This window comes from Polypterus senegalus, chromosome 16, assembly GCF_016835505.1.
Source record: "Polypterus senegalus isolate Bchr_013 chromosome 16, ASM1683550v1, whole genome shotgun sequence".
Classification (NCBI taxonomy): Eukaryota; Metazoa; Chordata; class Cladistia; order Polypteriformes; family Polypteridae; genus Polypterus; species Polypterus senegalus.
The window spans coordinates 68961648-69105826 of record NC_053169.1 but is presented as its reverse complement, the minus strand read 5'-3'; the positions used below and the strand labels follow the sequence as shown (position 1 = coordinate 69105826).

Here is a 144179-nt window from a genome sequence, read left to right as displayed (position 1 = left end):
ATTAAACCGCCTGGATTTGGTCAAATAATTTCTGCATAAATGCATCATTTTGAAGATGCCTCAGAAAATGGGTATGGCACTATCTCCTACCTCCTTCTGAATAACAAAGAAAATAAGAGACATTGTTCATTTTTAATGGGGAAATCAAGAGTGGCACCACTAAAACCTGTCACTATACCAAGGTTAGAACTTACAGAAGCAGTGGTAGCAGTCAAAATAGACAAAATGTTAAAACAAAAACTACAGATTCCCCTGCAAGAATCATTCTTTTGGACTGACAGCACTACAGTACTAAGGTACATTGCAAATGAAAGTGCACACTACAAAACTTTTGTTGCTAACAGAATCGCAGTGATAAGAGAGCACACACAACCCATGCAATGGAGATACATTGCATCTGCACAAAATCCTGCGGAGCAGGCATCAAGAGGATCAACAATAGAAAGCTTCATCAAAAGTAAGACTTGGATACAAAGCCCAAACGTCCTGCTACAACCAGAGCATGAATGGCCTAAGGGACCAGATGAAGTGGACCTGTCTACTAGCGATGATCTGGAAATCAAAAGGTGTGTAATAAATGTTGTAAGTGTAAAAGAAAAAATTGAACCATTTAAAAGACTTGTGGAGTACTACTCAAAATGGCACAATTTAAAGAAAGCAATAGCTTGGTTCCTCTGGTTCAAAGAAGTGTTACTGCATCTGAAAGAAGAGAGAAAAGCAATTAAATATACAGTCAGTCAATCAGGACACAGCCCTGAAAGACAAAAGACACTAATCACAGAACATATGAAGGAATACAAATCATCAATGAGACTACAGCCACTGTCTTTAAATGACTTGTCTAAAGCAGTAGAAGAACTTATTCACCACAGTCAATTAAAAGCTTACCCAGAGAAGGTTAAAGCCTTGCGTAAAGATCAGCATGTAAAGAAAGGTAATAGAATCAACAAACTGGATCCAATTCTACAAGAAGGAATATTGAGAGTTGGAGGAAGACTCAGCAAATCTGCTATGCCAGAAGAGGAAAAAACACCCTGCAATTATTCAGAAGAATTCACATATTGCTACTCTAATTATGCAACAAGATCATAAAGAAATTGGACATTGTGGGCATAATTACATGATGCTACACCCTGAAACTCCTGGGTAAAGGGTCCAGTCATCAAGATAATGCCCGAAGCAAAAGGGGCAGTCAGAAGAGTTTGTGTGCAGACCAAAACCAACACACTGGACAGTAAACTGTGAACAAACTGTGCCTGCACCAGGAAGCAGTAAATGATTTAAATGATTAATTTTTCTTTTTGCATGCTTAATTTTAAGTTTCTTAAGCTTAGTGTTTATGTTTTTTACAAAAGAATTTAAGTTTTAAGTTTCTTAAGCTTGGTTTAAGTTAAGTAGTGAAGGCTCTTATTAAATAATGTTAAAGAAATTGATTTCTGCCTTAACATAAACAATTAGGGGCCAGATGTGTAAGAGCCATTTCCTAGTTATAAAAGATTCAAAAATATTTTACTAGATGACAATGCATAATCTATGGGAGGTTCCTAAAACCCTGATAAATAGAATTGTATTGGCATATTCTTGCCATTTCTAATAGCTTTGAGTAAACATTATTCTTTAGTTATTAATAGCCTTGCCATGTGTAAGGTGTGGACTCATTACGGTTTTAAACCGTGACCGTGCCTGAGGACCTATGGGCTCTTTTGAGTATGTGAAATAACAAAACAATGCTTGTTTGAATACTGTACCATACGCTTAAGGCATACAGAACAAGAAATCAAGAACCTTTAAGTATAGAAATAACTAAAGTTCCTCAAAAAAAAGCTTAATTTAGACAAGATACATTTTTCTTTTTTTTCCTTTTTATTCTACATGTGTAACTATTTTTTCTTTATTCTTGTGTGGATTATTTGCTTTTAACTTTCACTAAATATTTTTAAAACAAACTTTTGGACTGAGAGATTTCTATCGGCACACGTTTTACCTGTGCTTTATCTTGCCTTACACTTCGGTGGCTACACTATATATATATAAAATCCTAAGCCTAAAAGTGCAACGATTTTTTGTGACCTTTTTATGTCATGTTTTTTGTCACACTTTAAATCAGGTTTATTTTAAAACCTATATATATATACATGTTTGGTATAATTCTTTTCAGAATTTTTTTTTTTTAATTTTATTGTAATCATTCCATACAAATAGATACATTTTTACAAAAAATAGGATTGAAAACAAATCGACTTCCACCCTTGACAAAGAGAGCAAGGCCAATGAAGTAAAACTTACAGCTTGTAAACATACCTAAATTGATGAGTTTAATAGGGCAATAGAGATGAATGGAGAAGAAAAAGAAATGTGGAGAAAATTACTTCCTCAGTGCTTTAAGAGCTTATTCTGAAATATTATTGACTAGCAAAATACCCGTGCTTCGCAGTGGAGAAGTAGTGTGTTAAAGAAGTTATGAAAAAGAAAAGGAAACATTTTAAAAATAATGTAACATGATTGTCAATGTAATTGTTTTGTCACTGTTATGAGTGTTGCTGTCATCAAGGATTTGATTATCATTATTTCTTTCAATCAGGTTCGTATTTGGAGGATATGTTGTGTTTGAATATTTAGCAGCAGCGTGTCTATGAAAGTAATTTAAACTTAAGCTTTACATCTTGCTTTCCTATTGATATGTGTATAAAGGCTTGTTTAGCGTCAGAGGGTTGTTCGTTTCCTACTGCATCAATAAGCAGCTCGTCTTCCTCTTTATCTGAGACATCACACACTACATGCACGGGTTTACCTTTCCCAGTCCTGCAAAGTCAGTTCACGTGTGCCGCTCGGAGTACATGCATCGAAGCTTCTCAGCTGTGCTTGTGCTATTTCGTGTGATCTCGCGATATCCACGACTTTATTTAATGCTAGCTCAGACCTGACACTTAAAAGTTTCTCTTGCACTTTTGCTGAGTTTGTGCCAAACACTATTCTATCCCTGACCATCTCATCTTCGTTTGCATAAGCACAGTCCTTCACCCGCGAATATTTTGCGGCAGCGTGTCTATTGGATAGCTCCTGACGGACGGTCTTATAAGGGCAGGCACTCAATTACGTGGGAGGCGTGACAATGAGGGATGCAACTCTGCCTCACACGGCAACCAAGCTGCAGGCTATGGCCATATATATGTACGTAAGTAGGTTCCAGTTATGACCGTTACGCGTAGAATTTCGAAATGAAACCTGCCTAACTTTTGTAGAATTTCCTGCCAAATTCTTCTACCTACACGGGAAGTTGGAGAATTAGTGATGAGTCAGTCAGTGAGGGCTTTGCCTTTTATTAGTATAGATTAGATCCTGCCAGGTTTTGAAAAAGTTCTGTACAGATCCTCTAACTGAGAATTAGATTTTTTTCCCATTTCAAATAGTATAAAACATCAGTTTCCCACTGACTTAAAACAGGAAAGTTAGGATTCTTCCAATTTAGCAAAATAAGTCTGTGTGCCAAAAGTGTAGTGAATGCAATCACAGTTTGTTTGTCCTTCTCCACTTTAAACCCATCTGGAAGAACACCAAACACAGCTGTTAATGGGATAGAAGGGATTGTAACACCGAGGCTGTCTGAAAGGCACTTAAAAAGTTTGGTCCAAAATGATGTTAATTTGGTGCAGGCCCAAAACATGTGACCCAGTGAGGCTGGGACTTAATTGCAGTTTTCGCAGGATGAATCTTGCCCTGGTAACATTTTGGACAGTTGCGAGACAGATGTGCTCGATATAAATTTTGAGTTGAATAATTGTATGCTTTGTACATACGGAGCTCGAGTGAATTCTCTGCATTGCTATCTTCCACTCCTTTTTGGATATGTTGAGTGAGAGATCTTTTTCCCATTGTCCTCTTGGATCTTTGAAAGGGAGGGACTGTAAAATAATTTTATATATTGCAGAGATGGTGTCTAAGTCCTTGAAATTGAGCAATATTTTTTCCAGCATAGAGGGAGGTGCGAGATGAGGGAAATCAGGCAGGTTCTGTTTGACAAAGTTTCTAATTTGAAGATAGTGAAAGAAATGTGTAGCTGGAAAGGTAAATTTGGAATGTAATTGTTCAAAGGATGCAAAGATATATAAAGATCTATATAAAGATCTCTAAGCAATTTAATCCTAAATCTTTTCTAGATATTAAAAACTGCATTATGTTTGCGAGGGTTGAAAGAGGTGGTTCTCTTGCAGAGGTGCCACAGATAAAAGATTCTCCATCTTAAAATGCTTTTTTTTACATTGGTTACATGTTCCGAGTGAGTAAAGCACAATTGGGTTATTAGTATTTTGGCGATAACTTGCATTTATTGGGGCACAAAGCAGGGAATATAAAGAAGTACTGCAGGATTTCACTTCTATTGCGGACCAGGGGCCTCATGTATAAACGGTGTGTACGCACAGAAATGTTGTGTAAGAACTTTTCCACATTCAAATCGCGATGTATAAAACCTACACTTGGCGTAAAGCCACGCACTTTTCCACGGTACCTCATGCCTTGTCGACGCGAAGTTCTCCGCCGGTTTTGCAAACTGGCGGCACCCAGCGCCAAAGCAATGGTACTGTTCTTGTGTGATTACTCATTATTTTCATGACGCGGCTTTATAAATACACAGAAACTAACCGCATATTGTTTATTAGTGTAATGCATCTGATTGTAATTAACTCGTAACAATATAATGGTCCAGGGAACAGCCATAGTATTCCAAATACCATAACTGCTTTAGCGTTGTTACTCTCACTTCTCTTCTTCTTCTTCGTCTTCTTTCAGCTCCTCCCATTAGGAGTTGCCACAGCGGATCATCTTTTTCCATATTACTCTCACTGCACCACTCGGAGTATTTATATCACTGTATCTGAGTGTGAATCACAGCAGCAGCTGATCGGAAAGAGAATTATCGGTATACAGCTTTAAGGACACGCTGTCTCAGCCACTGCAAAACGTTTTAAAGCCTTTCCTGTACAGACCTCGGTTCAGAAACAGTTTAATCCCAAGAACTTTAAATGCACTCAATCAATTGCTCCTTGTAGAACGGTTTGTACTTATAAGTACAATCACCCCACTGTAAACTTGTACTACAGTTATAATATCGCACAACCTGAGCCACTTTATAAAGCGCGTATTTACATATGATGACGATATCATTTTTAAGGTGAAATGCAGCAAAATATGTTTGTTAAATTATACACATAAAACTTTAACTTCATTTAAATAATCTATATTCTTCACTGGGAGTGTCGTGAAGGATAGAATAATTAAACATGTACTACAAAGATATTTCAATGTTCTTTAAACGTTTTGAAGAATCGGCGCTAAGCTTACAGATGGCTTAACTTCTATTACAGAGCTGATTGTGTGGCGATCGGTTACTTGGGGAAAGAAAAGCACTGACTGCAGTGACGGCTACGCCAATATATATTGAATATAAAACAGAAAGAGAAAATAACAACACAGCTAAAAACGCAGCGACAAATTTCGACAAAAGATAAATGCTTGTGTCATGAGCACGAGGCTGCTATGCAGTGTCCGCAACGGACATGGCCATCCACCGTGATAAGCTACCTTACTGACATTGGCCGACGAAGGAGCCACCGATTCTTCCTCTGCCCAGTGCCACCACAAGCCTAGAGCCCCCCTGAGTACTGCTGCAATAAATTATTTCATCAAAGTGAAACACATGTTTAATAACGTGCTTTAACTCCTATCATCATGAAAATGACATCACGTATACATCTCAGTATTTTAGTTATTCAGAGAGCTGTAATATCACAAATGTAATGGACTCTGTGTCCAGTTGGAGGAAGAGAGCCAGTTTAAGAAGCAAGTAGTGATTCACACACATAGAGCACATACGAGTAGAAGATCAAATACAAAACAAAGCATTTAACGCTACTTTAATTACGATGTGATTTGAGAAACTGGTTAATTAAACGATTTTAAGATGAAGTTTATGATGTTCTACTAAATGACAAAATAAACTATGTGATTAAAGTGGAAATGTCGAGATTGAAGTTGACATTTCGTGCTTTTTCCCCACCGTGTGCCTTTTTTCTCTGTACCCTAATAAGCTTTCATATGACACTCAGACAGTGGGCTTACAACTCTTCTTTTCATGGCAACTTTGATATGTGACTTCTTTTTTATTTCCGCCACTGTGCGATTTTGTGAATGTGAGCTTTCAAGTTTCTCCAACACGCTATGTCACTCGATCAACTTCATTTTGTTGATTATACCACGGTTTATTTGAACAAATAGTATGTTTTTCATTTGCCTCCACTTGGTATTCGCTGAAATTCTTATATTTTCCCCGTGCTTTTCCCATTGTCTTTTCACAGAAGGCTGCGCTTAAGGACGATTTATATTGATTTGCATATTCAAATAGGCGTAATTCTGGGAGGATTTGGGGCGTTACATAATGCGCGTGCACGAGCGTTAGTTTTCACGCTGATCGGGATTTATGTAGCGGAAGAACGTGGAAGTTGGAGTACGCACAGATTCCTGCATCTGGATTTTTCTGTGCGTAAACACATTTCGGCTTTTGTGCTTACGCCATGTTATAGTGCGATTTCTATGCACGGCGTTATACATGAGGCCCCAGGCCTGTGTATGTTCATCTATTTGTGTCCAGATTTTTATAGCTTGTATGTTTGCTGCCCAGTAATAAAACTGAAAGTAAGGAAGAGCCATGCCACCTTCTGCCTTAGGTCTTTGTAGGGTTGCTCTATGGATACATGAATGTTTTGAGTTCCAAATAAATGAGGTTATGGTTGAATCTAATTGCTTAAAAAATGATTTATTGATGCATATTGGTATATTTTGAAATAAAAAGAGAAGCTTAGGAAGGATATTCATCTTAATGTTAATTCTTCCAGTTAGAGTGAGATGAATGGTTGACCTTCTATGCAAGTCTTGCTTAATTTTGTTGATAAAACGCTTTATGTTTACTTGTGATATTTACCCCTAGGCATTTAAACTGATTTGCAATGATAAAAGGTAGGGTGTCCAATCTAATATTATATGCTTGAGAATTCACTGGAAAGAGTACACTTTTCTTCAAATTAATTCTAAGACCAGAGATCTTTTGAAATTCTGTAAGTGCTGTTAAGACTGCAGGCACAGTATTTTCTGGGTCTGATATATATAGTAACATATCATCTGCATAGAGAGAAATTTTCTGTTCCAGTCCTCTGATAATCCCCTTTATCTGATAAGCATTTCGACAGTGAACTGCCAGTGGTTCAATGGTGATTGCAAACAGCAGTGTTGACAAGGGGCATCCTTGTCTGGTACCATGTTCTAGTTTAAACTGAAGCTTCTGGATTGGTATACAGTAGTTTGATCCATGCACAAATGTTCGGGCCAAACCCAAATTTCTCCAATGTAGTGAAAAGGTAGTGCCATTAAATCATGTCAAATGTTTTTTCTGCACCCAATGATAATAATATCTCTGAGGTGTTTGACTTTGCTGGTGAATATATTACATTAAACAGGCATTGAAGATTGGAAGTGTCGTCCTTTAATAAATCCAGTTTGATCTTGTGATATTATCGAAGGCAGCACTTCTCCATCCTTCTAGCTAAGATTTTTGAGAGTATCTTAACATCATTATTCAGAAGTGAAGTTGGTCTGTATGATGCACATTGTAACAAGTCCTTATTTTGTTTAGGAAAGATAGTGACTAATGCTTGACAAAAAGTTTGAGGTAGAATTTGATTGTCTCTAGCTTCTGTAAATGTTGCTAATAAGAGGGCAGCTAGCTGAGTGGAGAATTCCTTATAAAATTCTACAGTGTAGCCACCAGGGCCTGCTGCTTTTCCGCCTTGAAGTGACTTTATAGCATCTAGCAATTCTGATAGCACCAGAGGTTTATCCAGTTCCTCAGCACTAAAAGTATCTATTTGTGGTATCTGTAATGTATCCAGAAATGCATTAGATTGTGTGTTGTCTTCTTTAAACTCAGTAGAATATAAGGATTTATAGTAGTCTCTAAATGTGTGAATTATATTTCTATGGTCAATGATTTCATCTCCGTTCATGTTGGTGATTACTGGGACTGCACTGCGAACTTCTTGCTTGTGGATTTGTTGTGCTAAAAGCTTCTTAGCTTTCTCTCCGTGTTCGTAGTAATGATGTCTTGATTGATAAATAAGTTGTTCAGTTTCTTTAGTTGTGAAGAGGTTGAGTTCTAAATGCAGAGTCTGCCTTTTCCTATGAAGAGCCTCACTTGGACTCCTGGCATGTTCTTCATCTATTCGAGTAATTTCGCTTCTTAGCTCTGATACTTTCTTGGTTTCTAATTTATTTCTGTGGGAAATAATTTGTCCTCTTAAGAAGGCCTTTAGAGTTTCCCAGAGTATTCCTGCAGAAACCTCTGAGGATGTATTTGTCTCTAGGAAGAAACTGAATTGTTTGGATATAAATTCTGTACAGTTCTCGTCTGCTAATAAAAGTGGTTTAACACACCATCTGTGAGGTGTGGGGCATAATGATTTTAGCTCCAAGATCAGAGGTGCATGGTCGAAAATAACAATAGCGTTGGACTTGCATGATTTAATCGTAGGCAAGAAATTATTATCTACTGTATAAAGAAATAATCAATTCTTGAGTAGCAATGATGCACTGGTGAGTAGAACGAATATGTTCTTGAGTTTGGATTTAGAAAACTCCAGGGGTCTGATAAGTTGTGGTCAGTTACAAAGTGTGAAATTGTCTTTGCAGCGTTATGTCATCCCCCCATGACAGGAGTCCTATCTAAGAGTGGATTTAAAACACAATTAAAGTCCCCAGACATTATATTTTTATGAGTGTTCACATTGGGAATGGAAGCAAATACATTTTGCATGAATTGCTTATCATCAACATTGGGTGCATAAACATTTATCAAAATTATTTTACAGTTAAATAAGTTGCCCATGACAATCACATATCTCCCTACAGGATCAGATACTACATCTGTTGCTATAAATAAGACTGTTCTATGTATGAGAATTCCCATACCTCTAGTTTTCTTTGTAAAGCTAGAATGGAACATTTGGCCAGTCCAGTCTTTTTGCAGCTGGAACTGATCCTTGCTTAGTTAATGTAAAAATACTATTTTAGCGTTTAAACCTGTTAGGTGAGAGAATACTTTCTTTTTAATTTGTGATTCAGGCCTTTAACATTCCTGCTCACAAAGTTAACTGTCCCATCATGGAGACATTGATTCTGAATTTTTGACGTCATTTTATAGTCTTAACTGGAAGTGAGACAGCTTTAACCTTAATGTCCCATTTCCCCAGGAGTTATTGCCATGCAGCCTATTGTTACGTTGGTAGTTATAATTATAAGGATTAAAATGATATTTTACATATAGCCTGCTCTTTTTCTCTCCCCCTTATTCCCCCAGCCCCCATTTTGCCTTGCCATGTGAGGCTGGACCCCACTTCACAAAGTCCCAGTCCTCTGACATACCTAGAGACAGAGCACATCCAAAAAAAAAACAAGCCGTACCAAAGTGGCGTTTGAGGATTAAAAAGTAGAGATATCTATTGCCAGATAAAGTCTAAATACTATATGCCTAAAATATAATTATTAACAGACTATAAGCATAAAGCATAATCTTCAGCAATCTTAAAGTATTAAGATAATAAACTCAGGAAATAGTGTTAAAAAATGGTCAAAGATAAGCATAGTAAATCCTAATGCAATAATAACAATAACAATAAACCAAGGGTATGATGTTAAACAGTTTCCTTTGGGTAGAAAAAAAAAAACAAAAAAAAAAATCTTAATTTCTTCCACACACACGACTATAACTGTAATTAAAACATAAACAAAAAGTGTCCGCGTAGAGAAAAGGATGTATAATTATAATACTTGTATGATTAAAAGTGGATCAGACAGCAGGTGATATCTTCTTGCCATGCCATGACAGGATACGACTCACTATTGTGTTTCAAAAAAGTGTCGGGATCAGCTTTCTTAATTCCTTTTCTGCTTCCTCCTTGCTGTAGAAGACATAGTATTGGCCTTAACATCCACTTTCAGTTTGGCAGGAAACAGGAGGCTGTACTTGATATCAGCTTTCCGTAACCACTGTTTAATGGTGTAAAATGCTGCACATCTAGCAGCTGTTGATGGTGAGAAATCAGGGAAAATACGAGTGCAGTTATTTTCAAAAATAATCTCTTGTTTGTGTCTGAGAAATGCCATCACATCAAGCTTACATTGTAATCTCTTGAAGCGGACAATAAAAGACCTAGGTCTAAATGTATTTGATTTCAGAAGATTCTTATTCCATTTTTAAATTTTAAACTAAAAAATACCAAGAACTCACGTCCCGCGAGACAAGACTTAACCAAGAGTGCCAAGAGATTTAACCACGCTCGGGGCCAGAAATAAAAGACAAAGAGTAGGACAGCAACTGTGCAGACTTTTAAATGTTTGAAGTGCCACAAAAGATGCAGATCATGCAGAATGGCAGCAGCAGCAATTCATCAGCTGATTGAGCAAAGAGGAGGCAGGCTCGCTGCAACTGGGGGTTGGGTGCAGAAGGCACCATAGTAACAGTAATAATAATATTACTAATGATGCCAATACATTATATAATCTTAAAATTAGTCCTTTGTGTGGTATATCTTAAAGCCCGGTGAAAGACGCAGTCCAATGTCACAGTTGGGACAAAATTAGCATGTTTCTTTTCAGATTTTCATTCCAGATTTATCAGTTTTTGAACAGCACACTGCCCAGGTACTGTACAAGTTGGATTTTGTTTTTTTTCTGTTGGAGGTATATAATCAATAAAATGTCTACCAATAAGACACACTCTTTAGCAGTAGTGTGGACAGTGGATGTGTGGCAATGATTTGTTCTACAAGCTGGTATGTAAAGTTTGCATGAGATACAGTTTCGCCATCTTTTTGTTTGTATAGGATGAGTACATCCCAAATTCACTGTTCCACTAGATGGCACAATATCTTTTTATATTATTTCTTTTGTTTGCTCAGGATAGAAAAGTTAATTCGTTATCTGCACAATCTATGCTGCCCATTCTGCTATTGCAGTCGACCATAGCACAAGGCTTCGTAACCTGATGTTTATGAGGGGCCAATCAGGCCATAAATCACATATTTGTGTTACTAGCTGACCTTGCTGTAATTTAGAGCTCCTAAAGCCTTCAGGCATACCACAATGGTTGGGACACACTGTTCCATGTGTGTCAGTTTTTCTTTGCAGCAAGATGTAAAATAGCACTGGCGAAGTATAAAAATTGTCCATGGTTACACAGTAACCTTGATTTAGCAGAGCATCGACCAAAGTCAGCACAGATGACGTAGCAACACTGTACTGATTGTATTTTGGATCAAATACAGTCCCTTTTCCTGTTTACAGAACCGAATTCCAAATTTATGCCATTTTAGATTCACAAAGCTTGTAAAACATTATGCCGAATCTTGCTCTTGTTGATGCGATGTATTGTAGACGGTCTGCCCTTATAAGCCTTGAGACTTTCATTGATGCTGACATCGCGGTACAAAATGTAAACTCTCTGACATTTTGCTACAATAGCCTGGTATATCTCCCATATTTTCTTCAGTTTGGGTGCTAGATGGGTATTCTTATCAAAGTCTTCATTGTTAGTAAAGTGTAGATATTTCATAATTAGTGAAAACCTACACTAAGATATAATGTCTCCAAAGAGCAGCAGGACTGACAGCACTTTTACAGCCCAAGTGATTCTCGGTTCTAATGCTTACACAAGACGCATCTGTACAGTTGCCCAAGTGACACTTGGGACTAGTGCTTTCAGCACAGTTTTCAAAATAATGCTCAGGTCTAACACGAAACAGGTTAACAAGATGTTTGGATGATACTTGAACTAGAAAACATTATCTAATGAAAAATTCTTTGCTGCGATGGGGTATTTTAATTATTTCATTAATTAAAGAAAGCACAACAAAACCATGTAATTCCCAGCAAATTACCTCAAGAAGTTTAACTGAGGGGTTTTAAGAGGGAGAATTTGAACAGAGGTTATGACTCTTTATTAGCTGGGCATCTCTGAATTTCTAAAATGCTAGAATTATATACTTTGTAAATAATATTTTGGTAGCTTATTTATGAATCAGGAAAGTAAATCTTAATTAAGCACAAACATGGGAAATGTGTAGCTGCAGTAAACCCTGTGCAGGTTGGTCTTGAGAAAGAAGAAAAACATTATTAACTGTAATGATTATAATTAATTACCTCATACATACCAAGGACCATTATTTCTATATGAATTTGTTCTTTATTTAGGTAGAAAAAGAATTAAGCTTGTGCACAGAATTATGTGATTAACTTACATTCTTTTATGAGAAAATGCTGACCTCTTGATACTAACAGAATACCCTGTGATATTATAAATAAATGTGATGGTTTTCTTTACGCTTTCTCTAAAAAATATGACAAAATGTCATTTATGAATTAATAAATAAGAATTATTAATCTAATCAAACAATTATAATGCAATGAAGATATTAAAACTAGAAAAATATAATGTCTTTATAACTAATGTAATGAACTATAAGAAACTGCTTAAATTGGACATTTTACATTCCAGTTTTAAGTAGGCAAGCATGTTAGTAATAAAGTTTTGCTCAATAACAACCATGCAGTCACCATGGGCCCTAGTGTGACTGTCCCACCTACATTACCGCTAGACCACTGCCACCAACTTCTTGAGAAATCTCATTGAACTTTATTATGGAATGGATATTGTACCATCTAAGTCAATGTAGATCAATTTTTAAAGTCTGCTGATTTCACTCCATTAAAAAATATGTTCTGTTAAATTTGTATCATTTGTGAAAGTGCTTAATTGATATTTGGACTTCAGTCTTCACACATTATACACTTCATGTCTACATTTTGTCGTTAGTACTAAAACATGGAAAATGTTTGTCTTTTAGGTATGTGTTCAACATTTCTGTCATCCTACACTTACACAGATCTTTCTGGACATGGATAAACACGTGAAATGCATGTGTTCCAAATAACAATATATTTTTCAAGCCTATTTACCTGACTCACTGATAAACAAGCCTTCATTTTGGAGACATTTTTGCAGTTTCTCCGGTGGTGGGGGAGATGGTATAGCAGGCTGCTTGCTGATTTTCGACTCATTTACAAGACAAAAGACGCTGAAAGGAGACGTGCGTGTGAATTTAAGGTGGGCCGTATTTACAAGTTTTCTCGTAAGCTTTGGTAATTCTAGTGTTAACTAAACAAAATCCATCAAACATTCATAAAAGAATAATTCAGGTTACATGTGGGTTTGAAAATCAAGTATTATCCAATAAAGGATGACAATTTCATTTCATATTTTTTGAAATACTTTTATGAAAAGATGGGAATTAAATTTCAGTTGAATTTAGGTTACCATACAGAGGGAGATGGAAAAAACTATAAGAATTAATCAAGACCTGATAAAATATCTCCATTGTTGTGTTGATTTTTGTCAGTCTACGTTGAGTGAACTTCTCCCTTTGGCAGAACTCTCCAGGAATATTTTTGTCTTCTATTGGTATCTCTCCCTTTGAGTGCCTTCATGGGTTTGGAAATTCTGTGATTCTTTGTGGTTCTGCATCTTCTGAGTTCAACTGAAGAAAATGTGGGTTTTAGTTAGGGATAATCTATTAATAGCGGGAACCTCTGCCAAACACTATACTGACAAGAAACAATTATTAGACCCAGAGTTTAGTGAAGGGCAGCTGTCACTGCAGAATGTCTAAAAACTACTCCCTAGATTTACTGGAACTGACTCTACTTTGATAAAGATCAACAGCAATTTATTTTTGTGTAGCCCAACATCACACAAAGAATGCCCCGAATGTAATAGGGCATGTTTAACTGACAGCCCGCCAAACTTGACTCACCGAGAAGATAAGAAAAAAGAAACTCCAATTTCTTATATGTTGACACTGTATAAACATTTTAAAATTCATCCTATTTTGCATACAGTATCTCACACTTAAAACTTGTTTCGTCAGGAATCTTCTACTTCCAGAGGATGAAGAAACAAGAATATGAATTGGAAAATATTCTGTACTCCCAGAGGCAGGGTTCAAAAATCTATTATTTGTCCACTTGAAAGATTATAATAAAAAAAAAAGGATATCGATCATCTTCTGATATGTATACAGATCTTCCAAAACAGCTCCACTATACTCATTCTTGGAAATGGAGTTCCATGATTGACTAGTTTCTAAGTGTAATGTAGGAAGCAGCCTTTTACAAAAGTTAAGTGTTCTCTCACTCTCTCTCTTTTTAACAATATATTAATATTAAGATTAGATGTGATCTGGCATCTGGCTTGTCACTTGCTATTAATAAATGGATTTTAAATGAATGATATGCTTCTAACATTGGAAACCTAAGCACTGGCTTGTCTCAACTGCCTTTCAAACAAGCTGTGAACTTGGAGAAACTCACCAGGAGAATGAAGAGGATCTTACGTCTGGAACATTTGAAAATATAAAAGACTCTGAAGAGCTTAAGTGGGATACATTAATTAAATCGACAGTTCAGGGCCCTGTTAAACCTTATCTGAGGAGCAGCTTGCTAAAGGCAAAAAGATTGAAGAACTGGTGCAAGGATAAAAGTAGGTGGAAATGATTCAGAACTAGCCTGCCTGCATATAATGAAGAGTGTCAATCACTTTGAGATAAAATAGTTGAACTGTCAAGTCACTGTGTTTTCAGTTATTGTGGTATTTTGTGTACTGAAGTGAACTGACATACATTTTTTTTTTATCCCAGATGCCTTTTTAATGCTGGTTTGAGTTTATTTAACATGATTAGATGGAGTAGAAAAAATATTGGAGGAGGACTGACTACACTGTGTGCACAATTATTAGGCAAGTGAGTATTTTGACCATATCATCATTTTTAATGCGCATATTCCAACTCCAAGCTGTATTAACTTGAATGCTTATTGGATTTAAGCATGTCAGGTGATGTGTATTTGTGTAATGAGGGAGGGTGTGGCCTAAGGAGATCAACACCCTATATCAAGGTGTGCAGAATTATTAGGCAGCTAGTTTTCCTCAGGCAAAATGGGCCAAAAAAGAGATTTAACTGACTCTGAAAAGTCAAAAATTGTAAAAAGTCTTTCAGAGGGATGCAGCACTTTTGGAATTGCTAAGATATTGGTGTGTGATCACAGAACCATCAAACATTTTGTTGCAAATAGTCAACAGGGTCGCAAGAAACGTGTTGAGAACAAAAACGCAAATTAGCTGCCAAAGATTTGAGAAGAATCAAACGTGAAGCTACCAGGAACCCATTCCTCCAGTACTTTCATATTCCAGAGCTGCAACCTACCTGGAGTGCCCAGAAGTACAAGGTGTTCAGTGCTTAAAGACATGGCCAAGGTAAGGAGGGCTGAAACCCAACCACCACTGAACAAGAAACATAAGTTGAAACGTCAAAACTGGGCCAAGAAATATCTGAAGACAGATTTTTTCAAAGGTTTTATGGACCGATGAGATGAGAGTGACTCTTGATGGACCAGATGGATGGACCTGTGGATCAGTAATGGGCACAGAGCTCCACTCCAATAGAAGGTGGGGTACTGGTATGAGCTGGTATTTTTAAAGATGAGCTAGTTGGACCTTTTGCATTGAAGATGAACTCAAAATCAACTCCCAAACCTACTGCCAGTTTTTCGAAGACACTTTCTTCAAACAGTGATACAGGAAAAAGACCATGATTTTTATGCAGGCCAATGCTCCATCACTTTCATCGAAGTTCTCCACTGCGTGGCCAGCCAGTAAAGGCCTTAAAGATGAAGGAATAATGACATGGCCCCTTCCTCATCTGACCTAAACCCTATCGAGAACTTGTGGGCACTTCTTAAACGCTAGATTTACGGGGGAGAAAAACAATACACCTCTCTGAAGAGTGTCTGGGAGGCTGTAGTCACTGCTCCACAAAAAGCTGATCGTCAACAGATCAAGAAACTGACAGACTCCATGAATGGAAAGGCTTATGACTGTTATTGGAAAGAAGGGTGGCTATATTGGTCATTGATTGATTGATTTATTTTTTTTGAAATGTCAGAGATGTTTATTTGTAAATTTTGAGGTGTTTGTTTATTATTCTCACTATAACAGATGAAAATAAACAAGTGAGATGGGAAAATTTTCATTTTTCCTTTAGTTGCATAATAAATCTGCATACTAATAGTTGCCTAATAATTGTGCGCACATATGTATTCCCCTGATGATGTTCACACTCACATTTCCGTTGTGAAACATTCAGGTTTCAGGTTTATTAACATTTTGGATTGACTGATAGCACTGTGTTTGTTCCATATTAAAATTAATCCTCAAAAATACAACTTGCCTAATAATTCTGCACTCCCTGTATATATGCAAATAGTCAATAGTGTAAAAGTAAGCAATTTACATTAAACACTAAAAGACACTGAGAACATGGAGAAAAGACTTATCATCATGATTAATATTTATATTTCTGTCTCACCCACAGAAATAATTAATGCTGACTCTGCACTTATAATATGTTAACTTAAGCAGAATGTCTTTGGAAGAAACAATTACAAACTTCCACCAGTATGTATCATGTTCTACTCATGGACTTATGATGCTGTATCTGCCTTGTTCAAATGATGCCATTTAATGTAAACTTGTGGCACAACTGGGCAGATCTGCCCTCAATCTGATAAGAATTCAACTACAAGTCTGTTATTTGACAGCAATGGCTACATCATCATTATCCAAGCCTTAAGTTCTTGTGTGTGTGTTACACTATAAAACTTTCTTACCAACATTAATGTTATTACAGTGATGTCATTGCACAATCTGTATTAAAACTAGTGGGACAGTAAGCCCAACATCCACTTTTATGGATGGTTGACAAAGGTAGGATTAGACCACCTGCACCACTAGGTGGTATGCTAAGGCTCCCTGAAGTTAGATACATCACTGTACAGACTGTACAGTAACAGACAAATGGTCTTTCAATATGAGCAGCAGCTACATCAGTTAATGGTCAGTTGTGGGGAGCTCATGGCACTTCATGGCCATGGATATAGACTGCCAACCAACTTTTATTGGAATCAAGGTCAGGTTAAAATGGGTCAAAGTTAGAAATGAAGATGGGTGATTCAGGAAGGTGTCAGTGAGACTGATAATGTAATAAAAAGCAAGCATTTTCTACAGCATTTAAACATTTTTACTGAAGGCAATGACAAGAATGTTGGGTAGGAGAGGATGATCTGCCATCATCAGCTGCCAGGATGTGGGTGTCATACTATACTTGCCCAAGCCTGTGACGAATTTTACAAAATTCTTGGGGTCTAAAGTTAGCAGTCTTCTTGTTTAAATTATTCCTCCTGATGGTGGACTCATGAACATTAGCCAATGTGAGAGAGGCCTTCAGTTGCTTAGAAGTTACCCTGGGATCCTTTGTGACCTCGCCAACTATTACACACCTTGCTCTTGGAGTGATCTTTGTTGGTCGACCACTCCTGTGGAGGGCAACAATGGTCTTGAATTTCCTCCATTTGTACACAATCTGTCTGACTGTGGATTGGTGGAGTCCAAACTCTTTAGAGATGGTTTTGTACCCTACTCCAGCCTGATGATCATCAACAACTCTTTTTCTGAAGTCCTCAGAAACCTCCTTTGTTTGTGCTATGATAGACTTCCACAAACATGTGTTATGAAGAGCAGACTTTGATAGATCCCTGTTCTTTAAATAACACAGGGTGCCCACTCACACCTGATTGTCATTAGGGCAGGGCAATATGGCCAAAAATATTTATTACGATATATATATTTGAACATTTGCGATAACGATATAACTGACGCGAGACAAAATACTTTACAACTCCACAACTTTATTAGTGCAAAAAAACCCCTTCAATTTATTTTCACTTAAACAAGCAGCTGTTTTTATGTGCATTAAAGCTATATAAAAATTTAACAGTGCAAATGCAAATTCCTTGCTGACAGTTTAACCAAAAGGCATTTCCAGTGGAAATGGGCTGACATATCCTGAGCATAACCATGTATAATATCCACAAAACTTAAAAAGAGTTGCTTTGCAACATAAAACATAACATACAATTCAAGCCTAGAGTGTCCATAGTCTCACTCAGTGTGTTGATTATAGTCTCCGCTATGCAGTCAATCATATTGCAGGTTGATACAAAACTAACTCTGACCTCTTTAGTGACCTGGCAAACATATTTAATGTAAATAATTAATTGTTTTACATCTGAGATATCTATGGTTTCATCACATAGAATACTGAAAAACTTTTCTGTGTGTATATCTTTCAGTATGTTAGATTTTATTTCTGATGCCAAGACATCCAGCAGCTCTTGCATTATTCTTTCAGAGGTGTAATGTGCATTTTTACCAACATTAAGACTTTTGAGTGGTAAAGGGAGAGCCTGTTGGATATTCAATTCACACTTGCACTACGGCAGGTACGCATTCTCGACATTTCCACTTTAATCTCGACATTTCTACATTATTTTCGCCGTTTATCTCGAGATTAAATTCGACATGTTGACTTTATTCTCGTAGTTTGTCATTAAAGTAGAACATCATAAACTAAACTTCATCTTAAAATGAATGTTTAATTTACTAGATTTTCTCAAACCCCCGTCATAAATTATGTAGCAACATGTCGACTTTATTCTCGTCATAAGCGTCAAGATTAAAGTGGAAATGTCGAGGATAAAGTCAACATCTCAACTTTATTCTCAACATAGTTTTTTTTGCTTTACTTTGTCCATATTTTTTTTTTTTTTTCTTCACCGTGGCCCTAATACACTTCCATACAAAACCCTCAGTAATTCAGTGACAAAACTTTTGCCCAGGACAGTGTGTGCTGCAAGGCTTTCTGCACACTTTTTGCAATATGGACGCAGGTCCAAATATGAGCAAATATAAGAACGGCAGATGGGGTCACTTTAAACAGGAACCACAGTGAGTGCTACAAGGATTTTTGCACACAGAACACACCTAATGCTTAAACAACTGTATGTGTATATATTGGTTTGCTATGTACTTTACAAGAAGAGAGCTGCTGTACGCTCAGCCGCACTATACAGATTGCACTGACCAGTGTTGCCAACTCGTCAGTAAGGAAAGTAGCTATTGGCTGTCGTAGAAGTCGCTAGATGACGTCATCACGTATTTTGCATAATGCACGCTGCACATGCAAGTTATTTGCAAATTCAGAAATCGAAAGTAAGAGACAATTCTGTCATATGGCTTTCATAAAGTTACGTGACACTTATTTGAAGCTTGAAATATGGTAAGAATGTGTATTTGTATCTGACAAACCCATTTGTAAGATTTCGACTTTTATCTTATAACATTGAGTTTATTCTTGTAGATTTACATATTTTTTATTTTTAACGTGGCACTAAAGCTCTGTAGTTTTTATACATAGATATATAAATATATATTACTATATATATCATATTTAGCAGATAATTTTATCCAAAGGGACTTATAAATGAGGACATTTAAAGGAATTAAAATCAACAAAAGAGCAAAGACATGCAAATGCTATGCCATGTCTCAGTTAGCTTATACACAGTGCATTTAGCAAATGCTGATGATGAAAGAATAATACATGCTTATGGTAGGCCTCTGTTTTTATTTTTTTAATATATAATAGCCTAAATAAAATAAAAAATATAGTAAACAAAAAGAACAGGAAAGCTAGTGTTACTGGTTAACATTAGTTTAGTTTTTTTAATGTCACAATTCCTACCCTCCTCCTTTACCCGGGTTTGGGACCGGCAAAAGTGACCCAAATGAGACACTTTGGTGGAGTTGTTTTTCTGTTTTTTTTTTTTTATCTTTATAATCTTATAATCCACTTAGAAGCTTAAAACATGAACAGTTTAACCATAACATTGTAACATTTTTTAAATACCATCTACATTAACAATTTAACCGAGTAGTCCAAATTTTTTTGTTTTTGTTTTTTCCAGACCCCCCTCAACACTAACACTCAAGACTAAGCAAGAGTGGTTCTTCATCATTTTCGTCAAGGCTCTCAATAGCAGGTTCAGCAACTGAGGGAGCTGACTTAAACGAGTAACCAGCTGATGTTCCAAAAAGCTGCAAAACATTGTGAGGCAGCTGGTGCTCATAGCAAGTCTCACCACACAGCTTCAGCCCATATCGAATGTACAGGATGGAGTTAAGGGTCTGCAGGGACACTCGATTTCTAAGTTTGCTTTTTACCACACTCATCTGGCTGAATACTCTCTCAACTTCAGCATTTGAGTGTGGCAAGGACAGCACAGACACGGAAGCCATGGCAAGTTCCTGAAATGGGTTGATATCAACTGCAACCCTGAATTTCCTAACCTCACTCCAGAAGTCCAATGTGGTTTTTATTTCATTCCATTTATTAAGATGGATGGCACTCCATTGCTGGACAATCTTGTCTATCTCTGGAGGGGAGTAACCAAGAATCTTGGCTATTTTTTCCATTTCTCCAGGGCTCTTATTGTGCTTTAAAGTTTCCTCCACATTGAAAACCGACATGAACTGCAATGCTTCAATGTTGTCCGGCAGTCTCACCCTCAGTTCTTTAATGAGGGAGATGGTGAAGGCTACACACCGCTTCCGAACATTAATTTCATCCTCAGGCGCAACTCAGCAGCCTTTGACTCAAAAAGGTAACCAAGGTACGGTTTAGGACTGATGAATCCATCTATGGTTCCTTTGAGTACATCAACTTTTGCCAGTGGATTCAGCACCCTGGTGCTCACAGACTTGATCAGACTCACCAAGCTGTCAAGTAGTTTAAGAGGATCTACTTGCTCCCCCTCGAAAGCCTTGATGGCCAACTGTACCTCACCCAGTACTGACTTCAAAAAAGTAAGATGCAGTATGTTTTGAGGATCACTGTACATAGAGTATAAAACCTCAGCCATGTAGCAGTGTTCACTGGATTTGGTGACTGTGAAATGCAACTTAAGCTCCTCCCACTGGTCCAAGATGCGTGATGTTTATTTTTTATTGTGTCTTCTATTTTTCTATTCATTTTGTAAAGCACTTTGAGCTACATTTTTTTTGTAAGAATATGTGCTATATAAATAAATGTTGATTGATTGATTGATTGATTGATTGATTGAAACCACTGGTTCAATGGACAGCCAACACGTGGCACACACCTTTGTTATCTGTAAAGGTTTCTCCCCACAGTTGATGGTCTCATATATGGCCTTGTAGGCCTCCCTGCGCTTTGGAGACACTGAAAACCAGTTATAAGTCTCTCGTACCAGGTACTCCACACTACGGGGATGGTGTCATTAGAGGCATGACTTACAGCAAGCTGCAGAGAGTGGCACACACACCGAATAAGAACTAAATCTTTGAGGCCATACTCCTCCTTCAGTACTTTATGGACCCCATTGTTAACCCCTGTTATAACTGAGGCATTGTCCGTCCCTATCCCCAGGAGTTTATCTTTTTTAAGACCACACTTCTCCAGAAAAGCCACAACAGCATGGGCTATAGATTTGGCATCTCCTCCCTCCAACTCAACAAGTCCCAGAAATGTTGACACAGTTGTCTGCTTGGAGTCACTAAAGTACCGTACAACAACCCCGAAGTACTTCAAAACACTTATATCTGTGGACTCATCAAGGAGAAGGCTGAAACGCTGGTCACTCACATCTTCTACTAACCTTTTCAGGAAGTATGGTGCAAGGACACCATTAATCATTTCAGTGCACTTTGTCCTGTGCATTTTGAAATGGGTAGCAGCAGTGGAGTCTGAAAAAGCAGCTTTACATGCTTCTCCAATGTGATCACATGCCAGCATAGAACAGTGTTCAGCGATAACTAATGCCATGGTGGCTTCAGCTTTTTTTGAAGAGTCATGTTTTTTTTTTACCATAAATAGCAGTTTGTTTTGTGTGAAACTATTGTAATGCTTTGCCTTTTGTGTATGTTTCTGAGTTGACATGTGTTTTTTTATATCGCAAAGTTTGGCATAAAAATCAGTCTTGCAATACAGGCAGTATGCCCGTGTATTATCTCCAATAAAAGGCTTCAACCATCCTTTGAATTCAGGATTTGATTCCCACTCCTTTCTGAATTTCTGAGAGTATAGTTTTGACTGAGACATGATGAACTAGCGAGCTATATGTTTATGCTAAAGTCACAGAGAAGCACACACACAGTGGATGAGGTAAGTAATGAGGCTGTTTGAGTCAAATGCAGCGATTTATTCTTGTGCAGCAATTTATTTTAGACAAAGAACATTTTTTAATATGCATTGGAACAGGATATTTTTAATTTACATCCCGCTTACAAGCCAGGGTGGGATCACTTAACGGTGGATTCGCGCATGGGCAATTCATTTGCAGTCGAGACTCGTAGGAATGAGCATCTCCTGTTGTAACTGCAGCTGGTGGGGGACTCCTGCGAGAGGACGGGCCTGTCTGTGAGTGCTTTGGGACGGGGGGGCCGGCAGCAGCAGCTGCTGTGGCAAGTTGAGAAGAGTCAGTACAGACACATCAGAGTCTCCAAAACTCTCCAGTAACACAAGAAAAAGTCGCCAGATTTGTCGCTAGTCGCTTTTTAAAAAAATTGTCGCTAGAGGGATTTGAAATGTCGCTAAATATAGCGACAAAGTCGCTAAGTTGGCAACACTGGCACTGACGCTGAGAACAGAGATATCACTTCCGGAGCCTTTTTTCTGATATCTGACAGGCTGGTTTCACTAGACTTTTTTTTTATTTTATCAGACCTCTTGCCCGCCCACCTCCACATCATCTTTGCTTGTAAACTGTCACTTCGCTCCCGCTATTAGCATGAACAGCCCCCTCTCGCCCGCCATCCTCTCCATAATTCTTTTAAACTGTATTAAGCTGCTACACCCCCACTATTACCATGTACGACACCCGCTATTAGCTTTAGCAGTATTTGCCCACCCGCCCGCTCGTCCCTTGCCATCTCTGCAGATCATTAGATCTGCCCGTGCCTGCAGATCTGCGGCTGTCCTCTCACAATGTCATGCGAGATGACAGCCGGGCGCTGAACTAAATTAGCCGGGTGGAGCGCCCGGCTAAAAGACGCTAGGGAGAACACTGCGTTATAATTAACTTACCTATTGCAATGTGCAGGCGATGTCCGAATCATGAAAGTCTGGTCCATTTGTTGAGTGCGACAGCTTTCACAACGTTGGCCCCGTTGTCGGTTGTCACACACACTTGTTTTTCCTCCTGAAAATTCCACGAGTTGAGGAACTCTTTTAAACCTTTGGCTATATTTTCCCCTGTATGGTCCTCGGGGTAAAAAACTTGTTTCAAGGCACTTGTTTTGTAGCTTCCAGTCTTTGTCCACGTAGTGTATTGTGAGGCTCATGTAGGGGTCTGATGTTCGGCTTGACTACATGTCCGTGGTGGACGCAAAAAACTCCACCGAAGATAATGCATTTGACACCTCAGTACGGACCTCTCCATATAAAGCAGGCAAGGCGACTTTAGAGAAGTATCTCTTGGTGGGCAGCTTGTAGCGTGGATCGAACTTTTTAAGCATCTTTGTGAAACCTTCTCTTTCCACACTCTGAATGGGCATCATATCCCTGGCTAAACATTGCGTCACTGCATTAGTTAATTCCCCCCAGCGTTTGCTACTTTTGTCATAAGGCGTGCAGCTATTTAAAGCTACGCCGATTGTTTGTTGAGTCAGCTTCTTTGGTCTCACCACCACGCTAGTTGAAGCGGACGCCTCTTCACGTGCTTTAACAGCTTTGTTGTACTCCAACAAGTGCTTCTGCTTCAAATGATGAAATAGGTTTCTGGCGTTTCCTTCCTTCGCCATGATGGCCCGCTTGCATGTTCTACAAAAAATTGTACTTTGTTGGGTATCTGACGGGCGAAAAACCAAACCAGTTCCACCACCAAAGTTGCACCATTTTTGCAAACCAATTCTGATTCATCTGTTTCATTCAACGATCCGCTTTCTCCCTTCTCATTCTCCGTCACCGCCATGCTTTTTCCGCCATGTGCATATGAAAACAAAGGCACTGTGCATGCGCGTTTTACCCATATTCTATCGCGATATTTCATTTTCTTATCATTGCCTAACATTGTACCGGTATTACCGTGAAAGGTATAATATGGCCCAGCCCTAATTGTCATCACATTGATTGAAAACACCTGACTCTAATTTCACCTTCAAACTACCTGTTAATCCTACAGGTTCACATACTTTTGCCACTGTAATATTTGATCATTTTCCTCAATAAATAAATGACCAAGTATAATATTTCTCATTTGTTTAACTGGTTTCTCTTTATCTACTTTTAGGACTTGAGTGAAAATCTTTTTATTTATGCAGAAACAGAAAATTTTAAAGGGTTCACAAACTTTCAAGCACAAGTGTATGTAGGAAATGTTCTTAAAACCAAAATATATTTAAATATTAAACTAAACTTCTTAATATAATCTCAAAACTAAGAAATAGACTAAATAAGTAAATCAAAATGTACAAAAATACTAAAAGTGCACTTTCAATGACTTCAAGTTAAACAAGAGTTAGATTAAACCTTGGGCTGAATATTAAAACAACAGACAAAACTCTACTGATACCAGCATTACTCATGTTCAATATATGTGGACTTAATTCACAGGTACAGACACCAAGGTATGTGTTAAGTGTAATTGTGTTCTTGTGTTGTACATCAGAAGAAAGCTGAACCTTGCAAGAGAAATGGGACAAGACACTGTTAAGTGTTGGGGTCTCCCCAAGATCCCAAGCTACCAGCAACAGGACAAATAACTTGAGAAAATGAATAAAGGCAAAAACAATGAGTAAATCCAAATATTGGCTGTGTTCCAGTCCATTGTGCCGCGCTTCTTCAGTCTATTCCAGGGGTCCCCAACTCCGGTCCTGAAGGGCCCCTGTGGCTGCAGGTTTTCATTCTATCCTTTTTCTTAATTACCAACCTATTTTTGCTCCTAATTAACTTCTTTTGAATTAATTTCATTTGACTTGCTCTTGAAGACTCAGACCCCTTAACTGTTTCTTTTTCCTTAATTAGCAGCCAAACAATAATGAGATACAAAATGAACCAAAACGTGACCAGCAAAACATAACCAACACTGTTGACCATACAATATCCGAAAATAAAGAAAGGTGAAGGCCTGAGTAAAGCTGATCTGCTCAGGTCCCCAAAAGATTTTGACAGCGCTCTTAAAAAAGGGAAAATCAACATATATACTGTATATGCTATTGCACAATGAGAGCAGCAACAAGCCATGGAATTAAAGAACGGGTTTAATCAACAACAAAAATGTTCGCCTAATTAAGCCTGGAGTGAAATTGGTTAGAGTTTGAGGCCCTGACTTAGTTGGTCTTCTGTTGGCTCGCTCACATCACATTTCATTTCCCTTTGGGTGCAATTTAAGGAAAGAAATGAAACAATTCAGAGGAACAATAAAGAAATTCAGGGGAACAAATCTTAAAAATCAAGTCAATTAAATTTAATTCAAAAGAAGTTAATAAGCAACAAAAACAGGTCATTAATTAAGAAAAAGGTTAGAATGAAAACCTGCAGCCACTGGGGCCCTCCAGGACCGGAGATGGGGACCCCGGTCTATTCTAACGTCCAGCTGTCTCAATGTGGGGAGTACATGAGCACTCGCACACCCAGCCCTCATTGTATCATCTTGTGCTATGCCCCAACACATTCCTTCAACACTTGTGCTTAACAACGTATACTACTTTACAGGAAACACCTTGGATAGCGCATTGGTCAGAAGGTACAATTTTAAATGAGAATTTCCAGACAAATCTTCAATTATTGAAGGGAACAGATAGATTTCTTACACCCCACAAAATAAAATTAAACAGAAAGAATTTGTTCCATACTCGTTCAACTACATCAATAATGTATTCTCATATGCCATCAAGATTCACCCCCATACAGTGTCCTCTATAATGTTTGGGAGAAAAACAGGGATGCCTTTCCGGAGTGTCAACTGCGGAAGATTCCTAGGAGGGACTGCGCTCCTTTAGTTCCCATACCCCTGATTGATGTCTCTTTTAAGTGCATCGGTGTCGATCCTGATGGGACCACTAGAGCCAGCCAGGGAACATAAATATATAATGGTCCTGGTAGATTATGGAACCCATTACCACAAAGTTGTTCTGCTGTACTCAGCTACATCTAAAGCTATCACATGGGAATTGGTAGGAGTCTGTTCGCAAATCAGCATCCCTAAAGAAGTTCTAATGGACCCGGGGACAACCTTTACCTCAGAGACATTCAGGGAAACGGCCAAGTTACTTAAGATTAAACATTTAAAGACCTCGGTATATCCTCCTCAAACCGATGGTCTAGTAGAGCGATTTAACCAGACCCTCAAACAGATATTATGTAAGGTGGTCAGCAAGGATGGAAGGAACTGGGATCAGCTTATCCCCCTAGTCCTTTCTGCATATCAGGAAATCCAATAAACCTCTATGGGGTTCTCACCATTTGAATTGTTATATGGGCAACAACCATGGGGCATATTTGATATTCTAAAGGAAGGATGGGAGGAAGAGGCCCTCCCCTAAACAAATATATTAGAATAGATCATGCAGTTACATGAGAGATTTGATAAAATTTGGGCCAATCTCAAATCTCACATGTAAAAGGCACAAGCAGCTCAGGTCCGTTGCTATGACCGTGGCACGTCTCTGCAGGAGTTCCGCCCTGGAGACCAGGTCATGGTACTCATTCTTACCTCTCACTCTCAATTACTGGCGCATTGACAACACCCTTATGAAATTAAGAAAAGGAAGGGGCTCATCAATTATTTCCTAAAACAACCAAATTGTCGACCGAGCAAATATATATCATGTAAATCTGCTGAAACCATGGAAGGATAGGGAACTCGATCCCTCCACTAGAGAGCCTTACTTACAAATTAGACCTTAACTTTGGCCCTAATCTGATCACCCACCAATGACGGGAGCTGGAAACAATTATCCTGCCTGTCTGCCCCAGAAGTAGTAAGTGAGAAACCCGGACAAACCTCCCTGATCATGCATGATATAGTGACAGAACCCGGGGTGATAGTCCAAGAATGCTCGTTTCGACTTCTCAAGGCAAAAAGAGCATAAGTGGAGCTGGAGATCAAGCATATGCTGGAACTAGGTGTGAGGAGGTTTTGCAATGAATTCCGCCGGCTTAACCAGGTCTCCCAATTCGACACAGTTCTAATACCGTGAGTGGGTGACCTACTTGAGTGACTAGGACAAGCCAAATTCTTGACAACACTTGAAATGATGAAGGGGTACTGGCAGGTTCCTTTAACAGACTGTTCCATTTGGGTTACTTGGGGCACCAGCAACCTTCCAGCATCTGGTGGATAAAGTACCCTCTTCTCATAACTCATAGAGTGCTGGCTACCTTTTTGACATAGTCATCTATTCCAGCACTTGGAAGAAACACCTTCACCAGGTACAAGCTGTATTGTGGACATTAGAGAAAGCCAGACTTCAAGTTAACCAGAAGAAATGTTTCTTTGGATTAATCAAAGCCAAATATTTAGGCTACCTGGTGGGCTCGGGTACAGTACACCAACAGTATTCCAAGATAGATGCCACATTGAAATGGCCCCGTCCAAAGACCAAGAAGCAAATCCAAGCCTTTCTCAGATTAGCAGACTACTACTGCCAATTTGTAGCCTGATTCTCAGAGAGAGCAGTGCCCTTGGCTAACCTAACAAAGAAGAGGTGCCCAAATCAAGTGGTATGTAATGCTAACACAGAAGCTGCATTTAGTGATTTGAAACAGGCCCTTACGTCAGCACCAATTTTGTAAACTCCTAACTTTTATTTGCCTTTCATCATCCAGATAGACACTTCGGACACAGGTCTTAGGGCCATGCTGAGCCAAAGCGTTGACAGTGTTGAATACCCCATCATGTTCCTGAGTCAGAAACTGCTGGACTGGGAGACCAGGTATATGGCAATGGAGAAGGAGGCATTGGCGATTCTCAGCCACTACCTATTGGGCAAAGGGTTCACCCTTGTTACGGACCATTTACCATTACAGTGGATGGCCTTGCACAAGGAGTCAAGCCCAGGGGTCACAAAGTGGTTTTTAGACCTTACAATTTTTTGATCGTTTACCGCTGGGGTCCCCTCCAGGCAAATGCCGATGCCCTTTCTCGGGTTTTACAACCTCTTGTTCAGGAACGCCCAACCTGATGGGTCTGGGCTGAGGTGTCATGTCACACACATGCACATGTAAGGCAGCTAAAGAGCTCAAAAGAAGGTAATTCCACGCCAGGCCAGGGGGGGTGGTACAGTGCACTAATCCTTTCCGTTTTTATCCCTGCAGACCATGCCTGGATCAGATTTCACTTCAGGCTCCAAACCTATTTTCAAGTATACGGGTGGCTTTTTTGTGTGTCAAGGTGTATTATTCCATAGGGTGTAGATATTAAGTTTGCAGATCATACCAAGCTAGATGGATTGGTAGATAATTTAGAATTCATTGAATGATTACAGATGTCTTGTACAGCATTCAGGCTTGAGCAGATTTATCATAAAATTCAATGTACACTACACCTGCATGAAAATACTGCAGTTGTACAGTGCAACTTAAGCAGGGGATGACCACTTTCTTGATACCATATTTATAATTACTGAATAGCATATTGGCAGAAATGTGCAAGTGTGCTTAATAAGGACTGATCTGAACTGAATAATGCAGTTCATTCAAAAGAAGACTAAAGTTACACTTATATTGGAACAGATACCAAAATACATAAAATAATGAAAAAAATTCCATACAGTTCTCATGCTTTTGCAAAAGAAAGTCCTTTCAAAATTTAATGTTTTGTATATTTTGTGGCATTGGTATAATACAATCAAATGACAGCAAGGTTTCAAAACAAAATACAACTATAACAAGGAAAAAAACTAAAAAGAACTCTCTACACTCAACATTCATCAATAAACAAAATCAATACAAAGACAAGAAATAAAGTGAAAAGATATTTTAAAAGGCAGAGGCCCTGTACTTTGAAATAACAAATTATTACAAAATGGTATCTTCTCCATAGTTAGCTGTTTTAATTAAGAGATAATTAGTACGATACAACTCCTTCTTAAATAAAAATACGGAAAAAACAAATTATTTCTGCAAAACAAAGGTGTATCATTTTGTCAATGCACAATTAACTGTGTGAGTTGTAATATATTACATGGTCACTTATAAGGTTTAATTATTTTATTTTCAGTTTATAAAAAGAAATTCATACCAACTAAGGTGCTTACATTTCAAGACTAAGAGGCTTTCCAACTCTGTGTTACAACTTGTTGTCTTTGCTTTCTTCTTTCAAGTGCCATCTGCTTTTTCAATTCAATTTCCAGCTGAGAGCATTTTGTGGTCTTGTGATCTAGTATTATAATTTGAAAGGAAAAAAAAACAAAAACACGACTTTGATTAGACATTATTTATTGCACAAAGACAGTAACCTGCTAATAAAGAATTAAAGCTATATTGTTCATATATCACGTACAGTACATACATACACACACATATTATATATATATATACACACACACATATATACATACATACTAATAAAAGGCAAAGACCTCACTCACTCATCACTAATTCTCCAACTTCCCGTGTAGGTAGAAGGCTGAAATTTGGCAGGCACATTCCTTACAGCTTACTTATACAGTTGGGCAGGTTTCATTTCAAAATTCTACGCGTAATGGTCATAACTGGAACCTATTTTTCTCCATATACTGTAATGGACTTCAGCTGGATGGCCTTGGGGGGCGCAGTTGCGTGTGACATCATCACGTCTCCCAAGTAATCATGTGAACTGACTGTGAATGTAGTACGTAGAAAACGAGGAAGACCTCCAAAGAACGTTGAACAAAAAACTCCATTTCACAATTGAGAAGGCAGCAAAAGATTATGAAGCGAGTGATGCATACAAGCATATTCAGAAGTGCAGCTACTGCGGAAACAAAGCACGGTGTGAACCGTAAGTTTAAATTAAGTTTATAGACACACTCCCGCTGCCGATTGTCATGCCTACGACAAATATGGTATTTGCGAGATACAAGTTTAATGAGAAGACACAAGGTATAAACGAGACTTTGGATTACTTTGTAACGGAGTTAAAATTGCTGTAGCAAGAAACTTTTAAGTGCTGGGTCTTAGCTAACATTAAATAAAGCCGTTGACATCGTGAGATCGCACGAGCACAGCTGAGAAGCTTCGATGCATGTACTCCGAGAGGCTCATGTCAACTGACTTTGCAGGACTGGAAAAGATTAAATTAAGTTCATACACACGCTACCGCTAAATATTCACAGGCAATTTCCATAACTTAATACCGGGAATGCCTGTTGAACATCTTACATTCACGAGTACCGATTTGGGTGCTGAACACTTCGATGAATGAAACCTGTTATCTTTACAACGGTTGACAAACACGGAATATAACTTGAACACAACATATCCTCCAAATACGAACCTGATTGAAAGAAATAATGATAATCAAATCCTTGATGACAGCAACACTCATAACGGTCACAAAACTATTACACTGACAATCATGTTATGTTATTTTTAAAATGTTTCCTTTTCTTAGCACAAGCACAGCTGAGAAGCTTCGATGCATGTACTCCATAACGCGTTAAAAAAAAAACGCATTTAATCACACTTTGCATTCCAAGCAAAGGGGATCATTTGTCAATGCATGATTTCCTGGTACATCGATTACATTGATGCACAGATCAGAGCTATAAAAATGTAAGAGTCGGAAGAAAGCGCGTTGCTAGGACTGATCAGAGGGAAATTTCATTTCAAAAGACTACCCGACGGAAGCCTTGATAAAAGCGTGGAAAAAAAAAAAAGCGTCAACATTGGCCTAACTTACAAATTCTCTTGCAAAATGGATTGCTTTGGACTGTAGACCACTAACAGTGGTGGAAGATAGGGGTTTAGAAAATGTGCTACGGTTAGCGTCAGGAGATCCAACTTTCCAAATGCCGTGCCAAACCCCTATTTCAAGTAAAATTCAACAGCTTTATGACACTGAAAAGCAGGCAAAATTAGATTCATTACAGAGTGCGGACTTTGTGGCTCTTACTGGGGATCATTGGACTTCCGTGACCGTTAGTAATTTTAATTACATCTAATTACAAAATGTTCAATGATCACACTGTTTTATCCTAATGTACAAAATAATTTTGGCTAAGGATACTCAGAGTTTAAAGGTGAAGCTGGTCAAACTACCCTTTATGTTTCTGCCTTATTTTTTTTAAGAAGAAAAACTGCACTTTGTTGAAATTTTTGTTATTATTATTTAAAGACAATACCATTCTGAAAATGTACTTAAAGTACTTAAAATACCACTTTATTTTTAAGTCTGGCCAATTTTAGCCAGGGATGATATTTTTGTTTCTGTTTTGAATTGAAATGCAGTTTAAATACATTTTTTTTCAGAAATTGAAAGAGCTTGAGTTTATAATATTCATGTCCATGTATATTATTCGATTGTGTCGCCCACTAAAACCCTTTTACATTAAAAAAAAAATTGCGATTTGGGGTAAATTTTCATGTATGATTACATACGATTAATCAAGATTAATTAATTACACAACCTCTAATTAATTAGATAAATTTTTTTAATCAAGTCCCACCCCAATATATATATATATATATGTAGATATGTGTGTGTATATGTGTGTGTATATTATATATATATATATATATATATATATATATATATATGTGTGTGTGTGTGTGTGTGTGTGAACTCACTACCAAATAAGATCGACGAACTGGCTGTGCTGGTGAAAAATGTCAGAACCTACAGAGAATGCAGCTTGCTGTGTTTTAGTGAAACGTGGCAAACGACTACCATCCCAGATGCTAACGTGGAGCTACCCGGGTTTAGCACAGTTAGAGCGGACAGAGACGCAAGTACCTGTGGAAAGAAGAAAGGAGGAGGACTCGCTATCTATGTCAATACAAAGTGGTGCAACTCAGGACATGTAAACGTTAAAATCTCCAATTGCTGAAGGGACATCGAACTGTTGGCCGTAAGTCTGCGCCCCTATTACTTGCCCAGAGAGTTTAGACACGTGATTGTTGTTATTGTTTACATCCCCCCTTAAGCGAACGCGGAGATGGCGAGTGACATCATCCATTCTGCAGTTGCTAAGTTACAAACGCAGCACCCTGAGGCACTTGTGCTAATTGCTGGAGACTTTAACCATGTAACGCTGGACAAAACATTACCTGCCTTCTCCCAGTATGCGGATTGTAACACTCGGGGAAACAGGACTATCGACCTACTGTATGCAAACGTTAAAGATGCATACAGTACCTGCGCTTGGGAAAGCAGATCATAACCTGGTTCTGCTTCAGCCTCAATATGAACCAAGAGTGAGGGCGCTACCTACAACTACACGCTAATTCAGGAAGTGGTCCCCTGAGGCAGAGCAGGCTCTGAGAGACTGCTTTGGAACTACAGAGTGGGATATATTGCTTGGGTCACATAGTGAGAACATTGAAGAGGCTGTTGAATGCATAACTGATTACATCAACTTCTGTATGGACATTGTAGTTCCAGTAAGAACAGTACGCTGCTATGCTAACAACAAGCCATGGGTTACAAGTGACATCAAGGGCCTTTTGAAGCAGAAGAAAAGGGCTTTTAAGGACGGTGATTAGCATGAGCTCAAGCGCAGTACAGGAGAAAGCTGGAGCAGAAGTTGCAGAACAACAGCATGAAGGAAGTGTGGGATGGAATGAAGATTATCACTGGCTGCAGCTCGAAGCGGGGTGCCGCCATCGAGACAGACGTGGAGAGAGCAAACCAAATGAACAACTTCTTTAATAGGTTTGATCACAGTAACCCATTCTCACCTCGGAGTACTGCATCCTCCAACCATCCGTCTGCTAATACCAGCATAGGTGAGACATCCTCACCCACAATTACAGCAGCCCATGTGAGAAGAGAGCTGAAAAGTCTTCGTGCCAGCAAAGCAGCGGGTCCAGATGGTGTATCGGCACGACTGCTGAAGGCATATGCGTTGGAACTGGGGAGTCCTCTACAGTGTATCTTCAACCTGAGCCTGGAACAGGGGAGAGTCCCAAGGCTTTGGAAAACATCTTGTATCACCCCTGTCCCAAAGGTATCACGTCCTAGTGAGCTGAATGACTTCCGGCCTGTTGCTCTGACGTCACATCTGATGAAGACCATGGAGCGGCTGCTGCTTCACCACCTGAGGCCACAGGTCCGCCACGCCCTCAACCCTCTGCAGTTCGCATACCAGGAGAAGGTGGGAGCGCTACACCGAGGATGCCAAGAATTATGTTTTGGACACCTATATGCTACAAGCTGACTCCACACTGGTGGCCCTTACCTGTGCACTTGGGAGAGGCAGTGTACTGCCTGTTCAATCTACAGGATCCTATTATGTGTGCCACTGCACTATGCTAGTACTTTTATCTAAGCCCCACGATGGCACTGAAGCCTTCTGACAATAAAACTAAGCGCACCTATCCAGGAGAAGGTGAAACTGAAGATACAAAAGCATCCTCACGCACAGTGCCACCTCTGAAGACTCCTCTTCTACTGAAGACAATACAGCACCTGCTGAAGATACTGCACCACCTCTTCACTGAGGTTAATGGTTAGTGTGCAATTAAATGTACAGTACAATAATCTACTATAAAAAAGCGTTCGGGATTGTCCTTCCGTCCCGTGAGTGCAAAGCGTAGCGGTATTCCGCTTATTACAGACTTGCTACTTGAGGCTTGAGGTACGAAGCGACACAATGTGAGCAGAGTTCTGGTGCTGTCATCGTTCCCTTGCTTTTGTGCGCGATGCCCTGGAAAAATAGACAAAATTATGTCTCTGGAAATAATTAATGTTGATGGAGTACAAATGCCTCACCGCATAGTAAATATCAAGGGAGATGCTGCTTGCTTATTCTCATCTATAGCTCATTTAGTGCATGAAACACAGAATCGGGCTGACATTGTACGATTTTAGACAGGCACTTGAGGGGATAAAAAAAAAAAAAAAAAAACTTAGGCTTTCGGGAGATGTTATGAATGGGCACTTTGATGTTCTCATTCTCTACACTTACATGCCTGATGTACACATGCAGCGCACAAAAAATTAAGGATAAAAGTCGGTCGCCTTAAAAGATGAGTGCGCCTAGTAATATGGTATTTGCAACATCTAATATGTCTTATTTTCTCTTATTTTGTCTAATATATTGGGTAATACGAGTGTAATGGTGACTAAAGGGTGTTATTTCATGTCTAGAGGGCTCTAATAATGTTAAAAAAGTATTTAGAAGGTCGTAAACAGGTTTTCTATACTCTAACTGGGAAAATATTCGATTTATAAATAAAGAATCCTACTTCGCGAAAATGTATTTATCACGGTAGAGTCTGGAACGGATTAACCGTGATAAACGAGGGTTCACTGTATATACATCAGACTTCCAATATGACTCAGAGTCCTGCCACGTGCAAAAGTTCGCTCATGACACTGTTATTGTGGGCTGCATCAGGTGTGGGCAGGAGGAGGAGTACAGAAAGTTAATCAAAAACTTTGTTAAATGGTGCGACTCAAACCACTTACACCTTAGCACCAGCAAGACCAAGGAGCTGGTGGTGGATTTTAGGAGGCCTAGGCCCCTCATGGACCCTGTGATCATCAGAGGTGACTGTGTGCAGAAGGTGCAGACCTATAAATATCTGGGAGTGCAGCTGGATGACAAATTGGACTGGACTGCCAATACTGATGCTCTATATAAGAAAGGTCAGAGCAGACTATACTTTCTGAGAAGGTTGGCAGTAAGATGCTGCAGATGTTCTACCAGACGGTTGTGGCGAGTGCCCTCTTCTACGTAGTGGTGTGCTGGGGTGGCAGCATAAAGATGAAAGACGCCTCACGCCTGGACAAACTTGTTAAGAAGTCAGGCTGTATTGTAGGAGTAAAGTTGGACAGTTTAACATCTGTGGCAGAGCGATGGGCATTAAGCAAACACCTGTCAATCATGAATAATCCACTGCATCCACTGAACAGCGTCATCTCCAGGCAGAGGAGTAGCTTCAGTGACAGACTTTTGTCACTGTCTTGCTCCACTGACAGACTGAGGAGATCGTTCCTCCCCCACACTATGCGACTCTTCAATTCCACCCGGGGGAGTAAATGCTTACATTAATTTTATTTTTATTTTTTTCATTTTTAATTACTATTTAATTTAATAATGTTTCTTTGTATCAGTATACTGCTGCTGGATTATGTGAATTTCCCCTTGGCATTAATAAAGTATCTATCTAAAATGTTTCCTTTTCTTTTTCATTACTTCTTTAACACACTACTTCTCCGCTTTAACACACTACTATCTCGCACCCCAGTGCCTTCTTGCACCGATTCCCCCAAAGTCCAGGGCCAGGTTTCACAGTGGCGTATGTGGTATTTTGCTAGTACTGTATATATATGTGTGTGTATATATGATGTAGATAGGTATATATATATATATATATATATATATATATATATATATATATATATATGTTGATATGTACTGTATATAGATATGTATATATGTATATAGATATGAAGATATGTTTGTGTTTATATATGTATATATGTATGTGTGTGTGTATATATATATATTATATATATATATTGTGTGAAAAACTATTTGCCCCATTCCTTATTTCTTATTATTTTGCATGTTTGTCACACAATATGTTTCTGTCATCAAACACATTTCACACAGCAAAGTCCTGCAAAGTCTGATCTCGTTCAAAGCAGCAAATTTCAGTCATTGCCACATTGCACTGCTTACAATATATGTTGCTTTGGTGCCTACTTTTCAATTGTCTGTTGCTGCACTTTCTCACATATATTGTTAGTGTGTACTGTGGAGAGACAAGTCACCCTTTTGCCATCGTGCCATTCCACTGCCACCAAGTTTTCTGCCCGCATGAAAACCGTATTGTCACCTCTTTTCATCTTCTGAAACATGACATTATAGCCTTGGTCACACCATGGGATTTGCTTCTGTTTATTACAGAAGTGAATAAAACTTTGCAGCAGCACGTACCTATCACCTATATATATATATACCCCCGCGCTTCGCAGTGGAGAAGTAGTGTCTTAAAGAAGTTATGGAAAAGGGAACATTTTAAAAATAACGTAACATGATCTATACTAATAAAAGGCAAAGCCCTCACTGACTCACTCATCACTTATTCTCCAACTTCCCGTGTAGGTGGAAGGCTGAAATTTGGCAGGCTCATTCCTTACAGCTTACTTACAAAAGTTGGGCAGGTTTCATTTTCGAAATTCTACGCATAATGGTCATAACGGTCAACAACGTCCGCCATGTTGAACTTTCTTATTTATGGCCCGATCTTCTCGAAATTTGGTAGGCGGCTTCCCTGCACTAACCGAAACCAATGCATGTACTTATTTCAGTGGTATGATTCCACTGTCGGCCGCCATATAAAACTTTTCAACAGTCTTTGTTACTAATGGGCCCATCTTCAAGAAATTTGGTACGCGGGTTCCCAGCGCTAACTGAATCCTACTTACATACATATATACGTCCATAGCCAGCAGCTCGGTCACCGTGTGAGGTGGCATTGGGTCCCCCATCCCAACGCCACCCACGTTGTTGGCTGCCTGCCTATATAAGACCGTCTGTTGCTCCGGTCTCTACATTCCCTTCCTTGATTCACGTCTCCCTACTGATAACTACAGCCTTTTTGTTTAATCCACGGTTTCTCTGCTGTTTTATTGTTTGTTTAATACAATTATAGTTATTGTATAGGTATTTTAGACTTACTTTACATTGTTCAGGTACCCATTTCCTTTATCATTCCAACCCCCATTACCATGTCTATCAAGGTGATCACTATCGATCAAAGAACTTAGAATATATACATCTATACTAATAAAAGGCAAAGACCTCACTCACTCACTGACTCATCACTAATTCTCCAACTTCCCGTGTGGGTGGAAGGCTGAAATTTGGCAGGTTCATTCCTTACAGCTTCCTTACAAAAGTTGGGCAGGTTTTATATCGAAATTCTACGCGTAATGGTCATAACTGGAAGCTGATTTTCTCCATTTACTGTAATGAAGATGAGCTTGAACGCCGTGGGGGCAGAGTTTCATGTGACATCATCACGCCTTCACGTAATCACGCAGTACATAGAAAACCAGGAAGACCTCCAAAAAGCGCTGAAGAAAACATGCATTATATAATTTAGAAGGCAGCGAAACAATAAGAAGCGAGCGAGTGACATATACAACCATATTTATGAGTTCTGCTACTTCGGAAACAAAGCACGATGTAAACCTACACTTTAAATTAAGTTCATAGACAGGCTGCCGCTGGCGTTTGTAATTTAGTGCCTGCCCATATAAGGCCGTCCGTCAGCGGCAATCCAATAGCAAACTCCCACTAAATATTCACGGGTGAAGGACTGTGCTTATGGAGAGGAAGATGAGATGGTCAGGGTGGTATTTGACACAAACTCAGCGAAACTGCGAGAGAAACTTTTAAGTGCCAGGACTAAGGTAACATTAAATACAGCCATGGACATAGCACGAGATGGCACCAGCACAGCTGGGAACCTTCGATGCATGTACACCGAGCGGCTCACGTGAACTGGCGCAGTGCACAGATAAAAAGCAACAGTTCCAAAGAGCTGAACAAAACCGAATTACACAATTGAAAAGGCAGCAAAAATATGAAGCGTCTGATAAGCATATTCATAAATCCAGCTACTGCGGAAACAAAGCACACGGTGGAAAAAGTCAATGTCCCGCTAAAGGAAGACAGTGTTAAAAAAAAACCCGTGCATGCAGTGTGTCAGGTCTCAGATAAAGAAGAAGACAAGCTGTTTATTGATGCAGTAAGAAACGAATCGATGAAAGAAACCTGTCATCTTTACAGCGATTGACAAACACGGAATGTAACTTGAACACAACACATCCTACAAATGCAACCTGATTGAAAGAAATAATGATAATCAAATCCTTGATGACAGCAACACTCAGTAACACTCACAAAACAAATACTGTATATTGACAGTCATGTTACGTTATTTTTAAAATGTTCCCTTTTCTTTTCTAGCTTTTTAACACACTACTTCTCCGCTGCGATACGCGGGTATATATATATGTATATATATATCCCGATCTACATACTCGAATAATGGATACAGTGATCCCTTGCTGTATCGCGCTTTGACTTTCGCGGTTTTGCTCTATCGCGGATTTTATATGTAAGCATATGTAAATGTATATTGGATTTTTCGCTGATTCGCTGATTTCTGCGGACAATGGGTCTTTTAATTTATGGTACATGCTTCCTCAGTTTGTTTGCCCAGTTGATTTCATACAAGGGACGCTTATTGGCGGATGGCTTAGAAGCTACCCAATCAGAGCACGTATTACATATTAACTAAAACTCCTCAATGCTATAAGATATGCATCCCGGGCGGAGCTTGATTGTTTGCTTGTCTCTGCCTCTATCTCACCCTCTCTGACATTCTCTGCGCCTGACGGAGGGCTGTGAGCAGAGGTACTGCTTGCACAGAAGCTGTTTGCCTAGTGGATACGGATGCTCCTCTAAGAAATGCCGCTTTATCGAGGTGTCCAAAAGCACACTTATTGATTTTTGATTGTTTGCTTTAATCTCCCGCTCTCTCTCTCTCTCTGGCGCTCTCTGCGCTTTGACGGAGGAGATGTGAGCAGAGGGGCTTTTGCACAGAGGCTGTTTGCTTAGAAGATAGGGACGCTCCTGTAAAAAATGCTGAAAGGCTACCTTCGCATTGATCCCTTCATTGCCGCTGCTTTATCGCAGTGCTTGCATACTTAAAAGCGCAACAGCCCTATTGATTTTTCATTGTTTACTTTACTCTCTCTATGACATTCTCCGCTCCTTACACGCACTTTGAAGAGGAAGATATGTTTGCATTCTTTTAATTGTGAGAAAGAACTGTCATCTCTGTCTTGTCATGGAGCACAGTTTAAACTTTTGACTAAAGGGTGTTATTTCATGTCTAGAGGGCTCTAATTATGTTAAAAACGTATTTAGAAGGTCGTAAACAGGTTTTCAATGCTCTAACTGCGAAAATATTAGATTTATAAATAAAGAATCCTACTTCGTGGAAATTCATTTATCTGTCTGGAGCGGATTAACCGCTATAAACAAGGGTTTACTGTATAACTGTGCGGAGAATATTTATAAACAGTGTGGGAGAGTTTCTAAGGGCTTAAAATATATAAAAATAATCATACAAACATATGGTTTCTACTTTGCGGATTTTCACCTATCGCGGGGGGTTCTGGAACGCAACTTTCTGCGTTCTGCTTATATATATATATACTAGCAAAATACCAGCGCGCAGCGAGAAGTAGTGTGTTAAAAAAGCAATGAAAAAGAAAAGGAAACATTTTGAAAATAACGTAACATGATTGTCAATGTAATTGTTTTGTCACTGTTGTGAGTGATGAGTGTTGTTGTCATATATATATATATATATATATATATATATATATATATATATATATATATATATATATATATATATATATACACATACACATACATACATACATACACATACATACACATACATACATACATTATATATATATATATTTACACACACACACACACACACACACACACACACACATAAACATATATATATATATACATATCTATACATATATATATACATACACACACACACACATATATATACATATACATTCATATCTACATATACAGTATACACACACAGCTATTTCGTATCAGTGCAATACGCTGCTTGTTAAAACGGATAACTCCGCTCTTACGTGCAAGTCTGCGTGGATATTATGAACTATCATATTTGTTCAAGTTCTATTTAAATTTTAAATAGAAGGAATTTTTATTTAGTCGACAGAAATATCTTTGGTATGAATGGTAAAAACAGACAGGAATATTATTCCTGAATAAATCAACTCAAACCTTAAACAACTTATAATATTTTGCTCTCCATAAAAATATATCCTGTCTAAATTATACAAGTTAGAAATAAAGTAAACGTTAAAAGAACAAACATTCAAATTTCTTTACTCTTATGTAATTTTATATAAAAATAAACTTAGATTTTAAATATCCCAAAAGATTTTGCTCTCCATAAAAATATATCCTGTCAAAATTATACAAATTCAAATATGAACATGCTGCATAACAAAACCTGGAAATATAAATAAAATGTATTCCTTTCAGCAATAACAAATCAAATAATTCAGTTGTCTTTGCTCATATATCATTTAAGAGCTGGACACCTGGCATCTTTTTTTGGCAACAGGTTTGTTTCTGTTTGGTGTGAGGTTCTGTGTTGTGGAGATTCTCAGGATGGACTGCAGGTGCTCATCAGTGAGGCGACTCCTGTGTGCTGTTTTGTTAGTCTTTATCACTGAGAAGAGCTTCTCACACAGATATGTGCTACCAAACATGCACAAGGTTCGAGCCGCATGTAGACGGACTTTTTTTGTTCTTCAAAGTCACCAAAGCGCCGTGCAAACTCAGTGCGCTCAGTTTATCAGCAAAGTGCGTATTTGGGAACACCGTAGTGACGACTTGGTTTAACATTACTTGGCAACAGGGAAAGTGAGGCAAGGTGCAAGGGTGCATTTGTGTCTCCCATAAAAGCAGCTTCACTTGAAATCACTTTGTGATTGTGCACGGGTAAAACGTCCGCTGAAGTGTCAGATTCTTATTTAATTCTTCTGCTTTCTGTATCTTCTGCATTGCATTCAGGTTACCCTGACGTTTTGTCTCATAGTGCCGTCTTAGATTAAATTCTGTAATTACAGCCACATTAGCTCCACAAATGAGACACATGGGTTCAGTAAACATATACTCAGCCTCCCATCGGTTTTTAAAGGCTCTATTTTCAGAATCAACTTTTCTCTCAGCATCGTGTGAGCTAGCTTCGCAATAACTTGCAGCATCATAAGCTTGACTTGATTAACGCGGTAAGTGTTCGGCAAGGCAGCTGAAGCGCTGCATTATGGGATCTGTAGTTTATTGTGTTACCAGCGCTTCATATACCCGGGCCATTAGTAACAATATTACAGTATATAAAATGTACTGTATTAAATGTACTCGCGGGCCAGATATAAGTACACGCCGTGCCGGATGTGGCCCGTGGCCCTTGAGTTTGACACATATGGACTAAATAGAACTTGAAAAGATATATTTTTTCAAATGTGATCGCGCAATTCAGATAGAGTTGACGCGCACTACAGCCTGCATGCCTCAATAAGTCATCCTCCCCTCGCTCTTACTTTTTTACTGTTCATCTAATGAATACACTGAGTATGGCTTTACCAAAACAATCATTGATGGCGAATAAAGTATCCATTATTCGAGTATGTAGATCGGGATATATATATACATATATATATACCCGCGTATCGGAGCGGAGAAGTAGTGTGTTAAAAAAGCTATGAAAAAGAAAAGGGAACATTTTAAAAATAACGTAACATGACTGTCAATATACAGTATTTGTTTTGTGAGTGTTACTGAGTGTTGCTGTCATCAAGGATTTGATTATCATTATTTCTTTCAATCAGGTTCGTATTTGTAGGATGTGTTGTGTTCAAGTTACATTCCGTGTTTGTCAATCGTTGTAAAGATGACAGGTTTCTTTCATCGATTCGTTTCTTACTGCATCAATAAACAGCTTGTCTTCTTCTTTATCTGAGACCTGACACACTGCATGCACGGTTTTTTAACACTGTCTTCCTTTAGCGGGACATTGACTTTTTCCACCGTGTGCTTTGTTTCCGCTTTGTTGTAATTGAGCTTTATTTGAGGGTTTTCTAGCATGAACCGCCTTTTTAAGGTCATGCCATAGCATCTCAATTGGATTCAGGTCAGGACTTTGATTAGGCCACTCCAAAGTCTTCATTTTGTTTTTCTTCAGCCATTCAGAGGTGGATTTGCTGGTGTGTTTGGGGTCATTGTCCTGTTGCAGCACCCAAGATCGCTTCAGCTTGAGTTGACAAACAGATGGCGGGACATTCTCCTTCAGGATTTTTTGGTAGACAGTAGAATTCATGATTCCATCTATCACAGCAAGCCTTCCAGGTCCTGAAGCAGGAAAACAACCCCAGACCATCACACTACCACCACCATATTTTACTGTTGGTATGATGTTCTTTTTCTGAAATGCTGTGTTCCTTTTACGCCAGATGTAACGGGACATTCGCCTTCCAAAAAGTTCAACTTTTATCTCATCAGTCCACAAGGTATTTTCCCAAAAGCCTTGGCAATCATTGAGATGTTTCTTAGCAAAATTGAGACGAGCCCTAATATTCTTTTGCTTAACAGTGGTTTGCGCCTTGGAAATCTGCCATGCAGGCCGCTTTTGCCCAGTCTCTTTCTTATGGTGGAGTCGAACACTGACCTTAATTGAGGCAAGTGAGGCCTGCAGTTCTTAGACGCTGTCCTGGGGTCTTTGTGACCTCTCGGATGAGTCGCCTCTCTGCTTGGGGTAATTTTTGGTCGGCCGCCACTCCAGGAAGGTTCACCACTGTTCCATGTTTTTGCCATTTGTGGATAATGGCTCTCACTGTGGTTCGCTGGAGTCCCAAAGCTTTAGAAATGGCTTTATAACCTTTACCAGACTGATAGATCTCAATTACTTCTGTTCTCATTTGTTCCTGAATTTCTTTGGATCTTGGCATGATGTCTAGCTTTTGATGTGCTTTTGGTCTACTTCTCTGTGTCAGGCAGCTTCTATTTAAGTGATTTCTTGATTGAAACAGGTGTGCCAGTAATCAGGCCTGGGGGTGGCTACAGAAATTGAACTCAGGTGTGATACACCACAGTTAGGTTATTTTTTAACAAGGGGGCAATTACTTTTTCACACAGGGCCATGTAGGCTTGGATTTTTTTTCTCCCTAAATAATAAAAATCATCATTTAAAAATTGCATTTTGTGTTTACTTGTGTTATATTTGACTAACGGTTAACACTAGAATTACCAGAGCCTACGAAAAAACTCGTAATTCCGTCCCACCTTAAATCGCTTCTTAAAATCATTCACAGCTCTCCACCAGCGTCTTTTGTCATCTAAATGTGCTGATAAAAATCAGGCTGCAAGCAGCCGGCTGTTCCATCCCCCACCGACTTAGAACGTGCACAAAATTCTCCCAGCTCATGCCTTGATTGATTATCTGGGAGTGAAGTGGAGTTTTAGAGTGGAAAGAATAGATCGTTATTTGGAATACACTCATTTCACGTGTGTTCCGTTTCTACAGTAATCCGTGTAAACACATTTTTAAAACAGAAACGTTTTTCATATTAAAGTAGTAAATGACAAAATGTAGGTGTGTGTATGTATGTATGTATGTATATATATATACACATATATATACATATATACACACATATATATACATATATACATACATATAAATATATATATACATACATATATATATACATATATACATACACACATATATATATATATATATACATACACATATATATACATACACATATATATATATATATATACATACACATATATATATATATATATATATATACATACATACATACATACATATATATATATATATATATATATATATACACACATACATACATACATACATACATACATACATACACCTGTATATAGCAAAATACCCGCGCCTCGCAGCGAAGAAGTAGTGTGTTAAAGAAGTAATGAAAAGAAAAGGAAACATTTTAATAATAACGTAACATGATTGACATTGTCATGACTGTTGTGATCATATATCTACCTGCCTAAATAAGTCACCGTCGCTTCGCTCTTACTTTTTTACCGTTCATTTAATCATGGCTAGTGGCGGAAAAATTATACAATGGAAGGAGGATTACACTGAGTATGGCTTTACCAAAACAATTATTGATGGCAAATCGATTATTCATAAAGTTTGAATTGGTGATCTGTTTTTCTGTGTTAACCTCATATTTTTCTTCTCAAACCAAGGTGGTGCGAAGGGAAAATGAATAGTGATGCGCTGATCAAAGTAATCGGTGTACCAGGAAATCATGCATTGACAAAAATTCCCCTTTGCTTGTAATGCAAAGTGTGATTAAATGCATTATTTTTTTATCGCGTTATGCAGCACATGCATCGAAGCTTCTCAGCTGTGCTTGTGCTAAGAAAAGATAAGATTTTAAAAATAACGTAATACGATTGTCAATGTAACCTTTTGTAAGTAGTGCCTGGAGGATTCAGTGTGGAGAAACTCTAGAGAGACAGCGTGTGTATTAACTTGTGGATTTTTCTGTGAGTATTTGGTGGCAGTGTGACGAAGTTGTTTTCGAAGACGGCGTTAGCCGCGGAGCTCAGCTCAGAGCGAAATTAGGTAAATGGGAGGGGAGATGATGACGTCTCCCCCACCCGCCTTAACTGTCAATCCCCCCACAAACACAGTCTCTCGGACAAAAATAAACAAAAATAAAAAACTTTTTTGATATGAACCAGTATTCCACCCAGCACACACACACACACAATATTATATATGCATAAATATATACACACATATTATATATACATATTGTATAAATAAAGTCTGATAAAAAAAAATTAAGGAACACTTTAAAACATATCAGAACTCAATGGGAAAAAAAATTCATGCTGAATATATATCTATACTGATATGGACGGGTAATGTGTTAGGAATGAAAGAAAGGATGCCACATCGTTTGAAGGAAATGAAAATTATCAACCTACAGAGGGCTTAATTCAAAGACACCCCAAAAATCAAAGTGAAAAAATAATGCAGCAGGCTAGTCCATTTTGCCAAAATTTCATTGCAGCAACTCAAAAAATCATATTCAGTAGATTATATGGCTCCTAAACCAAAAGAGCTAGCATCTGTTTGCAGAATAAATTCCTTTGAAAAGTCTGGATTGTGCATAACTGGGAATGATCATAAAGCGGCTTTTAGATCCATGAAAGCTCTCGTGGAGCCCCAATGTGCAAAACTGGGAATAAACCACCGGTAATACCTGCGAGCCCAAGGAAGACACGAACCTGCCTCTGTGTTTCGGGACGGGGATATGCAAGCACCACCCCAACCTTGTCTATTTGAGGCTTGAGCAAACCCTTCCTAATGGAATTTCCCAGATAGTGGATTTCCGACATACCTAGCTTACACTTCTTAGGGATGGCCATCAACCCTGTCGGCCGTAAACTGTCAAGCACTGCCCGAAAGCTGACGAGAGGAGATTCCCAGCCATTACTGAAAATGACCACATCGTCAAGATAGGTATCCGTGTACGCGGAATAGGGATGTAGGATGTGGTCCATCATTCGCTGAAACGTCAGCGGTGCACCGTGGAGATTAAAAGAGAGTTCGGTAAAGTTAAACAACCCATCCGGAGTGGCGAACGCAGCCAATAACCCTTCATGAGGTCAAGGGTGGAGATATATGAAGCCTGCCCAAGCTTTTCCAACAGCTTGTCCACACGGCATCACCAGGTATGCATCAAACTTAGAAATCTTATTCAAACGCCTAAAATCAATACAGAACTTAACTTTCTGAATTTGAGACGAGTACAATTGGACTTCACCATTTGCTGTTGCTTGGCTGATTAACACAAAATCAGAGCATCTGTTGGACTTCCTCGTGTATCACTTTCCTTGTTGCCTCTTGTAGGCAATATGGTGGCACTTGTATAGTAACACCAGGTGGAGTGACAATCTTGTTATCTGCAATCGTCGTCTGGCCAGGCATTACCGAAAAGACATCAGAGTTCCCCTTGATCAGCGATAGAAATTCTGCTTTCTGGGTGTCAGTTATATCATCTCCAATAGCGACCTCAGTCTAGGGGATCGCTGCTGCTGTGACCAGGACTTTGTGATAGTCGTGCACTTCTTTAAAAAATTTAAATGCAAAACTTGAATGGGTTTCTGCCACCCGGGAATTCTGACTTTATAATTCACTGGGGACAGACACTTTTCTATCAATGTTGGCCACTGCCATTCAGACCGAAATTTATGTGGATTGGATGAGATCGACACCAGCACATAATCCCCATCTGAATAATCTGTTTTAGGGTTTTATTAAATTATTCAGTCAGGTCATTCATTTGCGGAGGATAAACTGTGGAGTGTAACTGCTTAATTCCAAAACTTTCGCATAGCTGCTTTATGATGCGAGACATAAAGGGTCAGTGAGAATCTCACGAAGAATATCAATATGTGCGAGCATATCCGAGAGTGCTTCTGCAATAGTTTGGGCGTCTGCCCGTCGCAGCACTGTCACTTCTGTGTATCTTCTGGTGTACAGTGATCCCTTGCTGTATCGCGCTTTGACTTTCGCGGTTTTACTCTATCGCGGATTTTATATGTAAGCATATGTAAATGTATATTATGGATTTTTCGCTGATTCATGGATTTCGCCGACAATGGGTCTTTTAATTTATGGTACATGCTTCCTCAGTTTGTTTGCCAAGTTGATTTCATACAAGGGACGCTATTGGCGGATGGCTTAGAAGCTACCCAATCAGAGCACGATACATATTAACTAAAACTCCTCAATGCTATAAGATATGCCTCCTGCGCGGTGCTCGATTGTTTGCTTGTCTCTGCCTCTATCTCACCCTCTCTGACATTCTCTACGCCTGACGGAGGGGGTGTGAACAGAGGTGCTGTTTGCACAGAAGCTGTTTGCCTAGTGGATAGGGACGATCCTCTAAGAAATGCCGCTTTATCGAGGTGCGTCCAAAAGCACACTTATTGATTTTCTGATTGTTTGCTTTAATCTCGCTCTCTCTCTCTCTCTGACGCTCTCTGCGCTTTGACGGAGGAGATGTGAGCAGAGGGCTTTTTGCACAGAGGCTGTTTGCTTAGAAGATACAGACGCTCCTGTAAAAAATGCTGAAAGGCTACCTTCGCATTGATCCCTTCATTGCCGCTGCTTTATCGCGGTGCTTGCATACTTAAAAGCGCAACAGCCCTATTGATTTTTCATTGTTTACTTTACTCTCTCCACATTCTCCGCCCCTTACGCTGCCTTAAAGAGGAAGATATGTTTGCATTCTTTTAAATGTGAGAAAGAACTGTCATCTCTGTCTTGTCATGGAGCACAGTTTAAACTTTTGACTAAAGGGTGTTATTTCATGTCTAGAGGGCTCTAATAATGTTAAAAACGATTTAGAAGGTCGAAACAGGTTTTCTATGCTCTAACTGCTAAAATATTATAAATAAAGAATCCTACTGGGAAATTCATTTATCTGTCTGGAGCGGATTAACCGCGATAAACAAGGGTTTACTGTATAACTGTGCGGAGAATATTTATAAACAGTGTGGGAGAGTTTCTAAGGGCTTAAAATATATAAAAATAATCATACAAACATATGGTTTCTACTTCATGATTTCACCTATCGCGGGGGGTTCTGGAATGCAACCCCCGCGATCGAGGAGGGATTACTGTAATCAATTAACACAAGCATATACTGAAAGCCAGTTTTACTCCTGGGAAGCGGGTCAACAATACAGGCTTTGTGCTGACGTGTGCAGCTTTGTGCTGACGTGTGCAGCTTTGTGCTGACGTGTGCTTTGCAAACGCTAGAGTCTGTTGAGAGTGTTGGTTTGTTCTGTGGTGTGAGATTTACATTTAAAAAAATACATTTTGCTCTTAAAACTTGGGTTTTGGTTGCCTCTAAGGAACCGTGTGGGAATTTTAAAGCTTTTTTCCCTTTAGAAGGGTTTTTTTTTTCCCGCACAAGAGCAAAAGTAGCTGGGTGTTTGGAAGTGCGCTTGGAAAAGTTATTTGTACTTGTACTTGTTCTTTTTCTTGTTATCTGTATTTGAATTAGCATCGAGGCGGCAGGGTAGAAAGCAGCAGTAACTGATATCGGCATTTGTAAATAAATAACCGCGTCGTCGTAACAGCGATTCCTTAGTTTAAAGGAAAAGAAAAAAAGGCCGCGGCTGACTTCAAAGCAGTAAAAGGTGGAAACTCAGTAGTGCGCAGGTAAGCGGCCTGCGTTAAGACACCGATCAGGCACAAGGAGCAGTAGGAGCAAATAAGGTAGTAAAGTTTTATTTATTTGTTTATTTTAGATTAAACAGTCCTTAGCGGTCCAGAGGCAGAACAGTTAAGTGGGCGACAGCGTATTGGTTCATTAATACGGGGGAATACAAACAGTGCGAGTGAAGAGCTTATAAGTAAGAAGAGCGCAAAGCTAGAAGAGACAGAGAAAAGTAAAGTTAACCTCATAGAAAGGCAAACAGCAGGCAGCTGAGAGGGAGAACAGTACAGGAGCTTAAGGGGAAAAGGTGTAAAATATCTGTAGCAGATCTTAGTGTTACCATTTAAGTTAAGGAGCAGCTGAAAGAAGAAGAAATTTAATTTTAAGAAAAAAAAAATATATAGTTAGGGCAGCTTAGTAATCCCAAATGAAATTTTAATAATGAGGCCAGTGCAATGCAAGTCCTGTTGGCTGTTGGACTTTTAGATGATGGTTTGGAAGAGCCAGTTGTCTATGAGGGCTACATCTGCAAGAGATGCCAGCTGATCCAGCACCTCGAGCTCAGGGTCGCTGAACTGGAGGAGGAGTTGGCTGACCTGCGTTGTAATAGAGAATTGGCGGACTTGGCCCAGGTGTCCTTTAGAGAGATAGTGTGCACCCCTAAGGTGGCACGGGAGGAGATTCCAGACCAGACTGGTAGGAATAGGTGGGTCACGGTCAAGGCGTAAGGTAAAGGGTGCACACTGTCCTGGGGCATCAACCCCAGAATTAGAAGTGTCTAACCGTTATCATGTCCTGGCGGAGCTGGACGGTGACTCTGATAATTCTGAGGTGGTAGGCAGGGTTGAGGAGCCCCAACGGGCCACCTCAAAACCAGTTCCCAAAAAGAGAGAGGTAGTGATAGTTGGGGACTCAATCATTAGGGGGATTGAAGCGCAGGTGTGCTCCAGAGAGAGAGAGTCTCAGACGGTGTGTTGCCTTCCGGGAGCACAGGTGGGAGACCTCCTGGAAGGGTGGATAGGCTCTTGGCCAGAGCGGGTGGATCCAGTTGTCATTGTCCACGTTGGAACAAATGACATACATAAGGGTAGTCTGTCAGTTCTGCGATCCAAATTCAAAGAGTTAGGTACCAAGCTGAGGAGCAGAACTGACAAGGTAGTCTTCTCCGAAGTTCTGCCTGTGCCACGCCCAGTCCATGTAAGATTGAGGAGATTAGAAGGCTTAACGCGTGGCTCAAATCTTGGTGCAGGGTAGAAGGGTATAGGTTTATGGGGCATTGGGACTCCTTTTGGAACAGATGGGACCTGTTCCGCCGGACGGGTTACATCTGAACCGGAGGGGCACCAATGTATTGGGGAGGCGTATGTGTAGGCTAGTCGAGGATTGTTTAAACTAGGGAATGGGGGCAGGGAGTTTAGGACAGGCCAGATTTAGATCTATACATGGAAGAACAAACAATGGTGTAGAAATAAAAATGCATAGTAATGTAAATTTTAAGCAAACACGTAAAGATAGAAGGATTAACACATTAAAAATAGCTTGCCTTAATGCTAGAAGTATCAAAAATAAGGTAAGTGAGTTGGAGTTGTATGTAGCAGAGCATAATTATGATATTATAGCAATAACGGAAACCTGGCTAAATAACAAAGATGGGGATGAGTGTAACATAGAGGGATACACATTTTTAGGAAGGATAGACAGAACAGAAAAGGAGGTGGGGTTGCTGTTTATGCCAAACAGGAATTAAATGTAAGTCATCTTCAGTTGGATGATGAGCCCCATCTTAGTGAGGACATGTGGCTTCGCCTGGAAAATATTAGGGAAAAGGTCTCATTTTAGGAGTGTGTTATAGACCACCCAATTCAGACAGTAATTTCAACACACATCTTTTAGTAATATCAAAAGGCAAGTTTACAGGGGATATTATAGTCATGGGGACTTTAATTATCCAAATATTAACTGGGATAACCTTACAGATGGAGGAGCACAAGAGCAGGAGTTTTAGAAGTAATCAGCGACTGTTTTTAACACAGCATGTTAAAGCACCAACAAGGGGTGAAGCCTATCTGGATTTAGTATTCTGTAATAATCAGGATAGAATTGAGGGTGTAGAGGTGATTGAACCACTAGGGTCAAGTGACCATAATGTAATACAATTCTCAGTATTTTGTAAGAGTACAGATGCAAAGACTAAAATTGTTAAGTTGAACTTTAGTAGGGCTAATTTTGAGCAGATGCACAAAGTCTAAGTAGGATAGACTGGGATAAGCTTTTAAATGTGGAGACAGTCGAGGAGCAGTGGAACAGGTTTAAAATGTTTTACATGTAATGCAGGACAGATACATACCTAAATTTGGAAGTAATAGGAAACTAAAAAACTCCACGATGGATTAATAAAGATTTAAAAAGAAGTTGCAAAGGAAAAACTGCTGTATAAGGCATATAAGACTAATGACTGCAAAGAGAACCGTAGCGTATGAGAAAATGAGGGCAACCATTAAGAAGGATATCAGAGAGGCTAAAAGACAGTTGGAGAGGAATATAGCAGATAAGGCAAAGAAGACCCCAAGAGATTCTTTCAGTATTTTAGTAGTAAAAGAACAGTTAAGGAGGAGGTCAAGTTCATCAGGAATAGTAAAGGGAATTAAAAGATACAGACAATGAAATAGCAGATGCCCTAAACTTACATTTTTCTGAGGTGTTTACAAGTGAGCAAGTGGATAACCTGCCAGAGGTAAACACAACTACTAAGGAGGTACTGAGGGATTTGGAAATTGTAGAGGGAGAAGTGCTGCTCAGATTAAATAAGATGAAATCAAACAAATCACCAGGCCCAGATAATATTTATCCTCGTGTTCTTAAGGAGGCTAGTGAGTACATATATAAACCCTTGACACATATTTTTAGGAAGTCACTGTGCACTGGAGAGATTCCAAAGGACTGGAAAATGGCAAATATCATCCCATTATATAAAAAGGGTGACAGGGCAGATCCAAGCAACTATAGGCCAGTAAGCTTAACAAGCATCACAGGAAAATTAATGGAAGGAATTATTAAGGATAAGATTGAGCAACACATGACAAGGACAGGAGTTATTCTGAACAGTCAGCATGGGTTCAGAAGAGGGAGGTCGGTTTTACTAACATGTTGGAATTCTATGAGGAGGCAACAAAAGGATACGATCAAAGTGGAGCTTATGATATTATTTATCTGGACTTTCAGAAAGCATTTGATAAGGTGCCACATGAGAGGTTGGGCATCAAGTTAAAAGAAGTGGGAGTTCAGGGTGATGTTTTTAGATGGGTGCAGAATTGGCTCAGACACAGGAAGCAGAGGGTGATGGTGCGAGGAACCTCATCAGAACTGGCCGATGTTAAGAGTGGTGTACCACAGGGTCAGTGCTAGGGCCGCTGCTATTTTTAATATATATAAATGATTTAGATAGGAATATAAGTAACAAGCTGGTTAAGTTTGCAGATGATACCAAGATAGGTGGATTAGCAGATAATTTGGAATCCGTTATATCATTACAGAAGGACTTGGATAGCATACAGGCTTGGGCAGATTTGTGGCAGATGAAATTTAATGTCAGTAAATGTAAAGTATTACACATAGGAAGTAAAAATATTAGGTTTGAATACACAATGGGCGGTCGAAAATCGAGAGTACACCTTATGAGAAGGATTTAGGAGTCATAGTGGACTCTAAGCTATCAACTTCCAAACAGTGTTCAGAAGCCATTAAGAAGGCTAACAGAATGTTAGGTTATATAGCACGATCTGTGGAGTACAAGTCCAAGGAGGTTATGCTCAACCTTTATAATGCACTGGTGAGGCCTCATCTTGAGTACTGTGTGCAGTTTTGGTCTCCAGGCTACAAAAGGACATAGCAGCACTAGAAAAGGTCCAGAGAAGAGCGACTAGGCTGATTCCAGGTCTACAGGGGTTGAATTATGAGGAAAGATTAAAAGAGCTGAGCCTTTACAGTTTAAGCAAAAGAAGATTAAGAGGTGACATGATTGAAGTGTTTAAAATTATGAAGGGAATTAGTACAGTGGATCGAGACTTGTATTTTAAAATGAGCTCATCAAGAACACGGGACACAGTTGGAAACTTGTTAAGGGTAAATTTCGCACAAACATTAGGAAGTTTTTCTTTACACAAAGAACGATAGACACTTGGAATAAGTTACCAAGTAGTGTGGTAGACAGTAAGACGTTAGGGACTTTCAAAACTCGACTTGATGTTTTCTTGGAGGAAGCAAGTGGATAGGACTGGCGAGCTTTGTTGGGCTGAATGGCCTGTTCTCGCCTAGATTGTTCTAATTCTAATATCTAATTTAATATGTGTGGAGACAACCAGGCACTGCTCATCACTTGTCCAATACAGTCCCCACAGTGAAGCATGGCGGTGGCAGCATCATGCTGTGGGGGTGTTTTTCAGCTGCAGGGACAGGACGACTGGTTGCAATCGAGGGAAAGATGAATGCGTCCAAGTACAGGGATATCCTGGACAAAAACCTTCTCCAGAGTGCTAAGGACCTCAGACTGGGCCAAAGGTTTACCTTCCAACAAGACAATGACCCTAAGCACACAGCTAAAATAACGAAGGAGTGGCTTCACAACAACTCTGTGACTGTTCTTGAATGGCCCAGCCAGAGCCCTGACTTAAACCCAATTGAGCATGTCTGGAGAGACCTAAAAATGGCTGTCCACCAACGTTTACCATCCAACCTGACAGAACTGGAGAGGATCTGCAAGGAGGAATGGCAGAGGATCCCCAAATCCAGGTGTGAAAAACTTGTTGCATCTTTCCCAAGACGACTCATGGCTGTATTAGCTCAAAAGGGTGCTTCTACTAAATACTGAGCAAAGGGTCTGAATACTTAGGACCATGTGATATTTCAGTTTTTCTTTTTTAATAAATCTGCAACAATTTCAAACATTCTTTTTGTCTGTCAATATGGGGTGCTGTGTGTACATTAATGAGGGAAAAAATTAATTTAAATGATTTTAGCAAATGGCTGCAATATAACAAAGAGTGAAAAATTGAAGGGGGTCTGAATACTTTCCGTACCCACTGTATATGTCAATATTAATGCTGGGCAATGAGCAGCAACTCTTTGAGCGCTAATATCTTTTCCAAAAAACTCAGTTTTCTGAAAAGCAATGGTTTCACACATAAATCAACATAAAACATCTGTTGCTGCCTGTTTGCAGCAGCAGCGCCTCGATGGCCAGCAGGAATGCACGGTGGGTGGGCTGGCTGTCTTTATGAGACAGATGCGTGCGGGTGGCAGTTGCAGTGAGAAGCAATATGGTTTGTACCCCCATCGTCGTGTCTGTCCTCCCAAGTGAACGCTGCCATAGGTGCATCAGCTAGACAAACGTGTTCAGCACCACGATGAGCTGGGGACCGATCAGCTGATGCCGGTACCTTACATTTTCAACCGACATATCCAGGGGCCTCATGCATAACGTTGTGTGTAGAATTCACACTAAAACATGGCATATGGACAAAAGCGGAAATGTTCGTACGCTAGTGCTGGGCGGTATACTGGTTCATACCAAAAAAATGTTTTTTATTTTTGTTATGACATGTATTTTTCTTATACCGCAACACCGGTTTAAATAGCCTAATTAATGTTCGGAACATGGCACAGTGGGAAACTGTTAAAGGGGGGACCTTTTTCACTGCTGCACCGCTAAACATGCAACATAGTACATGCGTTAGTGGAGGTACTGAGCGGTGAAAGTGGACACAGAACATTCCGAAACTGAAGCTGTAGCAGACGAGAAACAACATGATGATACAGTAGAACTTTTGCCGAAAAAAGGAGCCGTGTCTGTTGTCTGGAGATACTTTGGTTTTAAAAGATTGAATGTGGACCATTATGTTCAAATGTGTGAATACTGTTTCTATACTACTGGATAATACTACAAGCCAATTTGTACTTGTTTTATTTTTTTTCAATACTGTGTAATGTACCTGGGTACTGTGAAATAGTATGACGACATGTTCCACTTTAATCTTGACGCTTATGACTTCATCTTAAAATGAGTATTTAATTTACTAGACTTTCTCAAACCCCGTCATAAGTTATGTAGCACATTAAATGCTTTGGGTTAAGTGTTCTCTGAGCCATGTTAATCACTACGTGCTTCTTAAACTGACTTCCTCTTGCACTGAGGAGGCGCAGGCAGGGATCACCACACAGAATACATTAATTTCATGATATTCCTGCTCCCTGAATATTTAGAATAGATAAATACTTGATATAATTTTCATGATGAAATGCATTAACACTAGAATTATCAGAGCCTACAAAAAAAAAACTCATAAATCCGTCCCACCTTAAATCGCTTCTTAAAACCGTTCTCACCTCTCCGCCAGTGTCTTTTGTTAATCTAAATGTGCTGATAAAAGAAAAGCTGCAAGTAGCCGGCTATTCCATCCCCCCACCGACTTAGAACGTGCACAAACTTCTCCCAGGTCATGCCTCGATTGATTTTCTGGGAGTGAAGTGGAGTTTTAGAGTGGAAATAATAGATCGTTGTTTGGAACACACGCATTTCATGTGTGTTCCGTTTTTACAGTAATCTGTGTAAACACATTGTTAAAACAGAAACGTTTTTTATATTCTAGTAGTAGATGACAAAATGTAGGCATAAACTATATAATGTATGAAGCCTGAAGTCCAAATATCAAAGAAATATTTTCACAGAAGGTACAAATCTAACACAACAATTGCGCTTTTATTCAAAAATATAACTGCAGAAACAAAAAGCCATCTTTTCGTTGGCTCTGGTAATTCTAGTGTTAAAGCATGTATTAATCATGTGGGGGCACAGTGGCGTGGAGGATGCACTGTTGCATGTTTTTCTGGTGGGATTACTCGGCGTGCTTCAGTTTCCTTTCAAAGTCATGTAGGACGTGGGGTTTTGTTATGCTATATTGACCCTGCTAGTGTGTATGTGTTGCTCGTATTCACCCTGCGAAATGCTGGTGCCTCATTCAGGATTTGCTTTTGCCTCACACACAATGATTGCTGGGATGGGCGCAATCCAGAATGGATGGCATATTTAAACATGTATAACTAAGATTTTTTTAAAGTTCTAAACACTCCGTGGTCTAAGTTTACAACTAGTTTTAATTTCACCAAGACGTTTATCGTGTGGTGATTGGTTATGTGGAGAAAGAAAATGATAGAAACTGGGGGTTTGGTACATCAGATAGAGACAGCATGCATGCAATAAAGAAAGCCTGCTCAGAAGAACATCCATTGATTTCCGTGTTCTTGTCTCCGACCACCAGATCAGGAACCCAACATTTACACAATATTTAAGTTAAACCTGTGCAATACCCATTCATGCATCCAGTTTTTTGAAGCCTCGTCACACCTGCTATAAAGTTCTCTACAGTGAACGTACACCTGGGGACCCCTTACTGCGAGGGATCAGCACTACCGCCTCACTACTGTGCATGTTTAATACCTGCTTTATTGCATTTCATCATGAAAATGATATCAAGTATTTATCTTAGCATTTTAAATTTTCAGAGAGTAGGAATATCGTGAAGTGAATGTATTCTGTGCGGCAATCCCTGCCTGCGCCTTCTCTTAGTGCGGAGGAAGTCAATTTAAGAAGCACGTAGCGATTAAATACTGGGTCGGGGAACACTTAACACAAAGCATTTAATGTACTACATTAACTTATGACAGGGTTTGAGAAAGTCTAGTAAATTAAGCATTGATTTTAGGATGAAATTTAGTTTACAACATTCTATTGTAATGACAAAATAAACTATGAGAATAAAGTGGACATGTCAACTTTAATCTCGACATAAGTATCAAGATTAAAGTGGAAATGTCGAGAATAAAGTCAACATGTCCACTTTATTCTCAACATGTAGTTTTTTTTTTCTTCACTGTGGCCCTAATACACTTCCGTAGGGCTATAACACAAATAGCATTATAAATGGAAGTTGCAGTTTTATTATTTATGTATATAGCTTAGCTTGAAGCAAGGTCCAAATTAATACAATTTGCCTTAATGATGGTTCAGTTGGTAAAGATGTCTCACCAAGTTGCACTTGTTTTATTTATTTTTTGGTGAATACTGTGTAACGCACCTGGGCTTGAAGTCTTGAAGTAATAGTATTATTACTGGAAGTTGCACTATTATTTATTTTATTGTTATTATTTATTAGTTTAAATATTATGCAGTTTAATGGTGGTAAAGTTGTTTAACATGTCACTTTAACATGTCAGTGGACAGAGATTGTTAACATTAACAGAAAGTGTAGTTGGTTTACAAAGAATGTTCATTATTTATTCCTTTTCTAAGACATGTTCAGTGCAATACACCTTTTGAAAGCACCTCTGAATATTTTACTAAGTCTAAATGCCTCTTTGGATGGTTGAAAATATGTTGTCAAAATTTTAGTTGTTTGCAAAATTTGTTCAATAAAAGGGTTCTATATTTTGACTGCAACTGTCATGCAATGTGATTCCTTCTCTTCATTAGTGCCACCCCCTTGAAAACTGACTTTATGGGGCCATGCAAACCTGTATTAATACTTGTGTGCACATTAATGTTTTTTTGTACAATGTACAATTCTCATGACAGTGAAATATGTTATTTTTACCCAGTCTTCTGCAGTACTTGCAGTAGAAAATGTGGTTAACATCCACTCATGCATGGGAAAAAAATACCGTCCAATACCGTGAAACTGGTATAATTTTGAAAAATACTGGGATATAGAATTTTAGTCATACCGCCCAGCACTAGCGTAGGCACAAAAAAATCCAGATGTATAAATCTGTGCATACGCCAACTTCCACGTTCTTCCGCTACATAACTTCCGGTCAGAGTGAAAAGTAAAGCACAAGCACGTGCATGCGATTACCGCCACTCCCCAATTCCTCCCAGAATTACGCCTCTTTGAATATGCAAATCAATATAAACAGCCCCTTAAGCTCAGCGTTCTGTGAAAAGACAACGGCAAAAGCACAGGGGAAATAAAAGAATTTCAGCGAATACCAAGTGGAGGCAAGGAAAAACGTACTATTTGTTGGTTTAGGCAGTGATATAAACAAAAGGAAGTTGATCAAGTAACGGAGTGGCGGAGAAACTCGAAAATTCAATTTCAGAAAGTCACAAAGTGTCCGAAAAAAATAAGAAGTGATCAGATATCAAAGTCGCCGTGAAAAGGGGAGTCATAGCCCACCGTCTGTCATATGGAAGCGTATTAGGGTACAGAGAAAAGAAAAACAAAATAGGGAGACAGTTGAAAAAAAGTCCAAATGTCAACTTTAATCTCAAATTTTCCCATTTAATCATGTACTTTATTTTGTCATCAAAGTAGAATGTCATAATCTTAAAATCATTTAATTTACTAGTACCTCAGATCCCATCGTAACTAAAATAGCATGTTAAATGCTTCATTCTATGTGCTCTTTTATGTGCGTGAATCAATACGTGCTTCTTAAACGGGCTTTCTCTACCACCGACATGACACAGAATACATTACATTCATAATATTACAGCTCTCTAAACAATTTAAATATTAAGACATATAGTTGATATCATTTTCATAATGATGGGAATTAAAGCATGTATTAAACATGGGGACACGGTGGCACAGTATTAGCGATGAGCTGGCTCCCTGTCTAGAGATTGTTCCACCCTCCCGATAGATACTTGCTGCATCGTGCGCAAACTTCAGTGAAATAATTTACTGCAGCAGTACTGTCTCTCTCAAACGAACTAACCTCCTACTCCTGTCCTTCCTTTTCTTTCTCCAAGTAACCAATCGCCACACGATCAGCTCTGTAATAGATGCTAAGCGATCTGTAAGTTTAGAACGCTGATTCTTCAAAATGTTTATGAAACATTAAAATATCTTCATCGTACATGTTTAATTATTTCATCCATGTATCCATCCATCCAGAGTAGCGATAATCACAGAAAGCATACAACGCGAGGCAGGAACAATCCCTGAATGGGGCGCCAGCTTGTCACTAGCGCTGCGCCACCGTGTCCTCACATGTTTAATTATTAACAATAAACATTATTTTAATGAAGTTTAAAGCTTATCTGTATAATGTAATAAACATGCTTTACTGCATTTCATCTTAAAAATGATATCAAAAGCTCCAAGAATATAGCGCTTGGAAATCTAAATCGACTTTGAAGCCAGTCGTCATCATATGTAAATACACGCTTTATAAAGTGGCTCAAGTTGTGCAATATTAATAACTGTATTGCATATTTACAGTGAGGTGATTGTACAGGTACTTATAAGTACAAACAGTTCTACCAGGAATAATTGATTGACTGATTGAGTGCGTTTAGAACACTTGTGATGAAACTGTTTCTGAACCACGAGGTCCCTACAGGAAAGTCTCTGAAGCACTTGCCATATGGTAACTGTTTAAATACAGTGGTGTGAAAAACTATTTGCCCCCTTCCTGATTTCTTATTCTTTTCTATGTTTGTCACACAAAATGTTTCTGATCATCAAACACATTTAACCATTAGTCAAATATAACACAAGTAAACACAAAATGCAGTTTTTAAATTATGGTTTTTATTATTTAGGGAGAAAAAAAAAAAAAAACCTACATGGCCCTGTGTGAAAAAGTAATTGCCCTCTGAACCTAATAACTGGTTGGGCCACCCTTAGCAGCAATAACTGCAATCAAGCGTTTGCAATAACTTGCAATGAGTCTTTTACAGTGCTCTGGAGGAATTTTGGCCCACTCATCTTTGCAGAATTGTTGTAATTCAGCTTTATTTGAGGGTTTTCTAGCATGAACTGCCTTTTTCAGGTCATGTCATAGCATCTCAATTGGATTCAGGTCAGGACTTTGACTAGGCCACTCCAAAGTCTTCATTTTGTTTTTCTTCAGCCATTCAGAGGTGGATTTGCTGGTGTGTTTTGGGTCATTGTCCTGTTGCAGCACCCAAGATCGCGTCAGCTTGAGTTGATGAACAGATGGCCGGACATTCTCCTTCAGGATTTTTTGGTAGACAGTAGAATTCATGGTTCCATCTATCACAGCAAGCCTTCCAGGTCCTGAAGCAGCAAAACAACCCCAGACCATCACACTACCACCACCATATTTTACTGTTGGTATGATGTTCTTTTTCTGAAATGCTGTGTTCCTTTTACGCCAGATGTAAATGACATTTGCCTTCCAAAAAGTTCAACTTTTGTCTCATCAGTCCACAAGGTATTTTCCCAAAAGCCTTGGCAATCATTGAGATGTTTCTTAGCAAAACTGAGACAAGCCCTAATGTTCTTTTTGTTTAACAGTGGTTTGCGTCTTGGAAATCTGCCATGCAGGCCGTTTTTGCCCAGTCTCTTTCTTATGGTGGAGTCGTGAACACTGACCTTAATTGAGGCAAGTGAGGCCTGCAGTTCTTTAGACGTTGTCCTGGGGTCTTTTGTGACCTCTCGGATGAGTCGTCTCTGCGCTCTTGGGGTAATTTTGTTCGGCCGGCTACTCCTGGGAAGGTTCACCACTGTTCCATGTTTTTGCCATTTGTGGATAATGGCTCTCACTGTGGTTCGCTGGAGTCCCAAAGCTTTAGAAATGGCTTTATAACCTTTACCAGACTGATAGATCTCAATTACTTCTGTTCTCATTTGTTCCTGAATTTCTTTGGATCTTGGCATGATGTCTAGCTTTTGAGGTGCTTTTGGTCTACTTCTCTGTGTCAGGCAGCTCCTATTTAAGTGAGTTCTTGATTGAAACAGGTGTGGCAGAAATCAGGCCTGGGGGTGGCTACGGAAATTGAACTCAGGTGTGATACACCACAGTTAGGTTATTTTTTAACAAGGGGGCAATTACTTTTTCACACAGGGCCATGTAGGTTTGGATTTTTTCTCCCTAAATAATAAAAACCATCATTTAAAAACTGCATTTTGTGTTTACTTGTGTTATATTTGACTAATGGTTAAATGTGTTTGATGTTCAGAAACATTTTGTGTGACAAACATGCAAAAGAATAAGAAATCAGGAAGGGGGCAAATAGTTTTTCACACCACTGTATATGCAGATGATATAGTACCATATATATCAGACCCACAAAATTCTGTGCCTACAGACCTAGCAGAATCAAAATTAATTTGAACAAAAGTGTGCTTTTTCCAGTGAATTCTCTAGCAAACAACATTAGATTAGGCACTTTCCCTTTTATCATTGCAGATCAGTTTGAATACCTTAGGGTCAACATCACAAGTAAATATAAAGCTCTTTTTCAACTAAATTTTGCTGTTTGCATGGACAACATTAAACAAAATGTGCATACATGGTCTACCCTCTATCTTACTTTAGCAGGGAGAATTAGCATCATCAAGATGAATATCCTCCCTAAGCTTCTGTTCTTATTTCAAAACATCCCCATATACTTCACCAAATCTTTTTTTAAGAAATTAGATTCAATTGTAACCTAATTTATTTGGAACTCGAAAAATCCACACAATCAAAAGGTGACCCTATAACGACCTAAATCAGAAGGCGGCATGGCTCTACATAATTTTCAGTTTTATTACTGCGCAGCAAACACACAAGCTATAAAAACCTGGACATTGACACAAACAGTAGATGAATACACACAGTTTTTAACATTTGGAAAACGTATGGGATTAAATCATTTACAGATTTGTATATAAATAATGTCTTTGCATCCTATGAACAATTAGACTCCAAAGTTAATCTCCCATCAACACAATTTTTCCACTATATCCAAATTAGGAACTTTCCTAAGTGAAATCTGCCCAATTTTCCCCACCTGCCACCTAGTTCAATTCCAGAAGATATATTGATCAGTCTTAGGGACATGGACAGCATTTCTTTAATATATAAAAACATTTTAACATCCCTTCCTTTTGAAGATCCCAGAGTACAGCAGCTCCGTGTAGGACGTTATCTTTTTACCTTTTTATCTATTTTTTTTTCTCTATTTCACTGATCACTTCTACCACTTTCTTTTATGTGGAATCGCTCCCTGGACAGTTTTTACTATTTTTACTACTTGACATGGATTTTTACACTTCGAGACTCGCCTATTCAAGTAGTCAGCTTAAATGAGAAGAAATGCTCATGCCAGTGTGGTTCCTTATTTACCTGACAAGGTAAGAAGACGATATCGGGGCAGCCGAGCCGGCGCAAAGATAAAAAGATAAAAGCGAGACAACTTGAGAGAAAATGGCGTTATACACCGTTGGTGCCTTCTGTGATCCTGGGAAATGTGAACTCACTACCAAATAAGATTGACGAACTGGCTGTGCTGGTGAAAAATGTCAGAACCTACAGAGAATGCAGCTTGCACCATCAACACCATCCAACCTCTGCTCCTTACAGACAAGCTGACTGAGATGGGAGTAGACTCACACCTGGTGGCATGGATCGTGGACTATCTTACAGACAGACCTCAATATGTGCGTCTTGGGAACTGCAGGTCTGACATTGTGTTCAGCAATACAGGGGCGCCATAGGGGACTGTATTTTCTCCGGTCCTGTTCAATCTATATACATCAGACTTCTAATATGACTCTGAGTCCTGCCACATGCAAAAGTTCGCTGATGACACTGCTATTGTGGGCTGCATCAGGAGTGAGCAGGAGGAGGAGTACAGGAAGCTAATCAAAGACTTTGTTAAATTCTGCGACTCAAACCACTTACACCTGAACACCACCAAAACCAAGGAGCTGGTGGTGGATTTTAGGAGGCCCAGGCCCCTCATGGACCCTGTGATCATCAGAGGTGACTGTGTGCAGAGGGTGCAGACCTATAAATATCTGGGAGTGCAGCTGGATGACAAATTGGACTGGACTGCCAATACTGATGCTCTATGTAAGAAAGGTCAGAGCCGACTATACTTTCTGAGAAGGTTGGCATCCTTCAACATCTGCAATAAGATGCTGCAGATGTTCTACCAGACGATTGTGGCAAGTGCCCTCTTCTACACGGTGGTGTGCTGGGGAGGCAGCATAAAGATGAAAGACGCATCACGCCTGGACAAACTTGTTAAGAAGGCAGGCTCTATTGTAGGAGTAAAGTTGGACAGTTTAACATCTGTGGCAGAGCGACAGGCACTAAGCAAACTCCTGTCAATCATGAAGAATCCACTGCATCCACTGAACAGTGTCATTTCCAGGCAGAGGAGTAGCTTCAGTGACAGACTTTTGTCACTGTCCTGCTCCACTGACAGACTGAGGAGATCGTTCCTACCCTACACTATGCGACTCTTCAATTCCACCCGGGGGAGTAAATGCTAACATAACTCAAAGTTATTGTCTGCGTTTTTTTATTTTTATTTTTCATTTTTTTTACTATTTTATTTAATTTTTTTTTTTGTATCAGTATACTGCTGCTGGATTATATGAACTTCCTCTTGAGATTAATAAAGTATCTAGCTATCTATCTACAGTGGGAACAGAAACACACAGAATTCACGGTAGTTCCATATGTGAAAAACATACAATTATTCAACTTAAAATCTTTTATCGAGCACATCTATCTTATTTAAAATTGTCCAAAATGGTTCCAGGGCAAGACCCAACCCTCAAATATTGCAATCGTGCTCCAGTTTCACTGGGCCACATGTTTTGGACATGTACCAAATTAAAATAATTCTGGACAAAAAATGTTTAAATGTCTGTCAGATAGTCTTGGTGTCACAATTACTCCTAACCCATTAATAACTGTGTTTAGTGTATTCTCAGATGGCCTCAAATTGGAGAAGGACAAACTGCAATTGCCTTTCCTTCACTACTAGCATGTAGACTTGTCTTGCTAAACTGGAAGCGTCCTAAACCATCTTTTTCAAGTCAGTGGGTAACCAATGTTATATACGATTTGAAATTAGAAAAAACTCAAATTCTCACATAGAGGATCTGTTTAAAACTTTTTTTAAAACCTGGCAGGAACTAATCAATTAACATTTTAGAAAAAGCATTCATATTGGGGTGGGGGAGAATCTTTTCTCTCTACTACTGTCCTGGCTGTTGGCCTCTCTCTCTTCCTGTTATGTTGTATACTTTTAATAATTTCAATAAATGATCAAAAAAATAAATAAACAGTCCCTTGGGAAAAAAAAAAGAGTGGTTGTGATAGTGAAGGACTGAAGTGCAGGTTTCATCCAGATGTTTCCTGCACAGTACATTGCCTGCAGGGTGGGAAATTTTCCCGGAAAGGTTGACAAGCTCGTAGCCAGAGATCCATTTGGTGGATCCAATTGTCATTGTTCATGCTGGAATAAATGACACACATATGGGTAGTGTGTCAGTTCTGCAATTCAAATTTAAAAAGTCAGGTTCCAGGCAGAGGAGCAGAACTGACAAGGTAGTCTTCACTGATGTTCAACCTTTGCCACGTGGCAATTCTGATAAGACTGAGAAGATCAGAAGACTTACTTTGAATTACTTGGGCACCAATGTGCTGGGAAGGCATACGAGTAGGTTAGTCAATGATTGTTTAAACTAGTGAATGGGGGTGCAGGGAGGTTAGGACAAGTCAAATTTAGAACTGCACATGAGGCGATTAACAATACTATAAAAATAATATCCAATAATGCTAGAAGTACAAAAAATAAAATTAAGTGAGATGGAGTTGTATATAGATGAGCATAATTATGATACTTTAGCAATAACAGAAAACTGGCTAAAGAACAATGATGGGAATGAGTATAACAGAGGGATACACATTTTTAAGAAGGATTGATAAAATAGAAATGGAGGGAGGGGTTTTCATTTATGTAAAGTAGAATTTACTTTAAATTCAAGTCTTCTTCAGGTGGTAGAAGAGGCAGACTCAACTGAGTGAGGTTGTCTGGATTAGTCTAGAATGCATTAAGGAAAGAGGTTCTATTTTAAGAATGTGCTATACACCCCACAATGTTGACAGTAATTTCAATGCACAATTTTTTAATAAAATTAACAAGGAAAGATTACAGGGGCATATTATAGTCATGACTTACTTGAATTGAATATTAACTGGGCTAACTTTGGAGAGAGTGAAGCATAACACTGAATGGTTTTCAACAAAAGTATGCTGAAGCATCAATGTGTGAGGAAGCTTCTCTAGATTTACTGTTTTGTAAAAACCAGGACAGCATTCAGGGTGTAGAGGTGATCAAACTGCTAGGTGACGCAAGATGGTACGCGAATGAATATGAATAATATTAATAATGTTGCATCCGTGCCACAGGGTTTTCTGAAATGTACTATACAGGTCATAAAATGAATAATTCCAAATATCATATATACCCATGTCTCAGTTTTTTTTTTGTCAGTGTGTCTGTGACATCTACTAATTCAGTGTAAGCAGTAACACTCAACAAAACTGAATAAAAAAAAAAAAAAAATCAATTGACAATGAGATAGGAAGAAGGCAGATTCACCAGCGTTTGTATATCGGCTTTCATCCATCCAGATCAGAGAATTTCAAGTTCCATTGTCTCAAAACAAATCTCACATCTACAGTTATTCCCAGTTTCAAATAAAACTAATAGCGTCAGATCCCTGGGGAGGGCGGCAGTATGTATCGTGATCGTGACTGAGAGAATAAAAGTGAAAAGAAACCCCGCTAACTATTACAAGTTCTATAAATTTACACTGGCTGTTACAGACACAAACCAAATGTATGTGTTTATTGTATTATATTAACAATAAGAGCAGCTCACTACTCAAAACGGTAAATATATGAGACAGTCAGGATCGAACTGTAGTACTCTTGATTAAAAGTCAGCAATTCTTACCGCTTTGCCATGGAAACTGTTGTATCATTCTTGAACTTTTTGCGAAAGTGTTTATTTGATCTTTGGACTTCAGGCTTCAGTTTGTCTACATTTGTCACTTATTACTAAAATATGAAAAAGATTATTTTTTAATTATGTGTTTACACAGATTATTGTAGAAACGGAACACACGTGTAATGCATATGTTCCAAATAACAATCTATTATGTCCTTATACAACTCTAGGTACCTGACTCTCAGATAACCAAGGGAGAACTTTGTGCCCATTCTGCGGTGGTAGGGGGATGAAATAGTAGGCTGCCTGCTGCTTGTCTTGATTGGCACATTTACAAGACAAAAGACGCTGACAAGGAGGTGTGAAGGGAATTAAAGTGGGCTGGATTTAAAAGTTTTTTCATAGGCTTTGGTAATTCTAGTGTTAAAAGCTTATCCCAGTTTACCCCTTTTAGACTTTGCTGCATCTGTTCAAAATATGCTTTAACAAAGATGAACTTAACAGCTTTAGTCTTTGCATCAGCATTCTTCCAAAACATTGAGAATTGTGTAATATTATGGTCACACGCACCACAAGAGGTGAGCTTATTCAGTGTGAGCAGGAGCACAGAGGTGGCCGGTTGCTTATGCTATAACAAGCTTGACCTGGCAGCGATCAAACCACATGTACTGTACAAGGCATGTACAGGGGCCACTGAGAAAAGAAGAGTGTTCATGGCTCACCTTGCAGAGGAACTTAGTCATCACTTCTTACAAGAAAAGGCAATGGAAAAAGAAAAGAAGGATGCAATATGACAGGCTTCTGTTCCAACACCGCCACTTCCCCCAGGAAAGCAAACTCAGTCAGTGTCAGGTGCCCCTTCAATGTAATAGGAACCACAGCATAGAGAGAAGTGTGTACATTGCAACGGTCCTTGGGTGTGTGGGAACTGTTAACAGTTGAATTTAATGATTGAATATAGCGCGGAACTGTACTATTTTTCCTCTGCATGTCATGAAGTACAAAAGAAACACCACCATGCACCAAAATGTGGAGACTGGGCAAGATCGGGGAGAAAAAAAAAACAAAAAAACACGCGGTCACTGATTATAACCGCAAGAAGGCATGCGAATGAATATCAATAATATGAATAATGTTGCATCAGTGCCACAATGTTTTCCGAAATGTACTATACAGGTCATAAAATGAATAATTGCAACTACAGTGATCCCTCGCTATATCATGCTTCGACTTTCGCGGCTTCACTCTATCGCAGATTTTACATGTAAGCATATCTAAATATACTGCTCAAAAGAATTAAAGGAACAACTTTTAATCAGAGTATAGCATAAAGTCAATGAAACTTATGGGATATTAATCTGGTCAGTTAAGTAGCAGAGGGGGTTGTTAATCAGTTTCAGCTGCTGTGGTGTTAATGAAATTAACAACAGATGCACTAGAGGGGCAACAATGAGATGACCCCCAAAACAGGAATGGTTTAACAGGTGGAGGCCACTGACATTTTTCCCTCCTCATCTTTTCTGACTGTTTCTTCACTAGTTTATGCATTTGGCTACAGTCAGTGTCACTACTGGTAGCATGAGGCGATACCTGGACCCTACAGAGGTTGCACAGGTAGTCCAACTTCTCCAGGATGGCACATCAATACGTGTCATTGCCAGAAGGTTTGCTGTGTCTCCCTGCACAGTCTCAAGGGCATGGAGGAGATTCTAGGAGACAAGCAGTTACTCTAGGAGAGCTTGAGAGGGCCATAGAAGGTCCATAACCCATCAGCAGGACCAGGATCTGCTCCTTTGGGCAAGGAGGAACAGGATGAGCACTGCCAGAGCCCTACAAAATGACCTCCAGCAGGCCACTGGTGTGAATTTCTCTGACCAAACAACCAGAAAGACTTCATGAGGTTGACCCAAGGGCCCCATGTCCTCTAATGGGCCCTGAGCTCTCTGCCCAGCAGCATGCAGCTCGATTGGCATTCACCATAGAATACCAGAATTGGCAGATGCACCACTGGTGCCCTGTGCTTTTTACAGATGAGAGCAGGTTCACCCTGAGCACGTGACAGAAGTGAAAGGGTCTGGAGAATCCATGGAGAACATTATGCTGCCTGTAACATCATTCAGCATGAGCAGTTTGGTGGTGGGTTTATGATTGTCTGGGGAGGCATATCCATGGAGGATCACACAGACCGCTACAGGCTTGACAAAGGCACCTTGGCTGCCATTAGGTATCAGGATGAAATCCTTGGACCCATTGTCAGACCCTATGCTGGTACAGTGGCTCCTGGTGCACGACAATTCCTGGCCTCATGTGGTGAGAGTATGCAGGCAGTTCCTGGAGGATGAAGGAATTGATACCATTGACAGGCCACCACACGTTCCTGACCTAAATCCAATAGAACACCTCTGGGACATTATGTTTTGGTCCATCCAATGCCACCAGGTTGCACCTCAGACTGTCCAGGAGCTCAGTGATGCCCTGGTCCAGATCTGGGAGGAGATCCCTCACAACACCATCTGTCATCTCATTAGAAGCATGCACCGATGTTGTCAGGCATGTATACAAGAACACAGGGGCCATACAAAGTGCTGTGTACAATTTTGAGTTGCTGCAATTAAATTTTGGCAAAATGGACTAGCCTGCCACATAATTTTTTCACTCTGATTTTTGGGGCGTCTTTGAATTCAGGGTTCTGTAGGTTGATCATTTTCATTTCCATAGAAACGATGTGGCATCCTTTCGTTCCTAACACATTACCCAGTCTATATCAGTATAGATATCCAGGAGGATTTCTTTTTCCCATTGAGATCTGATGTGTTTTCAAACTGTTCCTTTAATTTTTTTGAGCAGTTTATATATCACAGATTTTTCGCTGTTTCGCAGATTTTTGTGGACAATGGGTCTTTTAATTTATGGTACATGCTTCCTCAGTTTGTTTGCCCTGTTGATTTCATACAAGGGACGCTATTAGCTGATGGCTTATAAGCTACCCAATCAGAGCATGTATTACATATTAAATAAAACTCCTCAATGATATATGATACTGTATGCTTCCCGCGCGGTGCTTGATTGTTTGCTTTTCTCGGTCTCTCTCACTCTCTCTGACATTCTCTGTGCCTGACAGAGAGGGTGTGAGCAGAGGGGCTGTTTGCACAGACGCTGTTTGCCTGGAGGATACGGATGCTCCTCTAAAAAATGCAGCTTTATCATGGTGCTTCGGCATACTTAAAAGCCCAAAAGCACGTATTGATTTTTTGATTGTTTGCTTTTCTCTCTCTCGCTCTCTCTCTGACATTCTCTGCTCCTGACACGCATTCTTTTAATTGTGAGAAAGAACTGTAATCTCTGTCTTGTGATGGAGCACAGTTTAAACTTTTGACTAAAGGGTGTTATTTCATGTCTAGAGGGCTCTAATAATGTTAACAGTGTGGGAGAGTGTATAAGGGCTTAAAATATATAAAAATAAACTATACAAACATATGGTTTCTACTTCTTGGATTTTCATCTATCACGGGGGGTTCTGGAAAGCAACCCCCGCGATCGAGGAGGGATTACTGTATCATATATACCTATGTCTCTGTTTTTTATCGGTCCGGCTTAGATATCATGGATCATAAGGTGCATACTAATTTAGAATAAGCAGAAACACTCAATAAAACGAAAAAAAAAATCAAGTGACAATGAGATACGAATAAGGCAGATTCACCAGCGTTTGTGTGTCAGCTTTTATCCATGCAGAACACAGAACGTCCAATTCTATTGTCGCAAAACACCACTCACATCTACAGTTATTCCCAGTTTCAAATAAAAACTACCAGCGTCAGGTACAAGTACTATATTTACACTGGCTGTTACAGACGCAAATCAAATGTACGTGTTTATTGTATAATATTAACAATAAGAGCAGCTCACTACTCAAAACGGTAAATATACGAGGCAAACAGGATCAAACCGGGGGACTCTTGATTACAAGTCACCACTTCTTACCGCTGAAACACGGAAATTGTTCTGTCATCCTTGAACTATTGTGAAAGTGTTTATTTAATCTCTGGACTTCAGTCTTCACACATTATATAGTTTATGTCTACAATTTATCATTTATTACTAAAATATGAAAAACGTTTCTGTTTTAACAATGTGTTTACACAGATTATTGCAGAAATGGAACACACATGAAATGAATGTGTTCCAAATAACAATCTATTATTTCCCTATACAACTCTAGGTACCTGACTCGCAAATAATCAAGGCTGGAACTAGGAGAACTTTGTGCCCATTCTGCGGCAGGTGAGGGGGATGGAATAGTAGGCTGTTTGCAGCTTGTCTTGATCTGCATATTTACAAGACAAAAGACGTTGACAAGGAGGTGCGAAGGGAATTAAGGTGGGCCAGATTTACGAGTTTTTTCATAGGCTTTGGGAATTCTAGTGTTAAATGTGGAGACAAGGAGCAGTGAAACAGAATTAAAAACATTGCAGTGGGTAAGTAAAGAGGTAGAACATGAAGCTGCAAAGGAAAAAACAGCTTAAATAAAATTGCATGTTTATTTGAAATTTGAAGTAAAGTCTTCACACATTATACACTTCACATCGTTATTAGTAAAACATAGAAAAAGTTTGTTTTAGGCATGTGTTCAACATTTCTTGTCATTCTACACTTAGACTGCTGTAGACATGGAACACACATGAAATGCATGTATTCCAAATAACATTATTTACTCTACAACTCCAGGAAACTCTCACCCAGATACTTAACATCATCATCCTTCCAGCAGACAAGGGGAGGTACACAGTGGTGCAAAACCAGACGGACTATCATGAGAAAATTTTGTCTCTGCTTAGTGACAAAAACACTTATGAACTCCTAAAATGAGATCCAGGTAGTGGTTACAGGAAAAAGGTGATAGATTATCTCAAGCAGTTAATGCATGACAACGCTATTGACCGGACCTCATACCACAGATTATACCCAGGGGAAGCTACACCAAGTCTGCATGTTTTACCGAAGATACAAAAACAGGATGCATCGTTAAGACCCATTGTCTGCATGATCAATTCGGTTACATATAACATCTCAAAGTTCCTGGCTGCTGTCCTCAACCCGTTGGTAGGCAGCTCAAAACACCATATTCAGAACACTTTGGATTTTGTGGAGAAGGTGAGAGATGTCATAATGGAGACAGATGACACTATGGTCTCGTATGATGTTACATCTCTATTCACTTATGGGTTCCAGTTAGTGGAGGTGGTCTGTAAGAGATTACAGGATGACCCCACACTCAGAAATAAGCTATAGATGAGAATAAGCAAGCACCATCTGCCCTGATATTTACTACGCGGTGAGGCATTTGTACTCCATCAACATTAATTATTTCCAGAGACATAATTTTGTCTATTTTTCCAGCCAGGCAAGGGAACGGTGACAGCACTAGAACTCTGCTCACATCGCGTCGATTCGCACCTCAAGCAGCAAGTAGTAAGTCTGTAATAAGCGGAATACTTTGCACTCATGGGACAGAAGGACAATCAGCTTTTATCTAGTAGATTATTGTACTGTACATTTAATTGCACACAACCACTAACCTATGAAGGCACAACCTCAGTAGGAGAGTCTTCAGAGGTGGTGCAGTATCTTCAGCAGGTTTGTTGTCTTCAGTGAAGAAGTACTAGGAGTAGGCAGTGGGTGTCTAGGTGCGGCTGAAAAAATCTTGATAGGCAGTTGCTTCATATGTGAGGAGGCTTTTGTAGGGTATTGCCATCTTTAATCATATCCAAGAGTTTCACCTTCTCCTGGTAGTAAGCATCTTCCTCCGGCGCTTAGATTCTCAGAAGGCTTAGAAAAAGCAGCACGTTTCGTGGGCTTAGAGAAAAGTTCTCAGAAAGCGCATCCGTAAGCGTGTATGAGAAAAAATCTAGAGTGAAGCAAAGTTGATATAGCGAGGGATCACTGTACTAGACACATCTCGCGAGTGTATTCATATTTATACTCTCGAACATATTAAACTAGTAATGAAAGGAATGGCCCGAGGCCCTCCTTTCTGATTTAAAAGGGATTATTTATTTATTTTTATTTTTTTTTTTTAAAACGGTAATTTTTTATCGCCGAGTTTTTTAACGGCACAACTAGGCTTTTTCAGCAGAGGGTTGAGTGCGTGTGTTACTGCCGTATGTTTTAAGCTACTTCACCAGGCACAGAGTATCCAGTATATTAATACGGTACTAGTCAGGGTCTATTGACGATCAGGATTTCACTTTCTTTTTTCAATCTGTACCTCCTATCTTGTGCATTGTTCAGTAAACCTTATTTATTGGTGGCTCAGAACATTTTGCTAACACTCCACTCATTATTCTATTTAGGTTTTTAACTGTGATCCTTACATGTGTAAGTTTCTGCAGTCCTTTGAAAATGTTTCTGTGACAGTAGTAAGTAGTAACTTGAACATATTGTTCAAAAATCCACACTAATCAGTTTTAAAAGCTCTGCTCTGAATTTACCAATTCAACTAATATGTCAGCTTTGGATCCATCTCACCACTGCAATCGGGGCTTCCTCTTTGTAGATTTAGGGTGTAGGGCAGCGTTTCTCAACCTTTATATATTTGCGAACTGAGTTTTCATAACAGTTTTAATTGCGCCCCCTAACATTTTTTTGAAAGTAGCCCACTAATACCAATTTGTCCTTTTTTAATTAACGATATATCATAGTTGCATATTTTATTATACCTACTTAACTTTTATCAACATTTATCTAATTCTGTATTTCTTTTTCTAGTATCAGAATGTAGTTTAAGTTAATTTGTTTTGGGTTCAACAGATGTATTTTTCATATTTTCGATTCTTGTTTTCTTTTTTTTCACATCTTCGCGCCCCCTTTTTGTTACTGAGGGGCCCTGCCCCACAGTTTGAAAGCCACTGTTGTAGGGGTTTATTTGTAAAACACTCTGTGTCACTTCAAGTTAAATTAGATTTCCTTGGTTAATCAGCTGTCCATGGGTGTTCCATTTTTGTTATAAATTGTATTTAGTCTCTCTTTATTTACTAAACATTTCATATGTTGAATAGAAAACAGTTATCTTGTTCAGGCTTTAATTTAAAACAGCATTTTCATCAACATGCTATAACCACTTTGGTACTCGGGGTGCTTTGTATAATAAAAAGTTTTAGAAATTCTGTTAATGCTTGGTAATAGCCTTCCATTGTGCATTAGTTATGAACCCCAGAAAAATGAAGAATGATTATAGTATGTTATATGAGCATACAGTAATCCCTCGCTATATCGCGCTTTGACTTTCACGGCTTCACTCTATCGCGGATTTTAAATGTAAGCATATCTAAATATATATCACGGATTTTTCGCTGGTTCGCGGATTTCTGCGGACAATGGGTCTTTTAATTTATGGTACAATGCTTCCTCAGTTTGTGTGCCCAGTTGATTTCATACAAGGGACGCTATTGGCGGATGGCTTAGAAGCTACCCGATCAGAGCATGTATTACATATTAACTAAAACTCCTCAATGCTATAAGATATGCTTTCCGCGCGGTGCTTGATTGTTTGCTTGTCTCTGCCTCTCTATCACTCTCTCTGACATTCTCTGCGCCTGACGGAGGATGTGTGAGCAGAGTGGCTGTTTGCCTAGTGGATACGGACGCTCCTCTAAGAAATGCAGCTTTATCGCGGTGCTTCCGCATACTTAAAAGCACAAAAGCACACTTATTGATTTTTTGATTGTTTGCTTTAATCTTGAGCTCTCTCTCTCTCTCTGACGTTCTCTGCGCCTGATGGAGGGGGTGTGAGCAGAGGGGCTGTTTGCACAGAGGTTGTTTGCTTAGAAGATACTGACACTCCTCTAAAAAATGCTGCTTTATTCCGGTGCTTCGGCAAACTTAAAAGCACACGTATTGATTTTTTGATTGTTTGCTTTTCTTTACGAGCGCTCTCTCTCTCTCTGAGATTCTCTGCTCCTGATGCAGACACTCCTTTGAAGAGAAGATATACAGTATTTGCATTCTTTTAATTGTGAGAAAGAACTGTCATCTCTGTCTTGTCATGGAGCACAGTTTAAACTTTTGACTAAAGGGTGTTATTTCATGTCTAGAGGGCTCTAATAATGTTAACAGTGTGGGAGAGTTTATAAGGGGTTAAAATATATAAAAATAACCATACAAACATATGGTTTCTACTTCGCGGATTTTCATCAATCGAGGAGGGATTACTGTATACACTACAGGGCTGATGCCATTATATGTGTTAGAACAATGATTAAAATTTTACTAAAACTGTGTGGGTTTTTCTTTCTTTTAGGTAGTCCAGGGGGTATTTGATAGAAAAGGGTTTGTTTTAGATCTATTTTTATACCTATCAACCATAATTTAAAAGGGAACTGATACATACCTCTGTGTGATTTTTAAAAGGCTTATATTGAACTAGTTAGCTTGTTAGCATGCTATCTAAATTCTTTTACCTCTCATGGACAGAGGGGCTGCGTGCTCACCAACATTCAGACAGCAGGGCTGGGTGCCTGACCATCAAGTGTTCAATCAGATTTACGTAGATCCAGACTCATTGCTGGCCACTTCAGAACTCTCTAGCACTTTGTCTTCAACCATTTCTGGGTGATTTTAGAGGTATGTTTGGGGTCATTGTCCTGCAGGCCTATGGTAATGTTAAAGAGGCCTATGGTAATGCTCGAGCATTATGCACCACAAATGTAGCACGTATGGGAGATTAAAAAAAAAAAAAAATGCCACTCCTCAAGAAAGGCACATCAAGTCTCAATTGAGCTTTGCCAAAATGCACCTTGAAGATTCCGAGGCCAAATTGAACTATTTGGCCTCAACACCAAACTGTATACCTGGTGGAAAGCCAATAAAGCTTGCCATCCAAAGAAAACCATTCCTATAGTAAAGCATGGAGGTTGGTAGCATCTTGTGGTGGGGATGTTTCTCTGCAGCAGGGACTGGGGCACTTGTCAAGATAGAAGAAAAAAGTCTTGAGGAAATTTTTGCTGCCTTCTGCTAGAAAGTTCACAATAAGAAAAAGATTCACCTTCCAACATGACAATGACTCAAAAGCACAGAGCAAAATCAACCACACTGTGACTGAAGGAGAAAAAGGTGAATGTCCTTGTGTGACTTGGTCAGAGAACCAGACTTAAACCCTACTGAAAATCTGTGGAATGACTTGAAGATCGCAGTCCACTAATGGTCACCATCCAACCTGACTAAACTTCAAGTGTTCTGTAAGGAGTGGGTAAATATTGCATAGTCTAGATGTCCAAAGTTGGTTGAGAAGTATCCTAGCAGACTCGTTGCTGTAATCAAAGCAAAAGGTGGTTCCACAAAGTTCTAACACTAGGGGGGATGGGGGGGATGTTTCAGAGTGGTGGAAGGGTGTGTGATCCTTTACCAATATCAGTGATTTTTTTTTCTCTGTTTCTTTTATATCTTGGCTGTTATAAGTTGCATTGAGTAAATACTGCTGGAGAAATATTTTTCATTCATTCATTTCAGGCTGCAAAGTATCAAAATGTGAATATTTTGAAAGGGCTGATTCTTTTCTATACCCACTGTATACAGTTTAACTAAAGTGTGAATGGCAAAAAAAAATTCCTTTTCTGAGATGTTAATTCAAAGGTCCCGCTCCCACCATTTCCCAGGATCACTGAAGGTTACATTTTTTTATAAAAATTTAAATATTGTTGAAACAACACCCCTTAGTCTTCACCACAATTAACCACTGCTGCCTCAGAGATAGGTATGGAGGTAAGATATAGAAAGTTGGGTAGGTTGCTTAACACATTTCTAATTTATTTTATGACAATTAAATGATACTTTAACACTTTCCAAGCTGTCCCATAATAAACAATGAATCCCTTTAGCTTCACACTTAAAAAAATCATATGTACATAATCTACAGACACTGCAGTCTCCTCTGTTCTTTTTGAACTATGCTAGGTGTTAGACGATTGGCTCCTGGGACTACTTAAATATCACAAGTACAAACATAATTGTGAACTGTCTAAGCTCGTGTTGAGCTAACAAGAAACAGTTGGCAACCATCAACCTAACTGAACCTCAATTGTAAAACAAAGTATGTATTTCATAAGTATGGGTTCACGGATACAGTAAATACATTTATTTCTATACAAATTCTGCAAGGTGTTTTACTTCACTTAAAATCTACTTTTCCTGGTTAAATGTACTCATGCCAAAATAGAATAACCAGGCCACCTTATTCCCACCAACAGTCTCTAACATCTCCGGTCAAACTCCCAGATGCTGCCAGACATGCTCAGAAAAATAATCCCCTTGCCACTGTTAGATATGGAATATATATAAAGCTGAATAGGGAAAAAAATGTTCATATATCACAAAAGCAGAAATTAGACTTTGATGGTTCAATTCCTGCCCCGGAATCACATTTTCTAATGAATGATATGTGTTTGGTGTGTGGTCTTTGCAATCTGGTTTCCTCCCACAATCTGAAGACATATATATTAGATCAACAGGAGTCTCAAAATTAGCTCAGTGTAAGAGTGTGGGTGGGTGCCTGGCAATGAACTAGAATCCCATTCTGAAATAATCAGTCTTGTGCTCAGTGCTGTTGGAACAGGTATATAAACTGTATTCACAAAAAGTGTGCAAGAATTTTCACAAACATAAGAGAGCACTGTATAGATATGAGATGTACAAAATGTTTGGTATATGTATTTATGAATTTTTTTTTGCATTAAAGTAAAATGACATTATGGACTTTGTTGTTTATGGTTTTACAATAAAGTAAAGCTCTTCCAATTTGATTCATGGCATTCATAAGTAGCATTACATACTGCTCAGCAAATCTTAAACAAATCACAAAAAATCTTTAAAATATAAAAAAGGATAAAAACATTTGCATATAAAATAACACGTACCTTTATTTATTAGTGCCACAGAGTCTGAGAGATGCCTTTTGAAGGGATTATGTACAGTTAGCACCTCACTTCCCATTCTAGAACCATTCAATACGTTTTGAGTACTGTAGCTTGAAGACACTGCAGAGTAGCCTTTTATGCTTGTAAATGCTCGTTTTGAACTGCAATTTGAGGTGCCTGTCTCTGATTTCAGTATTTCAGAAACAACTGGTTTATTAATAGCTGTTTTGAGGCAATGTTTAGAATATGTTCCATCTAAAGGTATACAAGTACTTTTTCCAGGATATGAATATGACCGATTAAACAAATGCTTATGTGTAGAGCTCAGCTCATTTTTATTTTGATCATTGTTTCCAGAATATGCTGAATTCCTTGATAGTGTAACATCTTTCGGCAAAAAGAGAGAGCTCAATTTTTTGCTGTGAGCGATTACCTGAGCTTCATTGGAAATAACACAATTTGTGCTCTTTCTTCTTGGATCACCACTCTGGGAATCAGTGAGCTTTTCAACATCGTCACACAACTGATACAATAATTCATCGTCATCCACATCGTCCCATAAATTATCTGACTGAGATACATTTTTCCTGTAGAGATCCGAATGATTTACATGATTTATTCTCTTTAGTTGTTGGCTTTAACTGTTCTGACTTATCTCCTTGAAATTTGCCAAGTATATCTGTTAATTCTAGAGGGCTCTTATTCAAAACACATGAAGTCAATGGCAAAGATTCTGTAGAACTATTAAAGATGAAAGCCTTGTTACTATTGATTTCAGTTTTTGACTTAAACTGTTGAAAATTATTACCAGATACACAAAGCACTTCTGGATTTTGCCCACTGTTATTTGCAGGGTTAAATGCCTTCTGTGAGGCCGAGTCATTAAATATAGAAATTAGATTTTGCTTGGAACTATCTTGTAAGTTTGTCTTACTTGATTCATTGATCAGAATACAATTTTCTTTTTGAACTTCAACAACCTCTGGGTTTTGAGAAACTGCAATAATGATAGAATCATTAATTAAGTCATCACTATCCCAGTCATCATCAAAACCATCTGATATTTTTGACTTCGACAATTCAGATAATAGTTCACATTTGTTTAATTTTGGCTTTGAAACAAAAAGGGATGGATTCTCTTGTGAATAGTCACTGAGTAAGCTTTCCTTATTCTCAAATTCTGATGACTCATTAGATTCATGTTTAATATCATTTGTGCAAGATTTTGTCCGTCTCTCTCCAACAGTTGCAGAAGTGTTTTGGTCTTGTGAAGAACTTGATGAATTTTGACTTAAACTTCCACTGGCATGTTGAGTTGGACCATCAAAAATCTCATTCATGAAGGCTTCAACATCCGTATCAACAGAATGCTGACTGAGACTTTTAATAGAATTGTTCATTATAACATTTGGGATTTCCAATAAAACTGACTCTTTTGATTGAGATTTCCCTTCTTCACTGGACTCTGCCAAATGAATATGGTCCATATGTTTGTGATTAACTTTCGAGCTTTGCTTCTTATCTTGTTGTGTCATATTTTTGTCAAATTGTTTTGCAAGCTTGATAAGATCCTCTACATTATTCTTCCTATTAAAAATAAACAAGATATATTGTTATCAATTAACATCTGTCGCATCGCACTTTAAAAATCAAATTAACCTGCTTATTCTCGCAGCGCCAAATGTTTCATCATGAAAGGGGTTTGTGAACACCTCTCCTTAACACTAGAATCCCCGAAGCTCCTTATTTTTTCATTGTCCCAGACCTCCTTAAACTTTCCTGACATATGCCAAGAAGCTCATATCTTCTTGTCACTGAGCTAATAGAGCTTTTTGTTTTGTAAATGTGTGGATTAGCAGAACACAGCCTGCTACATCCCCCTCCCCCATTCAGTCAGAAGAAGGCATGACCCTGCTGCAATCCTCACAGCTGATGTCTGTGTTGAAGTGCTTATCTGGTGATGCTTTTGTAAGGAATTATATAGGTAATGAAATACCATGATTTGAAATACATCATGTGTGTTCCACGTCTACAACGAGCTGTGCAAATATAGAATGACAGAGGAAATGCAAGGCAAGAAATGCTGAACACACAGCTAAAACAGGAAATGTTTTTGCATGTTATAGTAATAATGACAGAAAACGTTTTCATATGTTATTGTAATAACGAAATAATGTTGGCGTGAAGTGCAGGATATGTGAAGACTGAAGCCCAAATATCCAATAAACACTTTCACAAAAGGTGTAACAAAACAAGTATGCTTTAATTCAAGAATAAAAACAAAGAAAAAGAAATTGGTCAACTGACATGTTGCTCAAGCCCAGCCGTTAGTCAGTACAAAGCAAAAGATGTTCACATATGTACGTGTTTGCATGTTTCATTTTTAACCAATTGCCACAATGGTAATGCTGTTCCATCTCAGATCTACACAGATAGTACAGTGGAAAAGCTTTTGCTTAACACCCTTGAGATAATATTTTTGAATCTCACGTTGTCCATACATTTAGCTCTTTGTGTAGTAAGCTGCTATTATTATCATCATATAAGAAGAACATACATATGATGTGAGTCTGTAACATCCTGTGTAAATGTATGGTACTTGTAAATGTTAGTGCTGAAGGGATAAAAGCAGACACACATATTTCTTCTTAGCGTCTTATTGAGCAAACAGACACAGCAATGTCTTTGGTGGAGGTTACTTTTTCTCACACACGGATTTTTACATCAAGCTGTCATTTGAATATTTTTTTTTTATTCAGTTTTATTCAAAAATCCAAGAATAAAACTGAATACAAAAAATACCTATTACATAGTGCTTTGCCAATGTATCTGTCAATCTATGGTAATGCCTTTCACATCTATCTCTACTCTTATTGACTACTACTGTAAGGTTTCTAAACTGTTTTGGGACTCCTCCCTCACTGGGACAACACGTAGAACAGCATCCCGAAATGCAATGCAGCATCTGTGGAAGACAGCATATCTGTTGCCAGGGCAACTGCAGCAGCTCACAGTGACAGCATATCCGAGCCGACCACATCTGTGTTATAATTGCCTGTCGGCTGCTAACAAGGCCATGAACCTGCCTGATTGCTGTGTCTGTGTATAGGCGAGTGGTAGATTCTGCTACAATAAATAACTGTGATGTTCCTGTTTCAAGCTGAATAAACTTGGTTTTGCTAAAGTACTGAGACTTAGCCTCATGTTTTGGGGCAGCAAGACAGGGACTCACAAGTCACATGGTATCATAAGTGGGGTCCTTGCATAGATGGATCCTCAAGAAATACGGCAAAACTCAGAAGAAGATAAGGCTCCAGCGGACCGAATTCAAAGCTGGACCCATGGAGACCCTTTTGAGCACATTATGGAGAAGCTCTGTATTGATGCAGTTCTGTCAGGGTTAGACGAAAAGCCTTTGTGATGCTACGGAAAAACGTTCACTCGCTGCTGGATCTGACCTGCAGACTCGAGGGTACACAAGCCACCTTGAAAAAGCAGGGATACCCAGGCTTGACCCTGATGTTGAGCCAGCCAGCACAGACATTCATGGTCACCAGCACCATGAGCAGAAGATGCCAGAGGGTGAACACCAGAGTGCGGACTAAGCGGAGCTGCTTTCGCTGTGATCAACTGGGACACCTGGCTCAGGTATGCAGCTCGCAAGTTTCCCCCAGGATGTTAAAGAAAGACCATTTTAAGGTCTCTATTACGTTGGTCGGGTAGGAATTTTGCGTAGTCCACCATTACTTGCTCCAGCAGATCCCTTATAAGGCCACAGACAAAGTGAAAATCCTCTGTGTCCATAGGGATATTAAAATATAGACGAGATTATATTACTCTCTCTGAAATTTAAAGGGAAGAACTTTTAAGGTTTAGACAGCCATATCAGACAACTCACCTTGGTCATTCATAATGTGAAAAATGGAATGCCTTCTTCCCACGGGTCTTGGCCACCTGTAGAACACCTACCCCCACAGTAGATAGAGAGGGGCTAACTGCAGACAATGTCAGTCAAGGAAACAGATCTGAAATTGAACCGGAATTGTCCAGCGAGCAGGAGGACAAATCCTCAACTGAAGTCCCGGGACAGCTGGCAAACTTTTCCGTGCCATCACATGCACCAACAGCCTCCACAGACCAAAGACTCAATACGGACCTGGCCGAAAATTAAATAGCAGTGGGAGATGAGTGTGATTCTACATCAAACACAGAGGAAGCAGAGACTGGCATCCAGATGGAGTATGCTTGTCAACAACGAGGTGATAAATTGGATTTTGCATCCAGACAATCCCATGTTGCAAAGGACTCTTACTATCTGGAAAGAGAGGACCTGAATTTTAAAGCACCACATTTTTTACTTAAGGATGGCTTTGTGTATCGGGCGATTTCTGACTACATGGGTGACGGCCATATCGAGCAGTTGGTAGTACCAAGTGAGCATAGGGAGAAGGTTTTAAAAATTGCTCAGAGTCACGTGTTGGGTCACCAGAGCGCAGAGATTATAATTGGGTGAATAATGGCCGGGATGTGGAACAATTTTGTAAGGCTTGTCCTGACTGTCAAATAGTTTCTGCTAACAGACCTGCCAGGGCGACCCAATATTGATGCCTATTTTAGACGTCCCCTTTGAGAGGGTGGGATTAGACATTGTTGGCCCGCTTTCCAAGAGCAAAAGTGGCTTTCAGTATACGCTTGTGTTAATCGATTACGCCATAAGATATCCAGAAGTAGCTTTGCTGCGCCGGGAGGACACCTGGACTATTGCAAATGCACTCTCGGATATGTTCACATGTATTGGTATCCCTCGTGAGATTCTCACTGATTAGGGCACACCCTTTATGTCTCACATCATTAAGCCGCTATGCAAAAGTTTCAGAATTAATAAGCAGCTATACTCCATGGTTTATCATCCGCAGATGAATGGCCTGACTGAACGATTTAATAGAGTTAGCAAGTCTGGAAGATTGGCACTCAGTCAGTAAATGTGATTTGGGCAATAATAACATGGCACGATGATGAGATCAGCAACTGTGGCCAGTAAGTTTGAATTTGCATAATGTGTTATCAGTCTAACCAATTCAACCATAACACTTTAAAGATATCATATAAAAAATTATCACAATATTCTATATGTTATAAATGCAATATAATTTATTTTTGTAAGGCCCAAAATCACACAAGTGACGCAATGCACTTTAATAGGCCCTGCCTTTGACAGACCCCCCAACCTTGACTCTCTAAGACGACAAGGGAAAAACTCCCAAAACAACCCTAGTAGGGAAAAAATGGAAGAAATCTTGGGAAAGGCAGTTCAAAGAGGCACTCTTTTCCAGGTAGGTTGGGCATGCAATGGGTGTCAAACAGAAAGGGGTAAATACAATACAATACACAGAACAGAACACAAGTAATCCTCAATAAAACATAATAGTGCAAGAGAAATAATACAAGTACAGAGCAGAGTTTAACAGTAGATGATATCACGTAATACAATTTGGATTTGTTTAGAGACCTGGAGACCTCAGCCATCCAGCTGCCTCCCCCTACTGGCCATTCAACAGCTGAGGCAGCACTGGGCCAGCCAATCCAATGAAAGGATCCCTCTACCCGACAATTCCGGCAATCCTCCATCAGAGATGTCTTTACATTAGGTTTGCAAAACAACTTGGCAGGTGGGCATTGGCACCAAGGTGAGGGTTAGTAACAAATTATAACTATCATATTAATTATATTTTAGTGCTAATGACCAACAACAGAGATGCAGTCTGTACAGGTAATCAGCAGCTCTAGTCAGGATATGCTAAACTGAAGTAGTGAGTCTTCAGCCGGGATATGAAAACTGAGACTAAAGGGGCATCTCTTATAGTAGCAGGCAGACCATTCCACAGATTATGGGTCCTGTAACTAAAAGCTGGACCTCCCACTGTTACTTTATTAATCCTTGGAGTCATAAGCAGACTGGGATCTTGAGATCATAGTGTGCGCTCTGGTTTGTAAGTCATGATAAGTTCAGATAAGTAAGTCGGACCATGGGCATTTAAGGCTTTATATGTTAAAAGGAGGATTTTGAAATCTGCTCTAAACTTAACTGGGAGCCAGTGTAAGGATTTAAGAACTGGAGTTGTGTTCATATTTCCTTGTTCTTGTAATAATTCTTACAGCAGCATTTTGGATTAACTGAAAGCTGTATAAAGAACAATTTGAACATCCAGTGAACACCGCACTGCAGTAGTCAATCCTACCAGAAATAAATGCATTAATTAAATTTCTCAGAATCCTGTTTATTTAGAAACCGCCTTAATTCCCAACATTTTTAAGATAGAAGAAACATGATTTAGACAGCTTTGTAATGTGCACTTTAAATGACATGCTAGAGTCAAAGACAACTCCTAGATTGTGGTCTGACTCTGTAAAATTAATGGCAATTCCAACAGAGTAAAATGTTGACAAAATATTGTTGCGATCAGCATCATTACCTCCAATAATTAACATCTCTGTTTTATCTGTGTTTAAAGACAAGTAGTTCTCATCCTTCCACTCCTTTAATTCACTAACATAACTAATTAAAGACAACATTGGAGAAACTTCATTTGATCTAAAAGAAAGGTATAACTGGGCGTCATCTGCGTACAAGTGAAAATTAACATTATATTTTCTAATGATAGATCCCAGTGGAAACTTGTAAAGTGAAAACAACAAAGGTCCCAGTACTGAGCCCTGCAGGACACCATATCTCACTTCTGTGTATATGATGGAGTACTGTCAGCACATTTCTATATGTATTGGAATCGATTTGATAAATAGGAACTAAACCAGGCAAGGATAGTGCTTGTAAGCCCAATGTTATTTTCTAGTCTGTGCAGTAAAATAAAACATCAAATACACAGTAATAGAGTGAAACATTAATAAAGCAAGTCTTAGGAAAAAATGCGTTTTGTGTTTTGCTTGTTAATTTTGTTCATTCTTGAGTCCCCATTACAATATGATCACATTAATCATTACAAAAATAACCCTGGCATATTTAATAGGAAAGCTGTAATAAAGTAATAAACAATTATGCATATGTATTAGTACTATATAAAATTTCAACTTTATTATTAGAATATTATGTATATAATAATAAGTTGCATTTATAGAGCGCCTTTCACAAACCCAAGGTCACCTTACATATAGATGGGAGAAAAAAAAAAAGATTACACAGAAGGCAAAAGTTCATCGAAGAGAAAAGTTTTCAGTTGAGATTTAAAGGTGGAGGAAGAGGAGCAGTCTCGGAGAGACTGAGGAAAAGAGTTCCAAAGTTGAGATGCCATAACACTGAAGGACCTGCCTCCCAGGGTGAAGAGTCTGGTGCGTGGACCAGTAAGGAGATTACTGCGCAAGGACCTGAGAGAGTGACAAAGAGTGTATGGAGCTAGGAGCCAAGTGAAGTAGAGAGGGTCAAGGTTATCTAGGGCTTTGAAGGCGAGAAGCAGAATCTTGAATATAATCTTTGATGGAACTGGTAACCAGTGAAGTTGGGACAGAACATGGGAAATGTGAGCAGAATGCTTTGTGTGGGTGAGGACTCTGGCTGCAGAGTTCCGAATGTACTGTAGCTTCTGTATAAATTTTGCAGGGATGCCAATGAAGAGGGAATTACAGTAATCAATATAACGCATTATGAAATCAGAGTCTGAACAATGTTACAGACATGATAGAATGATAGAATAAAATTTTGGACAGAGACCTAATGTGTAGCTCAAAATTAAGTGATGAATCAAGCAAAACACCAAGGTTTCTGACAACAGGAGCAGGTTTGACAAATGTACCAACAATAGAAACAGAGAAGTCAGATGCCTTAGAAAGTAGGGAGTTTGGGCTTACCAGTAACGCTTCCATTTTATTGGCATTAAGTTTGAGAAAGTTATTTTCCATCCATAGCTTGAGATCAGTCATGCAGTGAGTGAGTGTACTGGGAGGCGAGTCAGTAGAGGAGTGTGTACTAAGATATAACTGAATATCATCTGCATAGCAGTTGAATTTAAGGCCATGTCTGCCAATAATCTGACCCAAAGGAAGAATATAAAGTAGAAAGAGTAATGGCCCAAGGGTTGGACCCAGAGGGACACCCCTTGACACAGGTGAAGATCTATAACGACCGAGCATGACAAACTGTTGCCTATTAGAATATGATGTGAACCACTGGCAGGCTAAGCCATAGATCCCTACAGTGGAGAGATGAGAGAGGAGGATTTCATGATTAACAGTGCCAAATGCTGCACTTAAGTCAAGGAGGAGGACAATATTAAAGTGAACCACAGTCTGGAGACTGGAGAAGATCATTAACTATACTAACTATACTAACTATGAAAGAAAAACAGACTGAAAAGGCTCATAAAGGCTCGGTCCTGGTGCACCCTTTTGGCTGCAGGTTTTTGTTCCAACCAGATTCCTAATCACTGACAACACCTGATAGCACTGATCTCATTTAATTAGCTGGTATTTTTTTTTTCTTTTATTCGACATTCAGAAAAGCTTAGCAGCATGATTTTTACATTTATAAGATACTAGCAGAATATCCGTGCTTCGCAGCGGAGAAGTAGTGTGTTAAAGAAGTTATGAAAAAGAAAAGGAAAAATTTTTAAAAAAATGTAACATGATTGTTAATGTAATTGTTTTGTCATTGTCATGAGTGTTGCTGGCATATTTTATATATATATTTCTATCTATCTATATCTATATATATCTATCTATCTATCTCTCTATCTCTATATCTATATCTATCTATATCTATCTATATCTATATCTATATCTCTATACTAATAAAAGGCAAAGCCCTCACTCACTCACTCACTCACTGACTCATCACTAATTCTCCAACTTCCTGTGTGGGTGGAAGGCTGAAATTTGGCAGGTTCATTCCTTACAGCTTCCTTACAAAAGTTGGGCAGGTTTTATATCGAAATTCTACGCATAATGGTCATAACTGGAAGCAGTTTTTCTCCATTTACTGTAATGGAGATGAGCTTCAAGCCGTGGGGGAGTTTCGTGTGACATCATCACGCCTCCCACATAATCACGCAGTACATAGAAAGCCAGGAAGACCTCAAAAAGCTCTGAAGAAAACATGCATTATATAATTGAGAAGGCAGCGAAACAATAAGAAGCGAGCGAGTGACATATACTACCATATTCATGAGTTCTGCTACTTCGGAAACAAAGCACGATGTAAACCTACACTTTAAATTAAGTTCATAGACAGGCTGCCACTGGCGTTTGTAATTTAGTGCCTGCCCATATAAGGCCGTCCGTCAGCGGCAATCCAATAGCAAACTGCCACTAAATATTCACGGGTGAACGACTGTGCTTATGGAGAGGAAGATGAGATGGTCAGGGTGGTGTTTGACACAAACTTAGCGAAACTGCGAGAGAAAGTTTTAAGTGCCAGGACTAAGGTAACATTAAATACAGCCATGGACATAGCGAGATGGCACCAGCACAGCTGGGAACCTTCGATGCATGTACACCGAGTGGCTCACGTGAACTGGCGCAGTGCACAGATAAAAGCAACAGTTCCAAAGAGCGCTGAACAAAAACCGAATTACACAATTGAAAAGGCAGCAAAAAATATGAAGCGTCTGATACATATAAGCATATTCATAAATCTAGCTACTGCGGAAACAAAGCACACGTTGGAAAAAGTCAATGTCCCGCTAAAGGAAGACAGTGTAAAAAAAACCAGTGCATGCAGTGTGTCAGGTCTCAGATAAAGAAGAAGACGAGCTGTTTATTGATGCAGTAAGAAACGAATCGATGAATGAAACCTGTCATCTTTACAACGATTGACAAACACGGAATGTAACTTGAACACAACACATCCTACAAATACGAACCTGATTGAAAGAAATAATGATAATCAAATCCTTGATGACAGCAACACTCAGTAACACTCACAAAACAAATACTGTATATTGACAGTCATGTTACGTTATTTTTAAAATGTTCCCTTTTCTTTTCTAGCTTTTTAACACACTACTTCTCCGCTGCGATCGCTATATATATATATATATATATATATATATATATATATCCTGATCTACATACTCGAATAATGGATACTTTATTCGCCATCAATGATTGTTTTGGTAAAGCCATACTCAGTGTATTCATTAGATGAATGGTAAAAAAGTAAGAGCGAGGGAGGATGACTTATTGAGGCATGCAGGCTGTAGTGCTGCGTCAACTCTATCTGAATTGCGCGATCACATTTGAAAAAATATATCTTTTCAAGTTCTATTTAGTCCATATGTTTCAAACTCAAGGGCCGCGTGCCACATCCAACCCGGCGTGTAATTATATCCGCCCATGAGATCATTTTATATACTGTATTATTGTTATTAATGGCCCGGGTATATGAAGCGCTGGTAACACAATAAACTACAGATCCCATATACATATTATACATATACATACATATATATACATATATATACATACATACATACATACATATCTACATATATACTGTATATACACATATATATACAAATCTACGTATATATCTACATATATATATTAGGGGTGGGACTCGATTAAAAAAATTAATGTAATTAATTAGAGGCTGTGTAATAATTAATCTTGATTAATCGTATGTAATCACACATGAAAATTTGCCCCAAATGGCAATTTTTTTTTTTAATTTAAAAGGGCTTTAGTGGGTGACAGAATCAAATAATAGACATGGACATGGAATATTGTAAACTCAAGCTCTTTTAATGTCTGAAAAAAAAAATGTTTTTAAACTGCATTTCAATTCAAAACAGAAACAAAAATATCATCCCTGGCTATTTTTTTCTTCTTAAAAAAATAAGGCAGAAACATAAAAAAGGTAATTTGACCAGCTTAATCTTTAAACTGAGTAACCTTACCCAAAAATTTTGTACATTAGGCTAAAACAGTCTGATCATTTAACATTTTGTAATTAGATGTAATTAGAATTACTAACGGCCACGGAAGTCCAATGATCCCCAGTAAGAGCCACAAAGTCCGCTTTCTGTAATGCATCTAATTTTGCTTGCTTTTCAGTGTGCACAAAACCACGCTTTTATCAAGGCTTTTGTCGGGTAGTCTTTTGAAATGAAATTTTCCTCCGATCAGTCGTAGGAATGCGCTTTATTCCGACTCTAACATTTTTGTAGCTCTGATGTGTGCATCAATCTAATTGCAATCTAATGCATTGACAAAAGTTCTCCTTTGCTTGGAATTGAAAGTGTGATTAAATGTGTTATTTTTTTTTTTTAACGCGTTATGGAGTACATGCATCGAAGCTTCTCAGCTGTGCTTGTGCTAAGAAAAGGAAACATTTTAAAAATAACGTAACATGATTCTGCGTTAACCGCATATTTTTTCATACATCTCAAACCAAGGGGATGCGAGGGTAAAATGAATCGGGAAGCGCGGGTACATACTCAGTTCATCCCCTCTCGGGAATCGAACCTCGGATGTCAGCGCTAGAGGCAAAGCCTCTACAATTGCGCCACGGCGTGTGGCTTGTCTATTTGAGAGTATGTAGATCGGGGTATATATCTCCGCGTTTCGCAGAGGAGAAGTAGTGTGTTAAAGTTATGAAAAAGAAAAGGGAACATTTTAAAAATAATGTAACATGATTGTCAATATACAGTAATTGTTTTGTGAGTGTTATTGAGTGTTGCTGTCATTAAGGATTTGATTATCATTATTTCTTTCAATCAGGTTCGTATTTGTAGGATGTGTTGTGTTCAAGTTACATTCCGTGTTTGTCAATCGTTGTAAAGATAACAGGTTTAATTTATCGATTTGTTTCTTACTGCATCAATAAACAGCTCGTCGGCTTCTTTATCTGAGACCTGACACACTAAATGCACGGGTTTTTTTTTTTTAACAGTCTTCCTTTAGCAGGATATTGACTTTTTCCACCGTGTGCTTTGTTTCCGCAGTAGCTGCACTTATGAATATGCTTGTATGTATCTGACGCTTCATATTTTTTTGCTGCCTTCTCAATTGTGTAATTCGGTTTTTGTTCAGCACTCTTTGGAACTGTTGCTTTTGTCTGCGCACTGCGTCAGTTCACGTGAGCCGCTCGGTGTACATGCATCGAAGTTTCCCAGCTGTGCTGGTGCCATGTCGTGCTATGTCCACGGCTGTATTTAATGTTAGCTAAGACCCGGCACTTAAAACTTTCTCTCACAGATTTCACTGAGTTTGTGCCAAACACCACCCTGACCATCTCATCTTCCTCTGCATAAGCACAGTCCTTCACCCGTGAATATTTAGCGCCAGTGTTTCTATTGGATTGCCGCTGATGGACGGCCTTATATGGGCAGGCACTAAATTACAAACGCCTGCAGCCTGTCTATGAACTTAATTTAAACTTTAGGTTTACACCGTGCTTTGTTTCCGAAGTAGCAGCACTCATGAATATGGTTGTATATGTCACTTGCTCGCTTCTTATTGTTTCACTGCCTTCTCAATTATATAATGCATGTTTTCTTCAAGGCTTTTTGGAACTCTTCCTGGTTTTCTACGTACTGCGTGATTATGTGGGAGGCGTGATGATGTCACACGAACCTCCGCCCCCCACGGCTTTCGAGCTCAACTCCATTACAGCAAATGGAGAAAAATAGCTTCCAGTTATGACCATTACACGTAAAATTTCGAAATGAAACCTGCCCAACTTTTGTAAGGAAGCTGTAAGGAATGAACCTGCCAAATTTCAGCCTTCCACCCACACGGGAAGTTGGAGAATTAGTGATGAGTCAGTGAGTGAGTCAGTCAGTCAGTCAGTCAGTCAGTCAGTCAGTCAGTCAGTCAGTTAGTCAGTCAGTGAGGGCTTTGCCTTTTATTAGTATAAATTTAGAAATATTTTTGCTTTTGCTATAATGTTTAACTCTCTTTTGTTGATTTCATTATACGTTGCCCTTTCTCTGTGCAGCTTTTACCCTTCGTTGCATCTTAATAATGACAATTAAAAACAAGCAGAGCAGACACGCAGGCAAACAGCACAGAATAATCAAAAGCCACTACTTTAGAGTCAGACCCACTAATTATTTACTAATTAGTGAATTTCCCCTTGAGATTAATAAAGTATCTAGTAAATAATGAATTAATTAAAGAATTAGAAGACCTAGAAAAGTAAAATGAAAATCACGATGAAAAAACTGTTAAAAAGAAAAAAAAATACATTATTTCTATATAACTGCTTAGTATATTTTAATATTTTTTTTTTTAACAAACTTAGTTTTCTAATTTCTATATTGTTCCCTAAACACATAACTTGAGAAATATCAATTCACTTAATTAGTTCAATTAAAAACAGAAGCTGGTTGGAACAAAAACCTGCAGCCACAGGGGTTCACCAGGACCGTGTTTGGGAAACACTGGTCTAGAAGAAAGGCACGGAGTTGTGTAGCAACCAGGTGTTCCATTACCTTAGCCAGAAAAGGAAGATTAGAGATAGGCACGTAACTGAAGAGAGAAGAAGGATCCAAGTCAGGTTTTTTAAGGATTGGGGTAACTGCAGCAGTTTTGAGGGCAGTAGGTACAGAACCTGAAATGAAATATGCATTTATGAATGACACAACAGGAATACGAATTATGGATGAGCATGTCTTAAGCAGAGAAGTGGGAGTAGGATCACGCAGACAGTAAGATGGAAGTAGATGTATTAATATACAGGGTGAGCCGATAAAAAGTAACCCATTTCAAACATTTATTCTACAAAAACGCTACAAGATTAAATAAATTTCATTATGACACAAGAAAGGGTATACAAAAACAGATTTTATTCACTGTGTTTTTAAAAATGATGTCTTCAAGATGGTGGCCATCATTAGCAATCTACTCTTCGAGATGATTTCTGAACGTTCGCACAACTTGTTCGTCCATTTCAAGGGGATGAGCGGTGATTTTGTGGTGAATAGTTTTCTTCAGGGCTTCAAGGTTGTGAGGTCAGTGTGTGTACACCTTGGACTTGAGATAGCCCCACAAGAAGAAATTGCACGCTACACATTTCTTTCACTATCTTCAAATCAGGAACTTTGTTAAAACAGAACCTTCCAGATTTTCCTCATCTTGCACCCTCAACCATGCTGGAAAAATTATTGCTCAATTTCAAGAAGTTAGACTCCATCTCTACAATATATAAAATCATTTTACAATCCCTCCCTTTCAAAGATCCAAGAGTACATTGGGAAAAAGATCTCTCAATTAATATATCAGAAAAGGAGTGGAAAGTAGCAAAGCAGAGAATTCACTCAAGCTCCATATGCGCAAAGCATACAATTATACAACTCAAAATTATATATCGAGCACATCTGTCTCGACTAAAACTCTCCAAAATGTTTCCAGGACATGATCCAACCTGCGAACGTTGCAACCAAGTCCCAGCCTCAACAGGTCACATGTTCTGGGCCTGTACCAAATTAACATTATTCTGGACAAAAATTTTTAATCACCTGTCAGACAGCCTTGGACTCACAATCCCTCCTAACCCATTAACAGCTGTGTTTGGGGTTCTTCCAGAGGGGTTTAAAGTGGAGAAAGACAAACAAATTGTGATTGCATTCACTACACTGTTGGCACGCAGACTCATTCTGATAAACTGGAAGAATCCAAACTCTCCTCTATTAAGTCAGTGGGAAACCGATGTGCTATATTATTTGAAATTGGAAAAAATCAAATACTCAGTTAGAGGATCTGTACAGACCTTTTCAAAACATGGCAGGATCTAATCAGTAATATTTTAAAATAAGTTCATAAAGCACAGAGAATTTTTTTTTTTTTTAAATTAGGTATGTTTACAAGCCTTAAATTTAACGTTATTTGGCTTGCTCTCTCTCAGGGGTGGGGATCGATCTGTTCTTAACTCAATTTTTCTTTTTGTAAAATCTTGATTGCTTTGTATGGATTGTAATAAAATTAATAAAAATTAAAAAAAAAAAAAAAAAGAAGAAATTGCACAGAGAGAGATCAGGCAAACATGAAGCCCACCAGACATCACTGCGCAGGGAGATCAGCTTCCTAGGAAATATCTTCTGCAAAACTTGCATGGATCTCCATGCCGAATGAGCTGTTGCTCCATCCTGTTGAAAACAGGTACCCACCACATCTATTTCTTCCAGTTGGGGCCACAAAAAGTTCTCTAGCATTTCAATATAACGTTCTGAAGTGATGGTGACCGGTGCTCCCCCATCCTCAAAAAAGTAAGGGTTTACAATGCCAAATTCTGCAATGACTCACCAAAATGTAACACACTCAATATGCAGGGCTCTTTGATGAAGTTCAAGAGGGTTGGTTTCAGTCCAATAGCGAAAGTTTTTCCTTTTTATGCAACCACTCAAATGCAAATGTGCTTCATCAATGCACAGGACAATGGCATCTTGATGAACGGTTTGCAGAATGTTCATGCACAACTCTCTATGGCTCTCCCAGTCTCCCTCAGATAGTTCCTGCACTACCATCATTTTGTACGGATGGAAATTAAAGTTCTCATGCAAAATCCTCCTCAAGGATGTGTTGGAAATGCCTAAGGCAGAAGCATGTTTATGTGCTGAACATCTAGGAGACTGCAAAATTGATGCCCTTACAGCTTACATGTTTTCAGGTATTCATACAGTCCAAGGATGGCCTGGAGATTTTCTGTTCAATGTTACACCCATCTGTCTAAATTAAGCCACCCAGAGAAGAATTGTTTTCAATTTGGAACATCAATGTTAGGAGGAATGCTGAAGTGTCTCATGTCTAAGACAACTCGCATTCTTTGATTTTTCTCAGAGGCTTCTCCAACAGGCATTTCAGTGTATACCTGCATATTCCATGCATAAGATGAAGCAGCATCAAAGAGCCCAGATACTGATTCTGTATTTGGCAGGTTTATTTATTTTATATTTTTGTTGATTTTAATTACAAACATAACATTCCATTCAGTCATGTTAAAATTAACAAATTAAGGCAAAATTCAACCCCCACCCAAGAGAAAGAGAGAGGAGCAAGCAACCGGTGATATTTCAGTTCTGATATTAATTGTAGTTTAAGTTTTTATTTTATTTTATAACATTATTTTTATTTCTAGTTCTAGTTTTCAGTAGGGTCAAGAATTTTTTTTTTATTTAGTTTGGTGTTTACAATTTTACATAGTTCTGGCTTTTTTTTTCATAATATTAGTACAAAAGACCACAAATGCTGGCCTATACATATTTCAATGCAAGTTGTGCTTCAGTCAGCAAAATACACTCACAGCTCATAATGTCATTAAACACAGTTGGACAATCAATGATCAAACAGATTAAGTGAGCTAATGAGTATAGCCAGCAAGATCAAATCTTTCAACCCACGAAACCAGTCTGTGCAAGCACAGTGTTAAGCTTTAACACTAAAATTACCAGACCCAACAAAAAAAACTAGTACATCCGGCACACCTTAAATCCCTTTGCATCTCTCCGTCAGCCACTTTTGACTTGTAAATGAGTCGATAAGCCCAAGCAGCCTGCTATACCATCCCCCCCAACACCTCAGAATGGGAAAGAAGTTCTCCCATTTCCTCTTTGATTGATTATCTGGGAAGTGAACTACCCAGAATTGCAAGAGGAAATATTTTGATGTGTGTTTTGTGTCTACAACAATCTATGTAAACACATCGTTAAAACAGAAACGTTTTCATGTTTTAGTAATAAATGACAAAATGTAGACATCAACTGTATAATGTGTGAAGGCTGATGGCCAAATATGAAATAAACATATTCACAAAAGGTGCAAGTACAACACAATAACTTCCGTGCTGCAGTGGATTGAATTGCCGACTTATAATCCAGAGGTTGTGAGTTTGAAACCAGATCCCCACAAATTTACCATTTTGAGCAGTGAGCTACTCTTATTGTTAGTATTATACAATAAAAACATACATTTGTTTTGTGGCTGTAACAGCCGGTGTAAATTTATAGCACTTGTAAAAGTTAGTGGTTTTTTTTCACTTTTATTCTCTCAGTCATGATCACAATACATACTACCGCCCCCCATAGAGGGATCTGACACTGTTAGTTTTTATTTGAAACTGGGAATAACTGTAGATGTGAGTGGTGTTTTGAGACAATGGAACTGGACGTTCTCTGATATGGATGGATAAAAGCCGACACACAAATGCTAGTGAATCTGCCTTATTTGTATCTCACTGTCACTTGATTTTTTTATTCAGTTTTACTAAGTGTTCCTGCTCACGCTGAATTAGTATGCACCTTATGGTCCATGATGTAAAAGCCACACTCACAAAAAAACAGAGACATAGGTATATATATGATATTTGGAGTTATTCATTTTATGACCTGTCTAGTACATTTTGGAAAACATGGTACGGATGCAACGTTATTCATATTCATTCGACCACCTTCTTGCGCTTGTAATCAGTCCCCACATGTTGCTGTATAGTGCTATATAGCTCCAGGATATGCAGAGGAAAGAATAGTACAGAGGGGTCAATTCAGCGCTATATGCAATCATCAGATTCAAATGTTAACAGTGCACACACACGGAAGGACCATCCTTCCCACATTTACGACATGCGTACCCATTGCAATGTACACACTTCCCTCTATGCTTTGATTCCTATTACACTGAAAGGGCACCTGACACTGACTCAGTTTACTTTCGGGGGAAAGCAGCTGTCTTTGACCAGAAGCTTGTCGATGTTGCATCCTCTTTTGCTTTATCCATCACCTTTTACTAACCAGATATGTGGACTAACAGACTGAGTGACCAGCTGACTACATCTTATAGACAATACACTTAAAAAAAAAAACACCTTACAGGACTTTCTCTAGAGATGGTTATCTTATCTCTACATTTTATTAGTTCATTGTTCTCTTCTTTCAGGGTTAAATCATCTAAGGTTTATAAATTTTGCTAACATTTGAACAAAAAGGTTGTTAAAATGAAAGGAAAAAATCACTTTACTGTCTCAATATAAGTTAGAGTATTCTTCAGTACACCTTGCCTGATGAAGGGGCCTTAGCTGCCTTGAAAGCTTGTATTTGTAATCTATTTAGTTAGCAAATATAAGGTGTCACTTCACCCTACTTTCTCCTGAGGAGCATTTGTAATGCAGGTGCGCACACAAGGTCCTTGGCCACTGGTGTCTGCAGACTCTATGTTGACAATGTCTGCTGCCAGTACTGAAGCAGTGACGTGCGGTGAGGTTAATGGCTGGTGAGGCACTTTCTCCTTCCTAGTCAGACCAAAAGAGTAGCTTAATCACTATTCAATTGGCGGCATGCACATTGACTACTGCTTATGTTTCGTATCTCATCAGCATTTTTTTTTTTACACACAGTTATTTAACACTAAAATTACCAGAGTCTACGAAAAAACTCGTAGATCCGGCACACCTTAAAACCGTTCACACTTCTCTGCCAGCTTCTTTTGTCCTGTAAATGTGCCAATTAAGACGAGCAGCAAGCAGCCGGCTATTCTATCCCCCACCATCGCAGAATGCGCACAAACTTCTCCCAGCTCATGCCTTGATTGATTACCTGGGAGTTAAGTGGAGTTTTAGAGTGGAAATAATAGATCGTTATCCCAGAGGGGACTGGGCGGTCTCATGGTCTGGAATCCCTACATTTTTTATTTTTTCTCCAGTCGTCTGGAGTTTTTTTGTTTTTTCTGTCCCCCCTGGCCAAAGAACCTTACTCTTATTCGATGTTAATTAATGTTAATTTATTTTGTTTTCTTATTGTGTCTTTTATTTTTTCTATTCTTTATTATGTAAAGCACTTTGAGCTACTGTTTGTATGAAAATGTGCTATATAAATAAATGTTGTTGTTATTTGGAACACACGCATTTCATGTTGGTTCTGTTTCTACAGTAATCTGTGTAAACACATTGTTAAAACAGAAACTGTCTTACAAAATAGTTACAAAATGTAGGCATAAACTATAGAATGTGTAAAAGCATGAAGTCCAAACGTCAAATAAACACTTTCACAAAAGGCTAAAGGACATTAACACAGCTTCTGTAGCACAGTGGTAAGAGTCGCTGACTCCGCGCAGTGGGCTGGCTGTGCTTTAGAGACCAAAGTTCAATTCCCCACCTGGGGAGACACTGTTTTTTTTATTATCTTTTTAACATCAAAACGGACATAAAATTTATAAACTGGTATGCACTGTCAGTTAATGAGATCGTTATATTTTCATGTGGGAGGCTCCTTTTAAAATATTGTTTAACAATTGAGACTGCAATTAACATGAACAAGTGTCCTTATAACTGTTACTTTTAAGATCCATAACACAGACAGACAGACAGAGCACTGCGTAATAGAGAGACAGACAGGCAGAGAAGTCACTAGATACTGTATATAAATAAACAGGGAAGGCACATGTACTGAAGAAAAAAAAAAATCAACATGTGCCTTGGTCCTGCTTGCACTGAATAAGCTCATGAGCTCTAACCCCTCCCCCCGATCTGAGTCTAAGTAACAGCGCAAGTACTGATGCAAACAAAGTGTAATCAAGAGTCGCCGGTTCAATCCCCACTCACTCATATATTTGCCGTTTTCAGTAGTAAGCTGCTATTTGTGTTAATATTATACAGTACACACACACTTGGTTTGCGTCTGTACTTGCGCTGATACTTAGAGTCAGATCGGGGGAGGGGAGGGGTTAGAGCGCGTGAGCTTATTCAGTGCAGTTGGAACAACGCACATGTTGATCTTTTTTTTCTTCCAGTACATGTGCCTTCCCTGTTTATTCATATACAGTATCTATTGACTTATCTGCCTGTCTGTCTCTCTGTTACGCAGTGCTCTGTCTGTCTGTCTGTCATGGATCTTAAAAATAACAGTTGTAAGGACACTTGTTCATGTTAATTGCAGTCTCAGTTGTTAAATATTTTAAAAGGAGCATCCCACATGAAAATATAACAATCTCATTAACTTACAGTACATACCAGTTTATAAATTTTATGTCCATTTCAGGTTAAAAAGAAAATACATTAAATCATTTATCAATCGACACACGCTGTACGCAGGCAAGCAGGCAGTGAGAGTAGGGATAAAGACGCTAGATAGATTGTATACAACAGGCAAAAATAGCGACCACTTGATAACAGTATTAGCTATAGTGAATGAAAGCATGAATTAATCAACAGAAATAACCGCAATCGACATTTTAAACTTAACAATTTACTTAGGGGAAAAAAAAAAGAAAAACGCCCCAGCACGCAGAAAGCAGACGCTTGCAGGCAGGCAGGCAGCGCGGCCATAGTTAAAAAAAAAAAAAAAAGTAACACTTCCTCCCTAGCGAGGAATCGAAATCGAGTCTCAGACATGGTAAGAATACTGCACTCTAAGAGGATAATCTTAGCACTACGCCACAGAAGTTGTTGTGTTGTTTTTGGACCTTTTGTGAAGGTGTTGATTTGATCTTTGAAAATCAGGCTTCACACATTCTATAGTTTATGCCTACATTTTGTAACATTTATTACTAAAATATGACAAAGTTTCAGTTTTAGCAATGTGTTTACACAGATTACTGTAGAAAGCAGTTGAGTCACTCCCAGATAATCAAACAAGGCATGAGCTGGGAAAACTTAGTGAACGTTCTGCGACGGTGGGGTGTGGAATAGCCGGCTGCTTGCTGCTCCTGTTAATCGGCACATTTAGAAAACAAAGGACACTGGCGGAGAAGTGAGAACGGTTTTAAGGTGGGCCGGATCTACGAGTTTTTTCGTAGACTCTGGCAATTCTAGCATTAAGGTATATATTTGGCTAAGAAAGAATGTTACATTTATAGCGACTAGAGAGAGCGCATTTAGCTCTGCACCCTCTATGTGTTCTAAATTTGCCGCGGCAATTTCACAATTCACACTCATACAGCATAAATGAAAGTATAGAGTGGTGTACAAAAAAAAAAAACGGATTTCAAATTTGACCTTAATTAAAATATTTAGTTGTTTTTAAAAGCTTTTAATTTTGATACTTTAATCAATTTTAATACAGACTGTTCAACAAAAGGATAACAAGAAAAACAAAAGAAAATATTTTATTTAAGGTCAAAATTTAGTTTTAAAATATTGGATTTTTTTTTCTTAGTCTAATCCCATCTTTTATAAAATTGAAAACAGTTTATGGTCTTACCTTTATTTTTAAATGAAGTTCATGTGCATATCCTTCTCCACGAAAATCCCTGTCATTTTCTTGTAAAAGTCCTCCTTATTTTACTTTAGTTTTAAAAGTCCTAAATCTTCCATTTTGGCTGTCAGTCAGAACAAAAAAATAGTGCACCCGACTTTCTGATATCACTAACGTATTGGTGCATACAGCCTCTGAATAGAAAAACAGCAGCAACAAGAACCTGTTGGGCTCACATCTGCCCCCTTCAGTGCGGCAGGGTACTGTCTGCCTCACCTTGTGCCTTTCACTGTGGTTTTATGTCCAATCTGCAAGATTAGATATGTCACACACATTCACTAAAGATATCAGCCAGACTGTTAAAAAAAAAAATGAGGGTGTACAATAAAACGCATGTGCAAATATTATATTGGCGACATACAGAGAGACAGCAACAGGCACGCGCCAATTGCATGCAACAACCCATGGTATGAGGGATAGTGCAGTCAGAGGTGAAGCTCGTCTTGTCGCTACTGCACCTCGGGTTTATCCCCTATATTTGATCAGGAAATGTGCAAATTCAGCAATTTCGACTATAAAAACAATCAAAATTATTGGAATCACACAGACAACAGTGGACAAATTTATTTTATCATTATTAGTTTTTTTTTTTCTGTTCATGATGACCACTAAGTAATAATCCCTGCACTGAAGCAAGACTCTTTTCTTCTTCACGCATGCTACATTTGCTTTTATTATCATCGGCTCTGTAATTAAAGTATTTCCCCACATTAAATCCTCACTTTCTACCCACAAACATCTGAGCAAAACTCACCATCATCAACCACAAGTGCTTACTGCTTCAACCTGACGAGCCAAATGTGCTCAACAAACAAATAACGGTCCTTTATGGAAGTTGTGCTACTACAGTAAGCCCAAGTTACAAGATCACCACATAGTGAACAGAGCAACATAACTGAGGGTGACCTACAAACAACCCCTTTGTACGACTGAACCCGACTGAACGAAAATGCTACTGCTGTGTTTTTCATTTTAACTCAATTTTCATTCTTGTTTTAGTTTGTTCACATATCACTAATTTATTTAGTTTTAGTTTCTCCGTTTGCCTTAATTTCAGTTCTCATTCTTGTAAAACTAAAAACAGTATTTTTAGCTCTAGTTCTTGTTATGAACATATTACTGCTAGCAACCAAAGCTACTCTACAAAAGGAGCAAGAAAAGAAGGGTATCCTTTTCCCCAAAATGGAAGCTTATTCTAAAATGTTATTGATTAGATCCTGCCATATTAAAATAAAAAAGTTCTGAACAGATCGTCTAAGTGAGAATTTGATTTTTTTCTAATTTCAAGTAGTATAGAACATCCTGTAGTGTAGTAAAGGAAATTACAGTTTGTTTGTCCTTCTCCACGTTAAGGCCTTCTGGGAGAACACCAAACAGAGCTGTTAATGGATTAGGAGCGATTGTGACACTAAGGCTCTCGGATAGGCATAAAAAGATTTTTGCCAAAATGTTGTTAATTTAGTAAACCGTGAGGATGAAGCTAGACTGCAACTTTCACAGGTTGAATCTTGCCCTGGAAACATTTTGGACATTTTAAATGAGATAAATGCACTCAATGAAAGATTTTAAGTTGAATAACTGAATGTTCTGCACATATGGAGCTCGAGTGTATTCAGTGCATGGCTTCCTTATACTGCTTTTCTGAAATATTAAGTGACAAATCCTTTTCCCAATGTACTCTGGGGTCTTTGAAAGGAAGAGACTTCAAAATATTTTTATAAATTCTACAGATGCTATATGAGTGTTCAAGGTGAGGAAAATAGAAGAGGTTTTGTTTGGCTAAGTTTCTGGCTTGAAAGTATTGGAGGTATTGTGTTGAAGAAAGTTGTATTTGAAGCCTAATTATTTGTAGGATGCAAAGACATTATCTATCTACAAGTCTCTTATGTGTTTTAATCCCAGACATTGAATAGTGTATATGTTTGAGAATGTGGAAAAAGGTGGTTGTTAAGCAGAAGGGCAACAGATAAAAGCTTTTCTCTCTTAAACTGCTTCCTACATTAGTTCCATATTCTGAGGGAATAAAGGATAATTGGATTTTTCATGTAATGATGGTAGTTTGTACTAACTGTGACACAGCAGGGATTATAAAGAAGTACTTTAACATTTATTTCTAATTCAGGCCAGGCTTATGGATATTTATCAATTTGTGTTGACACCCAGGTCTTCATAGCTTGTATATTTGCCGTCTAGTAATAAAATTGAAAGTTGGGTAGTGGCATGCCCCATTCTGATTTAGTTCGTTGTAGTGTCACCCTTTGGATGCGTGGATGTTTCGAATTCCAAATAAATGAAATCTAATTTCTTAAAAAATGGATTTGTCAATGTATATCAGGATGCTCTGAAATAGGATGTGCAACTTGGGAATGATGGTCATCTTAACGTTGATTATCCCTTCTAATGTAAGGTGCCGGGTAGACCATCTAGTCATATCTATTTCATTTTTTCCAAGCAGTCAGAAAGATTTTGTTGAAAAACGGCTTTGTATTTACTTGTAATATTTACTTCTAGATGTTTAAACTGATCTGCAAAGATAAATGGGAAGGTAACTAGTCTGATATTACATGCAAGAGAATTCAATGGAAAAAGCAAGCTTTTATTCAAATTGACTAAGTCCAGATATCTTTTGAAAATCTGCTAATGCATTTGGGACTGCTGGCACAAAATTTTGTGGGTCTGATATACACAGTACCATGTCATCTTATATAGTGATATTTTCTGTTCCTTCCCTGAGAATCCCCTGTATCTCTGATGTGTTTTGAAAGTACACAGCCAATGGTTCAATGGCGATTGCAAAGAGCAAAGGTGATAAGGGGACATCCTTGTCGAGTAACATATTCTAGTTTGAAGTTATCTGAAATAATGTTAATACAAACTGAGGCTTCTGGACTAGTATTAAGTAGTGTGATCCATGCACATATGTTTGGGCCAAACCTAAACTTGTGCATTGTGGTGAATAGGAAGTCCCATTCAACCACATCAAATGCATCTAAAGATAATAGGATCTCTGGGGTGTTAAGATATAATGGGTAAATACATTATATTAAACAAGATTTGAAGGTTAAAAGTGTCTACCTTTGATAAATCCAGTTTGGTCTTGTGATATTACAAAATGAAACACTTTCTTAATCCTTCTAGCTAGAATTTGGAGAGTATATTAACAGCATTATTCATAAGAGAGATTGGTCAGCACACTGGAGTGTTTCCTTGTTCTTAGGAAAGATGGTAATGGATGCTTGGCGAAGAGTTTGAGGTAGATTTTTTTTTCTTTGGCTTATTTAAACGCTGCTAATAATAGTGGAGTTGACTTGAGTTTTTTTTTTTTGTTTAATTCCATCAGGTAACAACCAGGGCCCATCTGCTTTCCCACTTTGAAGTGAGTTTATAGCATCGAGTAATTCTGAAAGTGTCAGAAGTATATTCAGTTCCGCAGCACTAAGAATATCTAGCTGTGGTATCTCTAATGAATCAAGAAATGTATCTGATGCTGTATTATCTTCTTTAAGCTGAGTAGAATATAAGGAACTAGCAAAATACCCGCGCTTCGCAGCGGAGAAGTAGTGTGTTAAAGAAGCAATGAAAAAGAAACATTTTGAAAATAACGTAACATGATTGTCAATGTAATTGTTTTGTCACTGTTGTGAGTGATGAGTGATGGGTTCCCAGCTGTGCTGGTGCCATCTCATGCTATGTCCATGGCTGTATTTAATGTTACCTTAGTCCTGGCACTTAAAACTTTCTCTTGCAGTCTCGCCGAGTTTGTGCCAAACACCACCCTGACCATCTCATCTTCCTCTGCATAAGCACAGTCGTTCACCTGTGAATATTTAGTGGGAGTTTGCTATTGGATTGCCGCTGACGGACGGCCTTTCATGGGCAGGCACTAAATTACAAACGCCAGTGGCAGCCTACCTATGAACTTAACTTAAAGTGTAGGTTTACATCGTGCTTTGTTTCCGAAGTAGCAGAACTCATGAATATGGTTGTATATGTCACTCGCTCGCTTCTTATTGTTTCGCTGCCTTCTCAATTATATAATGCATGTTTTCTTCAGCGCTTTTTGGAGGTCTTCCTGGTTTTCTATGTACTGCGTGATCACGTGGGAGGCGTGATGTCACACGAAACTCCGCCCCCACGGCGTTCAAGCTCTTCTCCATTACAGTAAATGGAGAAAACCAGCTTCCAGTTATGACCATTACGCGTAGAATTTCGAAATGAAACCTGCCCAACTTTTGTAAGGAATGAACCTGCCAAATTTCAGCCTTCCACCCACACGGGAAGTTGGAGAATTAGTGATGAGTGAGTGAGGGCTTTGCCTTTTATTAGTGTATGTATATATATTAGAATTAGAACAATCTAGACGAGAACAGGCCATTCAGCCCAACAAAGCTCGCCAGTCCTATCCACTTGCTTCCTCCAAGAAAACATCAAGTCGAGTTTTGAAAGTCCCTAACGTCTTACTGTCTACCACACTACTTGGTAACTTATTCCAAGTGTCTATCGTTCTTTGTGTAAAGAAAAACTTCCTAATGTTTGTGCGAAATTTACCCTTAACAAGTTTCCAACTGTGTCCCCGTGTTCTTGATGAGCTCATTTTAAAATACAAGTCTCGATCCACTGTACTAATTCCCTTCATAATTTTAAACACTTCAATCATGTCACCTCTTAATCTTCTTTTGCTTAAACTGTAAAGGCTCAGCTCTTTTAATCTTTCCTCATAATTCAACCCCTGTAGACCTGGAATCAGCCTAGTCGCTCTTCTCTGGACCTTTTCTAGTGCTGCTATGTCCTTTTGTAGCCTGGAGACCAAAACTGCACACAGTACTCAAGATGAGGCCTCACCAGTGCATTATAAAGGTTGAGCATAACCTCCTTGGACTTGTACTCCACAGATCGTGCTATATAACCTAACATTCTGTTAGCCTTCTTAATGGCTTCTGAACACTGTTTGGAAGTTGATAGCTTGGAGTCCACTATGACTCCTAAATCCTTCTCATAAGGTGTACTCTCGATTTTTCCGCCCATTGTGTATTCAAACCTAATATTTTTACTTCCTATGTGTAATACTTTACATTTACTGACATTAAATTTCATCTGCCACAAATCTGCCCAAGCCTGTATGCTATCCAAGTCCTTCTGTAATGATATAGCAGTTCCAAATTATCTGCTAATCCACCTATCTTGGTATCATCTGCAAACTTAACCAGCTTGTTACTTATATTCCTATCTAAATCATTTATATATATTAAAAATAGCAGCGGCCCTAGCACTGACCCCTGTGGAACACCACTCTTAACATCGGCCAGTTCTGATGAGGTTCCTCGCACCATCACCCTCTGCTTCCTGTGTCTGAGCCAATTCTGCACCCATCTAAAAACATCACCCTGAATTCCCACTTCTTTTAACTTGATGCCCAACCTCTCATGTGGCACCTTATCAAATGCTTTCTGAAAGTCAGATAAATAATATCATAAGCTCCACTTTGATCGTATCCTTTTGTTGCCTCCTCATAGAATTCCAACATGTTAGTAAAACACGACCTCCCCCTTCTGAACCCATGCTGACTGTTCAGAATAACTCCTGTCCTTGTCATGTGTTGCTCAATCTTATCCTTAATAATTCCTTCCATTAATTTTCCTGTGATGCTTGTTAAGCTTACTGGCCTATAGTTGCTTGGATCTGCCCTGTCACCCTTTTTATATAATGGGATGATATTTGCCATTTTCCAGTCCTTTGGAATCTCTCCAGTGCACAGTGACTTCCTAAAAATGTGTGTCAAGGGTTTATATATGTACTCACTAGCCTCCTTAAGAACACGAGGATAAATATTATCTGGGCCTGGTGATTTGTTTGATTTTATCTTATTTAATCTGAGCAGCACTTCTCCCTCTACAATTTCCAAATCCCTCAGTACCTCCTTAGTAGTTGCGTTTACCTCTGGCAGGTTATCCACTTGCTCACTTGTAAACACCTCAGAAAAATGTAAGTTTAGGGCATCTGCTATTTCATTGTCTGTATCTTTTAATTCCCCTTTACTATTCCTGATGAACTTGACCTCCTCCTTAACTGTTCTTTTACTACTAAAATACTGAAAGAATCTCTTGGGGTCTTCTTTGCCTTATCTGCTATATTCCTCTCAACTGTCTTTTAGCCTCCCTGATATCCTTCTTAATGGTTGCCCTCATTTTCTCATACGCGCTACGGTTATATATATATGACAACAACACTCATATCAATGACAAAACAATTACATTAACAATCAAGTTACGTTATTTTTTAAAATTTTCCTTTTCTTTTTCATAACTTCTGTAACACACTACTTCTCCGCTGCGAGGCGCGGGTATTCTGCTAGTTAAAGATAAGCTGTTCCATTTCTTTACTAGTCAAGAGGTTAGATTGTGATTGCAAAACCTGTCTTTTCCTATAGTGTGCCTCATTTGAAGACCTGGAGTATTCTAGACCTATTCTGGTAATTTGACTGATTAACTTAGACATCTTCTTGGTTTCCAGTTTATTTTGTGAGAAAGATATGAAATAATCGGTCCTGTTAAAAATGCCTTCAGAGTTTCCCAGAGTATACCTGCAGAACTTCTGAGGATGCATTTCTCTCAAGAAAAAAATCTATTTACTTGGATATGAACTCTGTTCAGTTCTCATCAGCAATGACAGGAGTTTAAGATGCCATTTACAAGATAAGTATGTTGGACACAGTAATTAAAGGTCCATGATCAGAGGGGCATGGTCAGAGATAACAATAGCATTGTACTGTACTTATAAGATTTGAGACTGGGCAAAAACTTAGTCTATGAGGAAATAATAAATTATTGAGTAGCAACGATGTACAGGTAAGAAGAAGAAATATGCTCATAGGTTAGAATATAAGAACTTCCATGGGTCAGATAAGTTATGATCCATTACAAACTGTGTAAATATCTTTTCAGTTTTAGACATTATCACCGTTGTATCTGAGGATCTATCCTAGTCTGGATTTAAAACACAATTGAAAACTCTGACCATTATATTTTGAGAGTGTTCTCATTTGGGATTCATACAAATACATTTTGGAAGAAAGCTCTATTACCTGCATTATGGGCATAGACATTAATCAAAATCATTTGAGTATTAGATAAATTGCCCATCACCATGGCATATCACCCTTCAGAATTCAGGTATTGTCACACACGCCCAGGTTGGGGGAAAAAAAAAAAAATTGTGTGGGTTTTTTTGGATATGTAGGTCCCATTTTCAGTGTTTCCAATAGCGACACAAAAGTTAAAGAAAGCAGAGTAAGAAACTATGGAAAAGGAATTGAATGATTTTTCTTGTGAAATTAGACAAAGAAAGGCTATTTTGCTACCTTAATAAATTCAAGTCTTTTTATTTTGTCATTTAATTAAAACAAATACTGCTTCTCTGAGTTTGGACAGTGAGCACATTTGTGTTAAGTATATCAGCTAACTGCTGTTTTGTAAACAACAGTGTAGTTATTAAGCAAATTAAGCAAAACTCTTTTTTAAACTAGGGAATGGGGGTGGGCAGGGAGTTTAGGACAGGCCAGATTTAGATTTATACATAGAAGAACAAACAATGGTGTAGAAATAAAAATGCATAGCAATGTAAATTCTAAGAAAACACGTAAATGTAGAAGGAGTAACATTAAAAAATAGCTTGCCTTAATGCTAGAAGTGTCAAAAATTAGGTGAGTGTTTTGGAGTTGTACGTAGCAGAGCATAATTATGATATTATAGCAATAACGGAAACCTGGCTAAATAACAAAGATGGGGATGAGTGTAACAGAGGGATACACATTTTTTAGGAAGGATAGACAGAACAGAAAAAGAGGTGGGGTTGTTGTTTATGCCAAACAGTGTGTGTTATAGACCACCCAATTCAGACAGTAATTTCAACACACATCTTATTAGTAATATCAAAAAGGCAAGTTTACAGGGGGATATTATAGTCATGGGAGACTTTAATTATCCAAATATTAACTGGGATAACCTTGCAGATGGAGGAGCACAAGAGCAGGAGTTTTTAAAAGTAATCAGTGACTGTTTTAAAAGAAAGCACCAACACTGGGAGAAGCCTGTTTGGATTTAGTATTCTGTAATAATCAGGATAGAATTCAAGATGTAGAAGTGATTGAAACACTAGGGTCAAGTGACCATAATGTAATACAATTCTCAGTATTTTGTAAGAGTGCACATGCAAAGACTAAAATTGTTAAGTTGAACTTTGGTAGGGCTAATTTTGAGCAGATGCGACAAAGTCTAAGTAGGATACACTAGGATAAGCTTTTAAATGTGGAGACAGTTGAAGAGCAGTGGAACAGGTTTAAAAATGTGTTACATGTAATGCAGGACAGATACATACCTAAATTTGGAATTAATAGGAAACTAAAAAAAAACTCCACGGTGGATTAATAAAGATTTAAAAAGGTGTTGCAAAGGGAAAAATCTGCGCTTTGAAATTACATTAAAACTTATTAAAACAAAAACTTTTTTTGGACCAAGATTTCACTGGTATGCGTTTGGCTCTTGTTTGATCCTGTCTTGCACACAAGTAGGTATACTAAAAATTTTAAACTCCAAGCCACCTCCCGATTCTACAAACCAAATACTTTTGGATCAGTTCAAAGGTTACAAATTTACTGACGATGTCATTCCAGCAGACTGTATCTCTGAAGTTTCTGTAAAAACTAAGTTGAGCAGGTCTAGCAGCTACATCAGTTAGTGCCTTCAGGACTCAAGAGGCAGCGCCCATAGTGCTGCTAGCCTGAGCGGCGGCTTAAAAAAGGCACCAAGCTTTAGACTTGGAAGAGGCAAGTTAAAAGCTCAATTAAATGCTAAATAAGATCACCTAGCCCTAGTGTTGACAATCGCAGAATCCAATGTGAGACTGAGAGCTGCTAAAGGATGCAGTCACATTATAAGTGAACCAAACCTTTACAGTGTCCTTGAAAAACCAGATGAGAAGAATGAAGAGCCATTTATTTATATAGCACATTTTCATAAAAACAGTAGCTCAAAGTGCTTTACATAATAAAGAATAAAAAAATAACAGACAATAAGAAAACAAAATAAATCAACATTAATTAACATCGAATAAGAGTAAGGTTCAATGGCCAGGGGGGACAGAAAAAACAAAAAAAACTCCAGACGGCTGGAGAAAAAATAAAATCTGTAGGGATTCCAGACCATGAGACCGCCCAGTCCCCTAATGACTGCAAAGAGAATCGTAGCGCATATGAGAACATAAGGGCAACCATTAAGAAGGATATCAGAGAGGCTAAAAGACTGTTGGAGAGGAATATAGCAGATAAGGCGAAAGAAGACCCCAAGAGTTTCTTTCAGTATTTTAGTAGTAAAAGAACAGTTATGGAGGAGGTCAAGTGCATCAGGAATAGTAAAGGGGAATTAAAAGATACAGACAATAGCAGATGCCCTAAACTTACATTTTTCTGAGGTATTTACAAGTGAGCAAGTGGATAGCCCCCCAGAGGTAAACACGACTACTAAGGAGGTACTGAGGGATTTGGAAATTGGGAGAAGTGCTACTCAGATTAAATAAGATGAAATCAAATAAAATCACCAGGCCCAGATAATATTTATCTTCGTGTTCTTAAGGAGGCTAGTGAGTACATATATAAACCCTTGACACATATTTTTAGGAAGTCACTGTGCACTGGAGAGATTCCGAAGGACTGGAAAATGGCAAATATCATCCCATTATATAAACAGGGTGACAGGGCAGATCCAAGCAACTATAGGCCAGTAAGCTTAACATGTATCACAGAAAAATTAATGGAAGGAATTATTAAGGATAAGATTGAGCAACACATGGCAAAGACAGTTATTCTGAACAGTCAGCATGGCTTCAGAAGAGGGAGGTCGTGTTTTACTAACATGTTGGAATTCTATGAGGTTGCAACAAAAGCATACGATCAAAGTGGAGCTTATGATATTATTTATCTGGACTTTCAGAAAGCATTTGATAAGGTGCCACAAGAGAGGTTGGGCATCAAGTTAAAAGAAGTGGGAGTTCAGGGTGATGTTTTTAGATGGGTGCAGAATTGGCTCAGACACAGGAAGCAGAGGGTGATGGTGCGAGGAACCTCATCAGAACTGGCCGATGTTAAGAGTGGTGTTCCACAGGGGTCAGTGCTAGGGCTGTTGCTATTTTTAATATATATAAATGATTTAGATAAGAATATAAGTAACAAGCTGGTTAAGTTTGCAGATGATACCAAGATAGGTGGATTAGCAGATAATTTGGAATCCGTTATATCATTACAGAAGGACTTGGATAGCATACAGGCTTGGGCAGATTTGTGGAAGATGAAATTTAATGTCAGTAAATGTAAAGTATTACACATAGGAAGTAAAAATATTAGGTTTGAATACACAATGGGCGGTCGGAAAATCGAGAGTACACCTTATGAGAAGAATTTAGGAGTCATAGTGGACTCTAAGCTATCAACTTCCCAACAGTGTTCAGAAGCCATTAAGAAGGCTAACAGAATGTTAGGTTATATAGCACGATCTGTGGAGTACAAGTCCAAGGAGGTTATGCTCAACCTTTATAATGCACTGGTGAGGCCTCATCTTGAGTACTGTGTGCAGTTTTGGTCTCCAGGCTACAAAAAGGACATAGCAGCGCTAGAAAAGGTCCAGAGAAGAGCGACTAGGTTGATTCCAGGGCTACAGGGGTTGAATTATGAGGAAAGATTAAAAGAGCTGAGCCTTTACTGTTTAAGCAAAAGAAGATTAAGAGGTGACAAGACTGAAGTGTTTAAATTTATAAAGGGAATTAGTACAGTGGATCGAGACTTGTATTTTAAAATGAGTTCATCAAGAACACGGGGACACAGTTGGAAACTTGTTAAGGGTAAATTTCGCACAAACATTAGGAAGATTTCTTTACACAAAGAACGATAGACACTTGGAATAAGCTACCAAGTAGTGTGGTAGACAGTAAGACGTTAGGGACTTTCAAAACTCGACTTGATGTTTTCTTGGAGGAAACAAGTGGATAGGACTGGCGAGATTTGTTGGGCTGAATGGCCTGTTCTCGTCTAGATTCTTCTAATGTTCTAATAGAGTCAGATGATGAAGCAGGTCTGACGTAATACACAATCTTCCTTTGTAGCTATAGGAGCATTTTGTACAGCGTGAAGAACAGAAATGAGTTTGATAACAGTGCACATCATTGTATTATAACCTCAAAGCTTCCCCAAGAACTGTAAGGACTTTGGCAATGTACAGCTTGAGAAATCAAAAGTAAAGAAAACAAAGGCCCACATCTCACTGACCTAGTTGAATTTCTGTAACAAAAGGCTACAATAGCTTTGCACCCTGTGTATGGCACCATCTTTCAAAGCCATACTTTCAAGAAAGAAAGGTGAAAATTCCCCTTAAATGTGACAGGAGAAAAAGCAGTTTTGTTACAAACTTTGCTGTAGCTGCTGAAAATTGGATTCCAGATTCCTCAGTTGAAAAGGCAGAGACAGCCGTTTTTGGATTTGGTAAGCCCTGTCTATTTTGCAATAAAAGACATGCTCTTGTTGAATGCAGTATGTTCCAGAGATTAAAGTATGAAAATAGAATTGACTTTTTGAAATATAAAGGCTTATGCTTTAAATGCCTTAAGCAAGGATATCTTAGTAAAGACTGTGTAGAAAAAAATGTCAAATATGTTCTCAGTCACATCCAGTCATTTTGCATATGAATAAAGTAATGGGTGCTGACAATAAAGCCACACCCTGTAAAAAAGAGCACACTTTGGAACCATCACAGATATTCACTCCTACCAGGGCCAGTGAAATGTCTGTCCTAGCTGTAGTCCCAGTCAAAATTAAGTTTAGAATGAGTGAAAGATGTATAGAAACTTATGCTCTGATGGACTCCAACAGTACAGCTGCATTCTGTACAGAAATCCACATCAGCACTGTAGAAAGGAACAAAGCAAACAGAAGCTAGTAAAATGTTCTGGCTTATCGGATTTACAAGTTGGTGGAGCGGAAGAAAACATTTATTGAATTGCCAGAGGTTTACACACTGAAAGTTATACCCGTGAAACGGGAGAACATCCCAAAGATGTGCACCTACAACAAATAAAGGCAGAATTGGGATTGTTAATAGGTACAAATGTCCCTAAAGCCATGGAGCCATGGCAAGTCACACAGCAGAAGTGAGGGTCCTTACACTGTGAAGACGGCTCTCAGATGGATTGTCAATTGCCTAATAAAGGGGGCAGGCAATGAAAGACTGCAAAGTTATACAGTCAATCATGTGTTAATAATGGAAATAAAACAAATGCTACTCTAGCTATACAATGCAGACTTTACAGAGCACAACTGTAAGGAGAAAGAGGAAATGTCAAAGGAGGACATTAAGTTCATGCGTAGTCTCAGAGTCAGCAAAGTTTGTAGATGGACACAATTGCATTAATCTGCCTTTTAAAGATTAGACACTTAAAATGCCAATCATTGCATTGCAGAGCAGCGTGCTACTGGCCTCAAGAGAATACTTAAAAAGAACCCGACATTCCACAAGGAATTAAAAATTTTAATGAAAGACAGTTTAGATAAGGCATATGCCATTTATGTACCTACAGAACAGTTGTCACTCAAAGAAGAAACAGTGTGGTACTTAGAAAGAAGCCATCCTTAAGCTGCGAAAACAGAAAAAACCCATCCGAGAAATTGGCAAAATCTACAGTTTGGCACATCCTGAGAAAGAAAGCAAGCACTGGTGAACTCAGCAATGCAAAAAGACCTGGACGTCCACGGAAGACAACAGTGGTGGATGATCGCAGAATCATTTGCATGGTGAAGAGAAATCCCTTCACAACAGCCAACCAAGTGAACAACACTCTCCAGGGGGTAGGCATATCGATATCCAAGTCTACCATAAAGAGAAGACTGCATGAAAGTAAATACATAGGGTGCCCTGCAAGGTGCAAGCCACTCATAAGCCTCAAGAATAGAAAGGCTAGATTGGACTTTGCTAAAGAACATCTAAAAAAGCCAGCACAGTTCTGGAAAAACATTCTTTTGACAGATGAAACCAAGATCAACCTCTACCAGAATGATGGCAAGAAAAAAGTATGGAGAAGGCATGAAACAGCTAATTATCCAAAGCATACCACATCATCTGTAAAACACGGTGGAGGCAGTGTGATGGCTTGGGCATGCATGGCTGCCAGTGGCACTGGGACACTAGTGTTTATTGATGATGCGACACAGGACAGAAGCAGCCGAAGGAATTCTGAGGTGTTCAGAGGCATACTGTCTGCTCAAATCCAGCTAAATGCAGTCTAATTGATTGGGTGGCGTTTCATGATACAGATGGACAATGACCCAAAACATAAACTCCTGGGTTGCTTTGGCTGTATTAAAGCAAATAAGTGGAAAATTCTTGAATGGCCAAGTCAGTCACCTGATCTTAACTCAATTGAGCATGCATTTCACTTGTTGAAGACTAAACTTCGGACAAAAAGGCCCACAAATAAACAGGAACTGAAAGCCGCTGCAGTAAAGGCCTGAAAAGGAGGAAATCCAGCATCTGGTGATGTCCATGAGTTCAAGACTTCAGGCTGTCATTGCCAGCAAAAGGGTTTTCAACCAAGTATTAGAAATGAACATTTTATTTCCAGTTATTTAATTTGTCCAATTACTTTTGAGTCCCTGAAATGAAGGGATTGTGTTAAAAAAATGCTTTAGTTGCCTCACATTTTTATGTAATCTTTTGTTCAACCCACTGAATTAAAGCTGAAAGTCTGCATTTCAACTGCATCTGAGTTGTTTTATTTAAAATTCATTGTGGTAATGTACAGCACCAAAATTAGAAAAAAGTTGTCTCTGTCCAAATATTTATGGACCTAACTGTATGGTCAGCCATTCTGCAGATAACCCAGGAAGGTAAAAAACATTAATCACAGAACATATGAAAGAATATAAATCAACAATGAAGTTAAAGCCACTTTCTTTAGAAGACTTGTCTAAAGCAGAGAAGGAGTTTATCTGCATCAGTCAACTACAAGCTTATCCAGAAGAGATTAAAGCCTTAAACAAAATTTACCACATAAAGAAAAGTAACCAAATTTACAAACTTGATCCAGTCCTGCAAAGCGGAACCCTAAAATCTGGAGGCAGACACAGCAAATGTGCTATGCCAGAAGAGGCTAAGCAACCCACAATTATACACAAGAATTCACATGTTGCCACCCTTACTTTGCAACACTTCCATAAAGAACATGGACATTGTGGATGTAACTACATGCTAGCACAGCTGCGTCAGAAATTTTGGATCCCTCAAGCCAATTCAACAATTAGAAAAATGATTTCAAAGTGTACAACCTGCAGAAGATAAAATGTCAAAACAGGTGAGCAAAAAATGGCAGATTTACCAGAGCATCATCTACTCCCGGACCAGCCACCATTTACCCCTTTAAAAATGTTGGAGTCAATTACTTTAGAACTTTTCAAGTAAAAAGAAGATGAAGCTTAGTTATGAGGTATGGAGTAATTTTCACTTGCCTAACAATAAGGGATATATAGAAATTGCACAAACTTGGACATTGATTCATGTATCAATGCCACATGTCGATTTATTTGCAGAACAGTAAAAATTATGCACTCAGATAATGGAACAAACTTTATTGGAGGAGAAATAGAGCTCAACAAGCAGTTAAAAATCTCGAGCAAGAAATAATTTGCAATGCCATGATGAAAAAATGAAGTCAGATGGATATGTAATCCACTATTGGCCTCCCATGAAGGCAGAAAAAAGTCTTCAAACAGTGATGTGTGAAGCAGAATCAATAATCAATAACAGACCCCTTGCAAAGGTATCAGATGATATGAATAACTTGGAGGTACTGACACCCAATTATTTACTATTATTCAAGACTCAACCCAGCATACCCCGAAGACTTTCTTCTAAAAATTATCAGTATACCAGATTTGGGTTGGAGAAGATGGACTAAAGAGTATTTACCAATACTTTAAAATTGTCAAAAATGGCTTTCAAAAAGAAGAAATTTTGAACTGGGTCATACTCTTCTTATTGTAGATTAAACTGTACCTTGTAACTCTTGTTTAATGGGACAAGTCATCAAGACAATGCCAGATGCCAAAGAGGTGGTCAGAAGAGTGTGTTCAGACCAAAACTAGCACACTGGATAGACCTGTAAACAAACTGGGCCTGCTCCAAGAAACAGCAATTAGTTTAAATGATTACTTTTAAAATTTGCATGCTTAAATTGTGTTTGTGCTTTTACATTAGAGTTTAAGTTTACATTTAAGCTTAGATTTAGAGTTACATTCCGTAAGTTTGGTTTAAGTTCATTGAATAGTTAAGGCTCTTACTAAGTAATGTTAAAGTAGCCGATTTCTTCCTTTATCATAAACAATTAGGGGCCTGGGGCCTCATGTACAAATGGTGCGTACGCACAAAAATGTTGCGTAAGAACATTTCCACATTCAAATCGCGATGTATAAAACCTAAACTTGGCATAAAGCCACGCACATACCCTGTCGTACACATGTTCTCTGCTTGATTTTCCAGACTGGCGGCACCCAGCGTCAAAGCAGTGCTAGTGTTCCTGTGTGGTTATCCTTTCTTATTTAGATCCACATCCCTGACGCGGCTTTATAAAAATACACTGAAATTAACCACATGTTGTTTATTAGTTATTATAACCTGTAACAATATAATAGTCCACAGAATGGTCAAACTATTCCAAATACCATAACTGCTTTAGCGCTTGTTACTCTCGCGCACCTTGGATCCCACATTGGATCATCTTTTTCCATATTACTCTCACAGCACCACTGTGAGTATTTATATCACTGTATCAGAGTGTGAGTCACAGCTGTACAGCATCGAGCACACGCTGCCTCAGCCATGCTGGCTATTGAACTGCTCTCATATGACAAATGCTTCAGAGCCTTTCCTGTACTGACCTCGCAGTTCAGAAACAGTTTCATCCCAAGAACTATAAATGCACTCAATCAGTCCATCAAGAGATTTAAAAACTTATCTTTTTAGAAAGATATTTTATTATTAAAGTATTTTTTTAGGTCTTTTTGTTTTATTACTTTATTTTACTCTGTAGCACTTTGAGATTGTTTATATAAAGTGCAGTATAAATAAAATGTATTATTATTATTAAGTGCTCCTTGTAGTACTGTTTGTACTTATTAGTACACTCACCTCACTGTAAACTTGCACTGCAGTTATAATATTGCACAACCTGAGCCACTTTACAAAGCACGTATTTACATATGATGGCGATTTTTAAGAAATGCAGCAAAATATGTTAATTATACTATACAGATAAAAAACTTTAACTACACGGTGCCGCAGCACTAGCGAGCTGCTGGCGCTCCATTCACAGATTGCTCCTGCCTTGTGCTGTATTCTTGCTGGTGCTGACGCAACACTGGAAGGATAGATGGATAGAATAATTAAACACGTACTATGAAGATATTTCGATGTTCCTTAAAAGTTCTGAAGAATCTGTGTTTTAAGCTTACAGATGGCTTAATGTCTATTACAGAGCTGATTGTGTGGTGATTGGGTATTTGGAGAAAGAAAAGTAAGGATAGGAATTGGAGGTTAGTATGTTTGAAAAAGACAGTACTGCTACAATAAAGTATTTAATCAAAGGTAGCACACGGCACAGCAAGAATCTTGCATGAGACATGAACAATCCCTGCGCCACTGTGTTCCCATGTTTAATAACATGCTTTAACTCCCGTCATCATGAAAATGATATCACGTCTACATCTCAATATTTTAATTATTCAGAGAGCTGTAATATCACGAATGTAATGTATTCTGTGTACTGTCGGAGGAAGAGAAAGCACGGAAGCATGTAGTGATTCACACACATAGAACACATAGAAGATCAAATACAAAACAAACCATTTAATGTGCTACTTTAGTTACGATGGAATTGAGAAACTAGTAAATTAAACGATTTTAAGATTAAGTTTATGATGTTCTACTTTAATGACAAAATAAACTACGTGATTAAAGTGGAAATTTAGAGACTAAGGTTGACATTTCATGCTTTTTCCCTCACTGTGTGCCTTTTTTTTTTCTCTGTACCCTAATAAGCTTTCATATGACACTCAGACAGTGGGCTACGACTCGCCTTTTCACGGTGACTTTGATATCTGACAACTTCTTTTTTATTTCGGGCACTGTGCGACTTTCTGAATGTGAGCTTTCTCCAACACGTTATGTCACTCGATCAACTTCCTTTTGTTGTTTATACCACTGTTTAAACCAACAAATATTACGTTTTTCTTTGCCTCCACTTGGTATTAGCTGAAATTCTTCTAATTTTCCCTCTTGCTTTGCCATTGCCTTTTCACAGAAGGTTGAGCTTAAGGGCTATTTATATTGATTTGCATATTCAAAGAGGCGTAATTCTGGGAGGAGTTGGGGCGGGACAGCAGGCGCGTGCATGTGCATTACTTTTCACACTGACCGTGATTTATGTAGCGGAAGAACATGGAATGCACAGATTTATGCATCTGGATTTTTTTGTACGTAAGCACATTCCCGCTTTTGTCTGTACGCCATGTCATAGCATGAATTCTACGCACGACGTTATACATGAGGCCCCTGATTTGCCAGTTATTTAGGTCATGTTAAGTTGATATAAGTATTTTCTTAGTTATGTTACATTTTTGCCTATAAATTAGTGAATAGTATAAGGGATGTTCTTAAATCCCCACAAGCTGAACTGAAATGGAAAATTCTAACTATTTCTTGGCCCACTGATTACAGATTATTCTCAGTTAGTAACCTGCTTTGCCATGTGCAAGGCATGGAGGACACACAGTTTTAAAAAGTGCCTTAGTGTGCCCAATTGTATGTGAAGAGCCATACGTTTAGAAAGTACAGAATGTAAAACAGAGCATAGAGAAATAACTCTAAGTTATATACTATACTATATATATATATATATATATATATATATATATATATATATATATATATATATATATATATATATATAGTATAGACACAACTGAAGTTTAACAAGAAGAAACATTTTTCCTTTTTTTTGCTTTTTATTCTACTAGTGTAATAACTTTATTCTTTTGTGGACCGTTTGCTTTGAAATTTCACTAAACCTTTCTAAAGCACTTTTTTGGAGTGAGGTTTCTTTGGTACAAGTTTGGCTCATGCTTGATCCTACCTTAGACACCAGCAGATACAGGAATATTTAAACTTCATAGCCCTAAAGCCTTATTGGAAGTGCATTAAAGGTTTTTCTAACACTAAGGGAGGTAAAAAAATGCACAACAGAGAAGACATGAGGTCAGGAATAAACAAAAAACCCAAAATAGAAGTCTAAGGTACTAAGTGTCAAAACTCTAATGCACAGAAGATGAAGGACAGCATGAAAAAGGTCGGTTTTCCCTAACTCAACTACAAAAATGTTTATTTTCTTAAGTAGGGCCATAACTACTTGCCACACCTTAATTTTGAATAAGATGTGCATTATAAATTCATGCTTAACAGTGATATCTGCTCATTAAGCAAACAACAAACATCAGCAGGATAAACAAAATGGTAATGTCCAAGAAAAATTAGAACAGAATAGTAGCACCCACAAGAAAAAACAGATAAGTGAGTGCTATAGGGGCCTGACAATCATAATGATAAATTGAGGGTTGTATAAACATTTAACAAATCTACAAAAAATGCAAACAGTAAACAGGACTCCCAAAACACACATCAAACAACATTTAGCCTCTTTGCTGAACTATAAAGAGACTAAATGTATCCTTGTCTTAATGGTCATATTTATTGCTGGTATAAAATGACAGCACAGCACATTTCGGCTATTGTTAAGAAGGTTCACCCACATCATTATTTCCTCAGACATTTGATGAACCTCTGATTTCCTTGTTCGTTCTCATTAACTTTTACAAGTGTGCAGTGCAGTCCATCATTACTGGTTTATAACATCCTGTTATACAGATCCTGATGATCTCAAATAGATCTTATAACACTTAAAACTAGAATTCCTGAAACCTAGGAAAACATTCGTCCTGGTGTGGCAAATTGCTTGCATACTGCATTAACTTTAGCTGCTGATGAAAGTCCCATTTTACTTACGGTGCCAAGCAGAGTTGCATTGCGGTGCAGCAGTCTATTAGTCAGCGAAAGTGCCGTGAAGCAGCTTTCTGTTGTTACGGTGGTCATTGCTGCTCTTGTGAAAAGAACTGAGCTTAACACCATCAACATAGAGACGGAGAGGCAAGTTCGTTGTACCATGTGAATGTCACTGACAGAATAAAACTGAATATTAAAAAAAGCGCTAACTTTTACAAGCAGCCAAAATTTAAACCAGGTGTTATAGACTCAAATCACATGTATGTTTTTATTATATTATAGTAATAATGATAGTAGCTCACTACTCAAAACACAGAGCACCTGGACTCGAACACGGAACCTTTTGGTTATAAGGCAGCAGTTCTTTCCTCTGCTCCATCCAAGAATACATATCAATTCTCTGTCAACTGACATTTGAGCTTGGGTTTTTAACTCATTGACCGCATCATGTAAATTGAATGATTTTTTTTCATTGGTTATATTCTTGAATAAAAGCATATGTGTTTATTTGATATTTGGACTAAAGTCTTCACATGATACACTTCACATCATTTCTAATATCCATCCATTTTCCACCCAGCTGAATCTGAACACAGGGTCACGAGGGTCTGCTGGAGCCAATCCCAGCCAACACAGGGCACACAATATAACAAGGAAAAAGTTTCTATTTTAGGTATGTGTTCAGCATTTCTTTTTTTGCTTTTTGTTCTTTATTTCGCCTTATACAATTTCTATTGTTAGGAATTTGTTAGTTTTCGCATACCCCTTGGGGTCAGAGTGCAAGGTCAGCCATTGTACAGCGCCCCTGGAGCAATTGAAGGTTAAGGGCCTTGCTCAAGGGCCCAGCAGAGTAGAATCTCTTTTGGCAGTGACGGGGATTTGAACCAGCAACCTTCGGGATACCAGCGCAGATCCTTAGCCTCAGAGCCCCCACTCCGCCCTTAAATTTTTTATTTTTTTGTTCTTTATTTGCCTCGCATTTTGTGTCATCCTACACTTAAACAGATCTTTGTGGAGAAGGAACACACATTAAATGTATGCATTTTAAATAACAATATATTATTTGCCCTATACAACTCCAGGCACCTCACACCACGATAAGAGACTTCAGCCCCATTGGGTAGGGGAAAGGACAGCAGGCTGCTTGTGCTGATTAACACGTTTGCAAAACAAAAAGATCCCTGAATGGCCTGTTCTCGTCTAGAGTTTTCTAATGTTCTCAATATTTAAACTGCTAATATACAACACATTAAAATACATTCAAAATATGGTTATGTATAAAATAGTCTACTGTACATTAAGAAGATGGCATTTCTAATCTGTACAGGTTTGTTTCTCACTTTATTTCTGTTTTTCCTTAGAAATTCATTTGGTTGTGTGATTTTAATTGTGGGATGATCAAATTTACCTTGGCTATGAGTGAGAGTTTAGTATATAGTATAATTTAGGTCAACAAATTGCAATAAATATCATTAAATATGCAATAGCATTTGATAAATATTAGATACTCTATAAACAAACAGCATGTACCAGACAGAACACATAATACAAATATCTAAGCTATGGAACAGTAAGTAACTTTTGATTCATATTGTAAATAGAATAGTTGTGTAGATGCTGACATAAAGTGTTTATCACAGGTAAAACATAAAAGTTAATAGTTTAAAGGGGGGGTCAGAAGGGTCTAGTGGTACAGTATTGAATGCTACAATATAATATCTTAGATGGCAGGGGTATAAACAGCCTGGTTATGGGCTGTTATGATGTCTAAGACACATGCCTTTGTTTTTTCCCCCCTTATGATACAAGTGTAACAAATAGGAAAGAGAACTTAAAAAACAAACTGAGTTTATCTTAACTGGCCTAAAAAAATCTTTCAAGAAAATTCTCTCTTATGGTCTCCACCACATACTGAGTATGGGCAAGTCTTTTAAATAACAGCAGACAGCTCACCTTTTAGATTTTTTTAAAGGTCGTGCACGTTGCAAGCCAGGGGTACATGGAATTGCATTTTCACCAAGCCATATTTCGAACAAAGGAATGTCATGGGTAGGTGGCTTCTCATCCTATTAACATATTAAATTTATTTAGAAAATGACATAAGACATACATCCAAACATATACTTAAAAACATTTTAGTGTACAGTACCTTCAGTGCAAAGCATATATTTACATTTACACTATAAAGAGCAAAAAACAAATTCAAACCATACCAGTGACAAGACAACCATCTCTTAAACAAATATGGCTGAATGAAGTCCCAGGAGAAGTCAACAATGAAGTGATCCAAAATTCTAAGCATATGCTAGGTTAAATTAATCTTAACACATAACTGGACCCTCATTTGCCCTAACAACAACTTGAATTCAGTCTCAACATAGTTCCTCTTAGTAGCCAGAACTACTGGATGACAAATTGGACTGGTCTGCCAATACTGATGCTCTGTGTAAGAAAGGTCAGAGCCGACTATACTTCCTTAGGTTGGCGTCCTTCAACATCTGCAATAAGATGCTGCAGAAGTTCTACCAGACGGCTGTGGCGAGTGCCCTATTCTATGTGGTGGTGTGCTGGGGAGGCAGCATAAAGAAGAAGGATGTCTCACGCCTGGACTAACTTGTTAGGAAGGCAGGCTCTATTGTAGGAATAAAGCTGGACAGTTTAACATCTGTAGCAGAGCGACAGGCACTAAGCAAACTCCTGTCAATCATGAATAATCCACTGCATCCACTTAATAGTGTCATCTCCAGGCAGAGGAGTAATTTCAGTGACAGACTGCTGTCACTGTCCTGCTCCACCGACAGACTGAGGAGATCGTTCCACCCCCACACTATGCGACTCTTCAATTCCACCCAGGGGAGTAAATGCTAATATTACTCAAAGTTATTGTCTGTTTTTACATGCATTTTTATTAGTCAGCCTCAATCTATCTAGTGGGATGTTACTGTGACATTTCTCCCAGTTATTAGCACACTCTAAAATTCAGTTCTGGTTGCAAGCATACTGGGTGGGTCCAGCTGGGTTTTCAGTAAAATGTTTTTCAATATGTTACCTGAAATATTCTCTTCATTGTGTGGATCATTTTCTAGTTTAAATGATAATCAACAGCATACACCATGGCAAAATATTTTGCAGTAGTAGTAGCACAAATTTATACAAACACCTTAAGTGCTACCTTACAATCCAACATGAGAAAGCTTTAACATTAGAAATATCAAAGCCTACGAAAAAAACTCGTAAACCCAGCCCACCATCAATCCGTTAGCACCTTTCCTCCGTCAGCCTCTTTTGTCTAGAAAATGTGTCGATAAGCAAAACCAGAAAGCAGCCTTCTATCCCACCACTGCAGAAACGGCAAACACCTCTCTCAGCTCAAGCCTTGTTTATCAGGGATTGAGGTAGTACCTACAGCTGTATAGGCTATAAAATACAGTATATCGCTATTTGGAACAAATGCATTACATGTGTGTTCTGTGTCTACAAAGATCAATGCAAGTGTAGGATAACAGGAAATGCAACAAATGTTGAACATATTCCTAAAAGGCAACCTTTTTATCATGTTTTAGTACTAATGACAAAATTCTGACATGAAGTGTATAATGTGAGGAGACTGAAGTCTAAATATCAAATAAGCACTTTCACAAAGGGTACAAATATAACCGAATAATTGAGCTTTTATTCAAGACTATAACTGAAGAAAAAGAAATCAGGTTAGCGTGGTTTGTTGTCACTACTTCTTTGGTAGTACAGAGGTAAGTACTGCTGACTCCTATTCAAAAGGTTCGAGCCTTCCCAAATTAAACATTTTGAGTAGCAAGCTGCTCTTATTGTTATTATAAAATAAAAACATACATTTGATTTGAGTCTGTAACAGCTGGTGTAAATGTTACTTTGTAAAGGTTATCATTATTTTTTTATTCAGCTTTATTCTCTCAGTCGTGTTCACGCTTGCCCCGATCTTACACTGCTGTTTTCAAATAAAGATGTGCTATACAACAGGAGTGAACTCAGATGAGGACGAGGGTTCTACATCGGAGAAAGACAACAGAAGCCCTCCCCGCAAGAAACGTCCACTCACATATAAGAACAACACAGCTGCACCAGGCGTAAAGTTAAAAGATGCCACTGTTTGGATGCAGGATGATGTGCAGGCGTCATCCTGCCAGTCAGTCTGCTCCAAACCTGTCCTTCAACGAAACAGCAAGGCTTACAGAGCTCGCCAACGTATCATGGAAAGTCCTATTTGTGATTATGTTTTGTGATGATCTTTACATAACAAACATTTATATGTTACTTATATAAAAGCCAGATCGAGTGTTATTTACCTGAATTTATTTATCTTCCTACAGCATAAAGTCACAAGTAGACTGCAGAGCTTCCTGTGTTTGATCGACAAGGGCATGCTCAAAAATTACATGTGTAATGCCACGAAAAATGCCCGCTGACACTACAGTACGCAAGCAATGGTACAAGAATACAGTCAGACTTCTTTTTTGGGCACATACACTGTCCAGATCTAAACGCTAGCTTGGAGAGTAAAATAAAAGCGCTAACCTTTACAAGTACCATATATTTATAGAGACTGTTACAGACTCAAATCAAATGTATGTTTTTACTCTATAATAGTAACAATAAAAGAAGCTAACTAGTCAAAATGGTAATTCTAGGAAGTGCCCGGAATCGAACCAGCGAGTTATTGATTATGAGTCAGCAGCTCTTACCACTGCACTCTCCAAGCGGTCCTGTCAGTGTTGAACCCTAACCCAATTTCTTTTTCTTCTGTTAAATTCTTGAATATAAGCGCACTTGCTTTGTTATTCAAATTAACAATTTCACAAAAGGTAAATTGTCAATTTATGTTTGGACTTCAGTCTTGACACATTACTGTCAAGACTTTTTGTCCAAGTTGAGCTTCGATGATGGGGGGGATGGGATAGCAAGCTGGTTGCTGCTTGTGCTGATCAACACATTGGCAAAACAAAATTTAACAAATTTAACAAAAAGGAATTTAAGGTGGCCCAGGATTACAAGTTTTTTTGTAGGCTTCAGGGATTCTAGTGGTAACTGACCTGGTGCAAGTGTATGCATGAGTGTGCCTTGTGATAGAAAGGAACATGCCTAAGGTTCTTATTTAAGAAAAAATAAATACTGTAGCTTAATGAGCAAAAAGAAAAGAAAAAAACTACATTTTATAACAATGTTTTCTGTTAGTAATGCAGAAATTTTTACATAATAAACTACATGAATTAACACTATTTGTAAAAAAAAAAATTATATCAAAATTATAAATAACATATTGTGACTGAACAAATGATACCTTACTGTATGAAGAAACTGTACAAATATCCAGATGTTTGTACAAAATATATGATACTTATAACCTTTTCCGCCAAACTATATTTTAGCTTCAAACTCAAACACTCCTCGACCAAAAAAAAAAAAAAATCAGAATCAGTAAATTTTAGCAGATATCTTGAAGTCAAAAATGGATATATGCTGCTTACTTAAGCACTGAAACCAATGTGCTCCAGTAGTATAAGTTTTTACATGATAAAGAAACTGTAAGAGTTTCCATCCTGCAGGCCTTCTGTCTGTGAATGTGGGAATTGGAGTTGGGTACAGCCCTGTTGGGTCCCACAGGCACCGCCTGGGGTGCTGCAGCTGGGACTCTTGAGCCCATATGGACAGTGTATTCGCTACACCTGGAAGTGCAGCCGGAACCCAGCGATCAACCTCCTGGAGCACTTCCGGGTGGACTATAAAAGGGCCATGCAACCACCACTTAATGACCAGAGTAGGGAGGAGGAGGAGGAGGAAAAAGCTTAGAGGAGTGGTGGTGCCGAAGGAGAGTGTTGCGGCATTTCATTTGTGTCTTTTGGGACTGTGTTGTACCTGTGGGGGTCACGGGGAAGACATGCCCCACAGGTGAAGATAAATAAATTTTTATTTATCTTCATTCTTGCCTCCGGTGTGAGTCTGTGTCGGGTCAGGAAACTTTGTTATATATTATATATACATACACACACATATATTATCAGTATGCTGCTGCTGGAGTAGGTGAATTTCCCCTTGGGGATTAATGAAGTATCTATCTATCTATCTATCTGCATATACATATATATGTATAGCAATATTTGCTTCCATTTGGGATACGGTTATCATCCCAAAAGACTGTAAAATGGCTCTTGTCGTTCCTATCTGGAAAGGGAAGGGTGATCACCTTCCGAATCTGTTCCTCAGAGAGTTGCAGTCTTTACAGAGGACACTGCAGTTGTGACCCACTGGGCTGGCTACTTTGAGCAGCTGTTCAAAGCTGATCCTCCGACTAGGACATTGGTTATCTCTGGGTCTACAGTTCTTGAGGCCAATCCTCCAATTAGCTGTGAACCACCCAGTCTCACTGAGATTGCACAGGTGGTGAACCAGCTGAGGGAGGGGAAGGCTGCTGGGTAGGGTAGTGGTATCTGGGGTGAACATCTCCAGGCTGGTGGCAAGGCTGCCCCCCTGGCATTGCAAGCAATCTTTGCTTCTATTTGGGAGACTGCCATCATCCCAACTGACTAGAAAACGGGACTTCTTGTTTTGCCTGGATTGCGGCAACTACAGGGGGATAGCACTGCTCTCAGTGCTGGGTAAAGTCCTTGCAAGGGTCGTCTTTAGTAGGATCCGTGATTACTTGCGCACCTGCCAGCAACCGGAGAAGTCTGGTTTAACACCTAAGAAGTCTATCATCGACTGCATCCTGGCACTGGGGGGTTCTCATGAAGTGCAAATATCAGCAGAATTTCTTTGCAGCCGTTGTCAATTTTTGTAAAGTGTTCAACTCAGATGATCAAGGTGCCCTTTGGGACACCCTTAGGATTCGCAGGATCCCATCAAGGTGCTGGATCTCACTGGTACTCTGAGTGCTGTGCAGAGTGGAGGCATAACCTCTGTGTTTTTCCCAGTTGACTTTAGAGTTTGTCAGGGGTGTGGTTCTTTCTCCTACTGTGTTCAATGCTTCTATGGACTGGGTGTTGGGCAAGGTCATGGGGTCAAATGGCTGTGGAGCATCTTTTGGTGAAGATTAACTTTTCTTGACTTTGCTGATGATGCTGTGATCTTCGCAGAGTTCATGGAGGCTCTGATCGGGGATTTCGAGAGACTGACAAAGGAGTCTGAGTGTCTGGGCTTGCAAGTGTCCCGGATAAAACACAAGATCCAGGCCTTTAATAACCTCTTGAGCAAAGCCATCAGCAGTGTGTTTGTCTGCAGAGAGAGCGTCCTACTTGTTGAGAGGTGTACTTACCTCGACAGTGACATTCATGTCTCTGGTGACTCTTCCTATGAAATCAGAAGACGGACTGGGAGAGCATGGGGGGCAGCAGTGTTACTGTTCCTGTGTGGTTACTCTTATTTTCCTGACGCGGCTTTATAAATATACTGAAACTAACCGCATATTGTTTATTAGTGTAATGCATCTGATTGTAATTAACTTGTAACAATATAATGGTCCAGGGAATAGCCATAGTATTCCAAATACCATAGCTGCTTTAGCGTTATTACTCTCACTGCACCTTCTTTCAGCTGCTCCCATTAGGAGTTGCCACAGCGGATCATCTTTTTCCATATTACTCTCACTGCACCACTCAGAGTATTTACATCACTGTATCTGAGTGTGAATCACAGCAGCAGCTGATCGGAAAGAGAATTATCGGTATACAGTATCAAGCACACACTGTCTCAGCCACAGCAAAATGTTTCAAAGCCTTTCCTGTACGGACCTCGCGGTTCAGAAACAGTTTCACCCCAAGAACTATAAACACACTCAATCAGTTGCTCCTTGTAGAACTGTTTGTACTTATAAGTAGAATCACCCCACTGTAAACTTGCACTACAGTTATATTACACAACCTGAACCACTTTATAAACAGTGTATTTGCATATGATGACAATATCATTTTTAAGATGAAATGCAGCAAAATATGTTTATTATATTATACAGATAAAACTTTAACTTCACTTAAAAAAATCTATATTCTTCACTGGGACTGGCGTGAAGGATAGAATAATTAAACATGTACTACGAAGATATTTCAATGTTCCTTAAACAATTTGAAGAATCGGCGCTCTAAGCTTACAGATGGCTTAACGTCTATTACAGAGCTGATTGTGTGGCGATCGGTTACTTGGAGAAAGAAAAGCAAGGACTGCAGGCGCCGCCAATATATATTGAATATAAAACAGAAAGAAAAAATAACAACACAGCTAAAAACGCAACGGCAAATTTCGACATAAGTTAAATGCTTGTGTCATGAGCACGAGGCGGCTATGCAGTGTCCGCAACAGACGTGGCCATCCACCGTGTAGAAGATACCATATTGACATTGGCGGCGAACGGGCCACCGATTCTTTCTCTGCCTAGGGCCGCCACAAGCCTAGAGCCGCCCCCGAGTACTGCTACAATAAATAACTTCATCGAAGGTCGCGCACAATCACTGCGCCGTGAAACCCATGTTTAATAACGTGGTTTAACTCCGGTCATCATGAAAATGATATCACGTATGCATCTCTGTATTTTAGTTATTCAGAGACCTTTAATATCACGAATGTAATGGATTCTATGTCCATTCGGAGAAAGAAGCAAGTAGTGATTCACACATATGGAGCACATAGAATTTCACATACAAAATAAAGCAATTAACGTGCTACTTAAATTAACCAGTTTCTCAAATCACATCGTAATTAAACGATTTTAAGATGTTTATGTTGTTCTACTTTAATGACAAAATAAAGTACATGATTAGAGTGGAAATTTTGAGATTGAAGTTGACATTTCGTGCTTTTTCCCCACTGTGTGCCTTTTTTCTCTCTGTACCCAAATAAGCTTTCATATGACACTCAGACATTGTGCTACGACTCGCCTTTTCACGGCAACTTTGCCGAAAATAAAAAAGATCTTGTCAGATATCACTGTGTGACTTTGTGAACGTGAGCTTTCAAGTTTCTCCAACACGCTATGTCACTCGATCAGCTTCCTTTTGTTGATTATACCACGGTTTAAATAAACAAATATTATGTTTTTCCTTTGACTCCACTTGGTATTCACTGAAATTTTTCTATTTTTCCCCCCGTGCTTTTCCCATTGTCTTTTCACAGAAGGCTGAGCTTAAGGGCGATTTATATTGATTTGCATATTCAAAGAGGCATAATTCTGGAAGGAGTTGGGGCAGGACAGAAGGCGCGTGCACGTGCGTTAGTTTTCACGTTGATCGGGATTTATGTAGCGAAAGAACGCAAAGTTGGAGTACGCACAGATTCCTGCATCTGGATTTTTCTGTGCGTAAGCACATTTCGGCTTTAATGCTTACGTCATGTTATAGTGCAAATTCTACATACGGCGTTATACATGAGGCCCCTGGAGAAGTTTCTATCTGGCTATAACTTAGCTATACCCAGAATGGTCTATAAATCATTCTGCTAAACTACAGCTAAAATAACTTCTGATGCTACAAAATCACTTAAAAATGGCAAGCCACTGTACTTACATATTGTATTTTCATTTTCTTTTTAAATGTACGTCCAAAAACTTTTTTTTTCCTTTAACTACTGGATTATATAAATATTGACTATCAAGTACCTGACCAGCTATTTTAAATAATACAGCCCATAATTAAAGAGAAATAAAGGGCATGAGAATAACCAAACTCCACCTAAAAAAAAAAAATCACTGAAAGATGAAAAAACAGGAGATTTATTAACAATTAATGTAATTTAAGCAAAGGGTAGGGTTTATCCAAAAAAATATTATATGGTGACTGATAGCAGCATATTTCAATTTTTGTGAACAATATCTCTACTGAAAAATGATTTTGAATTTAAAAAATGTTCTTCTTTGAGTACAGAGTTTGTAACAAAATGTAGATTGTAAAATGTATCTTATGTTCTTCAAACACATTTGAATACATTAGGCCTTTTCTAATGCAATCAAAGAAAAAGAATAATAAAATTAGAATTTAAGATAAAATAAAGTTGATAACTCAAAAGTGTCCACAAAAATAATCAGTCTTACTTTTGGAGCTATCCGATTTACAAGTTCTGAGATTTCCACTGTAGGCCTGCTACCTGTAAGCTTTCTTGTCCCTTTACCTAAAAATATAAAATGTAAAAATAACAATAAATCATTTTCAACTAAACAAAAACAAACAAGTTCACACACACACACATATATATATATATATATACAGGTAAAACTTGAACTCTCAGGGAGCAAAAAAATAAATTTCGCTGTAATGAGATTCTGTATTTTATATAATACAGAATATATATATATAATATATATATATACACACACATATATACATACATACATAGGCAGGACATTGTCATATTGCAAAGTTACTTATGCATGCTGCACTAAACCCACAACTCAATCAAAAGCAATAATGGAATTTTTACATACCCAAGGATATCTACTTTCAAATAAGTCACAAGTTTCCAGGTTGTCTGCATCTCTTTCACTAGTAAAATCTGTGATTTGCACGTGTATATGCTGAGACAAGAAGTGTGTCACAGTTGACTGAATCAGCTTTTATCTAAGATCTGACCTACATCGATCCACATACAGTGAAAGACCCATTATCATTGGATAATGGAGTTTCACATCTTTTGAATGATGTATAGTTGTCTACGATTGATCATTTGTAGTACATTTCACAGCTGCGTGTAAAAGGCATCAAATATGTTGTGTATGTGACAAGTAATCTTTATGCATCTATACACACACAAGCTTCTGTAAGAGTGTAAATATTTTGGTTGATGTGCAATAAGACCTAAAGTTTGTATTAGGGAAATGTGCATATGGTTGAGAAAGTCTTAGTTACAGAATGCTGGTGATACGGAATATGAAGACCTTGAGTGACAGTTTTCACAGTTTTGAGAAGGATGCATCTGCTGAAGGACTCAATGCTATGATTGATTTGGGAGTACAGTTTGGTAGAATTTAAAGTGTTGTGGCATTAGGTTTTATAGTTCAAGTTTAGTTTTATAGTTCAAGCATCAAGGGTTCAGTTGCCATATTCGGATACTGTCTGCGTCTTTCTCTCCCTGTTTTAGGTAACTGAATAAAGCTCTTCTAGTTAAACTTACAAGGAGGACCGCTCTTTGATTGGATGTCACTGAATTATGCCACACCGTTGCTTGAATAAGGGGTTAAAGAGCACAGACTGCCAAAGCTTTCAAAGAGCTCTGAAATCCATCAACTTCCAAAAAATAACCGTCAAATCAAATTAACTGATCATCATCAGAAGTCCTCATATCACTCTTAGCAAAATGCCTGGAGCAATTGTTTTTTCTTTGCCTTACTTGATAAATCTGCTCCTTTTTGAATCCATTGCAATTTGCATATAGACAGAACCACTCAGCAGGATGCCGTCATCACTGCACATTTGTAGAAACCACACGTCCTTGTGAAAATACCGTTTATTGACTATACTTCAGCCTTTAACTGTAGGAAACCGGATTTCCTTTGCAGTAAATTATAGGAGTTACTGGTGGACACCATTCTCACCATATGGACTATAATCTTGCTCCTTAAAAGTAAGCAGTTTGTTGAAGTAATTAAGTTTCTACACTCCATTATACAACGATAGGAACTTCACAAGTCACAGTTATTGCCCCAATACTTTCCTCTATCTATTCTAAACAGCTTCAGGAGGATCTGCAAGCAATTTTTTAACTGTCAAGTTTTCAGATGATACAGCATTGATAGACACCTCTAACAATGTTGCACATTTTGAGGAGGAAGCCAAAAGAATCCTGAGGTGGTGCCAGGAAGAGAACCTCCAATTAAACGTGATGAACACAAAAGACTCATTGGTCCTCATGAGGGTGGCCTGAGGGCCCAACATCCTCTAGTGGGCCCTGTGCTCACTGCCAATCTCCGTGGAGCTCGACTGGAATTTGCCATAGAATACCAAAATTGGCAGGTCCACCACTGGCGCCCTGTGCTTTTCACAGATGAGAGCAGGTTCACCTTCAGCACATGTGACAGACGTGAAAAAGTCTGGAGAAGCCGTGAAGAACATTATGCTGCCTGTAACATCGTTCAGCATGATCAGTTGGGTGGATGCACAGACCTCTACAGGCTAGACAACAGCACCTCGACTGCTATTGGGTATTAGGATGAAATCCTTGGACGCATTGTCAGACCCTATGCTGGTGCACTGGGTCCTAGGATCCTCCTGGTGCAGGACAATGCTGGCCTCATGCGATGAGAGTACACAGGCAGTTCCTGGAGGATGAAGGAATTGATACCATTGACTGGCCCTCATGCTCACCTGACCCAAACTCAATAGAACACCTCTGGGAAATTATGTTTCGGTCCATCAGACAGCGCCAGGTTGTACCTTAGACTGTCCAGGAGCTCAGTGATGCCCTGGTCCAGATCTGGAAGGAGATCACCCAGGACACTATCCATCGTCTCATTAGGAGCATGCCCCAATGTTGTCAGGCATGCATACAAGTACGTGGGGGCCATACAAACTGCTGAGAATGATTTTGAATTGCTGCAATAAATTTTGGCAAAATGGACTAGCCTGCCACATCATCTTCATCCATCCATCCATCCTCTTCCGCTTATCCGAAGTCGGGTCGCGGGGGCAGCAGCTTAAGCAGAGAGGCCCAGACTTCCCTCTCCCCGGCCACTTCTTCCAGCTCTTCCAGGAGAATCTCAAGGCGTTAACAGGCCAGCCAGGAGACATAGTCATAGGCGTTCAGGAGGCATCCTGATCAAATGCCCGAGCCACCTCATCTGACTCCTCTCGATGCAGAGGAGCAGCGGCTCTACTCTGAGCCCCTCCCGGATGACTGAGCTTCTCATCCTATCTTTAAGGGAAAGCCCAGACACCCTGCGAAGGAAGCTCATTTCAGCCGCTTGTATTCGCAATCTTGTTCTTTCGGTCACTACCCATAGCTCATGACCATAGGTGAGGGTAGAAACGTAGATCGACTGGTATACTGAGAGCTTTGCTTTACGGCTCAGCTCCTTTTTCACCACGACAGACCGATGCAGAGCCAGCATCACTGCGGATGCCGCACCGATCCGCCTGTCGATCTCACGCTCCATTCTTCCCTCACTCGTGAACAAGACCCCGAGATACTTAAACTCCTCCACTTGGGGCAGTATCTCTCCCCCAACCCTGAGAGGACACTCCACCCCTTTCCGGCTGAGGACCATGGTCCTGGATTTGGAGGTGCTGATTCTCATCCCAGCCGCTTCACACTCAGCTGCGAACCGATCCAGAGAGAGCTGAAGATCACGGCCTGATGAAGCAAACAGGACAACATCATTTGCAAAAAGCAGTGACCCACATCAAAATGCAAAATTAAATGTTTATCATCATCTTTTCACTTTGATTTTCGGGGTATCTTTGAATTCAGTCCTCTTTAGGTTGATAATTTTTATTTCCATCAAATGATGTGGCATCCTTTCATTCTCAACACATTACCCAGTCCATATCAGTATAGATAGCCAGCATGATTTTTTTTTTTTTCCCCACTGAGATCTGATGTGTTTTCAAAGTGTCCCTTTATTTATTTATTTTTTTTTAATTGTATAATTTGGTCTTATTTGTTAAAACTTGGATGACTAAGTATCTTTTGACCATTTTATATGGAATTCTCTGATTCTATGCTCTCTGTAGTGGAGGCAATGTCAGTTCTGAGTTTAATTCAATTTTATCTACCTTGTTTCGCTGATTTATAATTTATTCTTTGTAAGGCAATTAAAAAGTAAACATTATTTGGTTATTTTCTATACACTGCACAAGTAATATCCTTGCCAATCTGAAAATAAATTTCCAAGTTTATTTACAGGTAAAGTAAAAGCAAATGTTACCTAATCGAGATAGTGTTGGAGATGTAGGGTCCCAAAATATATCTTGCTGCAAATCAAACTCTGCAGATGGAGAAAAGCCACAGCAAGAGCCATCATGTTTGATTTTTGTAGGTCTTCTAGGAGTTCTTCCATCTGCTACAACAAAAAGCAACATAAAAAATATGGTAGTACAAAGAATGGTGAAGGAGAAAATCTATATTACACCACACTAATTAATGTCTTAAACATTAAGGGATAATTCATAGTTCATGCAGTTTTTAAGCTATTACATTGTGCTCTCATTTGGGAAGCACAGATCCTTTTTTAAGTAAAACATTATTTAACACTTTTATTTTAAAAAATTGCCTTTGTTAACTGTGACATAGAAAAATCTGTTTTAGGAGTTCTTGCAAGAGAAAGAAGTAGTGCTGTAAATAAAAACAGGTGCACATAGACAGATATCAAACTAGTACACAAGCAAAGGGTGTGTAATTCCAGGATTTCTCATGCATTTTGAGTAAGTCACTTCCAAATCAGAGCGGGACACAGCTCATGTTCTACCCTTCACACAGTGAGCAAATAAGTGCATCTAAAGCTACTCTTGCTATTCTTCAAGCATTCATCATCTGCTTCAGCAAAACTACATGTGCAATGCAACTTTAATTTCAAATTAACTGATATAATTTTGTGGAGTAAACAGGGAATATTTCTACAAATAAAAAACATTTAATTTTGCATTTTGTATCAATGCTTTCTGTACAAATTGGTTTGCAGCAATTCTTTTGATTTTTGTTTCCCCCAGCATTATGGTTAATATGCAACGATTGGTATGCTGCTTCATGGATTTAGCGTGCAGAGTTTGAGTCCCATGCCTGGTCAATGCCGTTTTACCCTTAATGTTTCCTCCCTATTCCTTAATGGGGACTCCTTCCCAAATTATTGTTAAGTTTAACTGAAGTAGTCCCTGAAAATGACTGGCACCCTTTCCTGGGTTTATTCCTGATTTGTTCCTGATGCTGCCAGAATAGGGTCCGGCTCCTTGTGGTGCTGAATTGGAATAAGAAAGAATAAGAATACATGTATATATTTCTGGACCAATCAAGTACATGCATGGCTGGTCTATGCAAAAATTGTAAGTGAACTGGGGTGGTTTCAGCAATACTCTAACCCAAGAATTAGTAGGGCCCTATGGAATCAGTTTTATTTTTTCACAAATTTAATTTTATTTTTTTTGATTTTCAGTTTTCACCATTTCATTTTTCCATGATTCATATTTCTGGGTTTTTACACTGTTTTTTTTTTTTTTAACCTGCAAGAAAAGTAGTAACAGCTACAACAAAACAAACAATAATGAAATGGCACTTTTTACATTCCTTTTAATGAATCAGCACACTAGCACAACTGAACCTTATTTTGCAGTTCCATTCATCAGGTAGGAGCCCAGATCCTCCATGATGTTGTATGCCAAGATTGCAGAAGGGCAGTGAGTGCCCGAATTGTAAGAGCTGAGACAATAATAATAATACATTTTATTTATGGATATTTGTTACAGCCTCAGCTGATGTGTTCTCAGCTAGAAAGAACTACTTGTAGAGGTGATTATATGTAGAGGTTCAGCGTGGTACCCTACTGATTTGAACCAGGAGGTATGCCTTGGCCAGCACAATCTATTTCAGTGACAAGAAGGTTGCCCATCTCCTTTTCCTGGCAGACTTTACCCACATCACTAATGATGCAGCCTCACTTAAATATTCATAATGCTGCCAGGTCTCTCCCACCAAACTGATGACATGACACAAGCAGGTTGAACATACACTGTTAGGCATATCCCCTTTAAAACTTTCTGGTATTCTTTCAGACAGTATGAAGCATTGCCTGTAACCACTGCTAAAATGTCATTAAGATTCAGCTGGTTGTTGTGAAGGGACTGAAGTGCTGCCTGTGAAAAGATGACATCTGACAAAAAGTACTGGTCTTCAGTACCTGAAATTGTAATTATGTAAATTATTTGTAATGATTCTTAAAACTGAAATGTTTACAGATTGAAAACCTGCATCATTACATCTGTAGCTTCATCTACTGCAGATCTTAAAATAAATTACAAAGCAAAAGCTAACTAATCTGGAAGATGCTAAATCCGAGAATTAAACAGAAAAAAAGAAAGAGAGAACTGCTTTTAAGTATGTAGCTTTGCATCTGTGGAGAAGTCTGCTCTTCTGCCCAGGTTTGTAGGTGCCGAGTTTATAATGGAAGAGTCAAATGTGGACCTTGTATGCCTCATCACCACAAAGCAAAACATTTATTACATTCAAAAACATTGTTAATTTTTAAAAGGGAACTCTTTAACAAAAAGTGCTGTTCACTAATAACATTTTTCTATAGGAAAAATTGTTAATACCAGTTAAATATAATTTAAATCAAATAAATGATTCACAGTAAATACATCATGTACAATTAGAACTGCCTACATAAGAATTACCATGCAGCCAAAAGTTTGCTCACCTATCACTAGGTTGAGAACTATGTGGTCCATAGTTTCCAATAATCACAGTTAATAGGAACAGCAGTCAATGCAACATCTGAAAATGTATATATCCATCCATCCATCCTCTTCCGCTTATCCGAGGTCGGGTCGCAAGGGCAGCAGCTTAAGCAGAGAGGCCCAGACTTCCCTCTCCCCGGCCACTTCTTCCAGCTCTTCCGGGAGAATCCCAAGGTGTTCCCAGGCCAGCCGGAGACATAGTCCCTCCAGCGTGTCCTGGGTCTTCCCCGGGGCCTCCTCCCGGTTGGACGTGCCCGGAACACCTCACCAGGGAGGCGTCCAGGAGGCATCCTGATCAGATGCCCGAGCCACCTCATCTGACTCCTCTCGATGCGGAGGAGCAACGGCTCTACTCTGAGCCCCTCGGCTACAGAAACTGGCTCTTGGAAAATGTATATATCTATGTTTTAAATACCAAGGCCTAATTTTAGCACAGCCTGCCAAAAATAAATGTAACTCTCTCTTCCGCCATGAAAATGACTACACCAACACAAAAATTCCTAATCAGCATAAAAAAATCCTCCTGAAAAAAACATGCTGATGTCTACAAGTCTGAAAATGATCTCAAAACAATTTGTATGGGACAAAAGCTGCACATAAGATCAGTCTGAGCCTTTATGTTCTAACTGGGATAGTCATAGACAGTAGTCTCTCTTTTCGGAAGTGGTCTCTAAAAGCAAGTTATAAAAATTTCAATAAAACCATCAAGAATTGCCTGCATCTTAACAAACAAAAAAAAAAAACTAAGAAACTGGATATTGATTTTTGCTACTCCAAAGACGCTCTGTGTCCAGTCATTATTCAGGGATTTGATACAGAGGTAGTGCACTTCTTCAAGTACATGGGGGTCCACAACAATGACAGGTTGGACTGGTTGTAACACATAGTAACTATATATGAAAGAGCATGGCAGGCTCTTTTTCCTTAGAAGACTGCCTTCCTTTAATGTGGGTGGTGAAATCCTTAAAATCGTTTTACAACTCTGTGATGGCCATTACAATTTTTTCCACAGTGGTGTGCTGAGCTGGAAATGTCACTGCAAAAGAGACCCACCAAAACAACAAACTAATTAAAAAGGTAGACACAGTTAAAGGATGCACTCTGGACCCCCTGGAGGTAGTAGCAAAGAAGAGAATTAAAACAAAACTGAGTGCCAGTATGAGCAATTCTGCAAATTCTCCCACTGACACCTTAATGCTGAATACTTTTGGCCAACTTGTTATCCAGCAGAGGTGTGTCAGGAGACACTACTGAGGCTTCTTTATACTAATAGCAATATACCTACATAATGCTTCACTGTGACTGCTAAGTCAAAATTTTTTCACTCTTTAGTGATTCTGGTGTATGTTCACACTATAATGTTTATGTATATTTATCGAACGAGGTTCTTTAAAAAGACAAAATCCCCCCTTGGGGACAAATAAAGTCTTATCTATACTATATTCTTTTTTCCCAGCCAGAGCATATTCTTCTGCAGCTATAAGACAGTTGAGCAATCCTCAAATGGATATAAGCATGAATGCTGTTAATTTAGGACATCAGAGATATTTTGTTAATAACTTAGGTGCCACAGTACTGTGCACTAATTAGTACTGCCACTTTACTGATCCAGCACACCAAGTTCAAATTCAGCTACTGATTGTTTGTGTGGAGGTCAAATATTTTCCACGTCTGTAGTTTTCTTCTGTGTAATCCAGTTTTCCTTCCACATTCTTAAAGCCATGTAGGTTTGGATAAACATTCCCAGTGTGGGTTTGGCTGCAAGAGGAATTCATAATGAACTGGTACTCTCTGTCCAGTCCCTTGTCTTACATTGTGGCGAATACTACAAGGATAGCCACTTGCTCGATGTTCTTTTGAACTGTAGTAAGCAGGTTTGGGAATGACTGACTATAAGAGAACTTAAAGGTGAATTGTGATATCATATGGAAAGGTGATCTACAAATTCCTTATTTTTTTGTTGAAATGTCTTTCTTTTTAGAATTAGAGAGATGACAACCTTCCAGCGGATTCTGGGGTCTATCAAATAAAATCAATCAATAAATAAAAGGAGCTTCTCTAACCTATGGAGACAAATAAAATTCTCTCTAAGAGTTCTCTCAAGCTAGTAAGCTTGATAATGACAATTATTAAGAATTCTAGAAGAAGGTGTTCTGTGTTGCCTCAGAACGTATTATTAATGAAACTACAAATTCTACTTTGTATCTGATCATTCATCAGGATGTCAAGCTCATGTACTGAAAGAAGCCAAGTTGCACGACTATGATTCAAAACACAAAAGCAAATGTAGATCAGGACGGAATTGAATTGAATGGAGCCAAGATGCAGAACAATGATCCGAAACACAAAAGCAAATGTACATCAGAAAAGTATAAGAAAATCAAAATATTTGTGTTGGAATGATTACGTCAAAGATCATTCTTAAAAAACCACAAGGATATTTCAATGCTGGATCCATAAAACGGTAGTGCTACTCACTGTTCCCATATACACCCATGTTTAAAAACAGACAGGTAGGAATTCATTGTTATCTTCCCCTCAGAGCAAGCTGTTTCGGTTAAACATCATTTTGATTCACATCTGACCAAAACTCAGTTTCTTTCAAATAAAGATTAGTTAAATGAAGAAATATAAAAATGCATATTTAATGTGAAACGTTTGTAATTTCAATAACTGTTAATTAAAAAGACTGCTGCACTGTGTGGGCACGTATATATAAAAATAGGTTTACTGTACTACGTATGAAAGTGCTAAAAAAGTAGAAAATGCATTACTATTCCACAAAGTATCATAATATAAGAACACTAAAACAATTATTTTATACAGCTACAATCGCAAAAATAAGGTCTCCAGAAAGATATTTATTTTTCAACTTTCCTCTGCAACAATTTTTAATAGTTATTACTATATGCAAAACATTGCGTTCAAAACATGCTGACATGCTGATGTAGTCCGGGCTTCTATTTAAGGTGCACACTCAGCAGCGTTTCTTTCGTAATTACCTTTCTTTACCGCAGATTATACAAATTTAAAAACTCACCTTCACTTTGAGTTTTACAAGAAGAGCCTCCAGCAGAAAGCCGTGAATTCCTGGGAGCTTTGTTTAATTTGTGTTTTTCTTTAACCCTCTTAGGCGAACGGACGTCTTTTGGTTTTTCTTCCTTCCCGTGCAAAGGAATGATGCTTGACTTCTCATATTGTCTTCTCTTAGACGTCATTTTATAAAGGTGTATACAAACATGTTACCACCTGGAAACAGAATTACATTCATATCTCTGCGGTGTTTTCCAGTTTTCTGGGTCTACGCCACCGCCATCTTAATTCTTAGCGGAAGCAGTTATGATTGGTCAACTGTTCCAAGCGGGAACCGATCTAGCGTCCCACCTACAGTGTCAGGCTGCGGGCCGTTTTTCTATACACTGATCGCAGTGATAGGCAAGTAGTCATACGGCTGCAAATCACGTCTACTGTCCGTTTCGGCAACCCCTATACAAAATTACATAAAGTGGGTTTCAGAATGCTGTTTTATAAGTCGCTTGAAAGAGTTATTTTGTGACACTGGATAAAATCTATCGTGTTCGAGCTCAGCTATTTATTTGTTAATATGCATAGATATCTAACAATAAAAAAAAGTTAGCCTCTAGCCTTAAAAATTTTGAAAGTTCATTCTGTTTTAAACCATTTTTATATAATAAATTATATATTAATTAATTAAAGAAATTTAATTATTTAATTTAATATTTAAAATTAATGCAACTAAAACAGTGGCACATGTATGACTAATGTTAATTTTGAGGAATTAGCTAGAAATATACAGTAACTATACTACTCCTATAGTAAGATCATTTATAGGCTTGCTTGTGACACAGCATGAATATTAAGTGTTTCACTTGAGCATACACCATAACACTGGGATGCAGATGTATTTGCATAACTGCCAGGCTGGAGAATAAGCTCTCTGTAATTGGTAATGGACTACTGCTTAATATTAATCGAAACAGAATTCTCCTCATATCCTCGCATCTGTTGTTTTTGTCTCCTTATGATTACCCATCTTGAAATACAGTTTTGTTAGTTTGCAGCAAATGTCATTGGCCTTCAAAAATCATCTTGTGTGCAGCCTTAATCAAAGGCATTTATATATATATATAAGATATATATATATATATATATATATATATATATATATATATATATATATATATATATATATATATATATATATATATATATATATATATATATATATATATATATATATATATATATATATAGGGGTGGTGCAGTGGTAGTGCTGCTGCCTCGCAGTAAGGAGACCTAGGTTCGGTTCCGGGATCCTCCCTGTGTGGAGTGTGCATGTTCTCCCCATGTTTGCGTGGGTTTCCTCCCACAGTCCAAAGACATGCAAGTTAGGTGCATTGGCGATCCTAAATTGTCACTAGTGTGTGCCCTGGGGTGGGATGTTCCTGCCTTGTACCCTGTGCTGGCTGGGATTGGCTTCAGCAGACCCCCGTGACCCTGTGTTAGGATATAGCAGGTTGGAAAATGACTGACTGATTATCATATATATCATATAATTTGCTTTTGCCTACTACTCCAGTGGCCCGTTCAAAAAGTTTGTTTGGCGAGGCCTTTCATAAGCCCACGCTGGGTTTTATTTAGTGTATTATTTAATTATAAGTTCTACTTTATTTCCAGTCATAGTTTCTATTATTTTGGAAAGAATGAACGTAAGGTGTATTATCCAGTTATTACTAGAATCCCTTTGTTTCTATTTTTGTAATTTAGACTCACATAGGCAACTTTCCAAGGATCAGGCACCTCTCCAATTATGAATGATTGCTGTGAATATAGTTTAGTACTCATTTTTTAAATAACATGTCTCATTTCTTTCAGTACAACAGGTAAAATCCCATCAGGAAAGGGGGATTTATTAGTCTTCAATTGATCTTAAGGCCTGAAACACCATCTGGCTTTTTTAAATAAAACCAGTAAACAATGTGCTCATTTGTACATCTCTCTATTATATAAAAAAAAATCCTGCGATGAGACAAGACTTTTTGAAGAGATCATTTCAATTCTTGTTAGATAAGTTTTTGGCCATGAGATTTTTTCAAGTCACATCCTCCTTTCAACCATATTCAGCCATGCACACCACACTCTCGCCTCTCATTTATGTGAAACCTTTTGTCAGACACAGTTGTCACAATGAAAGTCCAAACATAGAATCAAAATTCAATGTGATATTGATGAAAATTGAATTCAAAAAATAGTTTTTACTGAAGTTTTACAGTAAAAGTGTAAGTTTAAAAAGTATTTGTGTGTTAATTTCAAATCCAAACAGAGGGAAATCGTACTGTATAATGCAACAAATAACTCTAATGCAACATGAAACATAATTTACTTTCAAATGATTGTGTTTTACTATTTTTTAATATAGTTAATTACTCGCTGTAATGTGAATTAGTTAGTTCTATTATGCATATGTATCAATTCCCATGAAAATAAAAATCTGTTTAAATTGTACATCTGCATCCCCATACACAAGCGGCTGAACTGCAAAGTGGATAACACCGGTCCAGAAATTGGCGAGCGAAGTTAGTTTTCACTAAGACAGTCCATTTATTTATTTCTTTAATAAAGTATTATTAGTTCATTTGCTATTTTTATTGGGTTTCTCTTTTAACCTTCTAAATGTATTTTTGGTGGCATTTTGAATTTTGCTCAAATTCTGATTTTTTTGGCATCTTTTTGAAATTTGCATGTAAAGTAATCTTTTTAGTTCTAAACTTTGGCAAAAAATCTTTTTAATTCTTCTAATCTGACAATTTCATTAGTCCTTTCCTTTTATTTGTTTAATCAATGTATATATATATATATATTTTTGCCATGGATCATAATGTCATTATTGCTTCAGACCTGTATGATTATGACAGCCAATAATATAATGCCTGGCAGCAACGGTGCAAAGGTTGTCCAGGTATTGCAAGTTCATCAACCACTTTTAACTTTTCTTTTTCAGTTCTGTTATGTTATGACAAACAAGACATCTGACAGATGAGTCCCTATTCTGTTTGTGCATTTAAAAACACTTGTGCTCATTCTTTCCTCTGGGCTGCATTGAATGCATTGTACTTGTACTTCCAGGTAAGAACTCTATGGTTTTCAGCTCTCAAACACATAAGAGTCAACCCCCACAAATTAAGAAAAAATCTAATTAGTTTTATTTTTTCACGGACCAGTCTGAATGAATCAAACTACATGACTGCAAATCATGGGAGAGCAATATAATTGCCCTTGACTTTCTAAAATTAAGTAAATGAAGTCTGCAAATAAAAATTGCTGGAGAAATCATGTAGTGTGATAAGACCATTACTAACACCAACTGTAGTCTTCAACTGACTTTTCTTTTTAATTTTGCGAAAACAACAACTTATTTCACTGTCATTAAATAGAAAAATTAAAAATTAGTTAATAACATTACCTTTAGTAGTTATGAACATTAGCTAGGTTATTTGTTCCAAGACATTACCTTTAGCCCCTATTCTTATTTATTTATTCCAATTCCAGCTTGCTCAGTTATTTTCTAAAGTCACTTATACTTACCTGATGATGATGATATGCTTGGTGAGAAGGACACATGCCAAAGTGGCAAGACCAGTAAAGAAGGCACCACGTACTGACTCGGCACTGAACACTGCCATAGCAGCCTTTTTTGAGGATATGAAACAATACTTACCAGATCGAATCATTGCTGTGACAGATGAGATGCATCTGATATTTAATAAAAGTAAAGTTCAGCTGTGTCACAATATTTCATGGGGAAGGAAAAGAAAAATTACCAAGGAAGTTGACATGCTGAAGGCTTCTAAAGACTCACAAAATAAGTACATTAAAATGCTGGAGAGTCAAGTTGCTACTTTAGACTTAAAAATAATGGACTTATAGGACAAAAACACAAGAATTAATATCCACATAGTGGGATTCAAAGAGAAGACAGACGGTGGAATCCCAATGGATTTTTTTAAAAAACTCTCATTTACTTTATTCCCTCATCTAAAAGACTTTTCCCTGTTAATTGAAAGATGTCATAATAAGTCCAATCGGCCAAGAAAGCTTTTTGACCATTTTATTAGGGATTTTGATATGTTCATAAATAAAAAAAAATGCCAAAGAAAAATTAATGAATTAAGAATTACACAAATTGCAATCTGAAACATTGATTTGTTATGATCTTTTCCTGTTGCTTCACTTTGCTGTGTACTTACAATATCTAGTATAACTGATAATTGAAATATATAATGTCACTTAAGGAAATGGTGATTTAAAGAAAGAAGCAGCTTTATGGAAGTTAGCTATTGTACTTTCTTCCAGAGTTTCAGGAATGTGATAGTTTATAAGAAGAGCCCCATCTATGATGGGGAGCAGGTGAATTGATCTGTGTGGGCCAGTGTTTTGCAATGTAATTACCAGTGTATCATTTCTTTCTTGTTTGTCTGAAATTGGAGAGTACACTTAACATGCAGGAACAAAGCAGCTGAACTGGGCAATGGGTTATGCTTGAGCTGTTTCAGTGGTAAATGCTGCACTTAAACACTTGTGGAGATTTGCATGCTCCTCACTCTTTCTGCCATTTTAAGGCTCTATGTTGAAAGTCCCATTATCTCTCACAGAACTTAATAAAGTCTTGGATTCTATGAGTTATTGGATAAGCTCCCAGTCCCGATTGGTTGTCACCAGAAGTTTTGTTCACATTGTGGAATCAGTTACCTGTTCCACTTTGCATTAATTACACTTCTCAAACAAAGCAAGGATCCTACTGAATGTTTTGAGACCCCTAGCTCTTTTTAACATAGATATCAAATTATTAGCAAAGACACTAAATTGATACATCCCAATCAAAGTAAGTTTATTAAATCTCATCAGGCTGTGGACAGTATCTATCACCTTCTTTATATTATGGATGCAGCACTGACCATGTATCGTCCTGTTGCCCTCCTACCAGTCGATGCACAGAAAGCCTTTGAACATGTGAATTGGGCATTTCTTTGGCAAGTCCTGAAGGGTTTAGAGCATGGTTTATTAAGATGACTTAAATTCTATACTGTTCTCCTACTGCCACCTTGCTAACAATGTCAAGCCAGTTTTGTGTGTGTGTGTACTATTTTAGTCAAACTAAATTAATCATGGGAAACAAATAACATTAACATTGGAAATTGAAAAGTACATCTTAAAATTTAAAGGAAGGATGCACCTGCATTAATTTTATCAAATACCATGCTTCCTTCTTCCCCTCTGCTTTAATTTTGGTCTAAGGTTCATACTCTTCTTTCCTGTTTTCTTTAGAACTCTAAGAACACTTTCAATCAAACATTAAACACTGGTCTAGGATAAGTTTGATGCAGCAGTGTCTCTTTCAGGTTTAGAGTTTTATCATTGGACCCTTACCTTTCAACCACTATGCTTCTGGTTTACCTCTCCCACTATGTCCCTGTCTTTGTTTCCCTTTGAATGAAATTTGATGTGTCCCAGTTTACAATCAATTAAGGGATAATCAAAGTCCATATACGCATAAATAAAAAAAAATACATTAACGAAAATGTAGTGTTATGTAGTCATTCTGCTTTAAATGTTTATACAGAAACAAAATATAAAAATATAAATTAAGCTTACATAAGGTATGGCTATTTGGCAGCAAAGAATAGTGAAACAAAAGCAGAGGTTATCGAGAAAGTAAAGCTTTGGGGGCTCACAGTTATTGAAAAGGTTTGAATCAATGTTTGGCCGACTTAGAACATCTAGCTGAACAGACTACCCTTGAGATTTTTGAGTGTATTGTTTTACACACTAATATGTTTAAGTTTTGTTTAAACATACTCTGTGTACCTGGCTTCTTTTTGCACAAGCAATTCTGGACATAACTAATTCATCTTTATTAAATGTTTAATGTTTCAGGGTACTTTAAAGTTCCCTTTGTTAGGTCACTATTAAAGGAATCAAATATAAATCTGATTGTTCTTTGATATTTAGAGACCAGTTTCAAATTTACCTTTATAGTTTTATGTAAAACTGTAATTTTGCAACTGAATATTTATCTTACAAACACATTCTTCAAAAAAAATGTAACTAATTTTGTTAATGATATGATAATTTTAGGATTTTCTACCATTATTATATTTTTAAATTTATAACAGACCTTTCACACTGTTAAAAATAGCTTTGTTATGTAAACATTTTGCTACATTTTTAAAACTCCCCAATAAATGATGAAATCTAGGACAGCGTTTTCCTTACCTGTCTATAGTTAGATGTTGATCTACGCAGGGCTTGGCGCTGGAACCAGTTATTTTCTCTAGTTATGTGCTGCAAAATGAACAAATATGATTCAGACAAATAATATAATATCATAGGGGTTTCTTGTTTTCATCTCCTCCATGTCAGCTGATCAAACATTCACATTCAAGAATCAAGAACTTCATCTACTCTGTGAAATTATCTGAAACCACAATGGACTGTTTTGTTTGCTATTGTATCTTTTCATTAACCATAATAACACCAAACTGTTTCTACTAAATGGGTTGCCTAGGTAAAAGATAGATACATACTAGACATATATACTTTTTATACACTCACCTAAAGGATTATTAGGAACACCATACTAAAACGGTGTTTGACCCCTTTCGCCTTCAGAACTGCCTTAATTCTACGTGGCATTGATTCAACAAGGTGCTGAAAGCATTCTTTAGAAATGTTGGCCCATATTGATAGGATAGCATCTTGCAGTTCCACCACATCCCAAAGATGCTCTATTGGGTTGAGATCTGGTGACTGTGGGTGCCATTTTAGTACAGTGAACTCATTGTCATGTTCAAGAAACCAATTTGAAATGATTCAAGCTTTGTGACATGGTGCATTATCCTGCTGGAAGTAGCCATCAGAGGATGGGTATATGGTGGTCATGAAGGGATGGACATGGTCAGAAACAATGCTCAGGTAGCCTGTGGCATTTAAACGATGCCCAATTGGCACTAAGGGGCCTAAAGTGTGCCAAGAAAACATCCCCCACACCATTACACCACCACCACCAGCCTGCAGAGTGGTAACAAGGCATGATGGATCCATGTTCTCATTCTGTTTACGCCAATTTCTGACTCTACCATTTGAATGTCTCAACAGAAATCGAGACTCATCAGACCAGGCAACATTTTTCCAGTCTTCAACTGTCCAATTTTGGTGAGCTCGTGCAAATTGTAGCCTCTTTTTCCTATTTGTAGTGGAGATGAGTGGTACCCGGTGGGGTCTTCTGCTGTTGTAGCCCATCCGCCTCAAGGTTGTGCGTGTTGTGGCTTCACAAATGCTTTGCTGCATACCTCGGTTGTAACGAGTGGTTATTTCAGTCAAAGTTGCTCTTCTATCAGCTTGAATTAGTCAAACCATTCTCCTCAGACCTCAAGCATCAATAAGGCATTTTCGCCCACAGGACTGCCGCATACTGGATGTTTTTCCCTTTTCACACCATTCTTTGTAAACCCTAGAAATGGTTGTGCTTGAAAATCCCAGTAACTGAGCAGATTGTGAACTACTCAGACCGGCCCGTCTGGCACCAACAACCATGCCACGCTCAAAATTGCTTAAATCACCTTTCTTTCCCATTCTGACATTCAGTTTGGAGTTCAGGAGATTGTCTTGACCAGGACCACACCCCTAAATGCATTGAAGCAACTGCCATGTGATTGGTTGATTAGATAATTGCATTAATGAGAAATTGAACAGGTGTTCCTAATAATCCTTTAGGTGAGTGTATATACTAATTAGATCTGGTTGTACTATTGTCAACCTTAATGTATAAATGTATACATATTTTAATTAGAAAACCTTTTTCTGATAAGAGTGAAGGTCTGTTTTGCATTTTAGTGGTTAAATTTTGCTTAACAATACCTGGTTGATTATGTATTTAGTATACTTAGATTTATTAGAAATTATCATAGTATTAATTAATGATAATAATACAAGTGAATGTGGTATACCTTTGTTTTTGATAATTAATCTGTGGAAAGCACTTTGAGTTGTATGTAAATGTAAGATAATGTGCTATATAAATAAAGTTATAATAACCTTCACTTGCATACTGATAATACTCACTTTTATTTCTCAATGAAGCTGAATAATACATATTTAGATATGCCATTAAATAATTGCTTTAGTGTATTAAATTAATGGATGATTAAAAATCACTTGTCTTTAATTCAGAAAAAGCTTAAGTTTCTTCATTAGGGAATCATTATGAAAAAAGAAAGGTAATAGTGAAGACATAACTTAAGAAGGTTTAAACTTCAGTTGGCTGAATATGTCTGTAATTTAGGCATTGTGTTTGATAGTTATTTGTTTTAGTTGTTACCTTTCCATACTTTCAAAACTTGCTTTTTCCAAATTCGAAATATTTTGAAATTAAGATGAATTCCTTAATATGCAGAGTCTTGAAAAGCAAGTTTGTTCATACATTTCAAGCAGAAGTGACTATATTGTCATGTCATTCTTACCACTCTCTTACAGCATTACCTTCATTTCAAATTACAGCTACATACATCTTCATTAGAATAACTCAACTTCTTAATCAATATAAAGGACTACATTTGGTTGGATAATGGATGGATGGATGGATATTTTCTTGT

General features: G+C 38.4%; 1 protein-coding gene across 1 annotated transcript; it reads right to left on the bottom strand.

Moving 5' to 3' along the window:
- Positions 1-28845: 28845 nt before the first annotated feature.
- On the bottom strand, positions 28846-135863 carry etaa1b (ETAA1 activator of ATR kinase b). Its single transcript, XM_039738192.1, is given in 7 exon segments — positions 28846-29448; positions 75784-76390; positions 76392-77370; positions 118067-118179; positions 126162-126238; positions 129987-130121; positions 135548-135863. Coding segments are annotated over 7 exon segments (2202 nt in total). The 5' UTR covers positions 135726-135863; the 3' UTR covers positions 28846-29335.
- Positions 135864-144179: the final 8316 nt, after the last annotated feature.